The sequence below is a fragment of the Scyliorhinus canicula genome, chromosome 16 (assembly GCF_902713615.1).
Source record: "Scyliorhinus canicula chromosome 16, sScyCan1.1, whole genome shotgun sequence".
NCBI lineage: Eukaryota > Metazoa > Chordata > Chondrichthyes > Carcharhiniformes > Scyliorhinidae > Scyliorhinus > Scyliorhinus canicula.
This window is the reverse complement of record NC_052161.1, coordinates 109052944-109197122: the sequence shown is the minus strand read 5'-3', so window position 1 is coordinate 109197122 and position 144179 is coordinate 109052944. Positions and strand designations below refer to the sequence as shown.

At 48.0% G+C, this 144179-nt stretch overlaps 3 protein-coding genes across 9 annotated transcripts; 2 read left to right on the top strand and 1 right to left on the bottom strand.

Moving 5' to 3' along the window:
• The first annotated feature begins 8369 nt into the window (after positions 1-8369).
• ap5b1 (adaptor related protein complex 5 subunit beta 1) lies at positions 8370-21073 on the top strand. Of its 5 annotated transcripts, none has more exons than XM_038821586.1 (3): positions 8370-8474; positions 14511-14655; positions 17694-21073. In XM_038821586.1, the coding sequence occupies exons 2-3, from the start codon at positions 14515-14517 to the stop codon at positions 20325-20327; spliced, it is 2775 nt and encodes a 924-aa protein (XP_038677514.1). In that variant the 5' UTR covers positions 8370-8474; positions 14511-14514; the 3' UTR covers positions 20328-21073. The 5 variants fall into 5 exon arrangements, with proteins under 5 accessions (XP_038677514.1, XP_038677510.1, XP_038677511.1 ...); XM_038821582.1 differs by having other exon boundaries at positions 8371-8474; positions 14511-14661; XM_038821583.1 differs by having other exon boundaries at positions 8406-8503; positions 14511-14661.
• An 8748-nt stretch (positions 21074-29821) lies between these two features.
• On the bottom strand, positions 29822-80474 carry c16h1orf50 (chromosome 16 C1orf50 homolog). 2 transcript variants are annotated; one of them, XM_038821588.1, is made up of 5 exons: positions 80322-80474; positions 75938-76053; positions 44713-44799; positions 39312-39443; positions 29822-32129 (listed from the first exon to the last, which is right to left on the bottom strand). In XM_038821588.1, the coding sequence occupies exons 1-5, from the start codon at positions 80365-80367 to the stop codon at positions 31836-31838; spliced, it is 675 nt and encodes a 224-aa protein (XP_038677516.1). In that variant the 5' UTR covers positions 80368-80474; the 3' UTR covers positions 29822-31835. The 2 variants fall into 2 exon arrangements, with proteins under 2 accessions (XP_038677516.1, XP_038677517.1); XM_038821589.1 differs by lacking the exon at positions 75938-76053 and having other exon boundaries at positions 80322-80448.
• A 1708-nt stretch (positions 80475-82182) lies between these two features.
• On the top strand, positions 82183-137573 carry p3h1 (prolyl 3-hydroxylase 1). Of its 2 annotated transcripts, none has more exons than XM_038822358.1 (15): positions 82183-82200; positions 96753-96905; positions 98334-98523; positions 101356-101487; positions 105714-105853; positions 108036-108125; positions 110462-110514; positions 113045-113166; positions 116654-116781; positions 120639-120734; positions 122094-122244; positions 125858-125975; positions 129595-129670; positions 134258-134398; positions 136736-137573. In XM_038822358.1, the coding sequence occupies exons 1-15, from the start codon at positions 82198-82200 to the stop codon at positions 137084-137086; spliced, it is 1944 nt and encodes a 647-aa protein (XP_038678286.1). In that variant the 5' UTR covers positions 82183-82197; the 3' UTR covers positions 137087-137573. The 2 variants fall into 2 exon arrangements, with proteins under 2 accessions (XP_038678286.1, XP_038678285.1); XM_038822357.1 differs by lacking the exon at positions 82183-82200 and adding an exon at positions 87036-88022.
• The last annotated feature ends 6606 nt before the right edge of the window (positions 137574-144179 follow it).

Sequence of the window (144179 nt, the reverse complement as noted above, 5' to 3'; positions counted from 1 at the left end):
CACTACGGGCAATTTAGCATGGCCAATCCACCTAACCCGCACATCTTTGGACTGTGGGAGGAAACCGGAGCACCCGGAGGAAACCCACGCACACACGGGGAGGACGTGCAGACTCCGCACAGACAGTGACCCAGCCGGGAATCGAACCTGGGACCCTGGAGCTGTGAAGCATTTATGCTAACCACCATGCTACCGTGCTGTCCATGTGGAGTTTGCACATTCTCCCCGTGTTTGCATGTGTTTCGCCCCCACGACCCAAAGATGTGCAGGATAGGTGGATTGGAGAAACTAAATTGGCCCTTAATTGGAAAAAATTAATTGGGTACCCTAAATTTATTATTTTTTTAAAAACTGCTAGTTGGCCGTTCCACCAGTTCATAGCACTGGCACAGGTCAGCCATTTTGCAGTCAACTCAAAACTTGGGCTTAAAAACGATGGTCAGCAGACGAGTCTTACTTCAGTTTTGAAACAGAAATAACAGAAATTTGACCCTTTTGCAAACTGTTTCCTAATAGTGTTGATTGAAAGAGGATTTTTGGAAAGGACACCAGGGAAACTCCTTACTCAATTTCTGAAAGTGCCAGGAGATTTTTTACATTTTCCTCACCGGCGAAAACTTCAGATCAACATTTCCTCTGAAGGACAGTGTTTCAAACGGGGCAGCAGCCCCTCAGAGAGGCAACCTCAATAACCTGCACAAGTGTGGGAGTGGAACCCACTCCCTTGCAACTCAGAGGCCAGGGTGCTAGCCACTGCTCCAACTGCAGGAGTTGTTTTTTTTTCTTTTAACTGCAGCACCCGCTGTTTTTGAAAAAACACCCAAATTCCAAATTCATAAACCTCCAGGGGCAGCAGCATAGCTCCATTTTCACAGTGCCACCCAAGTCAGCGTTTCTCTGAATGCAGGAGGGAATAGTGAACAAAAGAAAAACAGACTTTGAAAAAAATCCTCCCTTCAATGATCTGAGTGAAAAAGTTAGCATAAGGACCAAGCGGAATTTTTCACTGCTGCGAGCTTATCAACACGTTAACGTTATCATCAGGAAGAATTTATTTCAGACCTGAGGTAAAGCAAAGTGCAGAGAGCAGAGAAGGGAGAGGGTGTTCCATATGCTGATTTAATTAGTGTGCCATCAAGTCAGCTTAAATGGTGTCAGGGTAGGGAGAAATCTAAACATAGTTGATTCTTAAAATTGTTCATACTCACTTATGTTCCTTAATGAAATATAATCCAAAACCTTGCCATCACAATCCCTTTTAAAGATCAAATAATTCTGATTGTTGCCAATTTGTCACAATAATGAAGGAAATATATACATCAGGAAATACTAGACTTTAAATAAGACCTGAGTCTTTTTTTAATGGGCTCACCAGCCGCTGGTCGATTGCTGCAGGGTGACTCTCTAAGAGACAATGGAACACCCTGTTACCCGACAAGGTACTTTTAAAAGATCCCAGACACTAATTGCCATCTCCAGTGGAGACAAAAGAACTCTGAAATGCCCGGATTTGTGTGGATTTGACTTTCCATTTGGAATATACATATAATGGGTGAAAAGCCAGCTGAAAAGCTTTCCCCAGATTGTCTGTGTTCTGTGAGAACAGGTGCTGAAAGTTAGACACAGAATTAAGAACCAGCAAGGACACACACACAGTAACCCGGCAAATAGCCATTTTGAAGGTCTATCTCGATCTCTCTCTCTCTGACTGTGGAAGTCAGCTAAGAAAGCAAAAAGAGCACAGCTGAAAAGTGATATAACCTGCCTGCTTACCACTGGCTGGGGACTAATGGCAATCCAACAATCCTTTGGGAGTATGAGCTTCCCCAATGAGGGGGCCGGAAAATCATTAGCAGATTCCCTGCATAAATAAAGCTGGCCAGTTTGGAACCAGCTAGAGGAGAGTGAGCAGCAAGGGAAGTTGCTGCTGTTGTATATTATATATATATGTATATATGTATGTTATTGTAAATAAATGTTATTTCTTTCTATCCTTCAACTCGTGCTGGATTCTTCGTGGCCCTCACAAAAAAAAGAGAACTGAGAAGCTTCTTAGGAGAGGTAGTGGCTTAGCGGTATTGTCACTGGACCAGTAAACCAGAAACCCAGGGTAATGCTCTGGGGACCTGGGTTCAAATCCAGCCACTGCAGATGGTGAAATTTGAATTAAAAAAAAAAAAATCTGGAATTAAAAGTCTAACGTTGACCATGAAACCATTGTCGTAAAAGCCCATCTGGTTCACTAATGTCCTTTAGGGAAGAAAATCTACTATCCTTACCTGATCTGGTCTACATGTGATTCCAGACTCACAGCAATGTGGTTGACTCTTAACTGCCCCTCAAGAGTAATTAGGGATGGGCAATATGTGCCGGCTCAGCCAGCGTCGCCCATGTGCCATGAACGAATTTTTTTTAAAATGAGAACATTTTCCCTTTATTTTGAGGGATGTATATTTCTGAGACACTGAGGGGGCGATTCTCCACACTCATGACGGTGCGGAGAATAGCGGGGGTCATATATTTTTACGGCCACGCTGGTCTGACGCCCTCCCGCTATTCTCCCCCCACCCACGCCCGCCTCCCGACACGAATCGCTGCCCGTTTTTTTACGGCGAGCAGCGATTCTCAGCTGGCCGATGGGCCGAAGTCCAAGCCCTTTACAACCGTTTTTAGGAACGTCAAACACACCTGGTCTGACCGTTCGTAAAAACGGCCGTAAAGTTGTGATCTTGGGAACCATGGCACCGATTGGCACGGCAGTACCATGGCCGTGCCAAGGGTGCCATGGGCCCGCGATCAGTGCCCACCGATCGCGGGCAGCGGGTACTTACCCTGCGCACTCTTTGTCCTTCCGCCGCCCCGCTGTATCCATTCGCGGGGCGGCTGAGGGGCATCCCGGCCCGCGCATGCGCAGGTTTCGCGCAAATGCGCGATGACGTCATCCGCGCATGCGCGGGTTGGAGTCTTCCAATCCGCGCATGCACGGCTGACGTCATGTGACGCGTCAGCCGTCGCAAACTCTGGCAAGCGGGCTTAACGAAATTCGTTAAGCCCGCGATGCCGGAGTTCACGGCCGTGGCATGCTAGCCCTGACCGGGGACCAGAATCGGTTCCCGGTCGGGGGGGCGGAGGCTGGCGTCAAACCCGCCCGTTTTTGACGCCAGCCTCACGATTACTCCTGGTTTCGGAGAATCACGCCCTGGGTGACTTTTTAGATGGTATAGGGGTACAGATGAGACCATTTTCACTTTATTATGAGGAAACTTTAATTTTTAAACACTGACGGATTGTGAAAGGGTTTCAAGGCTGCTGATGGGGAGGGCAGTCAAATGAGCCCCATCCCAGGAAGGACCTCCAACCTGAGCCCCTCAAGTCCGATGCAAGCCCCCTGACCCTCACCTCACATGAAGGTCCCATCCGCCTTGGCACCTTGGTTGCAATTGTTGGGAGGATCCTAACCCTAACCCTAATTTCCACCTTGCCACCCCTCAAATCACCATATTGAAGTCCATATTCCTGAATACTTGCACCAGGGGGTTTAGTTCAGTTGGCTGGATAACTGCTTCGTGATGCAGAGCAAGGCCTAAAGCGCAAGTTCAATTCCCATACCAGCTGAGGTTATTAATGAAGGCCCCGAGGGCAGTACGTGGTGTAGTGGTTAGCCCTGAGGACCCGGGTTCAAATTCCGGCCCTGGGTCACGGTCCGTGTGGAGTTTGCACATTCTCCCCATGTCTGCATGGGTTTCACCCGCACAACCCGAAGATGTGTTGGTTAGGTGGATTGGACACGTTAAATTGCCCCTTAATTGGAAAAGAAAAATAATTGGCTACTCTAAATGTATAAAAAAAAGAAAAAAAAAGTGAAGGCCCCGCTTGAGGTGTGGTGACCCTTGGATTAAATTACCACCAGTCAGCTCTCCCCCTCAAAGAGGTAAAATAGTCTATGGTCATCTGGGACAATGGCAACTTTACTTTAGTGTGTGAAGTGGAAAGGTTCCTGGTCTGCTCTGCCCCAATTGGGAAAAGATGCATAGTTAGTGCAGAGAGAAGGGAAGGCTACTCAAGATAAAACTGATATGATTCCTTAATGGGAAATTATTACCTTATACATTTCACCGGATATTTGTTGTGGAATTTGAAAGACCACCAGAGACAGAAAGAAAAAAAATGATCTAGGTTTAATAAAAGCAAATTACTGCAGATGCTGGAATCTAGAGAAAATGCTGGAAAATCTCAGCAGGTCTGGCAGCATCTGTAGGGAGAGAAAAGAGCTAACGTTTTGAGTCCGATGACTCTTTGTCAAAGCTAACAGACAGAGAAAGTGGGAAACATTTATACTGTGGAGTGAGAATGAAAAATGAGTCATAGCCACAAAAACCCAGGGAAACCAGGTGCTAATGGCCACATAAACTAAGGGGAAAGAGTGTTAATTACAGTCCCCAGAGAGAACAAAAGATGTGAACGGCCAAACAGCAGAGAAACTAACATCAGAGGATGTACTGTAGATGTAGGGGGAGGGGAAGGGGGAAGCAAAGGGGAGAAAGGTTAAGGAAAGGTAGATAAGATTGAAGGGGATGTTAAATATATATTAAGAAAGAAAGAAATGGTGAAGGACAGTTAAAATGAAATGGGATGAAAACAAATGGGTCAAGGTGGGGTAGAGCTGATCATCTGAAGTTGTTGAATCCGATGTTGAGACCGGAAGGCTGTAGCGTGCCTAACCGGGAGATGAGATGTTGTTCCTCCAGTTTTCGTTGAGCTTCACTGGAACATTGCAGCAGGCCAAGAACAGACATGTGGGCATGGGAGCAGGGTCTTTTGTTAAAATGGCAAGCAACGGGAAGGTCAGGATCCTGAATGCGCACAGACCGAAGATGCTCAGCAAAGCAATTACCCAGTCTGCGTTTGGTCTCTCCGATATAGAGGAGACCACATTGGGAGCGGCGAATGCAGTAGATCAAATTGGAAGAGATACAATTGAAACGCTGCTTAACCTGGAATGAGTGTTTTGGGCCTGGGATGCTAAGCATGGAAGAGGTAAAGGGGCAGGTGTTACACCTTCTGCGATTGCATGGGAAGGTGCTATGGGTGATGGGAGAGGTACTGGGTATGGTGGAGGAGTGGACTAGATTATCTTGGAGGGAATTGTCTCTGTGGAATGCTGACAGAGGGAGTGAAGGGAAGATGTGTTTGGTGGTGGCATCACGCTGGAGTTGGTGAAAATGGTGGAGGATTATGCTTTGCATATGGAGGCTGGTGGGATGAAATTTGAGAACAAGGGGGACTCTATCCTTGTTCTGGGAGGGGAGGGGCCGAGGGTAGTGACGCGGGAGATGGACCGCACACTGTTGAGGGCCCTGTCAACAACTGTAGGTGGGAAATCACGGTCGAGGAAGAAGGAACACATTTTCGAAGCACCATTTTGAAAAGTGGTATCATCGAAACAAATGCGATGGAGGCGAAGGAGTTGAGAGAAAGGGATGGAGTCCTTACAGGGTGTGGGGTGCGAAGAGCTGTAGTCCAGATAGCTGTGGGAGTCAGTGGGCTCGTAGTGGATATTAGTGGATAGTCTATTGCCGGAAATGGAGACAGAAAGATCAAGGAAGGGAAGGGAAGTGTTTGAGATGGACCAGGTGAAAGTGATGGAAGGTTCACTGAGGGTGAAACTGGAAGCGAAGTTGATGAAATTTTTACAGTTCCGGATGAGAGCATGATGCGGCACCAAAATAGTCATCAATGTATTGGTAAAGGAGTTGTGGGAGGGGGCCCGGATAGGCCTGGAACAAGGAATGTTCCACAAACCCCATAAAAAGGCATGCGTAGCTGGGACCCATGCGGGTACCCATTACTACACCTTTGATTTGGAGAAAATGGGATGAGTTCAAGGTGAAGTTGTTGAGAGATAGAACGAGTTCAGCCAGGCAGAGGAGAGTGGTGGTGGATGGGAATTGTCCGGGCCTCTTTTTGAGAAAGAGGCGAAGAGCTCTCAGGCCATCCTGGTGGGGGATGGAGGTGTAAAGAGATTGCACATCCATGGTGAATAGAATGCGGTTAGGGCCCGCGAACTAGAAGCTGTCAATATGACGCAGGGCATCAGAGGAATCCCGGATGTAGGTGGGGAGGGAATGGACCAGAGGAGTGAGGATGGAGTCAAGATAAGAGGAAATAAGTTCGGTGGGCAGGAGCATGCTGGCACTATGGGCCTGCCGGGACAGTCCTTTTTGTGAATTTTGGGAAGTAGGTAAAAGCGGGCTGTCCAGGGTTGGGAGACTATGAGGTTGGAAGCCATAGGGGGAAGGCATCCGGAAGAAATGAGGTCGCTAACGGTGTTGGAGATAATGGCTTTATGTTCAATGGTCTGGTCATGGTCCAGGGGGAGGTAAGAGGAAGTTTCTGAGAGTTAGCGCTCAACCTCTGCAAGGTAGAGGTCAGTGCGCCAGACCCAACATCACTCACTTTGTCGGCAGGTTTGATGACAAAGTTGGGGTTAGACCTCACGGAGTGAAGAGCAGAAAGTTTGGAAGGAGAGAGGTTGGAATGGGTGAGGAGGGCAGAAAAATTAAGACAGCCAATGTCCCGTTGACAGTTCTCAATGAAAAGATTGAAGGCAGGAAATTGTCCCGGGCGGAGGGGAGGGGGGGGGGGGGGGGGGGGGGGGGTCCACTTGGAGGCAGAATGTTGGAGGCACGTGAAAGGATCAGTGGAACGGGGGGAGGATTCTAGGTTTAAACTGCCGTACCTGTGTCAACAAGACATAGTTTATGCCCGCTTCAGACAGTGATTCTGTAATACCAACAATCAATATTATAAAAAGCCATTGTCATTCAGTGCTAGCATTTTACCTATTGGAGCCAATAGGATAAGGCTGGTCTGAAGACAACTCTCAGGAACAATACCAAGCAGTGGGATGATAAAACAACATCTTTCCGAAAGAGCTTCAAAGTGATAGTAATCGGGATGATAAATTTGAGGAGACTTAATTTTGAAGACAGGGTGAAAGATTATTGTTCCTCTGCCCGCCCATAATGGTGCACAAGGCAGACTTTTCATCTCTTCCTATAGAGAGGTTTTCCCGGAGACAGGTTGCTTGCCTGTCGTCAGAGGTTTATAGCTTGAGGGCATCAAGCATGGCCGACCAGGAGGTTCTCCTGCTCTTACTGCCTGCCATTGCCAAGGATTGGATTTAGTTGGTTGATACTCAACCTGTTTGGTCACGTTGCGAATGCACCTTCCTTAGCCATCAAGTCCTAGGGTGGGAGCCTATCAGCAGCAAATGCAGTAAGTAATTAGCCTCTGATTGGATGCCCTGCTAACTAGTCATATTGATATGCACTTCAGCTGAGCTGACTTGAGTGTTCCCGTACCATGTCAGGCGTACAACAGGGCGGCCAGTGGCGGGGCTCTCTCTGCAGTCCCCCGTTGGTTGGGTCCCAATGCCTCGACACAGTGTATTTCATTGTAAATCTATCTGAGCTTTCAACATAAGACTGGAAGAGAAGTTGAGTGGATCTCAAACGCAAGATACATTTTGTAAATAAAGTCAAACGTTTTTTATTTAATGCATTGGCAGATATGTATGAAGTCAGGGCTTGGGAGTAATATCAGCCTAGTCTATGAAGGATTCCAAGTCAAAGGAAGTGATAATGACCCTATAGGTTGATCATTGGAATGGCTCACCAAACCATTGTGGTCCCCTTTAACCATTGTTAAAGGTCAAATGGAAATAGCAAATTTTATTTACAGAAAAATAGTGGCAAAGATTTGAAATCCTTTAGTTAAACTTGAGGTCTTGTGACACAGTGGGTAATAAGCCAGAATCCAGTTTGTGTCTCACCCTAGGACCTGGGAGCTGAGGAATGTAGGTTCACAATGTGGCCAAACAGGTGGAGTATCACCTTGCAAATCATGCCAACATGCCGATGGCAGGCAGTAAGAGGAGAGATTCCTGGTCAACCAGAAACAATGTGTAGCCCATGCCATGTCACTGTCCACATACAGCTCCAGACTAGAATGTAATAGTGCACGCTGCCACAGCGACTTGGAATCCCCAATTAAATTATGAAACACCGTCACAGTTAATCTCACATGGGAAAAAGATACATTTTAACATGACATTCTTATTATTCAGTTTAATTGCAAAGGGGTAACCAGATCCATTGGAGGAAATATTTAATTATAAAGCAACAAGGATGATTCAAAATAAGAATAAGGTCTGACAGCAATCTGTGAAGAGAAGGGAGCGAACATTTCAAGTCTCGATGACTCTCTGCCAAAAGGGATGATTCAACGCGTGACAGATATCTGCCCTTGAGTCAGGCCACTGACGCTTCCGCCCGCATCAAAGATGGCACCGACCGGCCAGTGGGCCTGCACTCAGCCGCAGTGCCCCGCAATGGCGTCACATCCGATCGGGCTCTGTGACGGCAGAGGTGTCATGTGATTTGGGCCTGAGCGGAGCGACGTTTCTCGGGACGGTGAGGAAAGCGTCCGCGGGGTTGTTGAGGTAGAAGCTCTGGAGGGAGAGGGCCTTGGCCTTATCCCGGTTGGGGGTGTTTAACCCAAAAGGAGAATGTGCAGGGCTGTGGGGAGAAGCACCCGGCAGGTTGGTCCTTCAGGGGGGCCAGCATAGCTGTGGGCTGAATGGCCTCCTGCGCTATACCCGTTCTATGATCATAAGATCCACTTCTGCTATCTTGTGAGGTTCTGGTGGCCTGGTCAATATTTCCCCATCACACAAAGATAGCTTAACCGGTTTGCTGTTGTGGGACCTTGCTCTGTCCTGGTTGCAACATTTGCTGACATAACTGAGTGAGCTTTCATGAAAAGTAATTATTGGTTCTAAGAGCGCTTTAGAGTCTCCCAGTGATGAGAAAAACCCGACAGATGCTGGTCTTTACCTTGCCCATGTGTGCATTCTTCGTGTGAGCCTAGATAGCAAGTGCCTGCAAACCTTTTTTTAAACGCATTTTATTCAAACTTGTATCAAAGTAGGTTACAGCAAATAAACACCCCAGGAAACATTCTTTCCAACAATCAACTGAACAGTTTGTACAGATTTTCCTCCTTTTTCACCTCTTTCCCTCCCCCCCCCCCCCCCCCAACAGCTCCTCAAACACGGCTATAAACATCCCCCACCTTTTCTCAAACTCCCCTGCTGAGCCCCTTAACTCATACTTTATATTCTCTAACTGCAGGAAGTCGTACAGGTCACCCAACCGTGCTGCTACCCCCGGTGGCGATGCCGACCGCCAGTCCAGCAAAATTCATCGGCGTGCAATCAGAGGCGAAGGCCATGACATCGACCTTTCTCCTCTTTGTGAGCTCTGGCTTCTTTGTAACCCCAAATATCGCTACCAAACGGTCCGGGTCCTCCACCTCCTCCACTAACCTGGCTAAGACTGCGAACACTCCTGCCCAGAATCTTCCCAATTTTTCACAACCCCAAAATATGTGCGTGTGATTCGCTGGCCCCCGCCCACACCTCTCACTCATCTGCTGCCCCCTGAAAGAACCCACTCATTCTCGCCCGGGTCATATGCACCCTGTGCACTACCTTAAACTGTATCAGGCTCATCCTTGCACAAGAGGAGGTCCCGTTTACCCTTCGCAGTGCCTCACGCCATACTCTCCAATTGATCTCCATTCCCAACTCCGCTTCCCATTTCTGCCAGGTATCCATCAGGGGCCTTCCCCGACTTCAGACCCCTGATACTATCGAGCACCTCCCTCAGCCCAGGGGCTCTTCCAACGCCTGCCTCTTTGCTTCCTCCACCTGGGGAAATACCAGCTCGTCCATGCACCACCCCATGCCCCCCTCCTCTCCTGGGTCTGCCTCATAAAGTTCCTGGTAATACTCTCTAAATGCCTCATTTATCTTCCCTGGCTCTGACAGCACATCCCCAACCCCAGACCAGATCTTCAATGTTTCCCTGGATGCAGCCTGCCTCCGCAGCTGGTGCACCAGCATGAGGTTCGCCTTCTCCGCATACTCGTATTGCACCTCTCTTGCCCTAAACAGTTGCTCTACTGCCTTCCCCATTGTCAGCCTGTCAAGTTGCCCCAGCAACTTTTTCCTTCTCGCCAATCCCTCCACGGTGGGTACCCTTGAATATTCCCTGTTGACCTCCACTATCTCGCTCACTAGATGGTCATGTTCCGCCCTCCTTTCGTTATTCGCACAAACCGTAAATGAGAGAATTTCTCCCTGGACCACTGCCATCAACGCTTCCCAAAAAATGCCCGGCAACACGTCCCTATTCTGATTGAAGTCCACATAATCCCTAATCGCCAACCGCACCTTATCACAAAAACCTCCATCTGCCAACAACCCAGAGTCAAACCTCCACCCCGGCCTCTGCTCTCGTCCCGTACTGAACCGAATATCCAGCCAGTGGGGTGCATGGTCCGAGATAACTATCCCCGCATACTCTGCCCCCTCCACCCCAACCAAAATCTCCCGACTCACGACAAAGTAATCAATCCTCGAATACACCTTATAGACGTGTGAAAAGAAGGAATACTCCTTTTTCCCTGGGTTCTGAAAGCGCCATGGATCCATCATACCCATCCTCTCCATAAACCCCTGCCCCAGCTCCCTTGCCATTCGTACCCTACCCATCGACCTGGGGCTCGATCTATCCACCCTCGGCTCCAGGAGACAGTTAAAATCTCCCCCCATGATCAACTGGTGAGTGGCCAAATCTGGGATTGCTGCCAGCAACTCTCTCATAAAACCCACATCATCCCAATTTGGGGCATACACATTTACCAACACTACCAGTGCCCCTTCCAATACCCCACTCACAATCACATATTTCCCACCCGGATCCCTCACCTCCTTCGCACTCACAAATCCTATTTTTTTTGCTCATTAATATCGCCACACCCCTCGATTTCGAATCAAACCTCGAGTGAAAAACCTGCCCAACACACCCCTTGCTTAACCTAACCTGGTCCTTCACACACAGGTGTGTCTCCTGCAAGAAGACCACCCCTGCTTTCAAGCTCCTGAGGTGCGTGAACACCCGTGACCTTTTAACTGGCCCATTCAGTCCCCGGACATTCCACGTTACCAGCCTTACTGTAGGCTTGCGCCTCCAATCCCCTCTACTGTCCGTCATCTTCCCCACTTAACTCCTGCCCCTTTAATTCCACTCTAGTGCCTGCAAACCTGACGGTACCCTTGCTTAATGATTCTTCCTGAAGTTGTTTTATTCTGTTGTTACAGCCTTTATTCGTAAGGGGGAAATGGCGGTGAAGATTAGTAATCCAGGGACCCAGGCTAATGCTCCCAGGATAAGGATTCCTGATTTATTAATTGAATTTAAATTCGACCAGTTTTACTGGTGGGATTAGACTACATAGGTGCTTGATGGTTGGCACGGACACAATGGTAAGACTCTATGACTCTAGTCTCACCAAGGAAGCTGGTTGAATTTCAATTCAATTCATAAATCTGGAATTGGAAGCTAGTCTCCCTAATGGTGACCATGAAACTATCTTCGATTGTTGAAAAAACCATCTGGTTCACTGATGTCCTTTAGGGAAGGAAATCTACCGTCCTTTCCGGATCTGGTTGACATGTGACTCCAGATCCACAACAATGTGGTTAACTCTTAACTGTCCTCTGAAATGGCCAAGTGAGACACTCAATTCAAGGGCAATTACAGACTGGCAGCAAATGTTGGCCTTGCCAATGACACCCAAATCCCATCAAAGAATAAATTATTAAAAAATCAAATCAATTGAGTTATGTGTTTTCTCAATGGCGCAAAAGGGTTTCCTGGGGCGCAGACTGAGAAGAAAGCACAAGAGGTAATACCGATGTGGTGCTGTCTTTGCTGTTTTACTTTCCGTTTGACTGGGTTACAATAATTGCATTATGTCTTTATTGACTTTACTCATTTGTGTTACCTAATCTCCCTCTTGACAATGTTGACTTCCTAACCCAATGTTCTGCAGCACTTTGTTGAAGTCTCTATTTTGGATATGTTGGCTTTGATGGTGAATACTGGCAGGTTGCATGGTGTCACATCCTAGCTCGCTCTCATCTGTGGCTAATTATAGCTGCCCTTACTACCAAACTGGCTGAGAGCAACAGACTCTGCATGGACCACAGTCAAACCAGCGACCTTCTTGCCTAGTGCTATAGCAGGAGGTGAATGTAGTACCAACATTTATCTAGGGCAGCACGGTGGTGCAGTGGTTTAGCACTAATGCCTCATGGCGCCGAGGACCCAGGTCCGATCCCGGCCACCGGTCACTGTCCATGTGGAATTTGCACATTCCTTCCGTGCCTGTGTGGGTCTCACCCCCACAACCAGAGATATGTAGGGTAGATGGATTGGCCACACTAAATTGCCGCTTAATTGGGAAAAAGTAATTGGGTACTCTAAATTTTAAAAAGCATTTACCAACCGGGCCAGAGCCCATCCTGCCAGTTTCCATGACGAAAGCTTTTCTATAGGATTCGGCATTGAGAAATTTGGTCTACTGTGCTTGTTGGCTATTTGAAAGAGCTATCCAACCTCTCCAACTTCCCTGTTCTTTCCCCTTCACCCAACAAATGTTTCCCTTTCAATTATTTATTAAGGGAAGCACAGTGGCTAGCATGCTGTCTCACAGCACCAGGGACCTGGGTTCAATTCCAGTCTCTGGTGATTATTGGTTTGGAGTTTGCACTTTCTCCCCTGCGTGGGTTTCCTCCGGGTGCTCCGATTTCCTCCCACGGTCGAAAGATTTGCCTGTTGTTTGGATTTGCCATAATAAGTTGCCCCTCAGTGTCCAAAAGGGTTAGGTAGGGTTACTAGGATAGGGTGGAGGCGAGGGTTTAAGTAGGGTGCTTTTTCCAAAGGTCGGTACAGAATTGATGGGCCGAATGGCCGCCTCCGGCACTGTAGGGATCCTATGATATGATTCAAGTTCCCTTTAGAGGCATATTGCCTGGTTTTATTGATATATTAATTGGACAGTTGGGATTGCATTTTTCATAGAAAAGCTGCAATATTGGAGTCAATATCACAAAGCGTGTGTGTGTTTTTGTACAAGCTAAATCTCTGGATCTCTCTTTCATCCTCTGAGGCACTGTTAAAACCTATCTCTGACAAAACCTGTGGTCACCTGCCCTAAAAGTGCCACAGATAGCTCGGTGTCAGATTTTGCTCCTTAATCCTCCTATGAAGCTTCTTGAAGGTTGTTATTGGCTTTTCTATCAGAATCGCTAACACAAGAATTGTGCCCCGGCCAACTTTGATATCCTAGTTTTTATAAACAGGATTCCTGTAATAATTTCCTTGCAAGAATGCCTGTCGCCATATCCAAACTCCTGCCACCAAATACTAGATGGTGCTTGTTTTGATCCTGTGATTCAGTTGCAGGAGTTCCTCAAATATTAAAATGAGCTTGTGTTCATATAAAATGCCTCATCAAATGTCCGAAACACCCTAAAGCACTTCACAACGAATTGTATCAAAATAATGGTGGTGAATGTTAAAACATTTGGGATATGTATTTCTCAGACCGGCCCGGTATGTAATGAACAAAATGCTGGAAATGCAGAGGCAATTCAGTCAACATCTGAAAGTGAGAGGGGAAAGAGTTAACTTTATGGGTGGGATCCCTTCGAGGCAGCTGACCTAACTATAGTCCGTGCAATACAGGACACAAGCCAGCTTGTACTTGAACATGACATTCTCAAACAATCTGTTCTCGTCTTTTAGAATGAACTCTCAGTGCTTCACTTTTGGAACTGGACAGTGAATTTTTTCAGAGGCAGTTCTTATGAGGGGAAATTATTAAATACATCATTGCTCTTAAAGCTCCCAGTGAATTTCTTTATTTAACCAGTGCAGTGCAATGTACTGTCCAACTATCACCATTTTTCTGACCAAGGATAAATTGGCACTTATCGTGAGTTTCAGTTATGGTGTGGTATTCAAGCTGCCACCTTTACTGAGTTACATCTGACCCCAGTCCATTCACAGCCAATTTGACACCCCCAAAATCCAAGCAATCAAGTCCCCAATGGCACTTACCCGCTGCTTTCAATTTGTGGGCCTGTGCTGAGCTTCAGTGCTGTTGTCCCTTTTATAAATTCTCAACAGAAGCATTAAGATCTGTTTATTTCAGCAACTTGAGATATACGCAACACACTGCAAACAGGCACTTCCCCGTTACGTTGCTCTCCCCCCCCACCCCTTCCAACCATCCAAGGCTTCAGGATGTGCAATATGTGAACCATCACAATCAAACTTAGAACAATCCTGATGATGGAGTGCAGTCATCTTTAGGGAGTGAGCATTATTCCATGTACTGAGAATGAGTAATGGCCATCTACTTAATTAAGCCTTGTTAGCACTGGGTAATAGTCTCAATGCCACAGAACTATCGGGAAGGACTTGGGGTAATAATGAATACTGCCACTTCCTGGCAGTCCAATTGACCATCTAAGGGGAGGGGGAGGACAAAAATCATGTGTTCACTCTAACTTATTCTATCTTCCATTATTCCAGGGCGATGGCATTGCCTAATTATGATTGGGCCCAGAAGTTAGCAGCATTCCATGCCGATCCGGCACGTTTCCTTGACAGTACGACAACACAGAACTTTGTAGGCGATCTGTTGAGAGCCCTGACGGACGAGAAGACTGGTGAAAATGTAAAGGTGCTTCACCACCTTGCCTTATACCTTTGTATCTCAATTGGGTCCAAGTTACAGTATATTGAGTACACATTGATTAGTTTAGAAGTGCAGCACCCTGTTCGTGCTTTAATTTTCCTCATATAATGTTGAAAATTTATGTCTTATAAACACTGGTTGCCATCCGATACCCCACTTGTCCTGTCTCAGGGATTGATCGAGTGTCTCAATCCAGTCATGGCATCACTCAGTGTCAGGAATTGCAGGAAGGGGCTAGATGGAGAGTGAACTCTATCTCCTGTTTGTTGCACTAATTGATGTCAATTTATGCTGGATGGGCCAGGCATTGAACCTGGGACATTCCTGCTGCATCAAACCATCATGCTGGGCTGTATGATTAACAATTGAGCTGTTGGGGAGACGCTTCTTCATTTATGTCTTTTTGCTGGAAAACAAAGCGTTTCCAGTTGAGTTGAAACATTGCGATCGACCAGAGATCAGATTTTATCCCATTCCTAGTTGCTTCCAGAGGTCACTCTGCCTGGATGATAAAACACTTCATATCAAACTGGCATGGTTGATTGCCATTAATCTCAGGTCCTTTTTGCTAATGGGATGTGGGCGTCACTGGATGGGCCAGCATTTATTGTCACCCCTGAGGACATTTCAGAGTCGACCAAATTGCTGTGGATCTGGAGTCACATGCAGGGTAAGACAGGGTAAGGATGACAGATTTCCATCCCTAAAGGACATTAGTGAACCAGATGAGCTTTTACGACAATGGTTTCAAGGTCACCGTTAGACTTTTAATTCCAGATTTTTATTGAATTCTAATTTCACCATCAGCCATGGCAGGATTCGAACCCGGGTCCCCAGAGCATGACAATGGATCTCTGGATCACTAGTCCAGTGACAATGCCACATTGCCACTGCCTCCCCCTGCAAGGCTGTTTTGTTGTCCTGTAGTGATCTTCAACCAATTACTTACAAGAACTTTAAACCCAAGCTGTTAATCAGTAGTTTTATTACTTGTCCTGCCTAAGCACCCAATATATTGTCTTGCATGCTCTTCTTGCTTCCTGTGTCCCTAATGTGTTGAAATTGAGTCTTTGTGCACTGTTTCCTGCAGTAGCTCATTCAGCACGAAACCTAATGGCGTCACATCTCACCCTTTCCAGAATCATTCCAGAACCCGACTTCGGCATCATCTAATTAATGACTCTTTGTTTATCTCACTTCTGTTTGATTAAACTCATCCCAGGTTGCGGCTTGCCCCGCTTTTCAATTTTAAAATAAGAAATTTTAGATGGAAATTTGGCAGAGTGTTTGAAAATGATTGGTACAAAGCTCCCATCTGCAACAGCCATAGATTCACACCAGCACTGACTGACGTCACCTTCAAAAGGTGGGGGCAGGACGGAGGGACACTGACAGTCAGGGACCTATACACAGACGAACTGACAGAGAAATTCCAGCTAGCCAGGGGGAACGAGCTAAGCTATCTACAGCTCAAAAACTTCCTACGAAAGGAGACAAGGACGTACCCACAACCGCCACGACAGACACTACTGGAAGAACTACTGGACGCAAGCATACTAGACAAAGGAAACTGTAGTGACATGTATGACCGACTGATAGAAAGGGCCGACACCGTACTGGACGCAACAAGAAAGAAATGGGAGGAAGACCTGGGGATTGAGATAGGTGGGGACTCTGGAGCGAAGCACTGCATAGGGTCAACTCCACCTCCACGTGCACAAGGCTCAGCCTGACGCAGCTAAAAATGGTACATAGAGCCCGTTTAACAAGAACCCGTGTGAGTAGGTTCTTCCCGGAGGTGGAGGATAGATGTGAACGGTGCCAAGGAGGCCCGGCCAACCACGCCCACATGTTCTGGTCTTGCCCCAGACTTGCAGGGCACTGGAAAGCCTTCTTCGAGGCAATGTCCAAAGTGGTGGGGATGAGGGTGGAGCCATGCCCGAAAGTGGCGGTCTTCGGGGTTTCGGACCAGCCAGATCTATTCCTGGGGAGGAGGGCGGACGCTCTTGCCTTTGCCTCCCTGATCGGCCGCCGTAGAATCCTGTTTGGCTGGCGGTCAGCAGCACCACCTAGAGCTGCAGACTGGCTGTCCGACCTCTCGGAATCTCTCCAAATGGAGAAAATCAAATTCGCCATCTGAGGGTCAGACGACGGCTTCTACAGAACGTGGGTGCCATTCACGCGATTGTTCCGGAACCTGTTTGTGGCCAACGGACAAGAGGAAGAATAGCCAGGTCGCCAAGAATCAGGGGAAAGTAGCCAAAGCATGAAAGGGAGAGATACACCGGGGGGGGGGGGGGGACACACACAGCTAAACCTAAGAGGAAAGAAAGACAAACCATGGGGAGGGGGGGGGGGGGGGGGGGGGGGAAGAGAGGGAAGAGATAGGGTGCAAGAGAGGAGAACCAGGGAGGTGGGGGGAGGCAGGGAAATGAGATCTGGAAGGAAGGCATGGGGTACAATAATGAACATGGTATCTCCAGGAGTAGGTAAAGAGGAGAATGAACACGAAAGACGGGAGGAACGGCAAAAGCGGAGGTAAGCGCGAGACGGCAGCGAGATCCGTCCGGGAGAAGCAAGCGACAACAACACCAAACCCATTCGAGTATTGCCCACTGTAATTATTTCTCCGGCACCCGAATGTATAGTTACCTCCCCAGTCCCCCCCCCCCCCTGCAAACAGTCGCCTACTTATGTGTTGTAACTAATTTTGCCAGGTGTACAGAGTTGCTGCTGTTGAGCCGGTTCACAATACCCTACCAGTTATTCTATTTTATTTTTTATTGTATTTTTTTTTACTATTTACTATTTTCTTTTCTTTGGTATGTTTGGGTGTGCCCTTCTCTTCTATATATGTGTATATATATGTTTCTTATCCTGTGTACATAACGGTAAATATACTTTGTTCAAAAATCCAATAAAAAACATTTATAAAAAAAAAAGAAAATGGTACGCTTTGATGGAAAAATATGAGTTTCTGGTTTCTAAAATTCTCTTTGTCCGTTTTTACGTTTCAGAAGCAGATTCTCGGGGTTATTCAGGAGTTTCCAACATGGTTGTTCACCAACTCCCAGGCTGCAGAACGGGCAGCAGAGTCCATCTTCAGCATCTACTCACAACTGCCCTTTGTACCCAAGGCAGTCAATCTGAAATGCCACCTGCTGCTTTCAGTGACCACTATCGTAATAACCACTGATCACCTGATCAGCAATGAGAAAGTATTGAAAAATTTGATGAGACAACTGCTTGATGCAGTGTGTGACACCAACGATCGCAAATACGGTGGGGGTTTTAGGCCTCTACGGGCCGTAGCGTGCGACTGTCTTCGAGAATTTGAAACATGCTACCCCGGACTCCTGTCACGAAAACTGGACCTTCTACATACCCTCCAGCAAAAGGAGGTCACTCCTCTGCACCAGGCCTACACATTGCTGTACAGCCAAGTGCTGAAAAATGCAATACGCGCGCTCTCTCAGTCGCGCAGCGTGTCAGATGGCGCCATCCGTGAGATGTTGACAAGGAACGAGGAGATCAAATGGAAGGTAATGGCCAAAGCGCAAGATTTATCAGCTGTCACCATAACAAGCGGCCTTTCCTCACTCCCATCTACCGTCGAAACAAAGGAGTTGAAATCCTCCGTGACATTGCTGCTGGAGGAATGCTTCCTCCTTACTCCAGTATCCCAAGCTGCATTGCTTCGTGAAGTAATCCAGGTGGTCCTTCTCGTGCGCTCACTTGCTCCGGCCATTTTCAGATCCCAGTTACTGCGTCTGTTTGGGACAATGGATATATCCTTGCTGCACACCATGCTGCACATGAAGGCAACCTTCACTGACAGTCTTTTCACTGTTGAGGACGAGAACTTTCTTTTGAAGCGTCTAGTCTGCATGGCCCATCACCCGCTGCTCAGCAATCCTCTCAAGCTCTTCTACATGGACTGCCTACTTCACTTCCCTGAAAACCGGCCCATTAACTCAAACCTGGAAGAGAATCTTCCAATTTTGTTCACCCCAAAGATGGCGGCATGCCTTTTCCCCACACTATTTAATGACAGTAGCACAATGCTGTCTTGTCTCAACCTGGTGAGTCTCATGAGTGTTGAGAATGCTGAGGAGGATAGAGGACTCGCTGAGATCTTTGACTACCTAATGTCTTTATACAAACTGGTGGATGTGAATGGAAGCCGAGAACGCACTGTGACATTTTTCCGTGCGGTGTATATATTTGTGGGCTACTTCCATACCAATGAAATGTTTATGGTAGAGTTGACCCAGTATATGGTCAAACTGTACCAAAGGCATTGCACCTTAGCTCCGCACATGATCAACCTAATTAATAGCACCCAAAACCTCCTGGAAGATGCAAAATGGCCTGTTTCATTGGCAGAGGCTTTGCAGAAGATGATCGTGGAGTTCCCATCAAAGCAGTTGTCCCCTCATAAACTGATGTGGCACCTCAGAGTGCTCACAAGAGTGGCCAAAGAAGCTACAATATTGCAGAAGGTGACAGTTCAGTTCTTGCTGAATGTCGTTCGAGCTTCTGACGTGTGCAGGTCGGGTGACTGGCGAACGGGTAACGCAGTCCTGGCCGTGTGCCGAAGCATTCTGCATCACCAGAACTTGGAACCCATCTTCAGTGACCTTGCAGATCTCCTGCAGCACATCCACCTCCAGTTCCAAGATGTTGACATTCAGGATCATGCTCATTTCTATTATGCACTACTCACCTGTCTCTCCCATGAGAAGCTAGCCAGAATTGTGGCAGAGGGGACAGGGAACTGCAGTCGAGCAAAAACGCGATCACTCTCTTCCCTCATGTCTGAGAGCACAGGTCACTCGATCTCCGTACTTCCAATCAAGCATCCGGTACTAAAGCTCATTCCCGTTCCTGAAGAACACTGTCCCAACCTCTCTGCTGCTGGAGACACCAGCGAAATGGACTATGAAGAAGATTACCTGGAGAAATACTTGGGTCAGTTCTGTATTGTTGGATTTGCTTCTACAATTGTGATGAAATTCCATTTGACTTTTGCAGAGAGGGTTGATCCTGAGCATCACAGGGTCTACGCCATACACTTGCATTTTGACCTGAGGAACTCTCACTATGAGCCACTGAGTGATCTCTATGTACCATGCCTCTTCTTCAATGGGGAGCCTCACGTTTTCTCTCTGCCTTTCAAGCCGCGCCTACCATTTCCCATCACTCTATACACAAGTGCCATCTTTACCAGGGAGGATGGCAGCACGTGCTGCAGTCAACTCGAGCCTCTCGATGTTGGTTTCTCCCGATTGTTCCTGACTCTTCCTGTCCCAAAAAATTGGCCATCGAAGATCAAGGCCAGTCTCTTTGACCAGCTGTGGACATCCTTGGCCCAGGCTGACTCCAGCCAGTCTGCCCTTAGTCGCTTTTGCTTTCAGACAGCACAAAGACCTCTGAGTGAACTTGTCACCTTGCATTTTCAAAAATATGTTGTGTCACAAAAATCTGACCCAGAGTCTTACAAAATCTTTCTGTTTCTGCCCCCTCAAACCAACATTCTGTTCAGTGTGGAGCAGTTGGACAGTGTGGCGAAGGTTGACATTGTGACTGATAACTGGAAGCTTTTGCCATTCATTAATTCTTACCTGATTGACATAACATCTCAAAAATAGGACCGATGGCTGTTGGAAACCGGGCTGTCCTGTGCAGTGCAGCCAGGCGTTCTGATTAACTACTTCTTTTCAGTACCACTTTGAATACAAACTTTCCTATTCAAAGTATAGAATTGTCTTCCTTCCAGGATGTCTGCCGTAAGTCACTGTGGGTGCAGCATGTTGAGACACTTAAGTCAAATGCAATTCTGTTTTGCTTAATACAAGTGAACATGCTTAAAAGTCTTTAACTAAAGAGCGCAAATATAGGGAAAATTGATGCTAGACCACAATAGTCCCAGTTTAATGCCCTGTCTGGGCTGTGTTAATCAAACTTGGGCCATTATACAAGCATTTCAAAGAGCAGCCTAAGACTAGGTAATATCAAATTGGCCATGTTTCTACTTGGTTATCCCTATACAGCGACATCCAGCTGAAGATTTAGAGTAACAATCAGAGGACAGGGTCCAGGTTGGAAGCGATGCCTTCCACTATTGGATAGCTTGCTGGTGCTTTCGGTCAAGTTTACACATGATGTATGACCCTCTAGGCAAGGTACAGATGGGCAACTAGTGCCTGTGGGAGTGTGGTAAGGAGGACATGATGCCTTCAAGAGAGGAGGGCACAGTTGGAATAGAGAAAATTAGTTGTTGAAGTGAATTGATCAGTTTTTGATCGCCCGCGTTTGCAGTTTTCTTTTAATAATTCACCTGATTTGATTGGTGGTATCTGTGGGAAACAAATAAATTATTTTTATAAATGGTTAATGTTTGAATAGTTGTATTTCCTTTGCCTTGCATCCTGGTTCTCTAGAGTTCTGACGGGAGACAAATGCTGTTCTGAGAGGGTGACTGTAAAGCGTATGTAAACCCAGAGTTCACAAAACCTCGAGGATGACAATGTGTCACAAGGATGACCCCCCACCCCACCTATTGTGAGACAGCCAAACTGAAGAGGTGGCAAACTTGCAGCCTTGGGCATGAAATAACTGCAGGCTTCCCTGCTGTGACAATGCCTTGTTCATTTCTCACTCTGGGCATCTCATCGGGCAGCTATCTGATTGCCCTAAGTTATCAAGGACTGAAAATCAAATCTGCCTCTTCACTTTTCCCAGGGTCCATGGGCATTCAGCTGAGAGAGGGTGAAGGCAATACAGCACTGAGTTTCTGCTGTGATCTTACTGGGGGGGGGGAGAGAATAAATCAATCCTCTCAATATATGGTTGGAGGAAGCCTGAGCTAAGGTAATTTATGTACTCCAGTTGGTCTCTGTTTGAATTAGAACAGTGAGGTAACATCATGAACTACATTCATAGAATCCCTACAACACCTAAGGAGGTCATTCGGCCCATTGAGTCTGCCTTTGGAAAGAGCACCCTATAAGTCCACATCTCCACCCTATCCCTGCAACCCAGTAACCCCACCTAACCTTTTGGACACTAAAGGGCAATTTAGCATGGCCAATCCACCTAACCTGCACATCTTTTGACTGTGGGAGGAAACCCACACAGACACGGAGAAAGTACAAACTCCACACAGACAGTCACCCAAGGCTGGAATTAAACCCAGGTCCCTGGCGGTGTGAGGCAGCAGTGCTAACCATTGTGCCACCGTGCTACCCTCTTACCTCAGTGTCTGTAGCCTGAAGATGCAGCTTGATCTGCGACTCACTGTAAGTATAATATTCTATCCCTCCCTATAGGATAACTGATCAAATTCACTAACCTTTCTCTTTGGGTCTTTTGTCGTGCACTCTATTTTTAAAAATCCATTCTCTGACTGTCGGACAACGTTGGCATTTGTAACCCATTTTTAGTTGCTGCAGTGATGGTGAGCTGCCTTCGTGAGCCACTCACACAGCGCTTTGATACTAGTCTTGCTAGATTAGTTCAAAGGGCAGTTCAGAATTATATTTCCTTGGACCTTTGGGGTGGACTGGAGTTGCATGATTACATGTCAGCCTTTGAGTAAAGGGAATAGGTTTCCTTTCCTCGAGGACATTAGTGACCCAATCTGTACTTTCATGGTCACTTTTTACCATTAGGTTTTTAAAAAAACTTTCTAGATTTGTTAAAACTGATTTCATATTCTCAAATTGCCATAGTGGGATGAACTCATTTTCTCCAGATTATTATACACAACCACTACCAATCAAACCAAAATTCTCTTTCGATTTTCCCCAGTCCCTCTTTCTGCCACCACCATCTCTCACCTCACCACATCTTGGCTGAAGGCTTCCTTATAGGATGGAGTGGGGAGGGTTGTGAAGGAATATGCAGGTCCATGAGCAGAAGTCTGGAGAAGAAGCCTTCTCGCTCATTTAAATGGCGTCTGCAACACAATGCTTTCCCAGGTCGTGATTCCATCCCCCTCCCTAGCAACTTTCTGAGATTGAACTCGACAAATTTTGCATTATGGTGTAATATTTGTCTCCCGAGGCCAGCAGCGGGACGGCCTCTCTCCACTTGCTTAATGTTACATGGGCTGGTTTAGCTCACTTGGCTAAATCGCTGGCTTTTAAAGCAGACCAAGCAGGCCAGCAGCACGGTTCAATTCCCGTACCAGCCCTCCGGACAGGCGCCGGAATGTGTCGACTAGGGCCTTTTCACAGTAACTTCATTGAAGCCTACTCGTGACAATAAGCGATTTTCATTACCCATATCCCAGCTCTGCCTCGGTTCATCTGCTGCTGAAACCTTCATCTCTGCCCTTGTTACCTCTCGACTAGAGTATTCCAATGCACACCTGACTGACCTCCCACATTCTGCCCTCCCTAAACTGGAGGTAATCCAAAGCTCTGCTGCCCAAGTCCTAACCTGTGCCAAGTCCTATTCACCCCTGTGCTCGCTAACCTACACTTGTCCCGATGAAGGAAGGCTTCTTAAAAGTTTTCGTGTTTTTTTTTTCCAAATCTCTCCATGGCCTTGCCCCCAGCCCCCTCAATTTGTAATCTTCTCAGGGCCCCACAACCCTCCGAGATATCTGCGTACCTCTAATTCTAGCCTCTTGAGCCTCCCCGTTTTTAGCCCATCCCTTTGTCATCTCTAGAGTCAATAATTGCACCGCTGCCTTGATTAGTGTAACGTTTCCCACGCTCCATGAAGTTCTGCTTATCTAAAACTCTGACTGGTTACTAACACGCACAATGCCCATTTCTTTTATTATTTGCCAGGACCTGGGGGTCGCTGCATAAGGCAGCATTTTTATTGCCCATTCCTAAATGCCTTTGAGAAGGTGGAGCCACTTTCTTTTTTTTTTCGTTTTTTAAAAATTAGAGTACCCAATTCATTTTTTCCAATTCCAATTTCCAATCCTGATTTCCAATCAGGGGCTGTTTAGCACATCAGGGGCTGTTTAGCACAGGGCTAAATCACTGGCTTTGAAAGGAGACCAAGCACGCCAGCAGCACGGTTCGATTCCCGTAACAGCCTCCCCGAACAGGCGCCGGAATTTGGTGACTAGGGGCTTTTCACAGTAACTTCATTTCAAATGAAAATTCATTTCATTAATTTTTCATTTCATTCAATTATGGGACAATTTAGCGTGGCCAATCCACCTACCCTGCACATCTTTTTGGGTTGTGGGGGCGAAACCCACGCAAACACGGGGAGAATGTGCAAACTCCACACAGATAGTGACCCAGAGCTGGGATCGAACCTGGGACCTCGGAGCCGTGAGGCAGCAGGGCTACTCACTGTGCCACTGTGCTGCCCGTGAGCCACTTTCTTGAACAGCTGCAGTCCATGCGGTGTAGATCCATCCTCAGTGCTGTTCTTGCTGATCTACATAGGCTCATAATCTAATAAAGCCTTGATTTAAAAAATGTTATCTGTATGTTTACATCTCTCCATGGCCTAGTAACTCCCCATCTCTGTACCATCTCCAACCCTGCACCCCTCTGCAAAATCTGTTCCTCTAAATCTGGCTTTTGGACATCCCTCACTCCTTTTACTGCACCTTTAGCTGTTTAGGCCCCAAGTTTTAGAATTCTTCCTTGAACCTCTCCATCTGTAAGACGCTCATTAAATCTACCTCCTTGATCAAGCTTTTGGTCATTTGTCCTAACATCACGTTTGGCTGACAATCCTGATCACTCTTCTGTGAAACACCTTGGGATGATTTACTGCTTTAAATGCACTGTATAAATGCTCATCCAGACTGAAGTTGGTGTCAACCATGACCCTCCGCTCACTTATTGAATCGAGGAGTAGGTCAGACATTCCTAATAAGTTTCAATCAAGACCAAAATCTTGAGGCTCCCTGACAACAAAGCCTGAGGTGCATGATTGTTGGGGGAGGTCAGAATTGGACCTGGAGCGATGCCCTTAATAGTTGAATAACCCATTAATATTTGCTGTACAGATTAACATTTAGGGGAGCTTTTGAAAGGACAGCCTACATTGAACCATTCCTTAACAGGAGAGGAACGTATTGGAAGGACAAAACACACATGGGCTATGACGTGCACCCAGAACCCGGAAAGTGATGGGCTGGAATTACAAGAGTAGGTTTAAAGGGCCCGGTGAAACTGAGAGGCCAGGGAGAAGGTAAATTTCCAGGTAAGTGGGTGGAGTTAAGGGGTTGGGTCAGGTCCCCAACTCTGGTGTTGGGAGAGGGGACGTTGCAGCAGGGGGTCAGGACAGGTTTGCACCCAGGGTGGGGAAATCTTAAAATCGGGCTTTCAGGTTGAGAGTCTTGCATTGGGGGGGGGGGGGGGGGGCGGAATCCCATGGGGGAAAGGTGTGGGAATACCCTGGAGGGTTGCAGGGTTGATTAGTTAGGGGGTGGGGGTATCGCATGGTAGTGGTGGGGGGAGGGTATGGGTACCCATGTTGGGGGGAGGGAGGTGGTGGTTGTGGGTTAGTGAGGGGATTCATAAATACCCTGGGGGGTTGATTAGTCAGAGGGTGGGATTCAGAAGTGTAGGGTGTGTCCCGTACAGGGCTCGGTCTGGGTCTTTAAAATAGTTACATTGAAGTTTGGAAAGTTTTAATTTCTTCTAACACTTTTTCAGAATAACTGTCAGCATAAAACTGGCAGTACCATCCAAATTTAAATTGTGTTGTCGAATGGTGTCCTAGCGCAGCGCAATTGTCCAGGCAAAGTTAGCCTTTCTGGACAATTGGGATGTAAGCCCTTACCTGGAACATTCAAGAGGGATTCCCCAGTGCATCTTTGAGGTGCCCCCAAATCCGACACTGGGGAGCCAGGAAGTTACAGGCCAATATGGGTATTGCTACATCTGTTTCTTCAGATGTTTGAGGCTGGAGGGGAGGGGGGGGGGGGGGGCATGCAGAGCAGGGTGGTGTAATGGTGCTGGGTGATCTTATCGAGATGTTAAAAATATTGAAGTGTTTCAATAGAGTAGATAAAGAGAAACTGTTTCCTCTTGATGGGGTAGAATTGAAACCAACTTGTGACGTTTTGTGTTGCCATCGACATTCTACCCTTGCTGTTGGGCAGCAACTGGGTTGCGGCTCTATCTTGCTCCTCTTGAGCTAGGTAGGTGTGAAAAGGCAAAGGAATGTTGCTAGGAAGTGCAGTAACCCCAACATCCTTGGAGCCTTGAAAAGACTTGCGTAAATAGCTGCTTCGGTTCAGGAACCAATCCTGTAGTTTCCTTTCCCAGATTCCGTTGCAGTTGTCTGATGTTTACTCTACCACAGCTCAGGGTGGAACAGCTGAAATCAAGACCTTGCCGTACTTCTTCATGCTGGTTGCCTAATCAGTTATCAAGGCTTCTGACAGAGATGACAAACCTGGTGCCAAATTAAGGGCAGCTCTGGCATATGAACATACGAGTTAGCAGCTGGAATGGGCCACTAAGCCCCCTTCGGGCCTGCTCCACCCTTAAAAATGATCACGTCTGATCTGACCACGACCTCCCGCCTACCCCCGATAACCTTTCACCCCCCGGTTATCAAGAATCTATCTAGCTTGGCCTTGAAAATATTCAAATGGGGACAGGCTTATGAGAAACCACACCAAAACTGCCCAACCTCACTTCGAGAGACATCTTCGCTGGGCTGATAGTTGAGACCGAGCTAAACACAAGGTCGAGGACTGAAGTCAGTGTCGCAACAGCCCGTGTCTGTGTGAAGGGGCACTTGGAAAAATAATCTTATTTTAAAAGGGTTAAAAGATAAATCCGAAATGTCACACATTTGAATTTGATTTGCCACACAATCACATCAAGCTAAATAAATACCAAATGGACATATGAATTGGGAGCAGAAGTAGGCCAATTCAGTCTGGACAATGGTGTGTCTGCTACCAGAAAAGAATTTTAATATTCAATAGCTTTTTAAAATATACAATATTCTCACCTATCACTAATCCCCAAGGGACAGACACGCAGTGAGATATTGGCTAATAGTGTTGACTGCCCACTATGAACTCACCAAAGTGTCCCATCATGTGACCCAGGCTGATAATTGTTAGGATATTTAGCCATTTTGGAGTTAACCTCAGCTACGCACCTTCCCCCTCTACCTGACTGGCAGTCATTGGATAATTAGCCAGAGCGCATTTGTCCCTTGTCAGCGATGGTGGTTGCTAGGAACCGAATAAGTGCGTTCTGGAAAATAATGTTCACTCTAGCTTACCGCATGATGTCCACACACACTTTCCAGCAAGTGTCTATGGTAGCAGTCAGAATTGTTCTCTTCACCCAGAATTATTAAGATTAATAGCAACACCCCAAACAACATCTTGAGAGGGCAGAACAGACCAACAATTGCCCAAGTATGTCCTTTGCACAAGAAACAGGACAAATCCACATCAGTTTACTCTCGATTATCAATAAAGTGATGGAACAGGCTATCAACAGCGCTATCAAGTGGCACTTTATTAGCAATACCTGTTTTTAATAAATTTAAAGTATCCAATTCATTTTTTTCCAATTAAGGGGCAATTTAGAGTGGCCAATCCACCTAGCCTGCATATTTTTTGGGTTGTGGGGGTGAAACACGGGGAGAATGAGCAAACTCCACACAGACCGTGACCCAGAGCCGGTATCGAACCTGGGACCTCGGCGCTGTGCGGCAGCAGGGCTAACCCACTATGCCACCGTGCTGCCCTCTTAGCAATAACATTGTTCACTGATGATCAATTTGGGTTCTGCCCACATTCGCCCTGTGTCAGCGTGGGTTTCACCCCCACAACCCAAAAGATGTGCAGGTAGGGTGGATTGGCCATGCTAAATTGCCCCTTAATTGGAAAAAAATAAAATTGGGTACTCTAAATTTATTTATTTTTATAAATTTGAGTTCTGCCAGGGCCATTCAGTTCCTGACCTCTACTAGCTTTGTTCAGACATGGACAAAAGAGCTGAATTCCTTGACATTAGAATAGCATTTGAACGAGTGTGGCACCAAGTTACCCGAGCAAAACTGGAGTCAGTGGGAATCATGGGGGTAAAACTCTGCTGGTTGGAGTCATACGTGGCACAAAGGAAGATGATTGTGGTGGTTGGAGGTCAGTTATCTTAGTTCCATGACATCACGGCAGGAATTCCTCAGGATAGTGTCTTAGACCCAAGCTACCTTATCACTGATCTCCATCTTATGATCAGACGTGAAGATGTTTGCGGATGATGGCACAATGTTCAGTACCAGTCAGATCCTGAAGTGGTCTATGCCCATATGGACCAAGACAACATTCAGGCTTATGAATGACAAGTGATAATCACAATCACACAAATGGCAGGCAATGGCTGTCACCAACAAGAGATAATCTAATATTGCCCTTGATGTTCAATGACATTCCCAACGCTGAAGGCACAACAACATCCTAGGGTTGCCATTGAATAGAAACTTAACTGGACCAACCATGTAAGTAATGTGACTACGGGCAGCACAGTGGCGCAGTGGGTTAGCCCTGTTGCCTCACGGCGTCAAGGTCCCTGGTTCGATCCCGGCTCTGGGTCACTGTCCATGTGGAGTTTGCACATTCTTCCTGTGTCTGCGTGGGTTTCGCCCCCACAACCCAAAGACGTACAAGATAGGTGGATTGGCCACGCTAAATTGCCCCTTAATTGGAAAAAATGAATTGGGTACTCTAAATTTATTTTAAAAAAGTAATGTGGCTACAAAGCAGGTCAGAATCTGAGAATTCTGTCACCTCTTGACTCCCAAAGCCAGCCCCCCATTTACAAGGCAGAAGTCAGGAGTATGATGGACTATTTCCTGCCAGCCTGGATGAGTGCAGGTGCAACAACACTCAAGAAACTCAAACATATCCAGAATAAAGCTGCCCGGTCAATTAACATCTCATCCACCAACTTCAAACACTCACTCTCCATCACCGACGCACAGTGGCAACTGTGTATCATCTACAAGATGTACTGCAGCAACAGGTTCCTTCAACAAGATCTTCCAAATCTGCGGCATCTACCAGCTAGGATATGGGAACACCATCACCTACAAATACTCCTCCAATCACACACCATCCTCATTTGGAACTTTGTCGCTGGGTCAAAATCCATGAACACCCTCCCCAACTGCACTGTGGGTGCACCTACCCCAGATGGACTGCTGCGGTTCGAGGAGGTAGCTCATCACCACCTTTTCATGGGGAATTAGTGATGCGCAACTTTATTCCATGAGCAAATATGAAAAAAGGAGAATCAGACCCACTCAGTTCAGGGTGGTCAAGGGGCGGGTTCGCGTTCAGCGATCGGCCAGGGAATCAACATTCGCGCCAAAATCGGGGTGACGGCACTTTTGCGATGCTCCGCCCCCCTCCAAAATGGCGTACTCTAGAAATACACCGCACGCCGTATCGATGGCCTCAGGATGTTGCCTGAGGCCCTCCACCCGATACTCCGCCCCCGACTGGCCCAGTTCCCGACAGTGTGGGTCTTTCATGCTATTATTTGTCGGGAACTCGGCGTGGCGGCTGCGGACTGAGTCCAGCACCGCCACAGTCGGAGGAGAGCCTATCCACGGGCATGAGGGACCTTGGGAGGGGCTGGGGGCAACGTTGGGGGGTGGTCCAGCCAAAGAGGGGGCACTATTTGGCAGGCCGGGTCCACGCACGGCCGGCTCCATGTTGCATGGCACGGCCGCTGCAGGTCGCCGCCGTGCGCATGCGCGGCCACGGACCTGGCAATTCTCCGGCCATGCCGGCAGCCATAACCAGGTGCTCCACACTGCCTGCCTGCTAGCCTCCAGCCAGACGGAGGATTGGTGGCTGTTTTGCACTGAATTTTTGGTCGTAAAACGCCACCATGGGACATAGCCTGAAAATTGGAGAATCCAGCCCAGGGTTTCTTCTGCTCTGTCCAGTAGGAATGTGTTTCTGATTGCCATTTTGGATGTGAATTGGGGCAGATTCTGCACCAATGTTCATTTGGACCTGGTTTGAAACTTCCCAAACTCATTTTACATCGCATCTAACCCCGCCCTTCTTAGGAAAACCAGCCAAATTGCAGCTGCAGGGTTGTTGTCTATGATTTCACTCGCACCACTTTCACGTGGAACAGTTTTTTAACAGAACATCCGCCTCTTTCGGTACTGGTTTTCAACAATCCATATTTATTTTTGTTATCATGAGGATTTCAATCAAATAAACCGGAAGGTTGCATGAAACATGAACACAATGGCCGCTTCATACAACACCCAGCACTAGAAATATAGAGTTTGTCCCTGCAGATCTGGGAGAGAGTGAAAGAATGTTGATTTGAACAACCGGTGATTGCAGATTTTTCTCACATTTTGGGAGCAATTTAGCTACAAAGAGTAGAAGTGTCAATCTCGGCACAGAACCTAACGAGCAAACTCACAGAATCAATGGCATGGAGACAGTCCCTTCGGCCCAAACTGGTCCATGCCAACCAAAAAGCCCATCTGAGCTAACCCCATTTGCCTAGAAATGCCATGCTCTTATCAAAACGAGGGCGGATAGAGTTTTGTTAGGTAAAGCTGTTAAAAGTTGTAGAAACAAGGAGTATAGATGTGGTTAAGACACAGATCACGCACAATCTGATTGTACAGCAGAACAGGCTCAAGAGGCTGAATGGCCACTTCCTGTTCCTAAGTCCCTGTGAAGGGATGAATTGCGGGCATCATGCAGCATTAAAATTCATTTGGATAAAGCCTGTGTTTCCCAAACTGTGGGTTGTGACGTATCGAAATGAGATTTTGGGGTCACGAACCCCAGGGCAGCAATGGCTGACGTACAGCTCGGACTGACTTTTTAAAAAATTTGGAGTACCCAATTCCGTTCTTTTCAAATTAAGGGGCAATTTAGCATGGCCAATTCACCTACCCTGCACATCTTTTTGGGTTGTGCGGTGACACAGGTAGAATGTGCAAACCCCACACGGACAGTGACCCGGGGCCGGGATCGAACCCGGGTCACGATGCCGTGAGGCAGCAGTGCTAACCACCGTGCCGCCCTAAGTCAGACTGACTTCTGACAGCTGCAGGAGTCTTTTGAATTGTTGCATTTTTATTGCTGTTGGTAGGCGTGGCCTAACAGACTGCTCTCTCAGGCTCAATTGCTGTTGCAAAAAAAAAGGTAGGTGCCTGATTTATTTTGAAGAAACCTCACCATTTCATCAACTTTCCCTGTGCTGAACTCCTGCTCCCCCATGCTCCCCGGTCAAGGAATAAATCCACCACCCCCACCGCCATTAAAACTCCCGTATCCCACAGATGTTTACTCTCCAAAGTCCGAGGCATTAAAATGGGGTCAAGCTGGGAACAAGTTTGGGAAGCACTGGCCTGATAGATTGGTACTGATACACATGCTCGTCAGGGTATATACCCTGAGATTGTTTCCACTGGTTGGGCAACCTAGAACACCAGGGGCACAGTCTCAGAAGAAGAAGCTGATCCCACCTAGAATTGAGATGAGGAGAAATGTCTTCGATCAAAGGGTTGCGATTTTTTGGAGTACCCCAGCGAGTTGTCGACGCTCAGATGGCGAATATATTTAAGGCTGAGATACGATAGATTTTCAGTCTCTGAGGGAATCGAGAGATGTGGGTGGGAACATGGGAGTTGAGGCTGAAGATCAGTATTGAATATCGGAGCCTAGGAGGCCCGATGGGGCCCAAATTCCTTATGCTCTTATTGAATAAATCTAGTTACAAATGGTGACATCTTTGAAATAAGCAAATCATGATCCAATCACTATTCAAAGAGCTGGTAAATGAAATATAACTCGAGGATTACTTAGACCAATTTGCTGAATTTTCCCCCTGTCTCTGCGATTCTTGATAATTGCAAATGTGAGGGCTGATTGGTAACAAGTGGGAAAATTAAACCATCCCTCTTTAGCCTAGTGTTTGCAGTTGTTGACGTTAATTTTCATTGTGTCCTTTCACTATTCCCCAGTGTGTCATTTTATGCAGGCGCGGACCAATCTAAAATAAGTAGAAAACTGTCTACCATCTGAGATAAACAAAAGGGAAGTTGCCTGAACACATCAAAGTGTCTGTCTACTGTTAACATGCACAATCATGTGTCGCAAATGGTAGACAGGAACCACAAACTGCAAAGGATCACGTGCAGGAAACAAACTTTTAAATTGACCCTGTGTGGCCATCGGGAAACGTGGTATTTTCTGAAATCGGGGCCTCCTTTTCAATACTGGTGGAACGTTCCAGAGTGTTCTTGCTGGCAGGTAATATCATGGGGTCGAGTCCCCAGAAGTTGGGCGCTGTGCTCTGTGGCAGTGTCTGCTGTTGGGTCAGGAGTTTGTCAATGAAGCTGATTTCTGAATCTCGTTTCTCAATCTCCTGGTACGGTGTCCATGACATGTCATGCTGCAGCTTGTATGCACCGAGGAAGTCATGCGGGCAGCTCTGCCCCCACTCCTAATATGAATAGTGAAAAACAACAGACTCAATTTAAAAAAAAGAAAGATTTGAATACAGCAACCTTTGCAATCTCAGGTCACTCCAAAGCACTGTGTAGCCAGTACTTTTAAAGTGTGTTCTTGTGGTAATGTATGGAAATGTAGCCACCAATTTGCATTAGAAAGGTTGCATAAACAATAATTATAATAACGACCAAATGATCAGTTCTGAAGAAGAGTCATAGGGCGCGATTCTCCGGACTCACGAAAAATCGGAGAATAGCGGGCGTCGCAAATTTTTACGGCGATGCTGGTCCGACGCCCTCCCGCTATTCTCCAAACCCCGCACAAACTCCAAGTCGCCATTCCCGCCAAACGCCTCTATTGCGCCCCCGACACGACCAGAATCGCTAGTTATTGGCCCCCCCACTATTCTCCGGCCCGGATGGGCCGAAGTCCCGACTTAATCGCGCACTGTTTACACGGCGTCAAACACACCTGCTTTTTAAGTTCGTCAACCAGTCGTGCTGGCTGACGACTGCTTCCAGGAGGTGAGCGCACCGCTCAGCGCACCGCTCGAGTCTGGCCACAACGGGGCAGGCATCCCTGAGAATGGGAGGGGGGTCCAGAGCAGGGGGGAGTGGGGGAGACGGAGGGGGGAGTGGGGGAGACGGAGGGGGGGAGTGGGGATGGAGGGGAGAGTGGGGGAGACGGAGGGGGGAGTGGGGAGACGGAGGGGGAGTGGGGAGACGGAGGGGGGAGTGGGGGAGACGGAGGGGGGAGTGGGGGAGACGGGAGGGGAGTGGGGGAGATGGAGGGGGGAGATGGAGGGGGCAGTGGGGGAGACGGAGGGGGGACGTGGGGAGATGGAGGGGGGAGTGGGGAGATGGTGGGGGGAGTGGGGGGAGCGGAGGGGGAAGATGGAGGGGGGCAGTGGGGGAGATGGAGGGGGAGGTGGGGGAGATGGAGGGGGGAGTGGGGGAGACGGAGGGGGGGTGGGGGAGACGGAGGGGGGAGTGGGGGAGACGGAGGGGGGAGATGAAGGGGGCAGTGGGGGAGGCGGAGGGGGGAGTGGGGGAGACGGAGGGGGGAGATGGAGGGGGGCAGTGGGGGAGATGGAGGGGGAGTGGGGGAGATGGAGGGGGGAGACGGAGGGGGGAGTGGGGGAGACGGAGGGGGGAGATGAAGGGGGCAGTGGGGGAGACGGAGGGGGGAGTGGGGGAGAGGGAGGGGGAGTGGGGGAGACGACGGGGGGAGTGGGGAGACGAAGGGGGGAGTGGGGGAGACGGAGGGGGGAGTGGGGGAGACGGAGGGGGGAGTGGGAGACGGAGGGGGGAGTGGGGGAGACGGAGGGGGGAGTGGGGGAGACGGAGGGGGGAGTGGGGGAGACGGAGGGGGGAGTGGGGGAGACGGAGGGGGGAGATGGAGGGGGGCAGTGGGGGAGACGGAGGGGGGGAGTGGGAGTGGGGGGGGGTGTTAGGGAGAGAGTGAGCGAGTGAGCCGTCCAACCCCGTAACAAAATGTCTGCCACCATGCCATGGTGTGCCGTTCACAAGGACACGGCCGCTGGTTCCCCTGTGGCTTACGGCCACAGGCCACTGACGCACCGGTGAGGAGGACATAGTTTACTGGCCGTTGGATGCAGAAAGTGATCAGGGGTTAGGCTGCCCGCGTGTCAGCAGCGCGACCAGGCCACCGGGACACACAGGTATCCCGTGGCTGCAGCTGCCGAGTTGTCGACTAACCTCCGTCTAACATGTCCCGTTTCTCTGCCCCCACCACCCTTCTGTAGGTTAGCACAATGTCTGTGAACAGAACGGCTATGTTCTGCATTTGGAGATGCTGCAGCATCCACACCCACAACCCGCAGTGGATGCAGGGCCAGCTGCAGCAGCAGAGGGAAGGGCCGAGGAGTTGCCAGTTGTCGAGCAGCATGGGGAGTAGGAGGAGGAGGAAGAGGAGAGAGTGAGGGTTGCAGAGGCAAAGGCCGCCAGAGGCGACGACCAAGGCCGAGGGTGTACCGTGTCCGGGTCTTTTTTCCTAACAATGACGGACATCACCTGCAGGAGGAGACTCCGGCTGAGTAGGGGTACGGTGATACATATCTGTCACTGCGTGGCGCACCTCGCCCCACGTGGAACGGGGGGAGGACACGCGATCCCGGTTGCCATCAAGGTGATGGTCGCTCTTAACTTCTATGATACCTGCTCCTTCCAGTCGGCTCCTTCCACAGGTGCATCCGGGATGTGACCGACGCCCTCTATGCCATCGCTAACATCTACATCACCTTTCCCGAGGACCAAGGAAGTCAAGACTCACGAGCTCGTGGATTTGCCAGAGTGGGCGGGATACGATGATGCAGGGGGCAATCGATTGTGTTCACGTCCCCATGCGCCCCGCCTGCAGGGGACAGGGACGTGTTCACTAACAGGAGGGGGACATACTCCATGAATATCCAGGTGGTATGCGATCCCCACCATGAGGATCATGAATGTCTGTGCAAGGTTCCCAGGGAGTGGGCATGACTCCTACATACTGGCGCAGTCGTTCATCCCTGCGATGTTTGAGGGACGTCCCCCCCCGGCTGAGGGGCTGGTTGCTAGGCGACAGGGGTTATCCGCTGAGGTCTTGGCTGATGACGCCTATACGGAGGCCTCAGACCAATGCGGAAACCTGATACAACGAGGCCCATGCAGCAACCAGGGGTGTGGGTGGAGTGCTGCCTTGGCTCCTGAAGATGAGATTCAGGTGCCTGGACCGCTCCGGAGGGGCCCTGCAGTACCAGCCCGACAGGGTCGCTCGCATTGTTGTGGTCTGCTGTGCGCTGCACAACATCGCGATGCAGAGGGGAGATGACCTGCTGCATGAGGCAGAGGGGAGAAACCAGTGCAGTGTGCCAGCACAGAGGAGGAGAGGAGGAGGAGGAGGCTGGCGGAGTGGCGGGCGCAGCACGCAGACATGACCCTGTGCTGGTGATGCCCAGGAGGCGGCACAACAGACCCGGCGAGGACGGTGGGCACGCAACGCCTTGGTGGCAGCACGATTCACGGCGTCGCATGTGACGTCCCCGCTGAACACCAAACCACCACCTGCAGCGCTAGTCGTGCAGAGGGTCAACACATAACTGCCAACCACCACAGCCCCCCCCCCCACCCCCTCTCAGTGTTCAGTGCTCCCACTTCGACATCACCCTTATTACTGGGGTCCAGACGGTATGGTACAACATTGATGGCTGTGTCAGCGGGTGTGATCAGTGCCATGTGGAATGATGACAGCCCGCTCTGGCGAAGAGCTGTGAGCTCAGAATCGTTAGAGAGAGTCTGAACCCACGCAATAGCTGAACTATCCACCTTGGTGGCCGCTGAGTTCGTCATGGACACTCCATCACGTGCCCGCGTGGGCTAGCTGTGGGAGGGGTGTGGGGAGGGGCTGGGACTGCACACCCGCACCGAAGTTTCACCGCTTCGTCAACATAGTGACAGTGACACTCGGTCACCATCACGATTCCTGTGGCTGTGGAACAATCACACGGTATTACAAGTAAGGTGGAACAGTGCGTTTAATGTGAACAAACATTTATAGACGCCCTAGCCCCTACAACTAAACTGTGCCCTTCATACGTTGCCAACTACTCAGTGTTTCTCTTTTGTTGCCTTACAGGCCCTACCACTATGTCTAAGTGATCCCCAGATGATACAGCAGGAGTGTAGAGGACTGCTGCGAATCGCCCCCTTCGACTTGTTTCTCCTTCGGCAAGTGTTTCCTGGGGCGATCCAGCCTTGATGGGCCAGGCTGCTCTGCGGGCGTCTCGGGTGACATTGTGCCACCCTGCTCTGCCTGCTGCCCACCCCGATGCACCAGGGATGGGACGCGGGGGAGGCCGGAGAAGTTCCGGGACGTCCCGTGATGGAGTTAATGGGACGGGCCCCGAAACCTCCTCCTCCCTCGGGGAGCCCGGTGGCCCCCGGGCCTCACTTTGGGACAGAGGTGCGAGCGGGAGGTGCCCCGTCGTGCCACCGACACCCTGGCGCTGCCAGTCCTGGAGGCCTGCGACGGTATCGACCAGGATCCGAAGGTTTGCAGACACGGAGTCCAGGGAGTTAGACATTCCCGCTAGGGACTGTGCGACCTCAACCTGTGAGTGCACGACACCATCCAGCACATGTGTCAGGCGGTTGATGCTCTCGGCGACTGACTGCTGCGACTGGGCCAATGACCTGGTGAGACTGGGCCAAGGCCTGCAGGGCGCCGGCAATGTCGATTTGTCTCTGGCACATTGCTGCCTGTGAGAGGGCAACTCTGTCCAGGGCCGAGGATGACGCGTGCACATTAACCCCAACGCCTTGCATAACCTGACCCATGACCGAAACCGTTTCACCCATTGCCTCCACCGCGGATGCCACCCGTGCGGTGTCGGCCTGGGTTGCTGCCATGAGCGACACCACTCCCTGCTCGTGGACGCGGTTCGACTCCTCTAACAGCGTCTGCAGAGTCTGGAAGACAGCCCTCTTCCCGTCATTGTTACCCTGGGTTTCTTGAGGCATCAGCTGTGCGGGTGGGTTGAGAAACTCCAGGAACTCAGAAAACGTCTGGGAGCCAGCTGCATCCTGGGCCTGGCCTGGCCTCCGCCAGTCTGGGCCCTTGGTTGCTCCGACCTCCACCTGCTGTACCTGGTCAGCTGTGATGTGCGAACCAGACTGTGACCCAGGAGACTCATCACTAAATAGGCCCGCCGGGGTGAGTGTCTGTGGGATGATGGATGGTGTGGGAGATAAGAGTGCCGCAAGCCTGAGGTCGTCTGTATTTAACGCCTCCTCTATGGTTTGGGGCCGCTGAGAGTCCGCAGGGTGTTCGCTGGCCATTTGTGTGGCTTGTGGTATCGCCACCCTCTGGGCGTCCTGCTCCGCAGATTGGGTTGGGGAGGATGGGACTCCCCGCTGATTAAGCACCCTCTGTCGTTCGGCCCCAGGTGAGGTGGGGGCAGATGCCTGTGTCCGTCTGCAGCCAGACGGCCCTGGTCGTTCGGCATCACGTCCTAGGGAAGAGAATGAAACGGGTTATTTAGATTCGCTCGGCCGGCCGCTTGACGTCCCAGTGGGCAGCGTATGAAGGGACAGAGGATGTGGGAGGTGTCCAAGTGGGCAGGGTGTGTGAAGGGACAGAGGATGGAGGAGGGGTGGGTGTTTGTCAAGGAGGTTGTCTCACTTGTTGCAGATCCGCCAACCTCACATAGCGTGACTTCCCGGGTGCCAGACCCCTCAACAAGGTCCAGTGCCCTCAGCTCAAATGTGGTCAGGGGGTGCAGGTTGGGCGAACCCCCTCCGGTCTTGTGCCGCTCACGGGTGTTGTGAGCGGACTTGGCCTGTTGGGGGAGGGGACATAGGAAGATCATTACAATACGGCAGGTATCAGCAGTCCGTTCAGATACTGGCACAGTTTGGGGGAGAAGTTGTCAAAAGATCATTGCATCTCTCCCACGGAGGCCAGAGCGCTGGGTCTGTGACAACTTTGTTAACCACCCTCAAATAACTCTGCCCCAATCCCCCCCCCCCGTGCCAGGGGGGCAGGTGGGTGATTAAGTTAAGGGGGTCGGGATGGTTGTGACCAGGGGGCACCCTCTTGGCACTTACCCTGGCAGCCCTGGTGAGGTCGTGCAGCTTTTTCCTGCATTGCTCTGCAGAGCGAGGGGTCTGCCCCACAGCACAACCGGCAGCAGCCATCACACGCCAGGCCTGGCGTACCGCGCTGGCAGGTTGGCGATGCCCTCTACGCGGGCAGATGATGCCCCTCCCCTGCTCGGCGGCATCGAGCAGCGCCTCCACATCAGCCTCAACAAACCGAGGGGCAGCTCTCCTGGGGTCCGACATCATGGCCGACAGATTCTGTGCTCGCCCGCGCCTTTTTACCGCGTGTGGCAGCGCAACATGGGCGTGTTCGTGTCGTCGCCGCGTTCCGTCGTAATGGCGCACGTAATTGACGCGGCCGCATTCCTAGCCCATTTCCCGGAAGTGAATACGTCGGGAAATGGACCCTTCCCGACCGTCGTCAAACGCGCCCGTTTTTCCCGCCGATTTCGCGATTTTTCGTGAGTCCGGAGAATCGCGCCCATAACGTCTGTTTCTCTCTCCACAGATACTGTCAGACCTGCTGAGTATTTCCAGCATTTGCTATTTCAATATCTGTGATGTTGGTTGATGGATAAATATTGGCAACGACACCAAGGCGTGAACTTTTTGTATCCTTGCTGACAGGCCTGTTGCCTTTTTACGGTCAAATGACCATTGACTGGCAGCATACAGGACTTCTGTTCTCACTTGGAAGGAAGCCTCGCCTTGGGAGAGCTGCCACCCGATTAGATTGGCCGACAGCTCTTCAGGCCCTCCAGGCATAGCGCTGAAGTGGCCAGAAGAGGAACTGCAACACCGTACCTGGGACTAAGTGTCGGGACATAGTGGCCAGGTAAGTGGCGGGGTCTTGGGGAAGGGAGGGTATGGGAACCTGGGGTGTTTGTGAGATGGGTGATTGGGTTATTAGGGGATAGGGGTAGGAAAGTCCAGAGATGTCTAGTCCTTGAGGGGATGGTGCGGCCAGTCAGAAGGGGGATTCTGATGGAGGCTCCCTCCACACCCTTCCTGCAAGATCGAGGATTGAACATTTTTCTGTTTTCCACCTTGACCTATCAAGCGTCCACCAGCCGGAAAATTGAGGCTGGATTGCAAAAGACTCTTAAGTGGCCACTTAAGGGCCTTAATAGGGGCGAGGGGAGCTTCGCATCCAAGGCCTTGCGCAGCCCAGTGTAAATTCACATCCGGGGCAGACGGGATCCCAAAACCCGCCGGGAGGGAGCGTGAAATTCAGACCCAAGGATAATTCCCATTCTTCAAACATTACAATGGAATCTTTTATGTCCACTTGAGGGAGCAGACGGAGCTTCGATTTACATTTTGTTTGAAAGATGGCACTTTGAACACTTTCAATCCTGTACTAAAGTGGCAACTTAAGACTCTGGAGTGTGATTCGAATCCACAGACGTCTGACAAGAGAGCTACAGACAGCTGCAGCTGGGATTCCGCCCAGGTTGCATGGTTCAGTGAACAACCAAATTCCTGATCTTTCCCAAACTGCACAGCACCGCGGCTGCAATTAAACGGGAACTCCTTTCAACTTATTGAGGACTTGGAAATATTGAAATTCTACTGACCTTTGGGGAAAGGATGGAAAAGTATTTCTGCCCAGAGTCCCTTTTGTACATAAAATACACAGTGCCAGGCTTCTTCACAATATTACAGGCAACATGATGGAGATCTGCGTCTCTCTTGGCATCTTCCAGGACCTGAACAGAACATGTGGAGAAGTTACTTACACGGAATCACATCATGAAGGAGCAGCAGCATGCAGAATAATGGCATCAACATTAGGGGCCGGGGGAAACTCTGGGGAAAACTTATTTCATGTTAAAAGTTAATGTCAATGAATCTGACAGGTTCAAATTTGACAAAGGGGATTGTGGTGGCTCAAGAAACACTCTGCAGGCTTTCTGTAGTAACAAAGTTGTTTATTAACAAAAGGCAAACTCTGGTATATTTACAGACACGTCTCCAAGCTCCATACTGACCGGGCTCTGCACTAACCTGCTATTGGCTGGATTTTGAATTCTCCTGCGCGATTGGTTCTGAGCCGGTAACGTGGCCTACCAAGGTCGCCCCTTTGACTGGGCCTTTGAAGGGGCCACGCTATCAGATCCCTATCCCCTTAAATCCCTTATTACATTTTACACAAAACTATGTACAGGCTCTATATACATGGCAAAAATGTTCATGGAGAGAATGTTCATCAAAGAGTCAGTCAGTATGGGGACCGTCGAGTCCTCCCAAACCGCCGTAGTCCTCCCACAGGCTTAACAGCCTCTGAGGTAGTTGTGTTATCGGTGGGCGACGATAGTTCAGGAGGCAGCATCTCATCGGTAAGGGAACTGGCCTCACCGGCTTTCAATGGTACAGCTGGTGGGGTTAACTCAGGAGTTCTCACCTCCCTCTGCTCAGGAACATTCACAGGAGTGTCGACAACACCAGTGGGACCCGCCATTCTGAAATGGGAATCATCCCTGCTCCCGACTCTTCAAATGGCCAATTTGCTTTTTGATAGTCCTTCCATTTACATTCACCACGTATGACACGGGCCCAGACTGGGATACAGTCCGCCTGGCTAACCACAGTGGGTTTCACAGATGAAGTTTCGAACCAAGACCGTGTCCCCCACCTGGAATGATCTGTCACCCCTCTGCATAGCCCGTTGCCTTCTCTGAAGACCTGACCTCCTCCACCTTCCCTGCCAAGTTAGGAAACACTAAATTCAAAAAAGGTTCTGAGGTGGCAGTCCATCAGCAACTCGTCTCAGCCAATTCATTGGACACAGAGTGGAACTGGGCCATCCTGGTGTGGCTTATGTCATTAGCTAGAACAAAATCCTGGAACTTGTCCATTGTAAAAGGGGTGTCATTATCGGATACAATGGACTTCAGCAGTCCGTGAATAGCGAACACCCAGTGTAAGGCGTTCACCGTCGTTGCTGAGGTCAAGTCTCCATTTTCTATATAGATAGCCACTTGGGAGTGGGCATCCACCAAAACCAAAAATATCCTGCCCAAGAAAGGGCCCAAGTAGCCCATGGACGACCTGGCCACATCCAATGTTGGAGACTGGCCAATGGTACATTGCTGTACCATTTCTCCAATGGCTTTATCAATGGCTGACCACCATATGTAGCATTTGTGTTTTCCCTGGATGGGCACTATGTAGTTCCTGTAGGAGAGGTCCCCTGGCTGATAGTGGAACGCCAACACGCAAGCCCCACAGGATCACACCATCGTCACAGGTCAGTTCAACCTGACCGGTTAAATAGGGCATCAGGTGCTCAGATTTCTCATAGTGCCACCAGGTCTGTATCCACTTTACGTTCGATAATATGGGATCGCACTGGGTCTAGCTTCAAATGTGGCCAGCCAACACTGGCAATGTGTCCAAGAAATTCAAGGCCAATATGATCTCCTGGGGTACTGGTGTACGTAGAATGTTTTTCAGGAGGAGGAGTCAGTTCATTGTATCTGCATTGGCAATCTGTTTGCCAAGTCTGTGCTGGAAGGCGTAGTTGTAGGCTGCCAGCAGCAAAGCCAATGCTGCACCTGTCCAGAGGCTATTGGTGGTACTGGTTTGTCTTCTCTCAGAAGGCCCAATAGCGGCTTATGGTCGGTGATTATAATGATTCGCCATCTGTAAGCATATTGGTGGAATTTCTTCACACCATATGTGACTGCTAAACCCTCTTTCCCGATTTGAGCATTGTTTTGCTCCACTTCTGAAAGGATCCTCGAAGCAAAGGTGATGTGGTGCTCGGAACCATCCCTCATCCTGTACTCCCTATCCCGTAAGGAGACCCGGCACGTGAGAACAATCAGTTTCCCAGGCTCGAAGTGAACTAAAAGGTTTGAGGATTGCAAAGCTTGCTTCACCAAGCGGAAATCTTTCTTCTAGTGGCTCCCTCCATTGCCACCTTTGATTTATCTTTAGCAGTTTGTGTTATGGCGCCCATGTTCTCGACGATGCTGGTTTGAGAAGTGCTCCCAAGGAAGCCTTGATAAAATGCTGCTGTGCACCTTGCAGATCAGGGATTCTCAACAGGCCGGTCCTGCAAGAAGGCTTCATCGGGCCTGGCAAAACAGCATCCTTCAAGCAGAAAACCTTTCCACAATCTCATTATGTGATAAAACTTCAGCTGTGATACGTCTCGCATGCACTGGAAGCATGGTTCAGGAAATCACACACTCGCAGCATGGAGAAAGGCATAAAAAGACAGAGGGAAGCAGAAAGAGCTGTGACACTGCAGCCACTGCTGATGGTGGAGAGAAGAGATGCGGCTCCTCTCTTCCCTTAAATCTGATAGTGGCCGTTCACAGTGGGTTCTTACCCTGGCAAGCCACACTCTCATGCCCACTGGGTAAACAGAGCAACAGGCCAGTGGATTTTGACGTCTCTTTTCTGGGGAAATGGGCCAAAGAAATTAAGCAAAGAGCATCGGGAAGTAGTCGGTTGACTTCACCTTTTGCTCTTTCTGGCGGCTGAGCACTGGATTTCTCCTAGTGGTATTTTACGGAGCCACATGTGGCATGGGTGGCAGATTGGACTGCCAATTCTCATTGCCACTGCCCGAGGAGCTGATGATTCTCACGGGGAGGGGTGGGGGGGGGGGGGGGGGGGCAGTAGAGTCCACATGGTATCACTCACATGAGGTACGGACAGCCGTAAAAGCCACTTTTTAAAGCTATGAAGTACGCCATTTGCATTAAGAAGTGACCCTGGAACTTAGCTCCACATAGTGCATTGTGAGCCATCTGATATTCTATTATGGGATCTTGCCCTGTGTGACCTTGCGACTGACTTTTACCATGTAACAGAAAGCAGCGGCAAGTCTCACATTAAGTAAGTCCAACAAAAATTATGGGCGGGATCTTCCAATCCCACCGGTGGCGCACCCCGCTATGGGTTTCCCGGCAGGGTGGGGTGGATTCAAAAGGAAATCCCGTCGACAGCGACGAGACCAGAAGATCTGGCCACCGGCAGACTGCCTTCCGCTGCCAAGAAACATGTGGGGGGGGGGGGGGGGGGGGGGGGGGGGGGGGAGAGGCCAGAGCACCTCGCCCAAATAATAGATATGTATGCTGAACTGCATAATAATTACATTCTGTTTTGGGGGTCCATTTTTATCATACAGGAGAAGCAACAGGGTTGAGAACCCCTCCTGTAGATACACAATGCCATCACAGTGGTGGCGGAAATTGTTGTTTAAGGTGCACAGACATTAGGCCATTTTAACAGACACAAAGAAAGCAGTTTGAGTAAGACTTTGGCAAGCCTGATATTCTATGACTATAACACAGAAATCAGCAGCTCATCCAGCAATTAAAGGCCAACAGCAACATTCAACACAACTAGGTCTCCACGGGTGACTCTGGGGACAGAACAACAGCTTGCATTTACTTAAGCCTTCAATGCAATTAAATGTCCCAAGACACTTTACAGCATTGCAAAGCAGGTAAACATTAACACAGAACATAGAAACATCAAAATAGGAGTAGATCATTTGGCCCTTTGAGCCTGCTCCACCCTTCAATATGATCATGGCTGATCCTCTATCTCAACAGCATATTCCCGTGCTCTCCCCATGCCTGTTGACACCTATACAGATAGAAATCTAACTGCTTCCTTCATAAATGTATTCAGTGATTTGGCCTCCACAGCTTTCTGTGGTAGAGAATTCCACAGGTTCACCATTTTCTGACTGAAGAAACTTCTCATCTCAGTCCGAAATGGCCTGCCCCATATCCTGAGACCGTGACCCCTTGTTCTAGACACTCCCAGCCAGAGGACACAACATTCCTGCATCCAGTCTGTCCAGCCCTGTCAGAACATTATACATACAGACCCAGTTGACCCAATCTCTCCACATATGACAATCCTGTCATCCCAGGAATCAGTCTGGTGAACGTTTGTTGTACTCCCTCTATAGCAAGTATATCCTTTCTTAGGTAAGGAGACCAACACTGCACACAATATTGCAGGTGTGATCTCACCAAGGTCCTGTACAGATGCAGTAAGTAAGCTTCAAAAAAGAAGGCATTAGGACAGGTGATCACAAGAGATAGTTTTTACATGGAATCTGAAGGCAGGGGACAGATGGAGAGGTGAAGAGGCTTCCATACCAGTATCCATAGAATCCCTACATGCAGAATGAGACCATTTGACCCATCGTGTCTGCACCAACCCTCGGAAAGAGCACACTACCTAGGCCCACATTCCCGCCCTATCCTTGTAACCCTACCTAACTTGCACATCTCTGGACACGAAGGGGCAATTTTAGAATGGCCAATCCACCTGACATGCACATATTTGGACTGTGAAAGGAAACTCGAGCACTGGAGGAAATCCACGCAGACATGGGGAGAATGTGCAAACTACACACAGTCAGTCGCTCTAGGCCAGAATACAACCTGGGTTCCTGGTGCTGTGAAGCAGCAGTGCTAACCATTGTGCCACCGTCCTGCCCACTCAGGGAGGAAACTTCAGAGTTTAGGTCCTAGATGACTGACGGCACCGTGGCCAATGGTGGAAAAACACCAGAGACAAATATTACTGATGCCATTGGTGAGTCTGGAGGTCGAATACCATCATTTTGATTGGAAGCTGTTCACACCCTGTCCCGCCATGGCCCAGCCATTGCTGAGCCTCAGCTACAATCAAACACACCAGCACAGGGGTGGGCAACCCAAAACCAGAAAATTAAAGTTACAGCTGTGACCCCTGCAATCCAAATAACCCCAGTTCCCTCCGGCAATGTAAACAAAGTGAATTTGGAGTGGCAGCAGCTGTGTCAAATCAGAATTCTTTCACAATTTTCCCCTCAGTTTCAGCCAGAGCAAGGCTCACCGAGAACCCTGGGAACCAGGCCAATCCTCAGTGTGAGGCTGAGGCCCTGAGGCAGTGGGGAGGACGCCAACAAAGAAGACGACAGAGAGGGAAGATGACACAGAACGTGAGGAGACCTCATACCTTTCTCGCTTTCTCCTGGAGGTACTGGATCTGTTCAGCAATCCCAGTCAGTCTGTTACAGGCATTGGCACGAACAAAATCATCTGCCTGAGGAAATCAAAATACTCAAACTTAGTGCAGCTCAGGCTTTGATAATAAGACTTGACCCACACTGATTTGCCACTCTGATCCCGCCGTACTGATAATAATAATAATCTTTATTGTCACAAGTAGGCTGACATTAACACTGTTATGAAGTTACTGTAAAAATCCCCCAGTCGCTGTGAAGCAACAGTACTACCCACTGTGCTGCCGTGCTGCCCTATTGCCCAGGAACCACCTGTTACTTTGGCCATCACCACACACACAGATTCAGCTGGAGGCCATTCAGCCCCTCAAACCTGTACCACCGTTCGATCACCATCGATCACATTATTGAAATTCTCAACAAACCTCGATCGCCATTTAGGGAGAATTGAGGTCCAGATTTTCTACAGACCTTTGCTTCTTTACATCGCCTCCCCCCTGGTCTAATTTTACGGCGATTCTCCAGCTTGTGAAGGATAAATTTCCTTCCGAGTCATGCACTACTGGGCTTTACGGTAAACACAAATCTGACATTTGACAAAATGCAGGGGCAGCTCCGCCTGATGAGCCAGTGGGCAAATGTCGATGTGGAGCCAACTGACCTGAACCTGGACATGGATTCGGCTGTTACAATCAGCCTCAGTGCTCATGGGCCACGGGATAGGGTGTAATGAAGAAAAATAAAATCAGCTGATCCGGTCTGATCAAACCTAGCTGGAAAGTACATGCCTGTGCGATAAAATTTAGCTGGGCCGGGCTGTGATATCTCGTAGCTTGCCAACACTCTCAAATGCAGGCTCACACATGAAGAGTGGGTAAGGTGCCAAAGGACAGCTGGCAGCTACTGCAGCTGAGGAAGAGTCAAGTCCGTCTCGAAACGTTAACTCTTGTTTTCTCTTCACAGGTGCCGCCAGGCCTGCTGAGTTTTTCCAGAACTTTCCATTTTTATTTCGGCTGAGTGCTTGCTCTGGTGAAAATGGGTCTTTCACTGGGTGGTTGGGGACGGGGGGATTTTGAAAAGTTTTTTTTTAATTTTTGATGACAAGTGAAGTCAAAGCTTGACTTGGAAAGCACCCAAAAATGCAAACCGGGCCTGAAAGTTCAAACTGTTTTGCGCACAGAAAGAAGAGGTAGAGTATGTTGAAATATAGAGATCAATTCAGACACAGCAAAAAAAGAGATGAGATCAGGGGCAAGAGGGGTAGCCTGGAAGGAATGTGACGTTGCCGTCAACGCAGGATCAATTTTATTTTAAGAGAGAGCTAAATTTGCATTCAAAAATCAGATGTGATATTTGTTGGAGGGAATAAGCAGGAAGCTGTGAGTAGAGGCGATAGCTCTGGAGTGGTTCAAGCCACAGCAGCCTGTGGCGGGGTACAGTAGTGTAGTGGTTATGTTACTGGCCTACTGATCCAGAGAGATTGACTTTATGTCCTGTGGCAGCTTGAGACTTTCAATTAGGTTTATAAGGGACAAAAATAAAAATCTGTTATTACAAAGCTGATATCCACCATGTGAAGCTGGCAGCTTGTTGAAAAGCCAAAGTGGAGTTTTTAGGGGACAAAAACTTGGCTGCTTTATTAGCTAACTCATACATGACGCCAACCCCACACGGGTATGTACTTCCAGAAAACCATTCAGTTGTATGAGCCACCAAGAGGGTTAAGGAGGCAGACCATTGCCACTTTTGCAGGATGCCAAGTGACGGGCACGAAATTACGGCCTTTCCAGTGAAGGCCAGCTCCCAAACTTGAATTTTTATTTAAAAATCTGAATATCCCTTGTCCCTGATTTAAAAAAAAGGATAGCTCCTCATAAGTACACACTAATGTCCAAAAAGGCCAGAGACATGGTGGGACAGTGGTCAGCACCGCTGCCTCACAGCACCAGGGACCCGTGTTCGATTCCGGCCTCGAGTGACTGTCAGTGTGGAGTTTGCACGTTCTTCCCCGTGTCTGTGTGGGTTACCTCCAGGTGCTCCGGTTTCCTCCCACAGTCCAAAGATGTGCAGGTTAGGTGGGTTTACAGGGTGGGATTCATAGAATTTACAGTGCAGAAGGAGGCCATTTGGCCCATCGAGTCTGCACCGGCTCTTGGAAAGAGCACCCTACCCAAGGTCAACACCTCCACCCTATCCCCATAACCCAGTAACCCCACCCAACACTAAGGGCAATATTGGACACTAAGGGCAATTTATCATGGCCAATCCACCTACCCTGCACATCTTTGGACTGTGGGAGGAAACCGGAGCACCCGGAGGAAACCCACGCACACACGGGGAGGATGTGCAGACTCCGCACAGACAGTGTCCCAAGCCGGAATCAAACCTGGGACCCTGAAGCAATTGTGCTATCCACAATGCTACTGTGCAACCCACTATGGATGAATGGAGTGGGCCTGCTTGGGGTTCTCTTTAGGAGGGTCGGTGCAGACTTGATGGGCAGAATGGCCTTCTGCACTAATTGAATTCTATGGAATTACCTGCCAGTTTAATTAGAGAAAGTGCTGCTACCCTCCCCGGTGAATAGTAGACAACAGCCACAGGCACTGCTTTGGGCCACAAAGCAGAAAGTAAGTACTGGGAAGAGCCGGAGCACCTTCACCTGATGACAAGCAGAAGGCAGACCACAATCGGATCTGTTCATTCTAGTCAGTTGCTTAGAAGCTAGAAAGAACACTCGAGTTTCAAAACCTGTTCTGTTTAGCAATCAAATCATTTATAACTGGCAAACATTTACAGCACAAGAACCTTCTGTTTCATCATTACAGATATACCAATATTGCCACATTGCTTCCTCAAGTAAAATAAACGTTTACATATGACCATAAGAAATAGGAGCAGGAGTAGATCATTCGACAATTTGCGCCACCTCTATACTATCATGTGGTGGTCTTCCCTGTCAGTCAACTGGTTGTGGCATCAAACTCTACTGTAATGCTGGAATGTATGACTGAGATTGACACTTTTCGGGAGTACTAAGGGAGTGCTGCAGTGTCAGAGCTACTGTCTTTCAGATGAGATGTTAAACCGAAGCCCTGCCTGCCATTTCTGCTGTTGAAACGCATGAAGTTCTCCCAATTTTCTAGTCATGCCACCTTTTAAACCAATACTAAATGAGCCGATCCTACTTTCCAACAGTGACTACGTTTCAAAAGTAATTTCGCTGTAAAATGCCCGAAATCGAGAATAGATAAATGGCAATCTTTCTTTCTCTGGTCTAACTTGTTGGTTATGGGACTTGGCTGCGGACAAACTGTCTGATGTATTTGCCTATTCGAACTTCACAGTACGTGGCATACTTTGGAATGTTCGGCGCGCGCACACACGCACGATAAATGAAGTTCATGTTCCTTCTCCCCATGGCCAGACCTGATCCGTATGATTGCAAAGTGAGAAAAAAAGAGGTTTCACTTCTGTTTAACATGTTGTTTCAGTCCAGCGTCTGACTGACAAGGCAGACAGACAATCTCTCACCCAAGACTCAACAGGAAATGCACCGCGCCTTGGAACAAACCACAGAATAAAGAAGCGGATAGGATGATGGTGCTATTTTTCAAACACAAACAGGTGACAGCCGTGGCTCAGCGAGGAGCACCCAACTATGGAGACTTGAGGACATAATCTAGGCTTGCAGAGTGACAACAGGGGTACTGCACTGGTGGAGACGATGTGCGGTGTGTGATTCCCCCCCCCCCAGGCGCAATTCCCGGTGGCAGAGGCCGCTCCCCATTGGCCAGTGGCAGGATCGTCCTGTCCCACTGAAATCTATGGTGTTTTGCCAATCCTGCGACTGGAGAATCCGCCGCCGAGGTAGGGTGGTGGTGAGGGGGTGGCCTCTTCGGCAGGACCGGAAGGTTCCATCAGTGGGCAGGGCCGGAAAATCCCACACGATGGAGGTGACGTTAAACCAAAGCCCTGCCTGTCCTCTAAGGTGGACATCAGAAGATCCCCCGCATTATTTCAGAGAAGAGCAGGCAAGTTTCCTGGGCGTCCTGGCCAATATTTGCCCCTCAACCCACAGTTTCTTCGGGTCATTTATCTCCTCGTTGCTTGTGGGAGCTACCCGTGTTCAAATTAGCTGCTGCGTTTCCCTGCATCGTGACTGTACTGCAGAAATACTTAATTGGCTCTAAAGCAATTTGGATGTCCAAAGGTAGTGAAAGGTGCTATATAAATGCAGGTCCTTTTCTTTCTGATAGAGGAATCACATCAACTTTATACTCGGCTGATTTAAATGGGCAATAAATCGATATTCAGAGACACAATCTGTAACACAATAATATTTCATCTGCATTAAAAGTCTAGTGCATACTTGCTATGAACCTGAACCTGCAGCCGCCAGGTTATAGGACTCATGCACATCCTGTGCACATATCAGAATTGTGATTACAATCCCATTTTTTATTTACTAATCAGGAATGCAATTAGTCACACTGGGATTTCCCATTAGCCTCTGACTTATATGTCAGATTAACATGAGGAAAGAGAGCAGTGACATAGCTGATTGCAATCTGACAAGGGGAATTACTTTGGTCTGCAAGTTAGGATTTATAGTCAATGGTGAGCAGCTGAATCGAAGGGTTTATTCAGACATAAAAAAATCTCTTTGTATTTCTGTGATCATTTCATTCTGGGTTACTAGGTTTAGCACAGGGCTAAAGAGCTGGCTTTTAAAGCAGACCAAGGCAGGCCAGCAGCACGGTTCAATTCTCGTACCAGCCTCCCTGAACAGGCGCCAGATTTTGGCGACTAGGGGCTTTTCACAGCAACTTTGTTTGAAGCCTATTTGTGACAATAAGCGATTTTCATTTTTAATTTCTAAGAACTCATTTGGTTCATTAATGTCCTTTCGGGAAGGAAATCTGCCATCCTTTCCTGGTCTGGCCTACATATGACTCCAGACCCATAGCTATGTGGTTTACTCTCAAATGCCCCCTGAAACAGCCTAGCAAGCCCCTCAATTGTATTCAACTGCGACGAAAACATAAAAAAGGAATGAAGCCGGATGGACCACCCAGCATCGGACCAGGGACCGGAAACGACAATGGCAAACGCAGCTCTGCCAACCCTGCAAAGTCCACCTTACTAACAGCTGGGGGCTTGTGCCAAAGTTGGGAGAGCTTTCTCACAGACTAGTTCAGCAACAGCCTGACATAGTCATATTCACAGAATCATACCTTACAGAAAATGTCCCAGCCACCACTATCACCATTCCTGGTTATGCACTGTCTCACCGGCAGGACTGACCCCAGCAGAGGTGGGTATACAGTCGTGAGGGAGTTTCCCTGGGAGTCCTCAACATTGATTCTGGACCACATGAAGTCTCATGGCTTCAGGTTAAACATGGGCAAGGAAACCTCCTGCTGATTAACACGTACCAGCCACCATCAGCTAATGAATCAGTACTCCTCCATGTTGGACACCACTTGGAGGGAGCACTGAGGGTGGAGGACTTCAATGTCCATCACCAAGAGTGGCACGGTAGTACCACCACAAGACTGAACTGGCTGGGTGGTGAAGTAACCATCAAGAGGGAATAATATACTTGACCTCATCCTCACCAATCTGCCTGCAGCAGATGCATCTATCCATGGCAGTATCGGTAGAAGTGACCACCACACAGTCCTTTTGGAGACAAAGTCCCGTCTTCACATTGAGGATGCCCTCCATCGTGTTGTGTGGCACTACCACCGTGCTAAATGGGATAGACTTCGAACAGATCTAGCAACTCAAGATTGGGTATCCATGAGGCGCTGTGGGCCATCAGCAGCAGCAGAATTGTATTCAACCACAATCTGCAACTTGATGGCCTGGCATATCCCCATTCTACCATTACCACCAAGCCAGGAGATGAACCCAGGTTCAATGAAGAGTGCAGGAGAGCATGCCAAGAGCAACATAAGGCATACCGAAAAATGAGGCGTTGACCTGGTGAAGCTACAACGCAGGACTACTTGTGTGCCAAACAGCATAAGCAGCAAGTAATAGAGCTAAGCAATTCCACAACAAAGGCATCAGATCTAACCTGTCCCCTGCCACATCCAGCCATGAATGGTGGTTGTCAATTATTAAACTCACTGGAGAAGGAGGCTTCACAAATATCCCCATCCTCAATGATGGAGAAGCACAGCACATATGTGCAAAAGACAAGGCTGAGACATTTGCAACAATCTTCAGCCAGAAGTGCCAAGTGGATGATCCATCTTGGTCTCCTCTGGAGTTCCCCAGCATCTCAGATGTCAGTCTTCAGCCAATGCGATTCACTCATGTGATATCAAGAAACGGCTGAAGGTACTGGATACTGCGAAGGCTATCGGCCCTGACAATATTCCGGCAATAGCACTGAAGACTTGTGCTCCAGAACTTGCCACAGCTCTAGCCAAGCTGTTCCAGTACAACTACAACACTGGCATCTACCCGCCAATGTGGAAAATTGCCCAGGTATGTCCTATGCACAAGAAACAGAACAAATGCAACCCAATCAATTACCGCCCTATCAATCTACTCCCCAACATCCCCATCCTCAATGATGGAGAAGCCCAGCACATATGTGCAAAAGACAAGGCTGAGACATTTGCAATAATCTTCAGCCATAAGTGCTATGTGGATGATCCATCTTGGTCTCCTCTGGAGGTCCCCAGCATCTCAGTGATGGAGTAAATGATGGAAGGAGTCATCAACAGTGATATCAAGTGGCACTTACTCAGCAATAACCTGCTCACGGCCGCTCAGTTTGGGTTCTGCCAGGGTCACTCAGCTCCTGACCTCATTACAGCCTGGGTTCAAACATGGACAAAAGAGCTGAATGCCAGAGGTGAGGGTGAGAGTGACTGCCCTTGACGTGAAGGCAGCACTTGACCGAGTATGGCATCAAGGAGCCCTAGCTAAACTGGAGTCAATGGGAATCAGGAGGAAAACTCTCCACTGGTTGGGGTCATACCTGGCACAAAGGAAAATGGTTGTGGTGGTTGGAGGTCAATCATCTCAACTCCAGGACATCACTGCAGTGTAGTTCCTCAGGGTAGAGTCCCAGGCCCAACCATCTTCAGGTGTTTCATCAATGACCTTGCTTCCATCATAAAGTCAGAAGTGGGGATGTTTGTGGATGACTGCACAATGTTTAGCACCATTCGTTACTCCTCAGATAATGAAGCAGTCCATGTCCAAATGCAGCAAGACCTGGACAATAACCAGGCTTGGGCTGATAAGTGGCAAGTTACATTTGTGCTACACCAAGTGCAATGCAATGTTCATCTCCTACAAGAGAGGATCTAATCACTGCCCCTTGTCATTCATGTGCATCACCATCTCTGAATCCCCCTCAATCAACATGGGGGTTACCATTGATCAGAAACTGAACTGGACTAGCCACATTAATACTGTGACTACCAAGGCAGGTCAAAGGTTAGGAATCCTACGGCGAGTAACTCACCTCCTGACTCCCAAAGCCTATCCACCATCTACAAGGCACAAGTCAGGAGTGTAATGGAATACTCTCCACTTGCCTGAATGAGTACAGCTCCAACAACACTCAAGAAGTTGAACACCATACAGGACAAGGCAGCCCGCTTGGTTGCTCCACCGTCCACAAACATTCAAACCCTACACCACCGATGAAAAGTGGCACACTTGTAGATAGTGTGTACCATCTACAAGATGCACTGCAGTAACTCACCAAAGTTCCGTAGACGACACCTTCCAAACCCACAACCACTACCATCTAGAAGGACAAGGGCAGCGGATATCTGGGAACCCCACCACCTGGAGGTTCCCTTCCAAGTTACTCACCGCCCCGACTTAGAACTATATCGCTGTTCCTTCACTGCCGCTGGGACAAAATCCTGGAACTCCCTAACAGCACAGAGGGTGTACCTACACCTCAAGGACTGCAGCGGTTCAAGAAGGGAGCCACTTTCTGAAGGGCAACTAGGGATGGCAATAAATGTTGGCCTAACCAGCAGCACCCACATTCTGTAAATGAGTAAAATACAAAATCAAAGCATATGGGTAAATTGGGCAGCTGATGCATTTGGGGTGGAGCGGAACAGATAGCTGAGGAATGGATTTGGGGAGAGAGGCCTACTGTGGTAGGCTCAGGATAGAGGACGTATTGGAAGGGGAGAAACGGCAGCCTCTCCATTGCGAGGAGAATGGCAGACGAGCCCGGAAGTCAAACGTCCTGTCCCCGAAAGTGGCACTTCCTATTTTTGCGGGGACAGTCAGGGGTTTACGGAGGCTGATGGCGATTTAAATCGTCAGCTGCCTCCACTGAAGTCGGAATTTGGTCGTCCAGGAGTGTGAAACTCAGAGTACAGATTAGACCTGGTGAGAGCTGGTCTAAATTTTGTTAATTCATTTGGACAGCAAGGGTACCCTTCTGGAAGGTAAGGTCCCTTTTTGGATATGATCCTGGGACAAATTGAGGACAGGTAAGGCACCCTTTTGGGTAGATAAGGCACTCTTTGGGATTGTTAAAAGACATGATTGTGTGTAAAAAGTACATACACTCAATGGAACTGTCAAAACTGTCAAGGACTTTAAATCTGCTGGGCTTTAACTTACAAAAAAAGTACGGAGGTAAAAAAAATCAGTGCTTGATATCTCGCTCTGTCTTGACATAATTCTGACCCCTATCATTATAGGATTTGTGCTACATGCTACATTTAGCACATGTGCTACATGTGCTAAATCAGGGGCTGATTTAGCTCATTGGGCTAAATCGCTGGCTTTTAAAGCAGACCAAGCAGGCCAGCAGCACGGTTCGATTCCCCTATCAGCCTCCCCGGACAGGCGCCGGAATGTGGCGACTAGGGGCTTTTCACAGTAACTTCATTGAAGCCTACTCGTGACAATAAGCGATTTTCATTTCATTTCATTTAATTTCACATGGTTGATTTTAACATTATCACAGTGGGGTGTCTGTGAAATTAGCAGTTTGATTGACAGCTCCAAGTGGTAAGAGGATAGGAATGTTTGTTTTCATAAGGGATTAGTTGAAGGAATTTCAACGTATTGAATATTTCTTTTCTCAATTAGTTTTTAAAAAAGTAGTGGCATTACCAATAGACACACAACTTTATTGTGTCAGCATGGGTCCTGAGGTTTGTCCATGGTAGATACTAGGTGAGTTGGCATGGAGCGGGTAAGGGTAATATGCAGTAGGTGGGTATCATTATATTTACTTTAAATGCTAGGTGGCACTGTTGCACATCCTCCTCCCAGATCCACCAGTCCAAGTGGAATCTGGGATTTCATTTATTAAATTAACTTTTGAATTTCTTAACCTGCTGCTGCCACAGACATCAGGTTTCTCTTCCATCTTGTAATCTGGAGCTGCACAGCTTTCTCCCCATCCAATGCATCCTCTAACCTGGACCTACCAGCATAGGCCTCCCTCCCAAGCTCTGTTCCTTAGCCATCTGTTCCACTCCACCCCAAACTCATCAACTGCCCAATTCTCCTCATCTCTGTTCTAAAAGGGTGACCCCTTATTTTAAAACAGTGCCCCCGGGTTCTCGACTAACCTGCAAGAGGAAACATGCTTTGCATGTCCACATTGCCAAGACCATTCAGGATCTTATAAACTTCAATCATGTCACCCCTCACTCTTCTAAACTCCAATGGAAACAAGCCTTTCTAACCTTTCCTCATAAGACAACTGACTCATTCCAGGTATCAATCGAGTAAACGTCCTCTGAACCGCCTCAAACGCATTTACATCCTTCCTTAAAAAAGATCAAAAGCTGCAAACAACATTCGAGCTGTGGTCTCACCGATGCCCTGCATAACTGTTCCTTACTTTTATGCTAAAATCTTCTCATAATAAAGGTCCGCATTGCATTGGCCCTCTTGATTCTGTGTGGTACCTGCATACTAACTCTTTGTGACTCATGCACTAGACACCTAGATCCTATTGCACCTCAGAATTCTATTGGAGTTCTCCATTTAAGTAATATTCTGGGTTATTTATTCTTACTGTGAAAGTGAACAACTTCACAGCTTCCCACATCTACCCCAACTGCCAAATCTTTGCCCAGTCACTCAACCTATCCATTCGTCCTCACAACATATTTTCCAATCTATCATTGTGTAGTCTTGAAATTTAGTTACCATGCCTTCGCTCCCCTTATCTAAGTCATTGATATAAATTGTAAAACGTTGAGGCCCCAGCACAGACCCCAGCGGGACTTCTCCACCCACACATCACATCCTGCAGATTAGACAAAGGCTCATTATGCATGCTGTCTCTTCTCTACTGGACAGACCATTTCTATCCGCGCTAATGCATTACCCACTACACCGTGAGCTTTTACTTTCCACAATAACCTTCGAATCCAGAATCAAATGATGAAGAGAAAGTTAAAGGGTGGGATGTCCTTCTGCCGGCCCACCCTATTCCCGCGGCGTGTTTTGTGGCAGCTGAGGGAGTCTGCCGTTGGCCAACTTGGAAGACCCCGTCAGTGGGAACAGCCAGAAAATCCCACCCGAAGAGTTTTTTTATGTTTCAATAATACCGGTTGATTCAGCCGCTCACTGCTTACCTGCAAATTCTAACTTGCAAATAAATTAACCCTACCCCACCCCTCAGTTTCCTGCCCTCTTCCCTCATGCCAAACCAACTCGTTAGTCAGAGGCTCATTAGTCAGGGGCGGCACGGTAACACAATGGTTCGCACTGTTGCTTCACAGCGCCAGGGTCCCAGGTTCGATTCCCGGCTTGGGTCACTGTCTGTGCGGAGTCTGCGCGTTCTCCCCATGTCTGCGTGGGTTTCCTCCGGGTGATCCGGTTTCCTCTCACAAAGATGTGCTGTTCAGTAATTTGGACATTCTGAATTCTCCCTCCGTGTACCCGAGCAGGCTCCAGAATGTGGGGACTAGGGATTTTCCCAGTATTTTCATTGCAGTGTTAATGTAAGCCTACTTGTGACAATGAAGATGATTAAACTTAATAGGGAACCCCAGTGAGACTAATCCCATTCCTGATTTTTAAATAAGAAATGAGTTTGGAATCTCAATACTAATAGATGCACAGGATGTGCATGTCAACATTTGGTGCATTTGTCAGTATAAGTTAGATGAAAAGTACAATGAGCAAATGTGTTACTTCCTTAGTTACTGAATGATGGGGGTGTTGCTGAAGCAAATATAGATGTGTGAAGTACATGCATCCGTATTAGAGTGGCTTTTGCTAAAATTAGTCGATGCATAAGGCCCAAAACCAAACTATAAATAAATGCCTATAAACATGTGCCTCGGCCATATTGGGGATTGTAAAATATGTATGCCGGCTAAAGGGGGCGGCCACAATTGTTATTATGAAGATGCTTACCTGTAAATATATATGTTAATTTTTGCGTGTTTTTTTTTCTCTAATAATTTGTAATATGTTGTATATAAAATATGAAAACTCAATAAAAAACATTTAAAAAAATTTTTTTTTTAAATTAGTCGATGCAGCTAAGACAGTTTAGCAATTTCTTTTTTTTTCATTTAGAGTACCCAATTCTTTTTTTCCAATTAAGGGGCAATTTAGTGTGGCCAATTCACCTACCCGGACACATCTTTTTGGGTTGTGGGGGGTGAGACCCACGTAGACATGGGGAGAATGTGCAAACTCCACATGGAAAGTGACCCCGAGCCCGGATCGAACTCGGATCCTCGTAGCAGTGCTAACCATTGTGCCACCGTGCTGCCCGGTTTAGCAGTTTCGAATGGGATAACTTTCATCCCAATCTAAGTGATTTCTTTTTTGTAACATTGATAATGCTCTCACTGGCATTAACAGGAACATCCCCAATTCCTCATACCAAAAACGATGCATCACCAAGATCTGAGACATTCCTTTTCAATGTTTCATCCTGGCGAGTTTCAACAAAACTAGCAGACTGTCGGTATGGAGGTAGCGGAGGGAAATGTCAAAGTGGGAGGGTTTATGAGCTGGTCAAGCCACATTTGTTTTGCTGTCCCTTTTAACCTCATGCTGGTGAAAAGAGGCAAGAGGTAAACACACTTTGAAGGTAGTAAACTCACCTTCCACCCTCCCTCCTCTGAAATCTGGTGACAAACACATTCCAGACATTGTTTGGGTGGATTGTACGAGCTCCTGATATCATACCAGCCTTCCCACCCCACTGTATAGTCATGCTAAATTTTCTGATGCCACAAAGATGGGTCAGAGAGTAAGTTGTGAACAGGACATAACGAGGCTATAAAAGGATAGAGATAGGTTAAGCGGGTGAGCAAAGATCTGCCGAATAGAGCATAATGTGGGAAAATGTGAAATTGTCTATTTTGACAGGACGAATATAAAAAGAGGCATATTATCTAAAAGGTGAGAGATTGCAGAGCACTGAGATGCAGAGGGATTTGGGTGTCCTAGTGCATGAATCACAATAAGTTAATATGCAGGTGCAGCAAAGCTAATAGAATGCTATCATTTGTTACGAGGGGAATTGAATACAAGAGTAGGGAGGTTATGCTTCAGTTATGCAGGGCATTGGTGAGACTACATCTGGAATATTGTGTTCAATACTGGCTGCCTTATTGAAAGAAAGGTGTAAATGCGTCAGAAGCACTTCAGAGGTTTACTAGATAAATACCTGAATTGGGCAGGTTGCTTTATGAGGAAAGGACATGCTAGGCTTTTATCTGCCGGTGTTTAGAAGAGTAAGAGGTGACTTGATTAAAACATACAAGATCCTGAAGGAACTTGGCAGAGTGAATGTGGAGAGGATCTTTCCTCTTGTGGGAGAATCTAGAGATAGGGCATCACTGTTTCAAAATAAGGGGTTGCTCATTTAGGACAGAGAAAGAAACTTTTTCTCTCAGAGAGTTGTGAGAATTCACTTCCTCAAAAAGTGTTTGAGGTCGAGCCCTTGAATATCTTTCAAGCAGAAATAGATAGATTCCTGATATGCAAGGGGGTGAAAGGTTATCGGGGGTAAACAGGAATGTGGAGTTGAGGATAAAATCAGATCTGCCCATGATCTCATTGAATGGCAGAGCAGGCTCGAGGGGCCAAGCGGCCTACTCCCATTCCTAATCCGTATGTTTTTCTGTGCCTGCACCTTGATACATAACCGCCAACTTTTCTATCCACTGAGTCTCACTTGTGATTCTGCTGGTAGAACTGGGGAGGTGGTGGCATAGTGGTATTGTCACTGGACTAGTATATCAGAGACCCAGAGTAATGCTCTGGGGACCCAGGTTCAAATCCCGCCACTGCAGATGGTGAAATTTGAATTCAATAAAATATCTGGAATTAAAAGTCTAATGATGACCATGAAACCATTGTCGATTGTCGTAAAAGCCCATCTTGTTCACTAATGTCCTTTAGGGAAGAAAGTCTGCCATCCTTACCTGGTCTGGCCTACATCTGATGCCCAGACCCACAGCAATGTGGTTGGCTCTTAACTTCAAGGGCAATTAAGGATGGGCAGTAGCTGGCCCAGCCTGCGATCCCTACGTCCCATGAACAAATTAAAATAAACTATCTAGGCAGTTGGCGGCCAACGTTAGAAGGCTGCTGAATGTGATTATGATGCCCCCAGAGAGTAGGGACATAGCGGGGTAGGGACATGGATGCAGAGAAAGCATTTGATCAGGTGGAATGGGCCTATCTGGGGCGGTTTGGGTTTGGACGGAGCTTCATTGACTGGGTTAGGCTGCTGAATCAGGCGCCTGTGGCGAGTGTACGGATGAACAGGTTGACATCGGGCTATTTTAGACTGCACCGGGGGATGAGGCAGGGATACCCCCTCTCCCCACTACTGTATGCGCTGGCCATAGAACCGCTGGCAATTGCGTTGAGAGCCTCAAGGGGCTGGTCCGGGAGGGGTGAAACACAGAGTCTCACTATATGCGGACGACCAATGCCCTGCATATGTTTCACTAGAAGGAATGGAAGAAATTATGAGGATTCTGGGGGAATTTGGCCGGTTTTGGGGTTATAAATTGAACATGGGTAAAAGTGAGATGTTTGCGATCCAGGCAAGGGGGCAGGAGAGGCGATTGAGAGAGCTGCCGTTTAGAGTGGTAGGGGGAAGCTTTCCGAACGTAGGTATCCAGGTGGCACGGAAATGGGAACGGCTATACAAGTTAAATTTGGCCCAACTAATAGACCAAATAAAGGAAGATTTCCGAAGGTGGGACATGCTCCCGGTATCACTGGCTGGGAGGGTACAGACAGTGAAAATGACTGTCTTCCCGAGATTCCTGTTTGTGTTTCAGTGTCTCCCCATCTTTATTCCTCGGACTATCTTTAAATGGGTCAATAAGGTGATCTCTGGCTTTGTATGGGTGGGTAAGACCCCGCGAGTAAAAAAGGGGATGCTGGAGTGCAGCCGGGGGAAGGGCGGGCTGGTGCCGCCGAACTTTAGTAATTATTATTGGGCGGCGAATATAGCCATGTTTCGGAAGTGGGTGGTAGGGGGTGCGGGTGGGGGTGGTATCAGCCTGATACAGTTTAAGGTCGTTCACCGGGCACACATGACAGTGGCCCAGATGGGCAGGTTCTTTGGGGTAGAAGTCAGGTGCACAAGGTGTACGGGAGAACCAGCGAACCATGTTGATATGTACTGGGCATGCCCGAAGCTTAGGGGATTCTGGCAGGGGTTTGCGGATGTCATGTCCAAGGTGTTAAAAGCAAGGTTGCACCGAGTCCAGACGTGGCGATTTTCGGAGTGTCGGAAGATCCAGGAATCCAGGAGGAGAAAGAGGCAGACGTTCAGGCCTTTGCCTCCCTGGTCGCCTGGATACTATTAGCTTGGAGGGACTCAAAGTCCCCGAAGTCGGTGACCTGGCTCACTGACATGGCTAGCTTTCTCTGTCTGGAATAAAATCAAGTTTGCCTTGAGAGGGTCAATGTTGGGGTTCGTTCGGAGGTGGCAGCCGTTCGTCGACTTCTTTGGGGAAAATTAGCCGTCAACAGCGGGGGGGGGGGGGGGGGGGGGGGGGTGGGGGGGGGGGGGGGGGTTTGGGGTTAAGTTTAGTTTAGATTAGGATGTAAGAAAGGTGGGACCTGCGAGGGAGGAAGACGGCCTTTGCACTAAAACTATCTCCTCTCAATCACAAAGTTCTGGGTTTAAGTCCCAGTCTGGGACTAATGCAGAAGAATCAAGACTGTCACTCCAGTGCAATACAAAGGGAGTACTGCGCTGTTTTGATGAGACATTAAACGTAGGCCCCCATCTGCCTGCCTGGGTGGGTATAAAAGATCCCATGGCACTATTCCGAAGAAGACTATTTTGGTGTCGTGGCCAATATTTTTCCCTCAACATCACAAAAAAAGCAATTATCCATTATTAACACCTAGATGTTTGTGGGGGTTTGCTGTGTGCAAATTGGCTGCCACATTTCCCATGATACAGAGCCCACACTTTAAAAGCATTTCAATGGCTGTCAGGCAACAAAATGTTTTGAAAGAGATTCACAGTACGCAGCAGAGAACTCACACAAAGCATGATTGAACTCAATTGCACTATATAAATGTAAATGTTTCTTATTCAAAACCCACGACCACTACCATTTAGAAGAACGAAAGGGGCACTTGGGAACACCGATGCCTGGAGGTTCCCCTCCAAGTCACTCATTATCCTGACTTGGAAATATATTGCCATTCTTTCATTGTCACTGGGTCAAAATCCTGCTGCTCGCCCAGGGACTGCAGTGGTACAAGAAGGAAGCTCACCACAAGGGCAGCTAGGGATGGGCAATAAATGCTGGCCTAGTCAGCGATGTCCACTTCCTGTAAATTAAGTTTAAAAAAGCAACCACCCTGACATCTTCCTGTGACACCCATATAACATTTCCAAATGTTGTTATTCTTCGGATCAGCCTCATTAACACTCTCATTCTTTTGCTCGTTCAAGCAGCCCCTCTATAGTTGTTCTTCTCGTCCCAGAGCAGAATTGCACTATCATCCCCAAACCCCAGCAGATACTTGGCACATGAAAGACTGAGGGGAATGTCTGCTCCACACTAAGACCTCCAGTGCCAGGCAGTGGACACGCTGACTGACAATAGAAAGATACGTTACAACAGTGGACAAGAAAGGGGTTTTTATAGGTATGCTTCATTGTGAATGCTATGGACCCAGTGAGCAGGGACATTACATCGAGTGCACTGGCACCCTGTAACAAACCATGGTTACAATTTCTGGTCTGTTTCAAGTTAGCCAATTTCATCCTGAGTTGAAGTCGGGGGAATTGTTGTCAGTCTCCCTGGACTAAGTCTCTTCGTCTAAGTGATGGATATATAGATTATAAAGTTGAGGCCCCTATGCCGAAGCACTCCAGATGTTACAGTTTGCCAACATTAAAATACCTATTTATCCTGACTATTTGTTTTATGTTAGTTATTCATGCGAATATATCACCCCCAACTTCACGGGCTCTTAGCTTGTTTATTAACTTTTTGTGTAGCCTCTTATGGAACGTTGTAGAAATGCAAGGATCCCAAAGACTGGTGACCAGGATTTGTAACAAACAATACTTTGTTCACCAGCTGAGCAGCTACTCCATACTTGTAGTCTGCCCGCTTTCCGTGGAGAACTCTCACGCTCCCGTCACTTGACCCTGTTAAGTGGCCGCGTCATCATGTGACCACTCGGTCTACAAATGTCTTTTGGAAGTCCAAGGTTTCTACAGCTAAAGGTTACCCTTTGTTTACCCGAATAGTTACATCCCCAAAATGATGGATGCAATGGAGAACCTAGATTCTAGCGAGAATGAGGAAGTGAAAGAAAGTAGTGTCCGAAGATATGTAGGTTAAATGGGGCTACGGCGATTGGGCGGGGGAGTGGGCCTGGTAGGGTGCTCTTTCAGAGGGTTGGTGCAGACTGAATGGGCTGAATGGCCTCCCTCTGCACTGTAGGAATTTTATGATTCTATGGTATATTATGAAAGAGAAGGGCAGAAAGAATCTGAAGGAACTGGTAAGACAATGATGGAGAAACAGTCATTTTACAACCTGGGAATCTAACTGTCAGGGTTTATTCCACAAAGCTAATCAGAATAGATTGTATATTTGCAGAATCTGAACAGGTAATAGAAAGTGAAGACACACCATACACTTCACATACACATATCTTTTACAGACCGGATTACAGCAGATAAAAGGATGACTGACTATAAACAAAGTGATACTGAAAGGCATTAAGGCTATTTATCCCACAGGAGAAACACCTAAAGGTGGCACCAGAGTAACATATATGCTAGTAGAGGCCAATGTGTGGAGGTATGCCACCATTAGTTATAGAGTGAGCAGGAAAAGCCACCGGGAAAGATAAACATTGGCTGGATGTGGAAGGTGAGACAAGTAGGGGCTGGTTTAGCTCACTGGGCTAAATCGCTGGCTTTTAAAGCAGACCAAGCAGGCCAGCAGCACGGTTCGATTCCCGTACCAGCCACTAGACAGGCGCCGGAATGTGGCGACTAGGGGCTTTTCACAGTAACTTCAATGAAGCCTACTCGTGACAATAAGCGATTTTCATTTCAAGTGGTAAGACCCCATGGAGTGGCATAATGAGCTAAAGCTGTAGAAGGCCAGAAAATGGAGTATGAGTTCTAAAAGTAGGACGGGAAGTGGTCACGGCCTTGGGAAAATATCACAGACTTGGGGAAAAGGACTCTGATTATCGGAGGGAGGGATTGCGTAGCAGTAGTCCAGAAGGAGATAGGAGGACGAGTCAAGGTCAGGGGCGGGATTCTCCGTCGGCGGGATCCTCCATTTCGCCGGCAGCGCACTCACGCCCATGGATTTCCCGACGGTGCGGGGGTGCCCCATTGGCCGGCTGACAGAGGATCCCGTTGCCGGCGGGGGGAGCGCCGCACTAGAAAACGGAGAATCCCACTCCATTTTGGCACGAACAAGGATCATAGAACAGGATTGGAAAGCCACTAGAAGTAGAAGCCCTTATGATCGAGAAGTTTTAGTGTCTACAAACAAATTAAAAAGTAAGTTGATAAAGGATGCCAAACAAACAGAGTTGGAAAAAATTTAGATATATACACTGAAATACCAGACTGGGGACAAACGAGTAACTCGGAGCTTCAAAGACTTGCTGACCAAGATGTCAGAATGGACTCCCCCATTGCAGGAAAAGTGAGCTTGCAGATTCACTTAGCTCTTTTAGCAACATATTCCTGGGAATATAAATTAATTGAAATGAAATGAAAATCGCTTATTGTCACGAGTAGTCTTCAATGAAGTTACTGTGAAAAGCCCCTAGTCGCCACATTCCGGCGCCTGTCCGGGGAGGCTGGTACGGGAATCGAACCGTGCTGCTGGCCTGCTTGGTCTGCTTTATAAGCCAGCGATTTAGCCTTGTGAGCTAAACCAGCCCCTGGTTGATATGAAAACAGCATTTTTGAAGAGTGAGACATTTCAAATCTATGGACCAGGGGACGTAGATTCAAGACAAGTGGCGTAGAGGGGACATGAGGAAGAACCTTTTTACGCAGAGGGTAGTGGTAACAGGAATTTGCTGTCCGAGTTGGTGGTGGGAGCAGAGACCCTAAACTTTTAAAAGGTAACTGGACCTGCACCTTAAGTGCTTTAAGCTACAGGGCTATGGATCGTGTGCAGGAAGGTGGAATTAGAAAGGGCACCTGGGGGGGGGGGGGGGGGGGGGTCCTTGGGCTGGCATGGATAAGATTGACCAAATGGCCTCCTCCTTTGCTGTACCTATTCACTGATTCTATGAAAGGGAAGTGTTTTTGAAACCACGTAAAGTGGTTGAAGATAAAGAAGAGAAAATGTGGAAATTAAACAAGTGTGTATAGGTTGAATTATGCATTAGAGGTATAGTATTTCTCAGCTATGTCCATGTTGCTGAAAACAGGTTGTATTCAGCTAAAAGCAGACACCCCAGCAATGTTCTAATGGTATGACAAGGAGAAATGAGTCGGCATCTTCATGATGCACATTGATGATTTTCTGTGGGGACATTCTGCAGAATTTGAACAATGGGTGATACATAAAATAAAGAAGGAATTAAAGGTTGGAAGTCAGGCTTTGGCGACCGTTACATATATAAGGTTTAGCATTAAGCAGAATAAGTCAAGTGATCTTGAATCAACAATCTTAAAGAATGTCAATCACATCCCAATAAATCAGGCCAGGTCCTCAGAAAATAATGCATCTTTGATCCATGGAAGAAGCAGACAGCTTTGCAGTTTGCCCAGACAGTTGAACTGGTTGTGCACTCAAACTAGACCTAGTGCTAGTTGTAAGGTATTGGAACTGAGTACAATGACAAAACATGTCACAGTGGAAGAAGTTCTGAGAGCAAATGAAACACTTAAGAAATTACATTTAAAGAAACACACACTCAGATTTCCAGCTCTTCATGATCCAGAAGATATGAGATTAGTCATTTCTAGTAGTGCTTCGCATGCCAATTGTGGTGGCGCAGCCCCTTTGAGTAGGTGGCCCTGGCGGCCCACGTGACTGGTGCAGGGCCAATGGCACGGGAGTGCGCGAATCTCGGCCAATAGCGAGTCAACATGGGGCCCTGGGAACAGGGGCCCAGGCAGCGTGGACCCCAGAGCCTAAGAGATAAGACCCATCCTATTGTGTTCTGTGCCTGTGTCTATACCAGCCTTTGCCTTTCATTAATAAACCCCTTTGTTACTACTGGAGGCCTCCAGTGTTGTCTCGAGACACCACACCGATCTTCCAGGTGGATATTCTAGGACAGCAGTGTTTATTGCACTCTAAGTAGGAAAGAATAATAAATGTTGCCCATTGGCCTGGGAAGCAAAAAGTTAAAAAGGATAGTTAAAAGCACCTTAGCTGTTGAAACACTGACATTAGTAGAATCAATAGATATGGGGTGTACTTAACAAGTATACTGAAGGAATCCTATACAAGGGGCAATCTGAGAAACATTTGCCCACAGAATGCTATGTGAATAACTGTTCTCTTTACAACAATATTCATTCGACAAAGAGTGACACTGAAAGAAGGGTGAGGAATGGCCTTCCTACTATAAAGGAAATGTTGGAAAGAAGAGAGATTTTAGAATTAAAAGGGGTAGATGCAAGTCACCAGTTGTCAGGCTGTTTCACAGAGAGAGGTGTTTTCTCCAAGAAATTGTTCGATGTACTGGATGCCTTGTTGTATAATAAGCGTATTGAAAACCAATAATTTTTTTGATTGCTTTGTAATTATTTATACATGGTAAAGAGGAAAAAATGTTTTGTTTAAAGAAGAGGGGACATGGGATTTATTGATAGTCGGTAGTCAGTTGTACTCTAATGTGAGACATAGAAGAGGGAAAAACGTGCAAGCTGGAATTTCCCAGCCATTCCCGCTGGCAGGATATTCCAGAATCGCTGACGGCGAAGCCTTGCCGTGGGATTCCCGGTAGTGGGGGGTTACATGAAATGGGTAAGCCCGTTGACAGCGACAGGACCAGAAGTTCCCACAGGCTGCCAATAGTGGGCCACGTCAGCCACCACGAAACGCACGTGAGCACGCGGAAAATCATGCCCATGATTTTGCCTCTTGACAATTAGTTTGAAAGATTGTGTTTACATTTTCAAATTTTTACTTTAAAGAAAGGAGATATGTCAATAACTTATTAATTACATTGTTACAGTTTGATGGCAATGACAAATGTAAACAGGTGATTGGTATTTGTACGCTGAAAAACGAGGATGGCTGGTATACTGGGGTGTTGGAGTGGTGTTGACTGTGAACTAAATCAAGAAACTCTATCCAGCAAAGAAAACAACTGTAACTTAGTTTTTTAAAATAAATTTAGAGTACCCAATTTATTTTTTCCAATTAAGGGGCAATTTATCATGGCCAATCCACATCTTTGGGTTGTGGGGGCGAAAACCACGCAAACACGGGGAGAATGTGCAAACTCCACACGGACAGTCACCCAGAGCCGGGATCGAACCTGGGACCCCGGCACCATGAGGCAGCAGGGCTAACCCACTGCGCCACCGTGCTGCCCCACCAGCGTGGACTTAAGATTAGCAACCAAACCTTTGGAACTTTGACTCACATTGGCAGATGTAGCCATGCTGGCCACGCAAAATGGACACTGAGCCAAACTAAAATGGAAGACAGCAGGGAAAGCCTGTTTAGTAAGAACAGACAGCCTGCTCTCAACTAATTAGCATTTTGCAAGCAGCAAACCAGTTTTCTGGCCAGGTGCAGATCTCCAAGCCAAAGGTGTTAATGGCAAAGCGCTTAACATTCTGATGAGGCAGCCCAGATCCAGGCACACACAATGGCAACATTTCCATCTCAATGTAGCACTTAATTGGTGGAGCAGACAGGATGGCACCAGAGTAAAAGAATATCGAAACCACCCCCCAACATCGAGGAAAGCCCCGCATTGGAGGATTTCGAAGGTAGCCGTTTGGAAACGTTCCAATCGGTACCGAAAGGTAGAGCCCGCCTAGAAGGGGGCAAGGACATTAGAGAGGGGTATAAAAGCAAATCCCCCACAGAGCCCGGTCTGTTAAACCCGTGCTCCGGCTCTGACTGACATCTTGCATCCTGACTCCAGCCGTTGAGCACCAGCCGCCGAAACCGTAAGTTCAACGCTCGCTACGCGATCCAAGCCCACTAGACTCCCAAGTACCAGAACGCTTGCTGAAGGCTGCAGTGCCAGACCAGGACGAAGGCCTCGTTCTCTGACCTTGCCTGTTCCTGTTAGATAAGTATTCTGTTTGCTTAAGTTTAGTTATAGCTTAGTCTCTTAGTGTGTGCATGAGTATTTATTATAACTGTATAATAAATATTGATCGTTTGAACTTTACTAATCGGTGTATCGTCTTTATTACTTTGAACTTGACCTTGGAATACTTGTGACGTTGCCTATACGGCAACTGGCGACTCCAGAGCTAAATAATTACATAGAACAGAGCCTAGTAGTGTTAAGCACACGTCGAACTCGGAGGCGTGTTAATACACTCCAATAAACGCGTTTTACAACCACAGTAAAACGTGCAACATTTAGTGGCAACATCCGCCGGGACCCTGTTTTAAGTGGAAACACCACAGTGTCCAGGACCCTGAAATTTGAATTAGAACTCCAAATTGCAGAGAAAGAAAGAGATCACAAGTATTCAAGGTGTTCAAAATAATAAGCGAAATTCGGAAGTGTGTTTAGTGCATGCGTACTAACAGGGCTGTAAGGTAAAACTGAAAGCTTTTTGTTGCGACAAACTTTCGGTAGTTTTGTGATCGGAAAATAGCGTAAGCCGTACCCTTTTCTCCAAACACCACCCCAGCAACCCCCTGTTCCAAATTATAAAAAGAGAGTCAGAGGAAATGGCCATGCAGGCAATGGAACGTCTGATGGATCCAGCAAAGTTTGTGGTCGCAGCGACCAGCAGCAGTAGCAGGGTAGGCCAGTGTCCCACGTGGGAGCTGGAACTCCGCAAATATTTACAAGGAAAGGGATGGCCCCTTTGGAAAGAGTTTTGTGCAAATGAGGAAACAGGTCCCGGAAGTATAGGTCATACTTGGTGGGAGAACCTCTCTCAAATACACAAAAAGAACCTAGGTAAAGCACGCAAGCCGATGGCGATTGTGTCCTGTTTGGCACAGTTGCGAGGCGCAGAGGAGGTCATCAGGACGCTCCGGACAGATTTAGAAGAGCGGAATAGGATGAGTAAGGTCGATGTCAGGGACGTCGAGAAAGAAAACCTGGAATTAAAAGGGAAGTTGGCAGAGAAGGATAGAGAGGTGGATGATGCCAAGAGGGCTCACCAGTCTTGTCTAGCTCATCTGAGCAGTTCCCAGACCCAGTATGAGAAAGCCTATCAGGACGTGCAACGTGCCGTTCTGATAAGACAGGAATCGGAGAAGCAGGTGGAGGCATTGCAGAGGCAATGTTCTGATCTCAAAGCAGCTTTGAGAGCACTCCATGCTGCAACGACCGAACAAAGACAAAGCACAGTTGACCACGCGAAATGCAGGAAACAGATTGCGGAATTGCAATCTCTGCTTTCGGTGCAGAATGGCTTCCAAAGCACCTTTGGAGCACAGTTAGATGGGGAAAATGCCCCGGATTGGCAGGAATTAAGCGAGACAGCGCAGCGTTATGTTCAGGGAACATGTGCGCCCGCAGCTCAGCAGAAACGACAGGCACCCCAACCCCCCACAGCTCAGACCATAACCGCACCCATGAATCCCGTAACCACGCAGAGAAAAGCCGAATCAGAAGGCGCCCCAGACATAACTTACACCACCCCTTTAACAGTAACCCAGCTAAGGGACGCTTGTGAAAAGATCACTCCGTTCCTCCCCACCGCAGACCCCCACCAGTTTTTCGCTAAAGTAAAACAGCAGGCTACCATGTACGGCCTGGATGAGAGAGAGCAGGTTAAGCTCACCGTGCTGAGCTTAGACCAGAGTGTAGTAGCAGCCCTCCCCGACCCACAGAACGTGGCAGGAGGCAGCCTAGAGGAGATGCACACTGCCATTTTAGATGCCATCGGGTACAATAGAGGTGACCCCGTAGAAGGATTGAATAAGTGCAGGCAGAAGAGATCCGAACACCCCACAGCATTCGCAGGAAGGCTGTGGATTCATTTCAGCGCAGTTTTCGGACAGCTAGATAGAGCGCATTTAACCCGCGAAAACATGGTTAAGTGGACGCGCACAATTATCTCACACGCAACAGAAGCAGGACAGAGCGCTTGCAATAGTTACGACCCCTCAGAAGAGGCCCATAACGAAAAATGGGTCCTGAAAAGATTGTCCCGCGCTTGGGAGCAATCGCTTCAGGCAAAAGGAAAAGTTAGATCCCCAGAAGAGGCTCAGGCTGCTGCAGATATCCAAGCAGTCAGAGAGCACCAGAAGCCCGCATGGGTAAATGAAGGCAAGAGCAGCCCTCAGCAGAAAGGACAGGAATGCTATAACTGTGGACAGTTAGGGCATTGGGCAAAAGAGTGTAATGCACCCCAGCGATCTCAGAGAGGCCAGCAGACAGGCACTCTGAACCGCAGTAAGGCAAAACCCATCCACAATGTAGCAGTACAGTCAGGACCCACCAATGTGGACGAGACGAACTGACGGTGTTCGGGCTCCCCCACTTGGGTCTGTGACACACTATGGGACTCATCAGGGAGGCCCGTAGTCACAGCAAAAGTCAAAGGGAAGCCCATAGAGTTACTGTGGGACACAGGAGGATCCCGCACCACCATTAACTCCACAACCACGGCACACTCAGACACGTGGCCGACCACCTCCACCATTACACTTAGCGGGTTCACCGGACACTCGCAGCAGGGACATATCACAGCACCCGTAGCGATCCAGCTAGGGAACATTAGCACAAGGCACCCCGTAGTTCTCGTAAATCTTCCCCGGACAGCAGAGCACATCCTGGGGATAGATTTTATGAACGCTCATAGCTTGTCGTTCGACCCAGTGAACCAGTGTGTCTGGCGAATGGCGAGATCAGACAGAGCACCAGCCACCCTCACAGTAGGAGACTACGCTAATCGGATTAGCGCAGTGGGAGAGTACTCATTCGACCTGACTACACTCCACAGACAGACAAATTAAAGCCCTACTGAACAAACACAGGACAGCATTTGCCAGTCACCGTCATGACTGTGGCAGAATGACTGGACAAGTTCATGTTACCGGACAGGACCCCCGACCGCAAAAGCAATATAGATTTCCCCTCGAGGCAGAGGTGGAAATAGAAAAGGTTATAGGTAGCTTGTTGGACCAAGGTGTACTGAGAACGGTAGCCTCCACCAACAATGCCCCTATTTGGCCAGTGAGGAAGCCCGATGGATCATGGCGTCTGACCATCGATTATCGGGAACTCAACAAAGTAACCCCCGCAGTAGCCCCAACGGTAGCTACTAGTCCCGAGACCATGCTCAAGCAGGGTCTCAACGCCAAGTACTTCACGGTATTGGATATCAGTAACGGATTCTGGTCCATACCATTGGCAAAAGCGTGCCAATACAAATTCGCATTCACTTTTAAAACTCAGCAGTACACGTGGACATGCCTCCCACAAGGATTCCACAATTCACCCTCCATTTTCCACCGACAGCTGGCAAGTGGATTAGAAAAATTTTCCCGACCCGAATGTCTGGTACAGTATGTAGACGACCTACTACTGCAGACAGACACAAAGGCAGAGCACATTTCGCTTCTGGCTGAACTCCTGGAACTCTTGACTGAAATTGGCTGTAAAGTTAACCCGAAAAAGGCCCAAATATTGGAAAGTAAAGTGATGTATTTGGGATCAGTCATCACGCACGGCAAACGCGAGATCGAATTCAAAAGAATTGATTCGATCGTCAAATTGCCCCTTCCCCAGAATGTTTCAGCCCTCCGGTCGTTTTTAGGACTGGTTGGCTATTGTCGGAACCACATAGACGGATTCGCGACAAAAGCCGCCCCACTTTCAGACCTCCTTAAGAAAGGAGCCCCCTGGGAATGGCTTCCGCAGCATACAGAGGCTGTGGAGGAGTTAAAACGAGCCCTTAGTGCAGCACCCGCGCTGCTAGTCCCCGACCCACTTTCCCCTTTCGCAATCGAGGTAGCGAGCACCGATCTGACCCTCTCGGCCGTGTTGCTTCAGGAACGGCACGAGCAGCTAAGACCAGTGGCTTATGCCTCCCGACTGTTAGACCCGGTAGAACAAGGATTTTCAGCCTGTGAGAGGCACCTCCTTGCTGTCTTCTGGGCAGTACAGTACTTTTCATACATAACCGGACTAAACCCCATCACCATTCTAACCGAACACACACCCACACAGCTACTACTAGACGGTCGACTGAAGGACGGTTCAGTTAGCCAGATTAGGGCAGCTAGGTGGACCCTACTTTTACAAGGACGGGACATTACTGTAAAACGGACACGCACACACACATATTTAGCAGACAACCTCCAATACCCCGGACAGCCCCATGACTGTGAAATTGTAGCTCCCCTGCATAACACAGGACCCTTTTTAGCAAAAACACCCCCCAGGAAGATAGGGAACCCAAAACAAAGCCCCCAGCGCACAGACACGTGTGGACCCTTGAGGATTTATGTAGACGGTTCCTCCACAGTTTTAAATGGTGAGCGTATCACAGGATGCGGCATCTATGTAGAGGACGCGCAGGGGCGCGCTCTCGAAGAGATAGCTCTGAAGTTACCTGGTCACTTAGGCGCGCAGGCAGCAGAGCTAGCAGCCATAGCGTATATAGTGGACCACCCCGATTCTTTCCCCAGCCCAGCAGACATATATTCAGACAGCTTATATGTATGCAATAGCCTAACAGATTTTCTGCCCCTGTGGAGGACAAGAGGTTTTGTATCCGCAGACGGAAAACCCCTTCCATCAGCCCCCTTACTCCAGCATATCCTAGAGAAAGCGAAGGACAGGACCTTCGGCATTATAAAAGTTCGCAGCCACCATAGGTCATCACCCCCTGGGAATGTAAAAGCCGACGCATTGGCTAAGGCAGGTTCCAGGAGAGGACACTTATGGACCCCCCCAGCTAGCGCACCAGCTAGCGCCCCTGTGAGCGCAGTACAAGTCTCACAAACAGAGGTTAAAGATCTCGTGGCAGCACAGAAACAGGACGGAGACCTCAGGGAGGTTTTCAAGGGAAACTTTGTGCCTGCGTACGAGCACTTTAAACACACACTGACCACACATGAGGGTGTGATCATTAAGGACCAACTTTATGTGGTCCCACAGCAGGACAGGAATCAGATGATTGCCTTGTTCCATGACGGACACGGGCATCAGGGAATTGATGCAACAACGAGGCACCTCAGGCAACTCTGTTGGTGGCCTAATCTCAGGACTGATGTCACACATTACATAGAGAATTGCCTTATTTGTGCTCAGAATAACCCGGAGAGGTATTCTAAGAAGGCACAACTTCGGCATACTCGCCCAGTAAACGGCCCTTGGACAAACCTCCAGATCGACTTTATGGGTCCATTGCCCCCTTGTAGGAATGGCTATAAATACGTTCTGGTGGTGATAGATACCTTTACCAAATGGGTAGAGGCATTTCCCTCACGAACAAACACAGCTAAGACAGCTGCAAAGATCCTGACCCACCACATCTTCACGAGATGGGGTTTACCCCGAAGTATCGATTCGGACCAGGGATCTCACTTTACAGGACGGGTCATGAGGAACGTCCTGACAATATTCGGATTCAAACAGAACTTCCATATTGCGTATCATCCACAGTCCAGCGGGATTGTGGAGCGCATGAATCGGACCCTAAAAACTACCCTTAGGAAAATGGTTCAAGAGAATAATTCCACATGGGATTCAGTGCTCCCCTTTGCACTTATGTTCATAAGGAACACTGTCTCCACATCTACAGGATACACCCCACATACACTCATGACCGGACGCCCTATGAAAGGTACAGAATTCCTTTTAGGACTGGACATGACAAGCCCCGAAGTGACGGCCCTCACACATGAAAAGGCAGTTAAAGATCTAGTTGAGACTGTGAGGTCTGCACAGCTCGCAGCCGCAGTCCAGCTAGGGAAACGCCGACAGCAACGTACTGCCTGTTTCAATAAGACCGTACACACCACAGAATTCCAGGTTGGGCAACAGGTAATGTTATCTGTTTATAACCCCAGCAGTTTTTTGGCTCCAAAATATTCCGGTCCCTACTCAATTTCGGACAAAATTAGCCCCTCCGTTTACAGGATAAAGTATCCTAATGGGAAGACCGCGTGGTTCCATATAAACCAGTTAAAGGCATATGGAACACAGGCCAACCATGCTCACCATGTCCTGCTGGATGCAGCAGAACACTTCACCCCGCCCACCAGAGACACTTTTCCACCATCCCCCTCACAGACCAGTTCATCCACGGACTCGCCCACGACTCCGCCCACAGACCACAACAGACCACGCCCCGACACGCCCACAAGCTGCCACAGCAGAGACAGCAGGACTGACACTGACTCTGAAGACAGCGACAGCACACAGCCATATAGCCCACACTGCACCAACTACGACCCCGACTCCAGTGACCCCATGGAAGTCACCTACCTCAAAAATCCAGAACCACCACCCGACCCCGACTACCCCGACAACACACTCGACACTACACAATGGCACAGGGACAATTCCTACAGACTTGTCCGCAATGACGAGAGTGACCCCCGGTCACACAATTCCAAAGTTTCATGCCTGATCCACACAAGGGTGTGGGATCCGGGAGAGCAGGACGACGCAATGTCTGAATCCCGACACGGCAACCCCTTTGTGACCCTGTTCACAGAGGCAGAATCAAAGTGAGGTGTCCAGATGATGTAAAATAGGAATCGTTTGAGGGAAACGATGTCCTTTCTGATGGAACCTGCACGTATGTTTGTCTTCGTTTTATGTTTGTTTGTCTCAGGATTGTACATTGTTCAGCTGGAGGATGGACATCTTCTTTTCAGCTGAAAAGATTGTGACCACCTCACATACACGTTAGTTTGTCCGCAGATACTTTTGAGAACTTCGGTTTGATTGGAGATCTTTTCCAAAGTTGTAAGGCCACACGCCAAATAGTTTATCTGCAGATATCTCTGAGAACTTCAGTGATGTCCTCAGTTGGAGCATCTTGGCTCCCTTGGTTTTTTAGGTGCCCCTCTATTCGGCGAAATAGAGGCTGCAAGTCATGGTGAACACATTCGTACCCGTTTTTTTCCAGGTTACTCAGGCAGTGGACAAACGGCACTGAGGACCCGCCCTGTCTGAGAACCAACCCTTGGTCAGCCAAGCTCGGGTATGGCACAGCACGCCCTACCCGGGGATCCCATCCAACTCGTACCCGTAGCGGCCCATACGCAACTCATTCGGATGTTTGTTTCCAAGTTTGTTTTCATTTTACGTTAGGTAGCCCTTCGGCCGCCATCCCACATGCTATTTACATCCGGGAACATTCGGATGGTAAATCAGCAAAGCCTGCGAGACGGCTCGCAGAAGGAAGGATTGTTAGGTGTATGCTGGTCTTTAAATTCGCTTTTTGAAAAAAAAAATGAGGGGAGTCACAGGGTGTGACTTAGCCAGTCATTTTAAAGGGTCAATTGGGTTTTGAAAGACAGATGCACTAACAAGTAAAGGTCTTAGACTGTGTATTGACAGATACTGTGCTTGATCCCAAAGGTTTCAAAGGACGAGACAGAGGTCGAAGCCAGGATTGTCAATACCGGAGGAAGAAGGAAGAGAAAGAAGAAGAACAGCAAAATGATGGAAGCCCACTTATTACTGTTTAATGTCATATGTATATGTGTGGAAACAAGACACGTTTCCCCCACAACCCCCACCGTAAATGTTTCAATTACAGCAAACCCCCAGTGCTCAGCTCTGATCAGCGAGGTTCAGACCTGGTGTACTAAATTCATGACGTGGTACTCCATGTCCTATATAATCGAATCACTGTTGGTGATCGCGATCCTCATCATACTAGTGCAGACCCTCAGGTTGAGGAAATGGAAGAGGAGAGCCTCTCGTTCCAGCACCTCACCCATCTATAGAGTTCAATCCCCCATCTTCGGATTCCACCAAACCCCTCAACCCCTCACTGATTACAACACTCTGTAAATAAAAATTCAGCCATGTATTATATTGTTCCATACTCGACTGCCGAGTTGGGAAGTGTGATGTTGTGGTGTGAATGGTTAAGGTTTTAGAGTGATTAAATGTTTAAGTTAAGGTTAAGGTTAATAGTGATAGGTAGAGGTTCCCAGTTGTAGTAATGCATGTCCCTTTGACATAGGGCCAAGTAGAGATGTTAGTTAAAAAAATTTTTTTCTTCTTCCCATAGTTTAGGAACAGAGTAGAACAGGAACTGGCAGGAGGTCAGAGAACACAAGGAAGGCAAAGTACATAGGTGATCCTTCACAATAGTATGATTGTGAGGATCACAAGGAGGGAATGTAGCCATGCTGGCCACGCAAAATGGACACTGAGCCAAACTAAAATGGAAGACAGCAGGGAAAGCCTGTTTAGTAAGAACAGACAGCCTGCTCTCAACTAATTAGCATTTTGCAAGCAGCAAACCAGTTTTCTGGCCAGGTGCAGATCTCCAAGCCAAAGGTGTTAATGGCAAAGCGCTTAACATTCTGATGAGGCAGCCCAGATCCAGGCACACACAATGGCAACATTTCCATCTCAATGTAGCACTTAATTGGTGGAGCAGACAGGATGGCACCAGAGTAAAAGAATATCGAAACCACCCCCAACATCGAGGAAAGCCCCGCATTGGAGGATTTCGAAGGTAGCCGTTTGGAAACGTTCCAATCGGTACCGAAAGGTAGAGCCCGCCTAGAAGGGGGCAAGGACATTAGAGAGGGGTATAAAAGCAAATCCCCCACAGAGCCCGGTCTGTTAAACCCGTGCTCCGGCTCTGACTGACATCTTGCATCCTGACTCCAGCCGTTGAGCACCAGCCGCCGAAACCGTAAGTTCAACGCTCGCTACGCGATCCAAGCCCACTCGACTCCCAAGTACCAGAACGCTTGCTGAAGGCTGCAGTGCCAGACCAGGACGAAGGCCTCGTTCTCTGACCTTGCCTGTTCCTGTTAGATAAGTATTCTGTTTGCTTAAGTTTAGTTATAGCTTAGTCTCTTAGTGTGTGCATGAGTATTTATTATAACTGTATAATAAATATTGATCGTTTGAACTTTACTAATCGGTGTATCGTCTTTATTACTTTGAACTTGACCTTGGAATACTTGTGACGTTGCCTATACGGCAACTGGCGACTCCAGAGCTAAATAATTACATAGAACAGAGCCTAGTAGTGTTAAGCACACGTCGAACTCGGAGGCGTGTTAATACACTCCAATAAACGCGTTTTACAACCACAGTAAAACGTGCAACACAGAGAACAGTGTCTATTCCCCTGACTGTACTGGCCCTCATCGCTTCCGCATTCCTTGTTGCTCTCTGCACTCAGAAAGCACGGCAACATGGTCAGCCTTCCCATCCTTCCTGCTGTCCTCGTTCTTATCCATACAAATCGAAGGCTGAGGCTCCTCCATCGTGACATCCTGGTATGAACCATGTACAAAGGACAACCGCTGGGGTGGGGATGGGGCGGGGGGGTGGACTCAGGGTGATTATGACCCATGGAATTACAGTCCAGCTGGGATGCAAAGGGAAGGAGTTGGTATTTAGCGTGGGGGAATAGATCCCTACCTTCTGAATCTGCTCAGCCAGTGCTACAATGTCGAGAGGGTCTCCAGCCCTGTTGGTTTGGTAGGTGCTGACTAGCTGCAGACCTGCAGGGTTGGCACTGCTTTCCACCAGTGCCACTGTAAACAAAACAAGAACCATTAAGGAGGTGCAATAGGCATCCTATCAATTCCCCTAATGGCTCCAAGGATGAATGCATCACTCAGCGTGGAACTGAGCCACCTAGACTAGGACGATGCAAGATTCCTGGTCTCACCAGATGAGTGGTGTGATTATCGTCGGAGCCCCAGGGCAAGAAATCAAAGCCAGCCGAGTTCGCACTTCTGACCTTTGAACTCTGCTGGAAAGCACATGTGCTATGCCCTTGAAGTCATGTCATTTTCATAACATTAAATATGGACTCTTCCCTCCTGTAAAATATTCTACAACTGTCTTTCATTTAAAAATGGGCACTGATGAACCATAAGATGGCCACCAAAGGTCAAGTGACCATTGCAATTTCAACGATTTGAAGCTTCTGGAAAGTTCCTAATTACTTCACCCTGGTCTCCTGCTGGAATGACTAAGAAATAAACATGTCTTCCTGTCCAAAGGCTCACAAATTATGAACGGCAAATGAAGGAGTACAAAAGTTTAAGTTTATCTCTCTGTAATGAACTCCAATTGGCTTTATTGGTTGGCCAATTGGAGTATGAGCTCCCTCAATGATAGCTCATTGAGGGGGCCCATATAATCACCTCTGTAGGCTTTGTGAGCCAGTGTTAAGTTGACTGGACTGCTAGCAGCACTGTTTGTAGCTGCTCCTGTAATATCGTTATTGTAAATCAATATTGGTGTGGTGATGGAACTCCTGCCTCCCGTGGATTACTACATTCTCCTTTCCTGTCTGGAACTGGACTGTGGACAGGATGAGTGACTCTTCTAGAAGCAAAGCCTGCTGGAAATTATTCAGCACTCACTTGGAGAATGCAGACTGAGAGAATGGTGGTGAGAGCCCAGGCAGTCATTCACCAGAATAGCTGAGTGCTTCAGACAAGGGGAGAGGGGAACCTGAAGAAATAAATTAGCTGCTGCAGGACTCTGATTGGGAACATTCCTCAATGTTTGACTATGTGACACACTCTGATCACGCGTCGAATGGAGTACATGAATGGGGCAGCACGGTAGCATGGTGGTTAGCATAAATGCTTCACAGCTCCAGGGTCCCAGGTTCGATTCCCGGCTGGGTCACTGTCTGTGCGGAGTCTGCACGTCCTCCCCGTGTGTGCGTGGGTTTCCTCCGGGTGCTCCGGTTTCCTCCCACAGTCCAAAGATGTGCGGGTTAGGTGGATTGGCCATGCTAAATTGCCCGTAGTGTCCTAAAAAGTAAGGTTAGGGGGGGGGGGGGTTGTTGGGTTACGGGTATAGGGTGGATACGTGGGTTTGAGTAGGGTGATCATTGCTCGGCACAACATTGAGGGCCAAAGGGCCTGTTCTGTGCTGTACTGTTCTATGTTCTATGAGTGTGCCAAAATTGTAGCGTTTCGTGCAGCCAGGCCACCTCCATAGTAATTAAGCAGGTGTTCATGGTTTTGTGAAGGAAGCTGTTGTTGGAGAGGATGTAATAACCAGAAGGACACCAAGCCATCATGAAGAAAATACCGCACTGTGTCAGTCTGAACCCTTGACAATTAGGGCTGTCACTGTGTGAATTTGGGAGTGTTGATGCTGTCACTGTGTGAAAGCTGACATTAACACTGCAATGAGGTTACTGTGAAAAGTCCAAGTCGCCACATTCTGGCGCCTGCTCGGGTACACAGAGGGAGAATTCAGAATGTCCAAATTACCGAACAGCACATCTTTTGGGGCTTGTGGGAGGAACCGGAGCTGCCGGAGGAAACACAGGCAGACGTGGGGAGAAGGTGCAAACTCCGCACAGCCAGTGATCCAAGCCAGGAATCGAACATGGGACCATGGTGCTGCGAAGCAACAGTGCTAACCACTGTGCAACTGTGCTGCCCTATAATCTTTTTATTCTCACAAGTAGGCTTACATTAACACTGCAATGAAGTTGCAGTGAAAAGCCACATTCCGGCGCCTGTTCGGGTACATGGAGGGAGAATTCAGAATGTCCAATTCCCCAAACAGCATGCCTTTTCGGACTTGTGGGAGGAAACCGGAGCACCCGGGGGAAACCCACACAAACACAGGGAGAACTTGCAGACTCCACACAGCCAGTGACCCAAGCTGGGAATCGAATCTGGGACCCTGGCGCTGTGAAGCAACAGTGCTATTGTATCTCACGATGCTGTCACTTTGTGAATTCATTTAGTCCTGTCACTGTTTAAATTCTGGAGTGTTGATACTGTCAGTGTGTGAATTTGGGAATTGTGATGCTGTCACTGTGTGAATTTGGGAGTATTGATGCTGTCACTGTGTGAATTCGGGAGTGTTGATGCTGTCACTGAGTGAATTCGGCAGTGTTGCTGCTGTCACTGTGTGAATGCGGAGGTTTGACGTTCTCACTGTGTGAATTTGGGAGTGTTGACACTGTCACTGTGTGAATTTGGGAGTGTTGATGCTGTCACAGAATTTGGGAGTGTTGATGCTGTCACTGTGTGAATTTGGGAGTATTGATGCTGTCACTGTGTGAATTGGGAGTGTTGATGCTGTCACTGTGAATTCGGGAGTGTTGATGCTGTCACTGTGAATTCGGGAGTGTTGATGCTGTCACTGTGAATTCGGGAGTGTTGATGCTGTCACTGTGAATTCGGGAGTGTTGATGCTGTCACTGTAAATTCGGGAGTGTTGATGCTGTCACTGTGTGAATTTGGGAGTGTTGATGCTGTCACTGAATTTGGGAGTATTGATGCTGTCACTGTGTGAATTTGGGAGTATTGATGCTGTCACTGTGTGAATTTGGGAGTATTCATGCTGTCACTGTGTGAATTCAGGGGTGTTGATGCTGTCATTGTGTCAATTCGGGACTGTTGAAGCTTTCACTGAGTGAATCTGGGTGTGTCGATGCTGTCACTGTGAATTTGGGAGTGTTGACACTGTCACTGTGTGAATTCAGGAGTGTTGACACTATCACTGTGTGAATTCAGGAGTGTTGACACTGTCACTGTGTGAATTCAGGAGAGTTGATACTGTCACTGTGTGAATTTGGGAGTGTTGACACTGTTACTGTGTGAATTCAGCAATGTTGACACTGTCGCTGTGTGAATTAGGGAATGTTGATGCTGTCACTGTCTGAAATCGGGAGTGTTGGTGCTGTCACTGTGTGAATTTGGGTGTGTTGACACTGTCACTGTGTGAATTTGGGAGTGTTGACGGTGTCACTGTGAATTCAGGAGTGTTGACACTGTCACTGTGAATTTGGGAGTGTTGATGGTGTCACTGTGTGAATTCAGGAGTGTTGATGCTGTCACTGAGTGAATTTGGGAGTGTTGATGCTATCACTCTGAATTCAGAGGTGTTCTCAATGTCACTGTGTGAATTCTGGGGTGTTGACTCTGTCACTTGTGTGAATTCTGGGGTGTTGACTCTGTCACTGTGTGAATTCGGGAATGTTGATGCTGTCACTCTGAATTTGGAGGTGTTGACACTATCACTGTGTGAATTCAGCAATGTTGATGCTGTCACTGTGTTAATTCAGGAATGTTGATGCTGTCACTGTGAATTCGGGAATGTTGATGCTGTCACTGTGAATTCGGGAGTGTTGATGCTGTCACTGTGAATTCGGGAGTGTTGTTGCTGTCACTGTGTGAATTCAGGGCATTGGTGCTTTCACTGTATGGGTAGCACAGTGGTTAGCACTGTTGCTTCACAGCTGCAGGGTCCCTGATTCAATTCCCGGCTTGGGTCACTGTCTGTGTGGAGTCTGCACGTTCTCCCTGTGTCTGCGTGGGTTCCCTCTGGGTTCTCTGGTTTCCTCCCACAAGTCCTGAAGGATGTGCTGTTATGTGTGTGAATTTGGGAGCGTTGATGCTGTCACTGTCGTGAATCCGGGAGGGTTGACGCTGTCACTGTGTGAATTCGGGAGTGTTAGTGCAGTCACTGAATGATCTCTGGATCGGAACTACTATCACTGTGTAAACCTGGGACTGTTACCCTTGTGCCCTGTGCGCATTTGGAGTTTCAAACAACTTTCACAAATCATTGACCAGGCATCATCTAACACTGAGATGATCCAGGAGCTCAGTCCTTGCTGGATTCCTAGTGGTTTCTGCATTTTACAAAAGAGCCTGAAATCTCTGATTGAGACTGATGAAAATATCCACCTGTTCTCAGCTGACTACAGGAGCTGGGGCACACACAGCTGGCTTTGAATTGACAGAACTGCTGGCATATACTTACACTCAGCTAGAGTTCATATCAATATTAACACCTTCAGCCTCCAGCTTACCAGCTGATCTGTTTGTTGCGCTGTCCTCGGGGTTAGCATGGCTCATGTTGTCTCTGCTTCTGAAAGCTGCTGCTCTGACTCCCTGTTCCTGCCTCTTCCGCACTCCCTCCCCCTCCCCTACGCTGACTACAAGCTGGCTCGGGTGACAGCCGCTTAACCCCAGGGTCCTTCCTCCCACACTCCGACAGAGCCGTCCTCGCAGCTCCTGGAACAAAAGAGCTCCGCTCAGCCCCCTTTCCAGGGTGGCCATGTGAATTAAAGCTTAGTAACCGAAGGGCGGTTCACAGAAACCGGGCCGGAAAAGTTGTGGGCATCGACCGCAGAGGTGGAATCTCAGAGAAGGCAGTCGGCTGTGATCAGGCAGCTCCGGCCGTTGCTAGCTTGTGTTAACTTTGTGGCTATGTCACAGACACATGGGTTCTAAGGCTGGCAGAGCCAGGAACACAGCAGAACGAGTAGCCCAAAACCCCCTCTTCCCCCGTTCTCAGAAAACAGCAAAATCAATAAGCACACAGACACAAGCAGAGAGCAGAGGAAATTTTTAAAATCCATACCGTTCAGAGTATTTACATAGCACCCAGCACCACCTCAATGCGAGCCCAGTTAGCACTTTGCAACTCATGAAGTGCGATTGAAGTGTCGCCACAGCAATAATGTGGGACGCGCGGTGACCGATCTGCACACAGCAAGATCCCACAGGTGGCAATAAGATCATGGCAAGATGATTTGCCTTGTTGAAGTAGGATATGATGTGGAGATGCCACATCACTCCGAAAGCTCGTGTTTGAAACAAACCTGTTGGACTTTAACCTGGTGTTGTAAGACTTCTTACGAAGTAGGATATGGGGGGGACATATTGCCCTGGACGTCAGGGAGATTGTACCTGCTCGTCTTCATAGGTAGCGCCACGGGGGCTTCCACGACCGCCCACAAGGCCAAATAGGGGGTGGGATTCACCGTTCCCCGGCGCCGATTTCATAAGCGGTGATCGGGCGGAGAAACCCGCTTGACGCCGAAACCGGGGCGCCGCCTGTTTAACACAGGTTTTGTGTGCTCCGCCCCCTCCAAAATGGCATCATCGCATCGCGGGCTGCACGCCGCTGTGACGGCGTTAGCGGGTCACCTGACGGCCCTCCGATGGGCCGAGTTCTCGAACACGCGGTTGATATGTGGTCTCAGCGGATCGGGAACCCGGCGTGGCGGCTGCGGACTGTGTACAGTGCCGCCACAGTTGAGCGGGAGCCATGCTGCTGGCCGGGGGGGGGGGGGGGGGGGGGGGGAGAGAGCTTCTGTGAGGGCTGAGGGGACTGGTGGGGGTGGTCAGGAGGGCACTATCTGGCAGGTCAGGACCGCGCACGGCCGGCGCCATGTTTTACAGTGTGACTGCTGCAGGTCAGCCGCAGACCCGGCCATTCTCCAGACATTTTTATTGTGGGAGCTGGGACTTTTACGCAGCGTGGCTGCTAGCCCCTCACCGGTCGCAGAATCAGTGAGAGGGGCAGCGTCAATTTTTTTGACGTAAAACGCCACAGATCCTCCGCACTTAGGCTCAAAAATGGTGAATCCAGCCCTGGGTATCGGTTTTACCTCTCGCCCAAATGACGGACACTCTGACAGTGCAGCGCTCACTCGGTACCAGAATGGACTGGCCATTGGTAATTGAATTATTTCTGCTGCATTGGTGTCTGGCAATGTGAACCGTTTGAAATCCCTTCTGCCCAGTTTTCCAATTTACTGACTTTTTTAAAACTTTGTTTTATATATTTTAAATTCAGGTTTGGAGCAGTTCTTGTTTTGTCCTGGCAATCTTGCGCTTTAACGGCTATTCCTCCTGACCTGCGAGCCTTGAAAATGAGCCTGAGCCGCCTATTCAACTATGGTGAGCATCATCGCTGAGCACAATCCCGTACACACACATACTAACTCACTTTGCTCATGGATTGCAATCAAGTGGGAGGCGGGGGGAGAGATGTGGCTGATTCTCTTCCATTGCACCTGCTGCTTTTTCTGTAGAAACCAACTATTTTCTAATACACCTGATAGGTAATAGTGTAAATATTAAACCCCAGTTTTTTTTCCCATTTTAAATAAAGGATTTCAGCACTCTCATAACCTCAGGTCGTTTTAAAACATACCTTCAACACAACACAGAAACAGCATAATTCATGATAGATTAAAACGGCATTCTTATTCAGCTAACAAATACATTTGCAAGATAATGTGACACTAAGCAGTCCAAGGACAGGGCAGGCTCCATGACAACAGCATAGCAATGGTACAGTAACCTAAAGGAGCCATTGTCCTAACAGTCAAGTCAGCAAGAATCCAGTTCAAGCCGCTTGCAATAACAGCACCAAATCGCATTCCATAACACATATAAGAATTAATTTATGGAACATTTCAAGTTAATGTTGCACATTAAAGACAGACAGCTAACCGTCAAATCAAACTTATTTGATTCTAACCCAAACCAATTAGGATTACAAAGGGGTGTAGATAGATGGCTAAGGACTGATATGATTTAGTATAACCATAATAGATCGTACGGCTATTTTTCATTCATGAATCATCTATACCTTGATCTAACTTACTCGCTGTCTCTCTATTTTTCATATTTTCACTTTTCCACGCTAACTCTTGAAGTAAAGGCAAGCTGTTTGCCGTAAGCAAGAAAATCATTTCTGTATTATTTGAAAGTTATATTGTCTACAAATTGCTTCTCTTTGAGTCCTTTTGCTGACTGGACTTATTAGAGAATAAGATTTAAGTGATTCTCAATTGTAATCAACTAGAGTCAATAAAACGATTCTTATTTGCACCTGAGAAGTGTTAACTCAAGTTTCTACTGAGATTTAGTGTTCGCAAGTGCCACGGGATCCGCATGGTAGTTCTCTACATTGTTTTTCAGAGTGATAGAGTCATTATGACGCAGAAGGAGGTCATTCGGCCCATTGTGTCCAGAACAGCTCTCTGTGCAGCAGCCCAGTCAGTCCCACTGTAACCTGGTGAGTCTTGTTCCCCTCATTTCCCCTCCAATTTCCTTTTGAAATCATTAATCATTAATTTGAAATCATTAATTGCCTCCACCTTCCCTTCCCTCATAGGCAGCAAGTTCCTGGTCATTATCACACAGGATCACGTAATGGTTACATCACAGAGGAGGCCATTCAGCCCGCTGTGTCCGCACCAGCTCTCCATAGGAATAACCTAGTGCCATTCCCCTGCTTCCTCCAGATAACTCTCCACATTCTTCCTTTTCAGATAACAGCCTAACTACTCCATGCCCAAAACTTAAATTCTGCTCCCTTTAGTTCTGAAGGGTTAATGGGAAAAGCCTCTTTTGGTCTATCTTATCTAAACCTGTCATTATCTTCTACACCTCGATCAAATCTCCCCTCAACCTCCTTTACTCCAAGAAGAACAACCCCAGCTTCTCCCACCTAACCTCGAAGCTAGAATCTCTCATCCAAGGAACTGGTAAGTTGCCTCTGGGTTCTCACATCTTAGCTGTCACGTAGTCACCAGAACTGGGCACAATTCTCTAATTGTGGTCCAACCAGAGCTTGATAAATTTTCAGCATAGCTTCCTTGCTTTTGTACTCAATACCTTTATTCATGAGGCCCAAGATCTCCACAGGCTTATTGTCTCAATATGTCTTGCCACCTTCAAGGATCATAGAATCATAGAATTTACAGTGCAGAAGGAGGCCATTTGGCCTATTGAGTCTGCACCGGCCCTTGGGAAGTGCACCCCACTTCAGCCCACACCTCTACCTTATCCCCACACCTCCACCCTATCTCTGTAACCCCATCTAATCTTTTGTGGACACTCAGGGCAATTTAGCATAGCCAATCCACCTAACCTTTGGACTGTGGGAGGAAACCCACGCAGACACGGGGAGAACATGTAAACTCCACACAGACAGTGACCCAAGCCGGGAATCGACCCTGGGACCCTGGAACTGTGAAGCAATTGTGCTAACCACTGTGCTATCGTGCTGCCCGAAAGAGCTCTCAGGTCTCTGTGTCCATGCACATTGTTTCAAAATATGCCATTAAATCTCTATCTCTCCTGCCAAAATGCATCATCCCATATTCGGCCATTCTCCCTTCACTTCTAATATCCCTATTTCTCTCACCACTATTACTTCACATTGCTGCATTGATTTTATTTCATCCTCTTATTACCTTATGGAATGAAACTTCCCCAAAAAAGGCCATTTGAACTTCTGCCTGCGCTACCCAATTACTCCCAAACCCCGCCCCCTTATTCATAGTCCTGTCAATTTTATCCCATTCGAGAGTTTATGCAAATCCTCTTTCATCGTTCCAGGTGAATCTGCTTCCACCGCCCTTTCTGGCACCACATCCCAGATCCTAACAACTTGCTGGGTAAAAGAAGTTCTCCTCATCTCACTCCATTAACTTCTAATTTTAATTAAAGTTCCGCAAGGCAAAACAAAGACCTTCAAGTCTGATGATGCTATGGGTGTGATGGACCCAATAGGATCTCCTCACAGGCCCCAGCTTCGGGAAGCCCAGTATTGAAGACGTATGTGATACTTTCGGCTACCAACTATCCTTGGATTTACTCCTGGATGTTGTATCGCAAGCCCCCCCCCCCCCCCCCCCCCCCCCCCCCCCATCTTCAATATTTTAAAACCGATGAATGATGGAGGTCAAAGAAAATGAATTTTACCCCAATAGTTTCTTGCAATATTATTTTTGCACTTTGATTTTGCCGTGATCAGCAGGATAATCTTTTTGCCCCAATTAAGGGACAATTTAGCATGGCCAATTCACCTACCCTTCATATTTTTTGGTTGTGGGGGTGAGACCCACGCAGACATGGGGAGAATGTGCAAACTCCACAGTGAAGCCGGGGCCAGGATCGAACCCGGGCACTTGGCGCCGTGATGAAGTAGTGCTAACCATTGCGCCACCGTGCCACCCATCAGGAGGATAATCTTGAATTCCTGGAGGCCCTGGGACAATCCTGAATACCACTGGGGCATAGGTCCTTAAAATGCCAGGAACACATGCAGAAAATAACTAAAAAGGATAATGGAATGCCAGCCTTTATATCTAGAGGGTTGGTGTATAAAGACAGCGGTTGTGCTTCAGCTACACAAAACCTTGGTTAGACCCCACTTGGAGTCACAGTGAGCAATTCTGAGCACCCCACTTTAGGAAGGATATTTTGGCCTTGGAGGGAGTGCAGCGTAGGTTTACAAAAATGATACCTGAACTACAGGGGTTTGGTTACGAGGAGAGATTACTCAAATTGGATTTGCTATGCTAGAAGTTGGAAGGCTAAGGAGTTATCTCACCAAAGTATTCAAGATATTAACAAGGAAAGACAGAGTAGATAAAGATGAACTATTTCCAATGGTTGGAGATTCTAAAATTAGGGGGCATAGTCTAAAAATTAGGGCTAGGCCATTCAAGAGAGATGTCAGGAAGAATTTCTTCACTCATAGGGTGATAGAGGTTTGGAACTCTCTCCCACAAACAGCAGTTGAAACTGGATCAGTTGTTAATTTTAAAACTGAGATAGATAGGTTTTTGTTGAGCAAAGATATTAAGGGATATGGGCCAAAGGCAGATATATGGGACTGGATTCTCCGCAGCCCCGTGCCGAAATCGCAGCCAGCACGGGGGCGGAGAATCCACTTTCACGCCGTAATCGAGCCCGGCGCTGATCCGGTGACTCTCCAGGATCCAAACATCGGCGTGAGCACGAAGTACGCCGCGCCGCCAGGGGCGGGGGTGGGCTTTGCCAGAGGCCCGCCCAGCAACCCTCCGCTCTCGACCGGCTGAGTTCCCGGCGGCGTGGAAGTAACCACCATTTGCCGGTCGGGATGCTGACGGGGCGGCATGGACTCAGTCCACGGACACCCTGGTCGGGGGCGGGGGAATCAGAGGCCAGGGTGGCCTTTTAGGAGGCCAGGGATTAAATCTGCACGGACTGAGGCTCAGACGTGCGGCCGACCCGGGGGGGGGGGGGGGTCTCTTTTCTCTGTTTGGCTCCATGGCCCGAGTCCACCTTGGAGCTCGGCGCGGCCGCTGGAGGCTCCGAGATTCACTCTGGGTCCCTGCGCCGGCATGGGGACATAGTCTCATTTAGGGAGGATCCAGCCCATGGAGTTAATCACAGATCAGCCATGATCTCATTGAATGGCGGGGCAGGCTCGAGGGGCTGAATGGCCTACTCCTGTTCCTATGTTTCACTGTGCACACTTGGTAAAATCAAAATCTTGGTGTTTCAGAATGGTACTGAAAGGGTTACATTTTCCAGTACTCTATGGGCGGCTCCATTTCCCCTCCCCCCATCATCACCAGTGTGCTCTATATACACACACACACTAGAGAACCAACTGTTTTCAGAAGCAGGATCCCCTGATGGCACAGGGGGAAGGTTGAATAGGAATCCTATGTTTAAGTCAAAATGTTCCTCAACCTATTTAAATCCAAACTGATGCAAGAGGATTTTTATTTAAGATTCTGTAAAGCGGATATTAAGGAAAGAATCCCCAAAACCCTCCACCCTTGCTGCAACAAAGAAAATATGACCGGGGTTAGAAATTCTGCCTTCCGCTTTGTACAGTCAATTTTTGCACACACTTTCAACTCCCTTCATTTCCAGGACAGCTGAGGTAGAGACCGCCCTTGTAAATCTGAGGCGGGCAAGGTACAATCCCAGGGTACAATCCGAGGGACTTAAGTTTTGGCTGAAGCAGCTTTGAGTTCTTTCAAACAAATTGCACTTCACAAGCACCTTTTAAGACCGTCAAATATCCCGATGCCTTGTACAATAGAGGGAATCATACAGCAAGAGCTGTGCAGGAGGAAGGGCAGGGGGAGGCGACAAGACTTCAACATGTGGAAAGAAATATGTTGAACTGCACGCCCCCAGTCCCTGAAATCAGAGCTGGAGGTCAAAGATTTCTCTGGTTTTTCTTCAGTTTCTCTGAAGTGAGTCCCTTTCTTTCTCCCTCATTTCAGTAAATTCCACCCTCTCCCTGCTTTAAACTTAACGCTAACTGCAGCACATAAGCATTCCATGTTTAAAGATTTGAGCAGTTTGTGAGTGGCTGCAGGGAGGAGACAGGCCGAGGCTCCTCCCTTCGGGAGGAAGCACTCTCCAGTTCACATTTCATCCTAACCCCTGTTCCTCAGAAGGCTGTGGTGTCTCTGTCGCTCTCTCTCTCTATGTTTCTCTCTTTCTCCCTCTCTCCCTCCCTCTCTCTCTCCACCACCGACATGGCCCTCTGGTCTATTTTCCTCACGCTTATCTTGGCTGGAGGGAACAGGGCCCAGCAACGGGAGCCAGGCCATTCGCCGCTGGAGCCGTACGACCGCCTGTTCAGCGCGGCGGTGGAAGCGTATTACCGCGATGACTGGCAAGGGGTGATCATCAACATGGAGCGGGCACTGAAGAACAAAGCGGCCCTGCGCCGGGTTAAGGTCCACTGCTGGAGTCGCTGCAACAACCAGACAGGGTTTGCCATCTCCAGCAGTGGGCAGGAATTCTTCTACGACACAAACTTCTTCAACACAGTGCTGAGGAAGGCCGATTGCCTGAAGGAGTGTGAGAAAGACAAACTGGGGCCCTACTCCATGCATCAGATCTCCGAGGAACTTCTGCTCGAGTTCCAGAAGAGGACCCCTTACAACTACCTACAAATGGCTTATTTCAAGGTAATGTTAATCAGAACTTCCCACCATGCCTTCCCCCTCTTTCCTATCAGACCCTCAAATCTATTTTCACCCACTCTCGCGTCAACATGTGATCAGGGTCGTTCGGCGATTAACTGCAGCTTAAAATAACAGTTCACGTATTTTATATTTGAAATCCCACCGAAGCTGAATCTTAAAGGATTCTCTCGAGCAAATTCTCCCAAGTGCCTCCTCCTGCACTTTACTTTTGCAGTGCTGAATTCTGTGCTTGTTATATGTAATGAGAAGTGGTAGTGTTAGGGGATGGACAAGTCTCTAGTTTCAAAATTCCTTCAGCTGGGCCAGATATTCATCTGAAAAGTGGGTATTAGACGGAGCTTGACAGAGGACCCTACTTTGCCTTGCAAAAAGGGTGAAATAACGTATGGACCAAAGAATGATATTGATTTTACCCTGATTTAACAATGGTCAGGAACACTGTTGCACAGTCAAGTGCTGAAGGGCAAATTGGGAAGATTCTCTCGCTTCTTTTGTCTAATTTCCACTTGAGGTGCGCCTTTCGTAGACTTGTGAGAACATCCCCCGTTGCACCTGAAGAATTGTGCCAGATTTGATTCACACTTTGGAGCTTCCTCCGAGCCTTAGCTGAAAAATGTGTACACTGCGGCCATCGACACTCATTCTTTTAACATTTGCCAGTTTTTGGTGTTGGAAGGGGGCACAAGGTGTTGTTTGCCCCTGCGTCCCCTTGCCTTCAGGCGACACGTTTAGTCTGTTTTACTCCTGCCTATGGTGGAGAGCTGCAGACGGCCCTGCCCACCATCCCCCTCCCCCAGCCAAGCCCACTCGCCTGAGTGCCACGTCGAAGCCGGCTGTCAGCTGAAGCTCCCCGTTGCTGCTTACAGCTCCCATTCCACGGTCTGCAAGCAGATTTGCAAAATCCCACCGAACTTTGGAAGAGTCCGGCCTCTATGTCTGAAAACTAAGTTTTAAAAATCCCAGCTGCTCCTGCAGAAGCAGTCCTTGATTTGGGTGATTTGAAACTTTTCCTTTAGAAGGCCACTTGTGGCAAATGTTTTTAATTAGGGAAAAATTGACAGCATCTCACCCTGTTTAATAGAATGTTTTTCTCTCAGGTGCTTTTGCAATGCCTCGAAATCTTCATCTGCTTGATCGTTACTTTTCCCTTCAATAGAGGCATCTATTTTGTTTTTTAAAAATGAGTAGAAAAACTTGCATTAATATAGCATTCTCCCATACCATAGAAAGATAGAAAATAGGAGCAGGAGGAGGCCATTTGGCCCTTCGAGCCTGCTCTGCCATTCATTATGATCATGGCTGATCATCCCACCTTCCCCCATATACTTTGATCCCCTTCACCCCAATTACTACATCGAACTGCTTCTTGAAAACATGCAATGTAAGAAACGTTAATGTTTTAAACTGTGAAAATTACAAATGCTTCAATAAAATATTTTCTAAAAAAAAGGGAAACCTGCATGGTTTTAAGGCGGCATGGTGGCACAATAATTAGCACTGCTGCCCCAGGCCACCGAGGACCTGGTTTCGATCCGGGCACCAGGTCACTGTCCGTGTGGAGTTTGCACATTCTCCCCATGACTGTGTGGGTCTCACTCCCACAACCCAACAATGTGCAGGGTAGATGGATTGGCCATGCTAAATTGCCCTTTAATTGTAAAAAAATAATTGGATACTCCAAATTTATTTAAAAAAAAAGAAAACATACAATGTTTTGGCCTCAACTAATGTCTGTGGTAACAAATTCCACAGGCTCACCGCTCTCTGGGTGAACTGGGGTTATATTTGCCGGAATTCAAAAGGTTAAGGGATGATCTGAGCAAAGCTTTGAAGATGTTAAGGTAGACGGACAGGGTAGATGGAAACCTATTTGAGGAGTCAGGGCTAGAGGGCATTATCAGAGATTGTGACATGCAGAAACACTTGCACACATAACAAAGGTGACAGAAGTTTGGAACTCTCTTCCACAAATGGGAAATGGGCTTAAATGGGAATTCTCATTGACCGCGGTGGGAGCAGAGAATCCCGCTGCCAGCGAACGATGTGGCACTTCCCGCCAGCGAGAAACATGTGGTTGGGAGGCCGGAGAATCCCACCCTATATCTGAGATTGACGGAATTTCGTTGTACTGGAGGTGTTGAGAGATATGGGGCAAAGTTGGTGGGCAAAGCTCTCCCATCTGGGACTAAGTCCCATGGAGGGGACGGGAATGTGTTTCCTGCCGTGGAGGCCAGTGGGAAAACGAGCCATATTCTCCGGCCCCGACTTCATTAATTATGCAACCAGGTGTTTTGCGCCATATTTAATGGCAGGACAGTCCTGAAGGCGTGTCGTTCACCCTCCAATCTGGGTGCCATATTGAAAAGCCAACTAACCTCACTGACCCACGATTGAAGAAAGGAGGTGGGCATCTTGAAAATGAAGGTGGATCTCCGGGAGCACTCTGAGACCGGCAGATAGACCTCCTGAGAAAGAAGTTGGATGTCCAGGATCATTGTGAGGCTGGAGGATGCCCCCCACCCTCCCCCAGCTCTCCAGGACACTGGATGATCCACCTGTAGAGGCTCTCTGTTTATTTGTTTATTTCAGTCACAGAGACAGGCTTGTCAGTGGCTAGGTGGAGTTCAAGTTCAGTCTGACCACACTCCTCAATAATTGTGAGCTGTCGTTTGGATTGTAAAACAGCTGAAAGCTGGATGGTCTTGGCGGTCCCACTTATGTCAGATGTTGCACAGAGTCCTTGGCCAATCCGTAAATGGCCCAGTGTTGCTGTGGGAGATCATATCCAGTGGCCAAGCAGTGGTGTCTATGATGAGAGAGTAGTTTCTGGTGAATGTTTTCTCCTGCTGTTATGCCTCGGCATGGTAGGTTTAGCCAGATGGGGTGGTTGAGGGAAAGCGCACTGCCGGTGTGTTGAGGAATTCATTGAATAAGGACAGGCTGTGGTTGGAGTAGTTTTCCCCTAATAACTTGCCTGCTGCAATTACCCTGCCGATGTGGCAGTGTTGTGGGGATGGGGATAGTGTGGGGACAACGTTGTTCAGGGCTGAGAGCCAGGTAGGTGAGTCAGTCAGAGAGCACATGTACTTAAGGTTAGCTCACTTGGCTGGATGGCAGCTTTGTGACGCAGAGCGACGCCAGCTGCATGGGTTCAATCCCCAAACCGGCTGAGGTTATTCATGAAGGCCCCGCCTTCTCAACCTCGTCCCTCGTCTGAGGTGTGGTTGACCCTTGGGTTCAATCACCACTGATCAACTCTCTCTTTTTCTTTATTTTGAAAAATAAATTTAGAGTATCCAATTATTTTTTTTCCAATTAATGGGCACCTTAGCAGGGCCAATCCACCGACTCTGCACATCTTTGGATTGTGGGGGTGAGACCCACACAGACACAGGGAAAATGTGCAAACTCCACATGGACAGTGACGCAGGGCCGGGATCGAAACTGGGACCTGGCGCCGGGAGGCAGCAGTGCTAACCACTTGGTCAACTCTCTCTTAAAGTGAAGAGCAGCCTATAGCCCTCTGGAATTGTGGCAATATTTACATGTAATTCTGGAAATTGTTGAGGTGAGTTGCACATCAATAAGTTTGATGTGGGCAGACTGGTACCTTACTGGTGCACAGTATTCTGCAGTTGGGTACGTGATGGCAAAAGCAGAGGTCCTTAGGGCTTTGGCCTATGATCCTCGTGATGTACCAGGCAGCTAAGTGAGTTTTTAAATTTTTCTACAATCTTGATAAGATGCTATTTACACGTGTGGGTTCCATCAAGAGTGACACCTAGATAAACAGGGTGCGGATTATGTCTCTGGTCATTCAAAGTGATGTTGAGTTTCCACTTTGTACTGGCATTGTGAAGGTGGAATGCACAAGAGATTGTTTTATCTTCAGCTACAACTGCTTTACATAGTCCATCTTCTCTTACAGTTCCAACCCTCGAGGTGTCTTGGCCTTTTACTTTGGCATCTTAACTTTGAAAAATCTCAGCTATACATGCAAAGAGAATTAGTATATAAACATCCTGTCATATTAGATGCCTGAATAATAAGAAAAACTAGCTGGATTACCGTTGATGGTTTTGTCACTGATTGCAAGACTTGGGCGTGTTCTGAGCTCCATGGTTCAATCTGTGGCCCATGCAGGGTGCAGTTGTCATGGTTTCTCTGTCGGCCTCAGTATCATTGGGCATGGGAGGGGGTAACTCAAAACTAAAGTTGCCACTCCTGTTTCCAGCTAGAAAATCTAGCCTACATGGGCAGCGGGTTAAGGATGGTATTCGGTCTTCTGGGCGAATAACCTGCTGACTGGCCTAGGCTATAAGGTGGTGATTAAGAATTGGGGTGAGATGGCAGAAAGGTGAGAGAGAGTTACCTCAGCCTAGGGTGACCAGATACTCTGTTTTTTTTTTCATGAAATGCTCCGCTGTCTGACAATTTTCTAAAAATAGTTCAAATGTCCCGGTTTTTACCCTTTCCCTTTTTGTCCAGTATACAGCACAGTGGTTAGCACTGCTGCCTCACAGCACCAGGGACATGGGTTCAATTATGGCCTTGCGTAACTGGAGTTTGCACGTTCTCCCTGTGTCTGCTGTGGGTTTCCTCCGGGTTCTTCACTTTCCTCCCACAGTCCAAAGATGTGAACGTTAGGTGGATTGGCCATGATCAATGCACGAGTGTACGAGGATAGGGCGGGGGAGTGGGCTAGGTAGAGTGCTCATTTGGAGGGCCGGCGCAGACTAGATGGGCTGAATGGCCTCCTTCAGCACTGATTCTATGATAAACTGGAGAAACTGTGTGAAATTTCATCCTTCTTCCTGTATTCCCCCCACCTCCCACGATCCCCAAGTCTCCAAAGGAGTTGTCACTACCTTTCTGTCACTGATGGCTCCATGGCTGAAGACAATCTCGGGAATAAGGTTGCCAATTCTGGCTGGACAAACTCCGGGAGGTCATGTCGTCACATGACCTCACACTCTCACCTGCCCCCAAATCCCTATCTTTGTTTGGACAAAGATCACCACATTCCCATGGCTTTTCAGCGTGTCCCAGTTTTGACTTTTGAAAATCTGAACACCAGCCCCAAAGAGAAGAGGGATGAAAATAAGAGGGGTAAAAGGACGAAACCTAACTTTATACCTGAGTGGGAAGAGTTTTGAGAATAATGACCATAATTCGATGGGCCGATGCACTGTAGGGATTCTATGATTCCATGATCAATATAAAGCAAATAATCACTGGACTCAGGGCAGGTGTTGAAGCTGTCACAGCGACAGATAGCGGACAGAGGCGGCAATGCAGGTGAGGGCAGGGAAAGTTCATTCAAACTTTTCCCGTCAGGTCCAAATGCTTTGCTGCAACCGCAAGGCTTGTGACATGTCAATGTATACAAGCTTTTGATCGCCAGAGGAGATGCATTTGTGGAGAGGATATTTCCTCTTGTGGAAGAATCGAGAACTAGGGTCACTGTCTAAAAATAAGACCGAGATGGGGAGATATTCTTTCTCTCAGATTGTCATGAATCGCTGGGACTCTCTTCCTCAAAAGGCAGAGGAAGTAGAATCTTTGAATATTTTTAAGGTAGAGGTAGATAGACTCTTGGTTAACAAGGGGGTGAAGGGCAGCACAGTGGCACAATGAGTAGCACTGCTGCTTCACAGTGGCAGGTTCGATCCTGGCTCTAGGTCACTGTCCGTGTGGAGTTTGTACATTCTCCCCGTGTTTGCGTGGGTTTCACCCCCACAACCCTAAGATGTGCAGGCTAGGTGGATTGACCAGGCTAAATTGCCCCTTAATTGGATAAAATGAATTGGGTACTCTAGATTTCGAAAAAATCAAAGGGGTGAAAGGTTATCGGGGAAGACATGTGCAATATCCCGCAAGTGACCTACGGGGTGGGAATGCTTGTCTTTCCCATGCTCCTTCCAGAGTACGATTTTTCCCACTAGGAGCGGGGTATCTCAATTACTCAGTGTGTATGAGGTCGGACAGTAAGGCACCGATCTGTTGGACCTCGGTAGGGGTCTACCAGGAAGTGTATGTATGTTGTTTGTAAATATAATTTTGTTCTTAATTTTACTCGGTGTGGACTCCCTGTGTCCTTATTAAAGCAGGAATGTTGGGTTGTTACAATTGGATCAGCCGTGGTCTTATTGAATGGTGGAGCAGGCTCGATGGGCCGAATGGCCTACTCCCGCCCCTAATTTGAATGTTCCTCAAATGTCGGCTAGATGTCAGAATGAGAATCTCCTGGTTAAAGATGGATGGCGGTACATGAACGATCTCCTTTTGTACGATCACCCCCAGTTTTGTGGGGTCACTCAGCCCCCCCAAGGCAATGAAACCTGGGGAGGAATCTGGCTGCCTCGGTTCACTCAAGCCTACAGTAAGGCGGCATCGCACAGAAGCTGAGCCATACTGGCCCTTGCTTGCAGCAATGACGTAGCAGGGCTTTCTCTGGAACCTCCCCTCCTTGGCCATCATAATGTCTACACATAATTGCTGAAATACCCGGTCAGAAGTGATCTAATGGAAGGATTTGAAAAAGCAGACACAGTGACACTAACTTGCATTTGTAAGCACCTGTATCATCCAGGTGCCTCATTGGAACATTGGAGAAAATATGGCACCATGTCAGATAAGAATCCATAGAATCCCTACGGAAACAGTTTTGCCGGTTGAATCTGAACGTACCCTTTGAACAAACACCCTACCTAGGCCCACTCCCTCGCCCTCTGTCCTTAACTCCACCTAATCTGTACATTCCTGGACATTCAGGGGTAATTTAGTGTGGCCAATCCACCTAAACCTGCACATCTTTGGAACCGGAACACCCGGACGAAACCCACGCAGACACGGGGAGAACGTGCCAACTCCACAGAGAAAGTCACCCAAGGCTGGAATTTAACGCGGGTCTCTGGCAATGTGAGGCAGCAGTGCTAACCACTGTGCCTCCGTGCCGCCCATGGAGATGTTAGGACGGAGAACATTGGGCAGCACGGTGGCCTAGTGGTTAGCACAACCGCCCCACGGCGCTGAGGTCCCAGGTTCGATCCCGGCTCTGGGTCACTGTCTGTGTGGAGTTTGCACATTCTCCCCGTGTCTGCGTGGGTTTCGCTCCCACAACCCAAAAATGTGCAAAGTAGGTGGATTGGCCACGCTAAATTGCCCCTTAATTGGAAAAAATAATTGGGTAATCTAAATTTATTTTTAAAAAAAGACGGAGAACATAAGCTTCGTCATTCAAGAGGGTACATTTTAAAAAAAAATTTTAGAGCACCCAATTATTTTTTCCAATTAAGGGGCAATTTAGCATGGTCAATCCACCTAACCTGCACATCCTTGGGTTGTGGGGGTGAAACCCACGCGGACACGGGGAGAATGTGCAAACTCCACATGGGTAGTGACCCAGGGCTGGGATTTGAACCCAGGTCCTCAGCCCCATAGGCAGCAATGCTAACCACTGTGCCACCGTGCTGCACTCAGAGGGTACATTTTAAATAGTGTCTTAAAGGAGGAAAGATAGCAAGAGCGGGGGTGAGTTTTAGGGTGGGAATTCCAGAGCTTAGGGCCTAGGCAGCAAAGATGGAACAAAGAAAATCACACTTGTGCAAGGGGCCAGAATTGGAGGAACACAGACAATTTGGAGAGCTGTAAGACTGGAGGTGTTTACAGTTATGGGGACATCTGGGACTTAGTAAAATTGTTAAAGTATCTGTGAAAGTTAAATGATGAATTGTTACCTAATCTGCTGATCAAATATTTGCCCCTGCCTAATCTTTCTTCTTAATATTCATGATGCGTAGTATTTAGACTGAGCTGTGGAGTGTGGCAATGTGATGTGTCCTTCCAGTTTGGAGAGGCCAAGGGTTTGGAAGCAATACATTTGGTGCATAGCCCAGTAGTATAAGGGTTCACCGCTTGTAGAAAAGTTACCCCAGCTATAAACACCTTTGCTATAGATATTAACAGAAAGCACTGGGAAGAAGCCTGAATTATAATCCTGGGCATTCGATTCCACTAACCCCCACTCTTTGTGTGAAGAATTGAGATCGAAACTCCTCTGGCCTGAGCTAGGATCGTTGCCACCAGTTACAGAGTTTTCCACAGGTTGGGACAGGCCATGGAGCCTTAGGCCTGACATCCAAACATGAGATTCCAGACAGTTGCATGCCATTCTAGCCTGTTTGAGCTCGGCTAATGATTAGATTCATGTGTGAACTTGTCCAGCTCAAAATTCTGGTCACCATGTTTGGACTGAAGTTTAAATGACCAAATTCTCAATGGTTGGGAATAAGTAATTTGCCTGTAATTATCTCAGCCCTGAAGTCCTTGTCCCCACCCATAAACCCCTCTGCTTCCTTACTAGCCCCCCCCCCCCCCCACCTTTAAAAGGCTTCTTGAACGCCACATTTTCAGTCCAACCTTTGGTCATCTCTTTCGCTCATCCACATGAGAGCCTGTATGGACTCGACGAGCTGAATGGCCTCCTTCTCCCCTGTAATCATTCTTCCATTTTCCTCGGCGACGGGGCTTGGAGCTTTCAATGTTAACAGTCCAGTAGAATATTATTGGATAATATTATTCTAATTTATTATATTATTATTACCCAATTTAGCATGGCCAATCCACCCGGCCTTCCTACATTTTCTACACCCTTATGAAGCCCTTACAATGTTGCGGAAAATATGCCCACTGTGTTTTGTTTTGTTACAGATTAAGAAGCTGGGCAAGGCTGTGGCCGCCGCTCACACCTTCTATGTGGTGAACCCCGAACACCTGGAGATGAGACAGAACCTGGAGTATTACAGACTGATGGCTGGCGTGAAAGATTCAGACTTTAAGGATCTGGAAGCCAAACCTCACATGGTAATAACTCGCTAACTGGCAAAGCTGTATTCTAGGCGAGATATGGGAGTGTGGTGGTCTTATCACTGAATCCAAAGGTCGAGGCTAATAATCCAGCACACAAGAGTTCACAATTGCAGGTTATTGGTTTGAGAAGCTGAATTAAGTTTTTAAAATCTGGTAAAAGTGACCAGGAATCTGTTGGATTCTTCTCATTGATGTCCTTTAGGCAAGATAATTTGTTCTCCTTACCCCGCATGGTCTAGATTTTGCTCCAGCCCCATCTCAATGTGATTGATTCTTGACAGCCCTCTGAAGTGCCCTAGCAAGCCACTCAGTTATATCAAACTGCTATTTGCCAAGGTTCAAGGAAAGGCTCACTATCTCTATCTCAAGAGCAACCAGGATTGGGCAATAAGTACCAGCCTTGCCAATGGCATCCACATCCCAAGAATAAATAAACCAAGTAAAACCCCAGGAGAATTCTAATTCCTTCATCAGCCATGGTATAACTTTGTTGCCTGAAGTTACAGATTTATTTGTCACCAAACATACATAGAAACATATATAGGAAATAGAAGCAGGAGGAGACCATTCAACTTTCAAGCCTGCTCCACCATTCATTCTGCTCATGGCTGATCACCAAGTTCAATACCCTGATCCTGCCTCCCCCCCCATATCTCTTGATCCTTTTAGCCCCAAGATCTATAGCTAATTCCTTCTTGAAGTCCCACAATGTTTTTGCTTTAACTACTTTTTGTGGTAGTGAATTCCACAGATTCACCACTCTCAGGGCGAAGAAATTTCTCCTCACCTCAGTCCTATGGATTGCTTTGTACTGCGTGTTCACGTTGGCTATGACCTGGGTTAAACAAACCTTTATAGTAGAGGGTTGGGCAGCACGGTGGCACAGTGGGTAGCATTGCTGCCTACGGCGCTGAGGACCCAGGTTCGAATCCCGGCCCTGGGTCACTGTCTGTGTGGAGTTTGCACATTCTCCCCGTGTTTGCGTGGGTTTCACCCCCACAACCCAAAATATGTGCAGGATAGGTGGATTGGCCATGCTAAATTGCCCCTTAATTGGAAAAAATTGGGCACTCTAAATTTTTTTTTTTAAATAGTAGAGGGTTGCAGTACAAACAAAGTATGGTAGCTAATCTGTATTGTTAGCCTGTACATCATTTACTGAAGGAAATGGGGTGCAGGGGGATAAGCATGGGATTGGGGAGATGGATATTCTGCAGCCAGAAAAACAGACATGATTTGGGGACATGCGTGTGGGGTTGCAAATGTGGAGAATTCTTAACATCCGAAGTGATGCTCTGAATTCTGCTCTGCAATGTGGAGGTCAGATGAACGTGTGGGAACTCTAAGGTAATTTATATATTATATGTGGCTAACTTTGCATGGATATTCTGTTGATCTCTGTTCTGTTGCCTTGTTTCTCAGGAAGCTTTTCGTACAGGGGTCCGACTTTACACGGATGAGCAGTTTGAGCCAGCAATTGAGTACTTAGAAAATGCATTGCTGGAATACTTCACGGCACACATGGAATGCCGCGCTCTCTGCGAGGGCCCGTACAATTTTGATGGCTACAGTTACATGGATTACAATGCGGACCTGTTCCAGGCTATAACAGGTAACTCTTACACTTGTGCAGAAGTCAAAATGGCCCAGGAATCTTTCACTGACTACTTCCACGGAGGCTGATTTGGTAGCACCTGTACCTCTGAGCCAGGTGGTTTTGGGTTCAAGACCCTCTCCAGAGATAAGAGCATCCTAATCTAGATTATTTCTCCAACGCAATGCTGAGGGAGTGCTGCACTGTTGTAGGTGCTGCCTTTCAGCCAAAATGCTAAACTGAGGTCTTCATTTGCTCTCAGGAGAGTAGAAATGATCCCATGGCATTATTTCAAAGAGAGCAGTGGGGTTCTTTTGGGTGTCCTGACTAATATGTAACACTCAGACAACACCACCTAAAATAAATTATCTGTCCATTAACACATTGCTGGTTGTGGGAGCTTGCTCTGTGTAATAGGCGATCACCAAAACTCTGTATGTGTGCACATCCTTTGGAGTGGTGGCGGTGTGGATGCATAACAATCACACATGGAACCCAAGTTCGATTTTCCCTTTACAATCCACACCACTGACGTGGGTAGCACGGTAGCATGGTGGTTAGCATAAATGCTTCACAGCTCCAGGGTCCCAGGTTCGGTTCCCGGCTGGGTCACTGTCTGTGCGGAGTCTGGACGTCCTCCCCGTGTGTGCGTGGGTTTCCCCCGGGTGCTCCGGTTTCCTCCCACAGTCCAAAGATGTGCGGGTTAGGTGGATTGGCCATGCTAAATTGCCCGTAGTGTCCTTAAAAGTAAGGTTAAGGGTGTGGGGGTTGTTGGGTTACGGGTATAGGGTGGATACGTGGGTTTGAGTAGGGTGATCATTGCTTGGCACAACATCGAGGGCCGAAGGGCCTGTTCTGTGCTGTACTGTTCTATGTTCTATGTTCTATAACATCTCAACATAACCAGACGGAGATGTTCTAACTTAATGCAGGACATGGAATGAAGTTGGGATTTTCTTGGTGTGTGCGGCTTAGATTCGCTCACCAACTGAGCTACTGGAGAGCCCAAGACAATCACCTTTCCAGTCAAATGTTCAAGAGAGATATGTCTGCGGTTAGTACATAAAATCTTGGGCGAGATCTTCCGGCTGTTTATGCCGGCGGGATCCTCCGGTTCCGGCAACATCGCACTCCTGCCATGGGATTTCCCACGGTGTGGAGTGGATTCAATGGGAAATCACGTTGACCACGGCGGGGCCAAAAGAACTCATCGCCGGCCAACCGCAGGCTACCTCCCTCACCGAGAACCTGGCCACCGGGAGACCAGAGAATCTCGCCTCTTATCTCTTGAATTACCATGAATAGGGTGTGGGCTAGTTTTAATTTATTTTATACACGGGATATGGCATCGTTAGCAAGGCCAGCATTTATTGTCCATCCCTAATTGCCCTTGAGATTGTAGGGGTGAGCTGCATTCTTGAACTGCTCCAGTCTATGTGGTGTAGGTGCAGCCACAGTGCTGTTAGGGTGGGAGCTCCGATTTTGAAATGAAATGAAATGAAAATCGCTTATTGTCACAAGTAGGCTTCAAATGAAGTTACTGTGAAAAGCCCCTAGTCGCCACATTCCGGTGCCTGTTCGGGGAGGCTGGTATGGGAATTGAACCGTGCTGCTGGCCTGCCTTGGTCTGCTTTAAAAGCCAGCGATTTAGTCCTGTGCTAAACCAACCCCTGGTTCACTGACTCCAGGACAGTAAAGAAACGGGGATATATTTCCAAGTCTTGTTCATATTCATCAACTTTGAAGCATGAGTGTCAACTCAGACATTCATACATAGATAGATACATGGAAGATAGGAGCAGGAGGAGGCCTTTTGGCCCTTCGAGCCTGCTCCGCCATTAATCACGATCATAGTTGATCATCTAATTCAATAGCCTAATCCTGCTTTCTCCCCATAGTCTTTGATCCCATTCTCCCCAAGTACTATATCTATCCGCCTCTTGAATATATTCAATGTTTTAGCATCAACTACTTCCTGGGGTAATGAATTCCACAGACTCTTTGGGTAAAGAAATGTCTCCTTATCTCTGTCCGAAATGGTTTATCCTGAATCCTCAGACTGTGACCCCTGGTTCTGGACACACCCATCATTGGTAACATCTTCCCTGCATCTACCCTGTCTAGTCCCGTTAGAATTTTATAAGTCTCTATGAGATCCCCCCTCATTCTTCTGAACTCCAGCGAGAACAATCCCAACCTAGTCAATCTCTCCTCATATGCCAGTCCCACCATCCCTGGAATCAGTCTGGTAAACCTTTGCTGCACTCCCTTGAGAGCAAGAACATCCTTCCTCAGAGAAGGTGACCAAAACTGCACACAATGCTCCAGGTGTGGCCTCACCAAGGCCCAGTATAATTGCAGCAATACATCCCTGCTTCTATACTCAAAACCTCTTGCAATGAAGCCCAACATACCATTAGCCTTCTTTACCGCCTGCTGCACTTGCATGCTTACCTTCAGCGACTGGTGCACAAGGACACCCAGGTCCCGCTGCACACTCCCCTCTCCCAATTTACAAACATTCAGGTAGTAATCTGCCTTCCTGTTTTTGCTTCCAAAGTGAATAAAATCACACTTATCTAAATTATACTGCATCTGCCATTGATTTGCCCACTCGCTCAACATGAATCCAAAGTTGTCTCTCGCCTCTCCTGCAGATTAACAGGGGTGTGGCCATTTGGGGCTTTGACCACAGCTTCTTGGACAAAATTGAACCAAATCTCCTTGGAGATTGACAACAGGTGCGTGAATGAGGCTGGAGCAAGTTGCTGTTTCAGATTTGTATGTTCGTAGATTGGTGCATTACAGTGTGACATGTCCATCTAACTCGCTGTTGCCATTTCCTTTGAGATCACTATATTCAGGTGCTGAACTGCAAACAGAATTGTGTGATAGAGCTGGCGAGTCGACCTGACAGAGAAACGCCCATTGATGACTTTCTCCCTGCCCATTTTGACTACCTCCAATTTGCTTATTATAACTGTGAGTGTCTTGTGTTCTTAAAGGGGTGGTCTCACCTCACTATCGGGCTGGGAAGGGAGTTACAGTTTTGGCAAGTTGAATTCCAGAACCTGCGAGAATGGTTCAGTTTGCATGTATGTATTGTTAAGAACCCCGCTGATGTTAAATGCAAGGATATCCCTAAACCCAGAAATGTAGTTTGGAACACTGGTTCTTAGTGGTGTATATTTTCAATTTGGTATACTGTAAGAAAAGATATGCAAACCAGGGAGGAATAGTCCAGTTTTGTAGTGATCAATTAATAAAGAATATTTATTAACTGAAAAGAAAACACACAAGAAGAGCTATAATACATTACAGCAGTACACATAACTACACTGATGGCTATACACAGCAGTATCTAATGAAGTTACCCCTTGTTTCCAACTACCTGCATTTCCTGAACTCTGAGAAACACCCCTTTTCCCAAACAACATCCAATATTATATAACACTGAGCTAAATCCAACAGATAGTTACCACCCACAGGTTATTTGTCCATATTTGGAAAAAACCATCTTTAGTTTCAGTGGAGTAATCTTCTCTGTTTGAGTTTTGGATTTTAAACAGCAGCCTTTTAGCAATAACTTGTTTTCGGGAGAACCTGCTTTCTACAACTGGGTGTGACCGTGATGGTAGCTGCCTCTACTGTCTCTTCCTTTAATTAGCTCTATATGGATATATAATGTTTTTCCCTTTGATGTTCCCCACCCTGTGGACCCGGCTTTTAGCATATAAGTGCCAATTCCATTATCCCTCCACTTTGAAGTCACTTATCTACCTTGTTTCCCCCCTAGTTCCATAGGTAAACACTTCCTTTTCCTACTGGCATGCTAATTTGCATGTCAAAATACTGCTTCAGACAGCTGCACTCATCAGTCCCCTTTTTATTTTATCCCACATTTACTTTTTTATTTAAATTTTCCTCAATAGTTAACAGTATTTTAAATTATACTTCATTTGCTCCACTTCCCTATTGTGTCATTGTTTGGTAGAGTTGGGGGTACCAGTTGTCCTCCAGTACCTTGCCCAAGTGGTTGTACTTCGCATGTGTACTTGGGCAAAGAGTTTTGCCTGGATATTTAGCCCATTATGGACATTATGTCCAAACGAAGCCTAATCCAACATGATCATGGGCACAAAGCAGGGAGTGGGTGCGCTGTCAACATCTCCACTTCAAATTGCTGCCTCAGCGGTTGAGTTAAACACTAAATCCTAGAATCTTTACGGTGTAGAAGGAGGGCATTTGGTCCATCAATCTGCATTGACTCACTGAAAGAGCATTCTACCTAATCCCACACCCCTGCCTTATCCCCGTAACCGTATACATTTTTTTATTTTCAGATAGAAATCCAATTCCCTTTTGAATACCTTGATCTGCCTCCACCACTCTCTCAGGAAGATCATTCCGGACTCCAGTCATCCCCTGAAGAATTTTCTCCCCACATCACTTCTACTCCTTTTGTTCATTGTTTTGAACCTGTGCTCTCTAGTTCTGGATGTACTCTTGATAGGGAACAGTTTCTCATTATTTATCCTGTCCATACCCCTCAGGATCTTTAATACATCTACTCTCAGCCATCTTTTCTCCAAGGAAAACAGACCCAACCTCACCAATCTATCTTCACAACTACAGTTCTTTATTCCTGGAATCATTATTGTAAATCTTCTCTATATTCTCTCCAAAGCCTTCACATCTTTCCTCAAGTATGGCCCCCAGAACTTGACACAGTACTCCAAATGAGGTCTAACTAGTGTCTTATATAAGTTCAACATAACCTCCTTACTCTTGTACTTAATACCCCTGTTAATAAAATCTAGGATACCATATTCTTAAATAACATCTCTCTCAACCTGCCCTACCACCTTCAATGACTTATGCACATGTGCACCAAGGTCCCTTTGTTCATGCAGCTCCTTAAGAGTTTCTCCTTTCATTTCATACTGTCTCTCCAACTTCTTCTTGCCCACCATGGGCACCACGGTGGCACAGTGGTTAGCACTGCTGCCTCACAGAGCCAGGGATCCGGGTTCAGTTCTGGCCTTGGGTGATTGGCAGGTGTGGAGTTTGCACTTGCTCCCTGTGTCTGCGTGGGTTTCCTCCCACAGTCCAAAGATATGCAGGTTAAGTGGATTAGCAATGCTAAATTGCCCCTTAGTGTCCAAAGATGTGTGTAGGTTAGGTTAAGGGATTATTGGGACAAGGGGGGAGTATGCTCAGTGGATTGCTCTTTCAGAGGGTCGGTGCAGACTCGATGGACCGAATGGCCTCCTTCTGCACTGTAGGGATTCTATGAAATTCGTCTATGAAATGAATCATCTTACATTTCTCTGCATTGGATTTCATTTGCCACTTGTCTACCCATTCCACCAATATGTCTATGTCCTTTGAAGTTCATGACTATCCTCATACAGTTGATAATGCTTCCAATCTTTGTATCAGTCGCAAATTTTGAAATGATGCTCTGCACACCACAGTCTAGGTCATTAATATATATCAGGAAGATCAAGGGTCCCAACACTGACCCCTGGGAAACTCCACTGCAAACATTCCTCCAATTGGAAAAACAACTATTTATCACTACTCTCTGTTTCCTGTCACTCAGCCAATTTCTTATTTAAGTGCCTACTTTCCTTTTTGTTCCATGAGCTAGAATTTTGCTCACAAGTCTGTAGCACTGTAGCAAATGATTTTTGAAAATTTATATATATCACATCAACATCATTGCCCTTATCAACCTTCATAAAGAACTCTAGCTTGTTAGTTAAATATGAAATCAGCTGACTGGTCAGTAGTTGCTGGCTTTGTCCTTGCATTCCTTTTTGAACAAGGGTGTAACATTTGCAAATCTCCAGTCCTCCCAGAACACCTCTGTGTCTAAGGAAGACCAGAAAATAATCATCAGTGCCTCTGAAATTTCCACTCTCACCTCCCTTAGTACACTTGGAAGCACCTCATCCAGTTCTGATGTGTTATCCGTTTCAAGTAACCTTTGGTTAATAAAGAGGCCACATACCCAAACACCCCTGTTCAAAATTATGTGTGGATTTAACTTTTTTTTAAATTGATTTTACAGGCTGTGGGTGTCGCTGGCTCAGCCAGCATTTATTGCCGATCCCTAGTTGCCCTGGTGGCGGTAAGATGCCTTCTTTAACTGCTGTAATCCCTGAGCTGTAGGCATGCCCACAATTCTGTTAGGGAGGGAATTCCAGGATTTTGACCCAGTGACAGTGAAGGAACGGCAGTATAGTTCCAAGTCAAGATAGTGAGTGACTTGGAGGGGAACCTTCAGGTGGTGATGTTCCCAGATATCTGCCACTTTTGCCCTTCTAGATGGTAGTGGTCGTGTGTTTGGAAGGTGCTGTCTCAGGAGCCTTGGTGAGTTCCTGCAGTGCATCTTGTAGATGTTACACACGGCTGCCACTGTTGGTCAGTGGTGGAAGTATTGAATGTTTTTTCATAGAATGATAGAATTCCTGCAGTATTGAAGCAGTAAAGGTCTATCAAGTCTGCACTGACCCTCCCAAAGAGCACTCTACCCAGATCCACTCCCCCGCCCATCCCACCCTATCCCCGTAACTCCGTAACCTAACCTGCACATCCCTGGACATTAAGGGGCAATTTAGCATGGCCAATCCACCTAGCCTGCACATCTTTGGACTGTGGTTTTATGGAAGAGGTAGCAATTAAACAGGCTGATTCGTCCTGGATGGTGTTGAGCTTCTTGAGTGTTGTTGGAGCTGCACTCATCCAGTCAAGTGGAGGGTATTCCATCACACCCCTGACTTTACTGAATGTGTTTTATGGACAATGTGATACAATTAAAAATAAAACATTTACAGTTTTGTAAAAACTTTGGCAAAAGATCAGAAGAGTGGAAATAATTGGATAACTCTTTCCAAGAACTAGTACTGGCATGTGGATCAAACAACCTCTTCTTGTGATGAAATTGGTACAGATCTGAAAAATATTTGAGTTTGCCAGCTTAACATTCAACAACAGGTATTGAGTAAAAGTTGCCATGACCATGCTTTAGGAGCACAATTGGAAGGTGACTAAAATTTACCTTCCCTGTTATCAGTTAGACTACTGAGAGAGAAATAAAAATAGAGTTTGTTGAGTTTAAATCCTATTTTGTTTCATTAAAATACACGGTTCTCATTCTGGAGTCTCAGCTCTTAACTACTTTATCTCCATTCTAATTTCAGCTGAAAACTACCCCAAGGCCATCGAATGTGCCAAAACCTATTTGCTTTTCTTTCCGAGCGATGAAGTAATGATCCAGAACCTACAGTATTACCAGGCAGTATTGGGAGAAGAACAGGCCAAATTCCTCAGTCACAGAGAGGTACATCTACTCCAGATGTGGAGGCCTCAATATCATTCCTTGATTTAATTCACCACTAATAGTCTCTTCAATAACAAATAAAGACCAGCACTTATATAAGCGCCTTTCACAACTGCAGGATGTCCAAAGCGTCTTACAGCCAATTAAGTACTTTTGAAATGTAGGCCCGAATTTTCCAGCCCCTCGTGCCAGCGGTTTCTTCCGCCAATGTGAACTGAGATTGCCTCACCAGCCCAGCCCACGAGATAACCTGTCGGGGAGGGGAGGGGACTGGAAACTTCCAACCGTAGTCACTGTTACAATGTAGGGAACACAGCAGCCAAATTGTTCAAAGCAAGATCAATCCAGCCATAACACTGACTAGCTAATCTGTTTTTTATTGTTTTTAAAAACATTTTTTACCCATCCTTTAAGTTACAAAGCCAATGCACAGAGTGGACGGGGGAAACCCTTAATCCATTGCATTGCTTGCTCCAAACCTAATTCAAATTCAAATTGAAGCCAATTCATGGACTCCACAAGAGAGACATACTGGAACCAAACTGATGAGAAAAGGCATTGCACCTCACCTTGGGCTTGACCTGATGCTTGATCTTATCTGAAAGGCCAAGAAGTGATCTGTTTTTTGTTGTTAATGTTGATTGAGGGATAAATGTTGCCCTGGACACCAGGAAAAATTTACTGCTCTTCTTTTAGCATCTCATTGAGTCTTTTGCATTAATCAGAGAAACATCAGAGGGCCTTGGTTTATGGATGTTATTGGTTTAACATCCCATCTGAAAGATAGCATCTCCAGCAGTGCAGCACTCCCTTGTTACCGCACAAAATGTCAGCCTGTAACTTTGTTAACATGTCCTGGAAGGAGTCTATGCATTCACAGCCTTCAGTCTCAGAAACAAGAGTGTTACCAACTGAGCCATAGATTACATAATAAAGAAGTACCAATCAAAGGGCCGTAGGCCTCCAGGCCCTTTCTTGACCGACTACATCAGTGTGTGGCAACATTAATCAATGCCACAATAGGGAAGGGAATCTCCAGCAGAGGTCCTGTCCAATGCTACCATCAATGCCAGCTGCAAGGGCCTGAGATCTAGTTGTTTGTCCACATACATGCACACACACTCCAGGGAGGTTATATTAAATGGGAAACTGAAGTCACCTTAATAAGAACATACGAACTAGGAGCAGGAGTAGGCCATCTGGCCCCTCGAGCCTGCTCCGCCATTCAATGAGATCATGGCTGATCTTTTGTGGACTCAGCTCCACTTTCCGGCCCGAACACCATAACCCTTAATCCCTTTATTCTTCCTTCTGACTGCATTCCTCCACTCCAGGCATCGGAATAGTACAACTGCGGGCAAAGGGATATATAAACCTGCAATATGGGGAGTTGGAAGTGCAGTGGTAATTTTGAGTCCTCTGGAATAAATTTGGGGCCTTTACATAGCATTACATAGAAATTACAACACCTCGGCCAGGTCATTCAGCACAACTCATTAATTTTTTTATTTTTTTTATAAATTTAGATTACCCAATTATTTTTTTCAATTAAGGGGCAATTTAGCATGGCCAATCCACCTACTCTGCACATTTTTGGGTTGTGGGGGCGAAACCCACGCAGAAACGGGGAGAATGTGCAAACTCCACACAGACAGTGACCCAGAGCCGGGATCGAACCTGGGACCTCAGCGCCGTGAGGCGGTTGTGCTAACCACTAGGCCACCGTGCTGCCCTGCACAACTCATTAATGCTGGAATTTATCTCCCAAGGAATCGTTAATCCTAATTTCATGTGTTTGCCCTGTCCCCCATCCCTTTACTCATTTGTCTGCTGATGTAGCTCGGTCAAGAATTCCTGTGTCTGATAAATCACCCCCACACACACATCCCTTCAGCCAGTTTCTGCAGGACAAATACAGCTATGGTGGTGATTGAGGCTCATTACAGACAGGTGCCTGCCTCTGGCACACAGGGCTAGCTGACAGGTCAAAGAGCCCCACAAGTTGGCATTTCCACCTGCTAGCCTAGCCCCTGTGTCAGGATCTTCCAGGGACCACCTCCAACCCCCACAGGGGTCAGAGATGTACACTACCATTATGGGATCTTTCTATGCTGTGTGAGGGATGCTATTAGAAATAGCTGTGACTTACTTGACAGTGCCGAATTCCACTCTTTCTTCACAGCACATCCAGAGATACATCAACAACTCATTGCTGGAGAAGGAGCTGCTGTACTTTGCCAACGAAATCTTTGGAGTCACATTTATAGACCCGGTGAGTGTCGAGTCTGCTGGCCAAGCGTTACCTCAGAGAAAACAATAGGGACATTTAGTTGGATTTGCAGAACAATTGCAAATGGTTCCTGTTCTGTTTTGAATGTTGACAGTGGGATGCCCCTGAAAACCCATTGCCATACGGGGCTCATGTTTAGCCACCAAGGGTGGTTCTGTTGGTCAATCTGTGTTCATCAAGTGGAATGATGTTAGCACTGTGTTACGGAGCCCTTAGCACCCAGAGTCAGCATCAAGTAACACCGGCCTGGTGCGCTGCTTAGCCCCATCCTCAGAAAAGCACCCATTTCACCGGAGGCATTGTGGCACCTCGAACATATTTACAGGTTCTGCAATTGAATCAGCCCTTTCCTCTCAAGGCCTCGAAACTCTACAAGTCCAAAATACGGCTCTCACCGGCTATTGTGGCATCTGAGCTTAAAACTAATTGCACAAAGCCATGTGGGTGCACGGTAGCACAGTGGTTAGCACTATGGTGTCACAGCGCCAAGCACGGTAGCATGGTGGTTAGCATAAATGCTTCACAGCTCCAGGGTCCCAGGTTCGATTCCCGGCTGGGTCACTGTCTGTGCGGAGTCTGCACGTCCTCCCCGTGTGTGCGTGGGTTTCCTCCGGGTGCTCCGGTTTCCTCCCACAGTCCAAAGATGTGCGGGTTAGGTGGATTGGCCAGGCTAAATTGCCCGTAGTGTCCTAAAAAGTAAGGTTAAGGGGGGGGGGGGGTTGTTGGGTTACGGGTATAGGGTGGATGCGTGGGTTTGAGTAGGGTGATCATTGCTCGGCACAACATCGAGGGCCGAAGGGCCTGTTCTGTGCTGTACTGTTCTATGTAATTCTATGACCCCGGTTCGATTCCCGGCTTGGGTCATTTTCTGTGCGGAGTTTGCACGTTCTCCCTGTGTCTGCGTGGGTTTCCTCCGGGTGCTCCGGTTTCCTCCCACAGGTCGCGAAAGACGTGCTTGTTAAGTGAATTGGACATTCTGAATTCTCACTCTGTGCACCCAAACAGGCGCCAGAGTGTGGCGACGAGAGGATTTTCACAGTAACTTCATTGCAGTGTAATTTAAGCCGACTTGTGACAATAAAGATTATTATTATATCATTTTATAGCAATAGTGTCTATCTCCAACAGACTATGTTTGAACCAAAGACAGCAAGTAAGTTCAAGAGGGGAGGACATTGCATTGGTCCTAATTGAACCTTGCTCCTCTGGCATCCTTAACGAAAATGTGAATGTGTCTTTTGAGTGAGAGTGCAGTTAGTATGCTGTTATTCAGACCATCCTTATCTGCAAGTTTCTCTATAACTAACCACTGGGATAGGCTAAGAGGTTGGGAATGTTGACCAGGGAGTGATCATGATGCTAGATCAATTAATAAAAGCAAATTACTGCCGATGCTGGAATCTGAAACGAAAGAGAAAATGCTGGAAAATCTCAGCAGGTCTGGCAACATCTGTAAGGACAGAAAAGAACTAATGTTTCAAGTACGATGACTCTTTGTCAAAGCTAACAGACAGAGAAAGTGGGAAATATTGATACTGTGGAGTGAGAATGAAAGGTGAGTCATAGCCACAGAAACCCAGGGAAACCGGGTGCTAATGGCCACAGAAACCAAGGGGAAAGAGTGTTAATGGCAGTCCGCAGAAAGAACAAAAGATGTTAAAGGTCAAACAGCAGGGAGACTAACATCAGAGGATGAACTGTAGATGTGGGGGAAGGGGGAAGCAAAGAGGAGAAAGGTGAAGGAAAGGTGGATAAGATTGGGGGGGGGGATTAAATATATATTAAGAAAGGAAGAAATGGTAAGGTGGGGTCGAGGTGGGGGTAGAGCTGATCATCTGAAGTTGTTGAATTCAATGTTCAGGCCAGAAGGCGTGCCTAACAAGAAGATGAGATGTTGTTCCTCCAGTTTGTGTTGAGCTTCACTGGAACATTGCAGCAGGCCAAGAACAGACATGTGGGCATGGGAGCAGGGTCTTTTGTTAAAATGGCAAGCAACAGGAAGGTCAGGATCCTGAATGCGCACAGACCGAAGATGCTCAGCAAAGCGATCATACCCAGTCTGCGTTTGGTCTCTCCGATATAGAGGAGACCACATTGGGAGCAGCAAATGCAGTAGACCTAATTGGAAGAGATGCAAGTGAAACGCAGACTGGGTGATCGCTTTGCTGAGAGCACCAAACGCTGGCCTAGCCAGCGATAGTCATGTTCCGTGGAGTGAGCTGATCCAATATCATCCATTCCAAACTAATGCCCAAAGTCACAATGATCCCAAGGTTTTCAATAGTCGATGACTGATGAACTTTCTTCTGCTTTTTCAGGACAAGTGGACTCCTGAGGATGTGATGCCTGTCAAACTGAAAGAGAAGCAAAAGTAAGATTCAAGCCTCACTGTGAGAGCAGTTGAAGTTGATGATTAAGATGAGGCCAAAAACCTCAGTTTGTTTTAATGAAATGACTGGAGCAGCTTGCGTCCAGTCAAGTTGGTCCTCTTTTGCCGCACAATCCTCATCGATCTGTCATCTCTCCCCTATCCCTTTATCCAACAGGCATGTGTGTCTACCTCCTGAGCCATCATATTGTCAGTTTCAATGACTCTCTCTGATAACCAATGCTAGAATTGGGTGAAAGAGAGCTCAGGTCAATGTTCCGGTTTGGTGGAAGAGGGCTGGTTGCAGTTTATTTTCTTTGGAAAAGATGTTTTGATGAGGTGATCTTTTATCTGACATCCGGCTTTATCCGGCCCCAGAGAAGAAAAACAAGTGGATGAAAATAGCAAAATAAAAAAATGTTGGGCGCCACGGTGGCACAGTGGTTAGCACTGCTGCCTCACAGCACCAGACGTCCCGGTTCAATTCTGACCTGGGTGACTGTGCAGAGTTTGCACTTTCTCTCCGTGTCTGCGTGGTTTCCTGCGGGTGTTCCGATTTCGTCCCACAGTCCACAGCTATGCAGGTTAGGTGGATTGGCCATGATAAATTGTCCTTTAGTGTCCAAAGGTTAGGTGGGGTTACAGAGATAGGGCGAGGGCGGGCCTAGGTAAGGCGGGTGCAGACTCGATGGGCCGAATGGCCTTCTACTGCACTGTAGGAATTATATGGTTCTAATATAATAGAAATGACATCCAAATTTGTAATACAAATTGTGGCTAGAGAAATTTTGAGTTTTTAAGATTTATTTGTCTGGTGGCCTAGCAGCTATGGGATCCTGAATGGGGTGAAGTGACAAACCGATTCTTCTTCTCTTGTACATGCAATTTAATTGCGAGGTCTTCACTAACACTAATGGTACGAGGGCGGCACAGTAGCACAGTGGTTAGAACTGTAGATTCGCCAGGGTCCCGAGTTCGATTCTCGGCTTGGGTCACTGTGCTGAATCTGCACGTTCTCCCCGTGTCTGCGTGGGTTTCCCCTCTGGGTGCTCCGGTTTCCTCCCACAAGTTCCGAAAGACTTGTTTGTTAGGTGAATTGGACATCCTGAATTCTCTGTGTACCCGAACAAGCACCGGAAGTGTGGTGACTAGGGGATTTTCACAGTAATTTCATTGCAGTGTTAATGTAAGCCAACTTGTGACAATAATGAAAATTATTATAAAACTAAGTTTGATTTGGAGAGGGACCTGCATCTAGAACCTACTTGGATCTGGTTCGGAGGCAGGTGTTATTCCACTGGTACCGCTGACCTTGTGGTTCGTTCTTTGGGCGGGATTCTCCCATTCGGCGGCAGAGTGTCCACGCCGTCGGAAACGGCGCCGTGTCTCATGACGGCGTGAACGGGCTGCTGGGAGTATCGATTCTGGCCCCTACAGCGAGCCAGCACGGCGCTGGAGCGGTTCATACCGCTCCAGCCTCCCATTCTGGCGCGAACTGTGCACCGCGGGATCCGTGTATGCGCAGAGGCCCCGGCGTCAACGGGGACATGCGCAGTGGCACCGGCGCCAACCCGCGCATGCGTGGTGGCCTCCCTCAACGCAGCGGCCCCAACGCAACATGGCGCGGGGGTTCGGGGGCCGGCACATAAGAAAATAGGCCCGGGGAGCGAGAGGCTGACCCGCCGATTGGTGGGCGCCGATCGCGGGCCAGGCCCCATTGGATGTCCTTCCCGGGGTCGGAGCCCCCCTCCCCTGCCCCCCCCTCCCCCAACCACAGGCCGACCCTGTGCGCAGAGTTCCCGCCAGCTGCAACCAGGCGTGGATGGCGCCGGTGGGACTCTGCCTTTTTAGAGTGGCCGCTCGGCCCAATTGAGCCGGAAAATCGGCGGCCCGGCCGCGTAGAGCAGTCCGCGACTGGTGGCGTGCCGGTGCCGATTCTCCGCTCCGTCGGGGTGGCGTGGGGTTGGGAGAATCCCGCCCATTGTTTTCCAAACTCCCCCCATGTGGTACAGATTAGCTCAGTTGGCTGGACAGCTGGTTTGTGATCCGGAGTGAGGCCAACAGCGCGGGTTCAATTCTTATACCGGCTGAGGTTATTCATGAAGGTCCTGCCTTCTCAACCTTGCCCCTCCCCTGAGGTGTGATGACCCTCAGGTTAAATCGCCAGTCAGCTCTCCCCCTCAAAGCAGCCTATGATCATCGGGAACTATGATGATTTTGTTCAATTTACGGACAGCCCTTCTGTCGGGCAGATTTCAGTCAGGCTGCTGAGAAGAGTTTCCAGGCCTTGGGCTAGAACATGCAGGTTTCTGAACGAGCTGGTGTATGGACGCTAATTTGGAAAAGCACTAGGCTCAGCAACAATGTCCAAAGCTCAATCACGAATGGGCAAACTCACTGCCAGTCTCAAATGTTGAAAACTGAAGCTACTGCAGCGTGAGATACTGCCTCTGGGAGGGGAAGGGGGGAAACTTTGAACCTTTGTTCTCTCACATGTTCTTTTTTTTTTAAAAACCCACAATCTTTGAAACAGGGTAGCGCGAGAGACTGCAGCTCGGATCAGTGAAGAGATCGGAAACCTCATGAAAGAGATTGAACACCTGGTCGATGAGAAGACTAAGGAATCGACTGAGATTATGAAGATGGTGAAGGAGGGTAAGGCTGTGCGAAAGAAGGTTCCTGTTTATGGAGCAAGGATGCAGGCCTGAGGGCATTGCCACCAAGCCAGCGTGACCTTTTCTTCTAATAAAGATTTAATTCTCCCATCAAGAAAACTTATATGAAAAGGTTTCCGATACCTCCACCCCCCACCTCCTTTCACTCTTCCCTCCCTCCACCTTGCCAAGGCCCTCTTCTCCATTCCCCTTTCCTGCTATCACCTCCACCTCCCTCTCCCTACCCTTGTCACTACACCGGCCTCCATTCGCCCTTCCCTGCTCCCACCTTGCCTCCCTTCCCCCCACGTTGCCATAATCCCCTCCTCTGTTCCCATTACCTTTCCCCTCCCACCTCACTTCCCTCCCCCCTCGCCCCTCCCTGCCAGGACCCCCAGCTCCCTTTCCCTTCCCTGCCACCACCTCCCTTCCCCCTTCCCTGCCACCATCCCTTACGCTTACGTTCCCCCTTCCCTGCCACCGCCATCCCATTTAACCCCCTCCGTTTCCTCTCTGGGGGTGCTGATGCTAGTTAATGTTCAGGTCCATGAATTCCAACAGCTCTCAGGCATCCCCCTCAAGTGGCACCTCTTCATGTGTGATGCTGAATGAATATCAGCATTGTAGGACTACCGAGAGCACCACATCAAAGCCAAATCTCATTGTCGACTTGAGCCCAAACAGATACAACTTTTGTCCAGAGTAAGGTGGTTTTATGGTTCCATGCTTCCAACAGAGAGTCATGCTGCCAAAGTGTGTGGATCTGAGAATTGGTGTTACATGTTACAGCAGTCTCTAGGTATTTAAGTTAGTAGTGCTCTTACCTCTGAGTCAGAAAGCTCACCAGGTCAACCCTCTCTGCCGAGTCTATATCCTAATCTGTTGGTATATGTGTGGTACCGAGGGAGTGCTGCACTGCCCCCAAATGAGATGTTCAACAAAGATCCCACCTGCTCTCTAAAATGGAAGCAAAAATATTCCACGACAGTTTTGAAGACGGAAGATCCTCCTGGATTCCTGACCAATATTTATTCCTCAACCAGTATTACTAAACAGTTTAATTGGTAACTTAACTCATTGCTACTTGTGGGAGCTTGCTCTGTATAAATCTGCTCTCTTTTTCCTCAACATTTCAACAGTGACTACGCTTCAAAAGCTAATCGTTGTCTGTGAGGACCAGTTGTAAATGCCAAGCTTATGAAAGGCACTAAATAAACATTTGCCTTTCTCAGAGGCAGTGCTAATGAAGCAGTTAGACACGAGTTCAAACCATAATTCCCCGAATTCCTGATCCTATATTCCCAGACCTACATCAGGAAAACAGCAAAAACCCCTTCATCAATCCTGTTTTTTTTGTTGATTCCTAATGCTTAAAGTTTCTGAATGTTGAATGTTTCTGTCTCTTTATCTCAGACTTGTGCAGTTCTAGGAAGTATGAGGCCATGAAATCCATCCTAAAATGGGAAGCTTTGTGAGGATTTAATGCAGATTGGTGATGGGATTGGATTGGATTGGATTGGATTTGTTTATTGTCATCTGTACCGAGGTACAGTGAAAAGTATTTTTCTGCAAGCAGCTCAACAGATCATTCAGTACATGGGAAGAAAAGGGAATTAAACAGAATTCAAGAAAATACATGAGAATACATAATAGGGCAACACAATATATACAATGTAACTACATAAGCATTGGCATCGGATGAAGCATACAGGGTATAGTGTTAATGAGGTCAGTCAATAAGAGGGTCATTTAGGAGTCTGGTGACAGTGGGGAAGAAGCTGTTTTTGAGTGTGTTCGTGCGTGTTCTCAGACTTCTGAATCTCCTGCCCGATGGAAGAAGTTGGAAAAGTGAGTAAGCCGGGTGGGAGGGATCTTTGATTATGCTGCCTGCTTTCCCCCGGCAGCGGGAGGTGTAGATGGAATCAATGGATGGGAGGCAGGTTCGTGTGATGGACTGGGCGGTATTCACGACTCTCTGAAGTTCCTTGCGGTCCTGGGCCGAGCAGTTGCCATACCAGGCTGTGATGCAGCCCGATAGGATGCTCTCTATAGTGCATCTGTAAAAGTTGGTACGGGTTAATGTGGACATGCCGAATTTCCTTAGTTTCCTGAGGAAGTATAGGCGCTGTTGTGCTTTCTTGGTGATAGCGTCGACGTGAGTGGACCAGGATAGATTTTTGGTGATGTGCACCCCTAGGAATTTGAAACTGCTCACCATCTCTACCTCGGCTCCATTGATGCTGACAGGGGTGTGTACAGTACTTTGCTTCCTGAAGTCGATGACCAGCTCTTTAGTTTTGCTGGCATTGAGGGAGAGATTGTTGTCGTTACACCACTCCGCTAGGTTCTCTGTCTCCCTCCTGTATTCGGACTCGTCGTTATTCGAGATCCGGCCCACTATGGTCGTATCGTCAGCAAACTTGTAGATGGAGTTGGAACCAAGTTTTGCCATGCAGTCGTGTGTGTACAGGGAGTAGAGTAGGGGGCTAAGTACGCAGCCTTGCGGGGCACCGGTATTGAGGACTATTGTGGAGGAGGTGTTGGTGTTCATTCTTACTGACTGTGGTCTGTTGGTCAGAAAGTCAAGGATCCAGTTGCAGAGTAGAGAGCCAAGTCCTAGGTTTTAGAGCTTTGATATGAGCTTGGCTGGGATTATGGTGTTGAAGGCGGAGCTGTAGTCAATAAATAGGAGTCTGATGTAGGAGTCCTTGTTTTCGAGATGCTCTAGGGATGAGTGTAGGGCCAGGGAAATGGCATCTGATGTGGACCGGTTGCGACGGTATGCGAATTGAAGTGGGTCAAGGCGTTCCGGGAGTATGGAGGTGATGCGCTTCATGATCAGCCTCTCGAAGCACTTCATTACAACTGACGTCAGGGCCACCGGGCGGTAGTCATTGAGGCATGTTGCCTGGTTCTTCTTTGGTACCGGTATGATGGTGGTCTTCTTGAAGCAGGTGGGGACCTCGGAGTGGAGTAGGGATAGGTTAAAGATGTCTGTGAATACCTCTGCCAGCTGGTATGCGCAGGCTCTGAGTGCACGACCAGGGATCCCGTCCGGGCCCATCGCCTTCCGTGGGTTCACTTTCAGGAAGGCCGATCTGACTTCGGAAACTGTGATGGTGGGTATGGGTGAATTATGGGTTGCTGGGGCACTCGACAGCGGATTGTTGGTTACTGTGTGTGGATGTTGTTGTGTTACACGATAGGGATAAGCAGACAACTGGGTTAAAGAAAGGGTTTCTATTCTTTTTCTGGTTCTGGACTGGAAATATAGGGTCAAGGACTTATCCTGCAGAACTAATGTCTAAGTGCTTCATGTAAACTGCCTTTGAGTGCCGCAGGACACTATCACGCAACCTTACTGTTAGCAATGGCTCCAGCAGCTTTATTCCCAAGGTGTAACCAACCCACCTCCTCAACACTGATGCAGCTATTCTTCCCAGTAATGTACTATCTAAATATTCCTAAACTCCTTTGTCCTGCTCCAGGAGGTCCCTTGCTATATAATGAAGTCCAGGTTTTAATGAACGCAAAGCTTTTGAATGGAACACAGAGGGTGCTGCTCGATGGAGTGATCACCGACAAGGAATGCGAGGAACTGCGCTACCTCTCTAATGTGAGTATACCTAATTACCAATCTATCCACTTGGATTATCATGTGCTTCACATCTGTGTCAATGGTACTGAATTATTACAGAGCATGGTGACGTTCATGAAGCAGAGGGGATTCTGTGTTAGCCCCCAGAAGATTAATAGGGGAGAATGTATTTGAAGTGGTACAAGGAGTGTGAGTCACTGGCGAATCAGATTGGTCTGCCTGTTTGAATAGATTGATCTGGACAAAAACTCCCAAGTTTTTACTCTTCAGTCAGTCTCATTCTGCACAAGAGGATGTTTCCAAAATGTCATCTTTTTTCGACCCTGGCTTCTGCTCAGCTCAGCCCTCATATGGGAAGATCCCTACCTGTCCTTGCCTTGGAGTGACAGCGCCTTACCTGGCTCATTTAGGAATGACATCTCCCTACCTGGCCTTGCCTTGGAGTGACAGCGCCTTACCTGGCCCGTTTAGGAATGACAGCTCCCTACCTGTCCTGGCCTCGGAGTGAGAGTGCCTTACCTGGCCCGTTTAGGAATGACAGCTCCCTACCTGTCCTTGCCTTGGACTGACAGCGCCTTACCTGACCCGTTTAGGAATGACAGCTCCCTACCTGTCCTGGCCTTGGAGTGACAGCGCCTTACCTGGCCCGTTTAGGAATGACAGCTCCCTACCTGTCCTGGCCTCGGAGTGAGAGTGCCTTACCTGGCCCGTTTAGGAATGACAGCTCCCTACCTGTCCTTGCCTTGGACTGACAGCGCCTTACCTGACCCGTTTAGGAATGACAGCTCCCTACCTGCCCTGGCCTCGGAGTGAGAGTGCCTTACCTGGCCCGTTTAGGAATGACAGCTCCCTACCTGTCCTGGCCTTGGAGTGACAGCGCCTTACCTGACCCGTTTAGGAATGACAGCTCCCTACCTGTCCTGGCCTCGGAGTGAGAGTGCCTTACCTGGCCCGTTTAGGAATGACAGCTCCCTACCTGTCCTTGCCTAGAAGTGACAGCTCCTTACCAGCCCCTGTTTAGGAGTGACAACTCCCCACCTGACCTGGCCTAGGAGTGACAGCTCCTTACCAGTCCCTCTTTAGGAGTGACAGCTCCCTACCTGACCTGACCTAAGAGGGGCAGTTCCCCACCTGATCTGGCCCACAAGTAACAGCATTCTACCCGACCTGGCTGAGGTTTGACAGATACCGACCTGGCCACCTAAATTAAGTGAAATGATTAGCTCCATATTATTTTTTTAAATATAAATTTAGAGTGCCCAATTATTTTTTTCTAATTAAGGGAGAATTTAGGATGGCCAATCCACCTAACCTGCACATCTTTGGGTTGTAGGGGTAAACCCACGCAGACATGGGGAGAATGTTCAAACTCCACACGGACTGTGACCCAGGGCCAGGATTCGAACTCGGGTTCTCACTGCCGTAGGCAGCAATGCTAACCATTGTGCCACGTGCCGCCCGGGATCAGCTCCATATTAAGAGTAATAAAATCGATGCTAATCCGAGTGACATAAAATTAGAGGCTGCCATGGAAACAATCCTTTTAACTGTTGCGGAAGACTCCACAGGGTAAGTTGAGTCAGAGGTTTCAAAATAACGGCAGAAGAGGCGAGTTAGGGAAAGGGAATCCTCTGGTTGGAGAATTGGGGAGGTGGTCAAGATAAAAATTTCAACCAGGGAAACTATTTTTGGCTGAGGTCCAGTCCAATAAATCTTAATGGATCAGAGTTGCCAACCCTCCAGGATTATCCTGGAGTCTCCAGGTGTTAAGGACTGATCTACTCAACACTTTGCGAGAGCAAAACTCAAGAGACAAATCTTTGTGGTGCGAAAAGGAAATAAGTTTCTCTTACATTTTCTTTCAAAACATCTGCTTGCTGGCATTGGCTCTACAAAAATATGATAGATGGGGATTTTAGGACTGCTTCACCCATGGAGGGCATTTGGAGATAGGAGCCTGTACAATATGAACTCCAGGAATCTATCCAGAGTTGGCAACCCTATTCTGGAGGATGGGGACCATGGAGGAACTTTTTTCCCCTGCAAGAAATGTACTTTATTCATAACATTTGCAAAGGTGCATTACATAATAGCAATTTCGTTTTTCAATACACTATGTGGCGCTTTGACAATTGCACTCACAGTTCCAGGCTACAACGACAATTTTCATTTCATGTGAGCTATTCTGCCCCAGGGGTTTTGCATGGTTTCCAGTCCCTCGGGGTACCATAGTCGGAAGGCCTTAGACCAGGAGTGGGCAAACTATGGCCCGCGGGCCGCATGCGGCCCACCAAAGGTCTTTATGCGGCCCACCAAAATTTTTTTTTTTAAATTAAAACATTTTTTTAATTTTTATTTAAGGTTAATGGGGGGGGGGGGGGGGGGGGGGGCTGTTGGGTTACTTACTGGTATAGGGTGGATACGTTGACTTGAGTAGGGTGATCATTGCTCGGCACAACATCGAGGGCCGAAGGGCCTGTTCTGTGCTGTACTGTTCTATGTTCTATATGAGGCGCCCAGAATCATAACCGGGTGAAGTAATTATTTTACTTAATATACTATCCGGCCCTTTAAAATTGTGAATTTCTGAATGTGGCCCTTGCACGGAAAAGTTTGCCCACCCCTGCCTTAGACAGTGGCTTTCCCCACTTTGTGGGAGTCCCCCCCAAGCATTAACGCATCCGTCAAGGCTCAGTCCTGGATCTTGGAATGTGCAAGTCTGCAACACTCAGCCAGAGCAGATCTAACTGTGACCATGCTAAGTGTCAGACACTGAGGTAGCTCAGACCTTGAACTGGATTTCATGGTGCAAGGCCTTGCTGTTGGCAGACTGCTCGTTCCCCATCCCCCCACCCCAGAAAGACAGTCAATCCAGAATGGGCCAACTTATTGAAACGGCTGCTCTGCAGTGATAACGTGGTGGGGGCAACATAAGAAATCCCAAGGTAGACTGCCAACACCAGAAGTTCCAGTAGTGGGCGCTGCTGAGACTGCAAGAGACCTGGGGCGAAGAGCATGGTGACTGGAGACAGGTATGTTCCAGACTTTTAGGGTAGGGAGGGATTGGACAACCTGTGGAATGGGAGAGGGGGATGGAGGGGTTGTGTAGGTTTTGGAGGGCAGATAAGGTGGAACAAAAGGAATGTGACATCTTGGTAGGGAGTGAATACCCCCAGTGTGTACAGAGACTGACGAGGCCCTCCACTTCCTTCCTACCTTTTCAAAGCAACCACTTCCAAAGCAACCTTCTCATACGCCTGCCACTGCCCAACGTTTCATGGCAGTGAAAGGGGATTAAGGCACTTGATTGCCCCTTAATTGGGCAGGTAAGTACCCCAATAGGCCTAAGAGTGGGCAGCATAGTGGACAACATATTCAGTCCCCCTCCCCTGGGGAACAGGTCAGGGGTGGGTGGAAAGGAGGTGGACATGGCACTTGACAGATTTTTCCATGCATGCCCCCCCCCGCGCCTCCTACCGTCTGGCTGTGGGGGCCATAAAATACAGCCACCTGGGGCATCGCACAGGCCTGGCAATGTCTGACTTCAGCTCTGCAGTTATACCAACCAAGGACTCTGCTGGTTAACTACACCGAGATTGATCATCTGTGGCAGGACTGGGTGGGTTAGAGAGAAAGTTCTCAGATCTACCCCGCACACCCACCCCCAAATTCGCCAGGGTTCTTGTCTGTTTCTTTCACCTCTGCCAGGAGATCATTTTCATTCAAACAATAAATAATAATAATTTGAGTGAGTGAAGTAGGCAGTACAAATAGGTTCAAATGGTAATTTAACTTGCTGTAGGGATAACGATCTTGCAGGGCTATCTATTCCTGACCATTTCTAGATCCTTAACTTTCCAATCCTGGATTTCCAGGCTGCTGCTTCAATGGGTGATGGTTACCAAGGGAAACCCTCTCCTCACACACCAAATGAGCGATTCCAGGGAGTGACAGTCCTCAAAGCATTAAAGGTGAGTGATTCAGCACGGTTATGAAGTGAATAAGCGCAACCTCTCTCATATGTCCCGGCACGTGTTTGGCAAAGTCTTATCTTTTCCTCTGCCTCATGTCTAAGCTATGCTTCCCTCAATCCCACCTCGTACCCTTTCTCCTCGCATTCCTCCTTTTGTTGGGAGCCCCCCTTCGTTTTCTTCAAACTTCATCCCGTGTCACTGTTTCAGCCTCGAGTTTTAAGCAATTTTGTCATTCACGGCCCTTGCCTTTTCACTCCATTGTCCAACAGGCTAACATTCTGTCTAGTTTTGTTTTCGAATCTTACTGCCGTTGTTCACTTCCACCATTTCACATTAAGCGTTGAATGGCCTAGACCATTTATAGACGATGGTTATCCAACATTAGCTACCGCCAATTGTTACAATTCAGGTTCTCTCCCATCATTTCCTATTCATCTTGACATCTTTGTGTAAGCAGGTGTCATGACCTCGATGTCCTCAAGACCACAGCCTTATGAATGCTGTAAATGGAAAAATATGTCGATGAACTGGCAGTTACATTTTTACCGTGGTTGCACACCTGTTGATGAAAAAGCAAAAATAAACATCTTACTATCAGACTGCATCGTTCAGGCTAAAGCGAACAGCCAAATTTATTTACGTGGTACATAATTACATTGAAACAAACTAGTACAAAAATAAACCAATATTTGCTTCACCCCAATATTTAAACTGCTTCAAAGCAACTAACAAAAATTTGTAGCTTGGTAGGTACAAAACGTGGGGATTGGTGAAAAAAGAGACATGCTGTTGAAACTTTTCATCTTGCACTGATCAGGACAGACACAAGAATGCCAAATTCAAAGGAAGCAACAATTTATACTGCATGTGAATAGGGTGCTGATTGGTTGGCATATATTCTGAATGAACAATCCAAAATTGCCATATTTCCCTTTTGTTTTAACTTATTGTCTGACAAACATAATATGAGCACTGAAGCCCACAAGTCCCTCTTACTACCACAGTTTGGAAACAGGCATTCTAAATTGAGTTGTAAGCTAAAGTTAAGGTTGATCCCTTAGAGGACGAGACTGCGGAGTTAATAATAGGGAACACGGAATTGTCAGAGATGCTGAATCAATATTTAAGTTCAGGTACAGGTTAAGTTCTTTATCAATTTATTTGTTGTCAGTTCAGTCATTCCCAAATATGTTATTCTTGCCCGTTCTGGTGTTTTCAGTCACTTAATAATGGATTTTTCTGTCATGAATGAGGCTCATGAGGACCGTCTGGCGCTCCTGTTTTGAACTGACTGCTGGCACACCGCTTGCCTTTCCTGTTTCCTTCTTTTATTTACAATCATGTTTTCTCTGACAGTTCAGTCAGCAAGGCAGGATCCCACTTAAAACATCAAAGTTGTTTTACGACATCAGTGAGAAAACCCGACGGATTCTGGAGTCTTACTTCCGATTGGAAAATCCACTCTACTTCTCCTACACACACCTCGTCTGTCGGACCGCAGTTGAAGGTGATGATCTTTCTCTCAGCTTTGCCGAGATAGCAAGCCTTCCTGCTGGCTGTGAACGTGGTTGAGTTTATATCATATAACAATATACAGGCAGGATTTGTCATGATTTATGCTTTACCTGGATGGGGTTCATAAGGAGGGTCCCACGCAGATGGGAGCCTAATCTGCCTCAGGAAAGTACATTGAAAGAAACAGCCAGCAATACACAAAATTAGGTGCAGAAAGGGTATTTACGTTGTGGGAGCGGTATGTACACACAAACCAACTTCCCTGAAGGTGAGGGGATTTAGATATCTTCAGTTTTTGTTTTCTGGATACTATGAGTGCGATTTACCGATCGCGTCCTGCCAGAATCGGGAAGAGATACAGCCAGTAGTTCCTGGGAGAGGCTTTCCTGGGATTCCCAATGATCATTATGCCTCGCGAGATCTAACCAGGTCTCGTGAAACGTCATGATCTGCATCCTGCCGCGCTGATGCCGGATCGAACCGGCACCCCATCTATCGACCTCGCCATGGAAACTCCAGCTGACTGCCGATTAGTACTGGTTCCCACAAGTGAGACCAGGCATACCAGCACTTGGGGCCGGGGGGGGGGGGGGGGGGGGGAGGGGGGGGGGGGGGGTGATCGAAGGGAACTCAGCCCTCTGGCCAGCCCGGCACCTTGGAACTGCCAGCCTGGCACCCTGGCAATGCCAACTGGGAATGCTGCAGTGCCATCCAGGTGCCAGCATGATATTGCCAGTGCCCCACTGAAGGCCTGGCAGCATCAGGATGGCAGTGCCAAACTGGCATTTTTCCCATGCCAGGGATCAGGCCCGGGGGTGCCCTGCCAGTAGGTGCTTGAGGACCCCCCAACAGGTGAGTTAGGGCGTTAGGGTGGTCCGGTGGTCGGGGGGGGGGGTTCAAGAAATTGGGGCACCATTTAATCTTCCTACATTGAGGAGCTGTGGTGTCGGAACCCCTCCGCGCAGGATATATGGCTAAGTGAGGCCCTGGGGACGTTTCCTGCCAGGGGCCGAAGTGCAGGTAAATCATGCCCTATATAGTGGTGAACCACCAGAGGAAGACAGCCTGACCTCTCACACAAATCTCAGTGGTTTTACCCAGCTGGGAACTTGTCTATGAACTAAAAGCCGAGTACTGCGGATGCTGGAATAAAGACAGAAAGTTCCGGAAAAAACACACCAGACTGGCAGCATCCGTTGAGAGAGAAACAGAGGGCAGAATTTTCTGTTTTGTTTCAAAGTGTTGTCTCGGGTGGGGAAAGCAGGGGTAGCTCGCCGGCTGCTTGCCTTAAGACCATAAGCAATAGGAACAGACTCGGCCATTCAGCCCTTCAAGTCTGCTCTGCCATTTAATATGATCATGACTAACCTAACACTCACCAAATCCACTTTCCTGCCTTCACCCTGTAACCTTTAATTTCTTCACTGATTAAAAATCTATCGATCTCAGTCTCGAAAACGTTCAGGGACTCGGCCTCCACAGCTTTCTGGGTTAATGAGTCTAAAGATTCACCACTCTTTGAGAGAGGAAATTCTTCCTCAAATCCATCCTAAATGAGCTCCTCCTTATTCTGCGACTGTGCTCTCCGGTCCTACACTGTCCCTTGAGTGGAAACATCCTCCCAACATTTACCCTGTCTCACCCCCTAAGAATATGTTTCAATCATATCACCTCTCATTAGAACATAGAACATAGAACAGTACAGCACAGAACAGGCCCTTCGGCCCTCGATGTTGTGCCGAGCAATGATCACCCTACTTAAACCCACGTAACCCGTATACCTGTAACCCAACAATCCCCCCATTAACCTTACACTACGGGCAATTTAGCATAGCCAATCCACCTAACCCGCACATCTTTGGACTGTGGGAGGAAACCGGAGCACCCGGAGGAAACCCACGCACACACGGGGAGGACGTGCAGACTCCACGCAGACAGTGACCCAGCCGGGAATCGAACCTGGGACCCTGGAGCTGTGAAGCATTGATGCTAACCACCATGCTACCGTGAGGCCCCATTCTCCTGAACTTCAAGAGTACAGACCCAACCTGTTTAATCTTTCTTCATAGGGCAGTCTCTTCATACCCGGAATCATCCTAGTAAACCTCCTTGGTACTGTCTTCAATGATAATATCTCTTTCCTGGAATAATGGGACCAAAACTGTACACAATAATCTAAATGTGGCCTCACTAGTGTCTTGTACATTTGCAGCAACATCTCATTACTTTTATACTTCAGCCCCCTTGAACTAAAAAGCCAGCATTCCACCTGCAGCCTTTTTCCATTTAAATAATAATCCACCTTCTCATTCTTTCTTCCAAAATGAACAGCCCCATGGTTTCCCACATTTTGAATTCCATTTGCCAATTTTCTGCCCACTCACTTTACCTCTCTATAAACGATTTATATCCTCCTTACTCCCTTCTGCCTTTTGTATCATCTGCAAATTTGGCGACAATACATAGAATTTACAGTGCAGAAGGAGGCCATTCAGCCCATCGAGTCTGCACCGGCTCCTGGAAAGAGCACCCTACCCAAGGTCAACACCTCCACCCTATCCCCATAATCCAGTAACCCCACCCAACACTAAGGGCAATTTTGGACACTAAAGGCAATTTATCATGGCCAATCCACCTAACCTGCACATCTTTGGACTGTGGGAGGAAACCGGAGCACCCGGAGGAAACCCACGCAGACACGGGGAGGATGTGCAGACTCCGCACAGACAGTGACCCAAGCCGGAATTGAACCTGGGATCCTGGAGCTGTGAAGCAATTGTGCTATCCACAATGCTACCGTGCTGCCCCTATCCCTTCCTCCAAATCATTGATATATATCGTGAAGAGCAGCATTGACCCCTGTGGCACTCCACCGACTGCCCGCCAGCTTGAGAAAGATCTCCTTATCGCTATTCGCTGCTTCCTGTTAGTTAGCCGATCCTCCATCCACCAAACAATCCTCCCAACACCTGAGCTCCTTTTATGGCTTTTCCTAGTGTATTTCTAAACATTTTGAGAGAAAAAATGGAAAGGGCCCACGTCATCACACTGGTGGAGTGGGCTCTGATTGGGTACAGCAACTTTGGTTTTTGAAAGATCAGGGCGTGGTTTTTAAAGGGAAGCCTTTTGGTCTTCAGACTCATCCAGAAGGATCTGACATTCACCAGCGCAGCATCCAGCAGCTTCGCAAATGATTCTGGAGGTCTTCCATTTCCCTTCCCAGAATTCCATTTCTGAATTTGGGCCCTTCATTTAGCCCTCACCAAAATGGGATAAAACCAGAAAGCGCTGTAAAATCTCAACAGGCCTGGCAAACTCAATGAAGGGAGAAACAGAGCTAAAGTTTTGAGTCCCTATGCCTCCTTTTCAAAATGAATCAATCTATAGTCAGAGTTTAATTTTGAAGGAACAATGATGTGATGTTTTTATACCATTTGCTGTTTTATATAGCTGTGCACCTGGAGTTCTACTTTCAGATATACTTGCATTATATTTCCAGCTTTGGTTCCAGACTTTTTTACAGTTTCACCCACAAATTGTTCGCAGATCCAGATTTCTGTGGGATATTAACTTTGGTTACCTTGGTTTCTTGTCCCCTCTGCCAGGAACCCAGAACAACCGGTATGATCTGAGTCACTCAGTCCATGTTGACAATTGCATATTAAACTCCGAGGCATTGGAGTGTCGGAAAGAGCATCCGGCCTACACTGAGCGGGACTACAGGTAAAGCCAAAGCAAGGCAGTGGCTGCCCTGCAAGGGTACTTCCTCATTGACGCTTTGCCAAGGGTCACAGTCCCAAACAAGGGGCTGAATTCTCTGATTTTGGGGCTATGTCCCCACACCGGCGTGGGAACGGTGCCGTTTTACGACCGAAAATTTGGCGTAAAACGGCCACTGATCCTCCGTTTGGCTGGGGGCTAGCAGCCAGGCAGCGTAGAGCACCCGGTTCTAGCCGCTGATACGGCCCGGAGAATTGCCGTGTTTGTGGCCGAGCATGTGCACGGCGGTGGCCCTCACAGATCCGGCCTGCAAAATAGTGCCACCCTTCTGGCCGGCTCCCGAACCCCGTACCACCCCCCAACAGTGCCCCCAGCCGCTAACAAAGTTCCCCCTGACCGCGAATCGGCCCTCCCCTGACCATGACGGCACTGGACTGAGTCTGCAGCCGCCACGTTGAGTTCCCGACGGACGATACCACACGCGGCTGACGCCGGTCAGAGAACGGAGCATCGGGGGGTGGGCCTCAGGCAACGTTGTGAGGCTGTCGATACGGCATGTGGCATACTCTGCGGGTATGGTGCTTTGGAGGTGGCGGAGCATTGTGAAAGCGGTGACGCCCCTGATTTGGTCGTAAACGGGTATTCTCTGGCCGATCACCGAATGCGATTTTGGTGTTGGCGACCAGAGAATCCTGTCCCAGGTCTCCCTCAAGGGCCACATTTAGGGACACTGATTCCTGGTTTAAACGACAGCAATGTGCATTTATATAGCAACTTTACCAGAGTAAAGCATCCCCATATGCTTCATAGGAACATTATCAAACAAAATCTGACACTGCGCGAGATAAAGAAACATTGAGAAAGGTGGCCAAATGTTTGGCCAAAGCAGTAGTTTGGCTTAAAGGAGGAAGAGAGACTGGGAGGTTTAGGACTAGAATTATTATTATTTGACATTTTTTGAAATAATAATAATCTTTATTAGTGTCACAAGTAGGCTTACACTAACACTGCAATGAAGACACTGTGAACCCTTAGAGTTACAAAGCCAAAGCGCAGAGTGGACAGGGCAAACCCTTAATCCATCTCATTGTTTGCTCCAGGAAAACAATTCACGTTCAAATTAAACCCAATTCATGGTCTCCACAAGAGAGACGTACAAGATCCAAGCTGACAAGTAATGGCATTGCACCTCATCTTGGGCTTGATCTGACACTTGATCAAAGCCAGAAGGCCGAGAATTGATGGAACTGGAATAATTTTTTTAATGCTATATTAATTATATTATTAAGATTAAGGATAAACAGGCGATGGTATTCATTGATTAAGTATCTTGAGCACATATAAAAAGGGACTTGCCATTTCTGAGCCCATGTTCCACGTTTATATAGATTGTCAGAGGTTGCAGCCCCTTTTTAGGTATTTGAAGGGGCTGCTCCTCAATCTTTGGTTGCACTTCAGCTCCACACCTAATCTTCGGTCACTTACTGTGGTGAGTGTGGGGGGGTAACGGGAGGTGAGGGGTGGGGGGTAGAGGCGAGGTGGGGGGTGGCGCGATGAGGGAGGAGGACCACTCCGTAAGCCTGCTTCAGGGCCTGGCCAAGTTGGCCATCAGGTCTGGGCAGTGGACAGTTCAGAGGGTCATCCGACCCAGATGTCTGCCCCTCTACCCTGGCTACGTTTGAGGCCAGGTGACCTTGGGGAGGGAGCACACCAGCACACTTCAGGCCTTCCACGATCGCTGTGCGCCGCGGAGGCTGGGATGCATCATCACCCCACCGGAGACTGTCCCCCCCGCCCTGTCTTTTATGTTTTGTTTATCGGTCATTTATTTAATTAAGAGAGTATGAAAAGGGACTGCTAAGTGTTGGTAGGTGGCAGGCAGAGATGCTGAGCACGAGAGCTGCTGGCCTTTGATTGGCTGGCGGTTTTAGATAGGTGAGATGTTTTCCCCCCAGGGTCTTGTTTCCAGGGGAATGCCCACCCCCAGCCTTGCCACTGCCTCTTTGGGTTTGTGCCTCGGTGGACATTCTGGCAAAGAGGCCAGCAGGTTAGATCCTTGACACCTCAACCAGATTCCACCCTAAGTTCCATCTTTCCATGTTTCCCACCCTGAGAGTCCACGAGTGGAATATAGCAGGGTCACAGGTCTCCTGAGAGCCACAGATGAACTGAGGGAGAGGTGTGGGTGATGGTGGAAGGGCAGGGGGTCATTGGTCCTACCCTCACCAGGACTGATGTATGAGCGGGCAGGAATTACCCACAGTGAAAGACGAAAACTATTCAAGATGCTAATTTGCAAGCAAGTGGTTTGTTATGGTCGGTTAACAATCTCCGGCCTGGCTAATTCTTTCCACATTGGATTTCCTGTTCCAGGAAAAATAGTTCACTCCCTAACCAGTTGCACCAGGTTGTGGATTCTGCTTTTGGACATCAGCCCTTATCCCATTCCCCATCCCCCTCCTAATCCTGCCAGGATTGGAGCCCAAACTATGAAAAATCTTCGGACTTTTTGCGGCCTTAAATATCCCACATAAATTTAATTCGTTATGGATGAAACCCACATATCGTATGCTGAACTACAGACTTTGAAAATAAGATCCCACTTTTCTCAAAGTGTAACTGCTGCTCTGTCATCACCATTGATGAACCTTGAGCAATTATACCATTTCCACAAAATATTTTTCATGCCAGTTCTCTGATGGATCAGCAATAAATATACTCATCTGGAATCACCGTGTCCCTAGTGACTGTGTGGTAAATAAATATTCACCACCACCACCAACACACAGTGGCAGCAGCAGTGTGCGCCATCTACAAGATTCAACTGGAGCAACTCACCAAGGCTCTTGAGGCAGCATCTTCCAAACCTGTGATTTCTACCGCCTAGAATGACAAGGGCAGCAGAGGCATGGGAACACCCACCAGCTGCAAGTTCCCTCCCAAGCCACAAACCATCCTGACTTGGAAATATACCAGCATTCCTTTACTGTCGCCGGATCAAGATCTGGAAATCCGTCCCGAACAGCACAGTTGGTTCATCGACACCACGCGGACCGCAGTGGTTCAAGAAGGCAGCTCACCACCCACTTCTCAAGGGCAATTAGGAATGGGCAATAAATGCTGGGCCCAGCCAGCGACACCCACATCTTGCAAAAGAATACGTTTTCAAAACCCCACCACGTAGCCCCATTATATATCAGCTGCTCAGTGACTCAGCACATTACAGCTGTGAGTATTTGAGATGTGATGTGTGGAAAGGGCAATCCCTGCTTTCAGCCATGGTGCTGTATTTAGCCACAGTTTCTTTGGGCTGGCACCTCCACTGATGTGGAGATGCCGGCGTTGGATGGCAGTGCCACCGTTAGCAAAGGGACTGACAGTATCTCTTCAAAGGGCCAAATGGCCTGCTTCTATGCTGTAATGACTCTACGGCTGGGATTTTAAATTACCGCCCAAAGTCAATGGATGTTTTGCTGCCTCTCCGAACTCTCCGGCCGCCCACGATGGGATGCGGAAAGCCGCGGAAATCAATATCTCACCTGTGTACTTGGTGTTGTCTGTGAATGCTGACGGGTGTTTAAAACACATTCTTTAATGATCAAAGATTGTATATTTTTTCCAGCGCTATTCTTTATTTAAACCACGATTTTGAAGGGGGAGACTTCATATTTACGGAAATCGATGCAAAAGTTATTACAGTAAGTTATTATCCCTCATTTATTTTTGATAATTTGCAGTTAAAAAAAATAATACTATGAAGGTTCATTTCTCTCCTATCTGCTGAGATTTTTCTTTTACCTTTGTTTCACTCCTAATAGGCTTGGAAGATTTTGTACATCTTGGGAACACGAGCCAGGCAAAGCACATGCTTGTGTCTATTTTCTGTAGCTTGTTTTACCTGGAACATGTCACCAGGCGGAAACCAGAGGCTACGGCTTCCGGGGGCGCAAGTCCACTCCAAACATGGATGACCAACAATCTCTTACTGCCCTGCCATAGGTATTTTGGAAGGATTTACAGGTTGATAATCAAGCCTGTGTGGTCACTTGATAAACACACCTTCCTTGACCATCAAGTAGAGGAGTGGGATCTGAGCCCAAGGCTTCTGACTCCGAGGAAGGGCTGTTACCCACTGAGTCACCAGCTTCCCCTCTCCTCATAGGAGACCATAAAAGGTGACAGACAATGACTCTCTCACCTTTACCATCTGACCTTCTCTCCATTACGTCCTTATTTTGAATTTATCAATGTTCCTACAGTCACTGCTGAAGTCAATGGCTGTTTCTACAAACTGTAGAAAGTTCATTTACCCTCAAAACGTTAACTCTTGTTCGTTTCCATAGGTGCTGCCAGACCCGCTGAGTTTATCCAACATGTTCTGTTTTTACGACAAACTCTCGGTTCAACCTGAAATGTGATTTGTTGCACCGAGCCCCATGTTAACTGTGTCTCTTTGAGGACTTTAGAAACAGTTTACTTCCCCAGACCCCCCCCCCCCTCCCCCACACACACACACACACACACACACACCCTGGCATGATGACACAGTGGTTAGCACTGTTACCTCACAGCACCAGGGACCTAGATCCAAGTCCGGCCTTGGGTGACTGTGGGGATTTTGCACGTTCTCCCCGTGTCTGCGTGGGTTTCCTCCGGGTGCTCTGGTTCCCTCCGACAGTCCAAAGATGTGCAGGTTAGGTCAATTGGCCATGCTAAATTTTGCCTTCATGTCCAAAGATGGTTAGGTGGTTTGCATACATGTCCAAAGATGGTTACGGGGATGGGGCCGGAGGGTGGACCAGGTTGGGTGTTCATTCAAAGGGTCGGCGCAGACTCGATGGCCCGAATGGCCTCCTTCTGCGCTGTCTTCCCTTCACTCCACAATCTTCACAATTTAAAAACCCAACATTGTTGTCACCTGCTCACTTCTTCTTTTGAAAATATGTTTATTAAAGATTTTTATAATAATCAACTCAAACAAGAGCAAAAGAATGCAAAAAAATCACAAGCAATATGAAAGTTAAAGAAAACCCAACACATAATTAACTTGAATACTAAAACCAACCTAAACCCCGAACAGCTGATGGCGATTAAATCCTTAATAAAGGAAATAGATGGTTGCCATCTTAGAACCTCTCCACCGACTCCCTGAACTTGACTTTCTCCAAGTGCAGGGATGACATTAAGTCACCTAACCAAGCAGAGGCATTGGGCAGAGTAGGAGACCTTCAACCAAGCAATACTTGCCTACGGGCTGTCAGCGAGGCAAAGGCAACAACATCCATCTCTACCCCAGACTGAATCACCGGCGAATCCGACACCCCAAATATGGCCATCAGCGGATATGGGTCTAACTTTACATGGACTATCTCCGACATGGTACCAACGAAGGAAGCCCAGAAGCCTATGAGTTTGGGGCAGGACCAGAACATGTACACGAGGCTAGCCGGGTCAAGAGAATAGCGATCACACCTATCCTCAACATTTGGGGAAACCCCACTAATCCTTGCCCTAGTCAAGTGCACCATGTGTGACACTTTAAACTGAATTAGTCTCATCTGAGCACATGAGGTTGTGGTGTTGACTGTGTGAAGGGCCTCGCTCTAAATCAAACGAGCAAAAATAGGGCCCAATTCACTTTCCCATTTCGCCCTCACACTTTGCGGAGTGGAATCCGGAAAGAATAAGGTCATATGGGTGCAAAATAAACCCCTCGCTAGGCCTAGCCAGGGACAGAATCCTCTTCATCAAAGAAGATGGTGGCACCAAAGGAAAGGAAGGAAAAGCCTTTTGTGAGAAGTCACAAACCTGAAAATACCGAAAAAGGCTGGAGTTGAGTAGTTGGAAATTAGTCCCTAAAACTGGCAAACCTCCCCTCCATGAACAAGTCCCCAAAACGCTCCACATCCTTCACTTCCCAAGATTTAAATGTTGGAACCAAACCGGAAGATAAGCAAAGGTGATTGTTACAAATAGAGTCCAGTGAAGACAGGGCAAGGAGCTTAAAATGCTGTCTAAAATTATTCCAAATTCTCAGAGAGGACACCACCACTGGGTTTGAGGAAAACGTAATGGGGGAAAGGGCAATGGTGCAGTGACAGTGGCAGGAAGAGTAGAAGTAGTGCAGGAGCGAGCCTCCATTTGTCCCCAAATTTGTCCCCATTTGACCCCAAATGGAATTGGAGTCACTGATCCACAACAACATTTTTCAAATGTTAGCAGCCCAGTAATGATAAATTGGGGAGGGCCAAGCCCCCCGACTGCCTATCCCTTTGGAGCAGACTGCTACAGATTCTGGCATTCTAACCCACCCAAATTAAAGAAAATATCAATTTGTTAACCTTGATAAAAATGGATTTGGGAGAAAAATGGGAAGACATTGGCCGGGATTCTTCCCTACCCGACAGGGCGGGGGGGTCCCGGTGTGATGGAGTGGCGTGAACCACTCCGGCGTCGGGCCACCCCAAAGGTGCGGAAGTCTCCGTACCTTTAGGGGCCAAGCCCTAACATTGAGGGGCTAGGCCCGCGCCGGAGTGGTTGGTGCTCCGCCAGCTGGCGTGGAAGGCCTTTGGCGCCATGCCAGCCGGGGCCGAAGGGACTTCGCCGGCCGGCGGAAGTCCACGCATGTGCCAGAGCGTCAGAGTTGCTGACGTCATCCCCGTGCATGCGCAGGGGAGTGGGTCACTTCCGCCTCCACCATGGTGAAGACCATGGCGAAGGCGGAAGGAAAAGAGTGCCCCCACGGCACAGGCCCGCCCGCCGATCGGTGGGCCCCCGATTGCGGGCCTGGCCACCATGGGGGCACCCCCCGGGGCCAGATCGGCCCGCGCCCCCCCCAGGACCCCGGAGCCCACCCGCACCACCTGCTCCCGCCGGTAAGGTAGGTGGTTTGATCCACCCCAGCGGGAGAAGCGTGACAGCGGCGGGACTTTGGCCCATCGCAGTGGGGGAAGCGATTCCCGTCCCCGCCGAATCTCCGGTGCCGGAGAATTCGGGGCACGGCGGGGGCGGGATTTATGCTGGCCGCCGGCGATTCTCCGACCCGGCGGGGGGGTCGGAGAATCCCGCCCATTAAAGAAAAAGAAAAACCTCGGGAGCACGTTAATTTTAATACTTTGAATCCTAACCACCAAAGATAGAGAAAGGTTCCTCAAATCTATTTTAACACTATTAATCAGACCTTTGTAGTTCAGTGTATGAAGTGAGGCTCTGTTATTTGTAGTGAAAGTTTTAGAAAGGTGAAAAGGCAACGACCACGCCTCCCAGGAGAGTTAACCAGGAAACACTCTTGCCTAAATTCAGTTTATACCCAGAGAAGGAGCCAAAGGTGTTAAGAAAATTCATTATGCCGTCAATAGAGGAAGCTGGGTCTGTAATATAAGGAAGTAGGTCATCTGCATAGAGACACACCCGATGCTCTAACCCACCTTGGCTAATACCCTCCATTGACTAGAGGACCTCAACGCTATAGAGAGCGGCTCTATAACCAGGGTGAACAGGAGTGGAGACAGTGGGCAGCCCTGCCTCGTGCCCATATCCAGGTAAAATAATCAGTACAAAGTGTTCGCAAGAACGCTGACATTATATAACAGGTGAATTCGGGATACAAATTTATAACCAAATCCAAATCTCCCGAGAATCTCAAATCAATACTCTCACTCCACTCTTGTCAAAAATCTTTTCAGTATCAAGAGATACTATCACCTCAGGTTCGGGTACTGGGGAGGGGGAAGGGATGACATTTAACAGGTGCCGTACATTGTCGGCTTTCATGAAGCCTGTTTAATCTTCCAAAATTATACTCGTTAATACTCAGCCGCTACCACTGAAGGGAGGAGAACCCTATCCAAAACAAAAAAATCAATATGGGAATATGTATGGTGAACATGTGAAAAAAAAAGAGAAGTCTCTGTCGTCTGGGTGCAAAAAGTGCCAAGGATCCACCTCCCCCATCTGTATTATAAAAGAAGACAAAGCCCTCGCCATCCCAGATGGAATGAGAGATTTAGGTTTGGAGCGATACAATTTAGTATTATGATCTCAGACCAGACCCCAACAATGGCTAGGACACTGGACCAAAACTCTAATATATTAGTTTATTTTTTAAGACTGTGGGGAAAGAATAATTTGCTTCAGGAGTGACTGCTTGAAAAATAGGGATTTGTTACTTTAAAACAAAATTTTATTCTGACTACAATAGCCAACTCTGTTCACTTGACACTTCATCTCAGTTTCTCAACTCAAGTACATTAAGAAATTATTTCCAATGATCTCTTTTTCCACAGGCGACGGTACAACCGAAGTGTGGCCGTGTGGTGGGCTTTTCCTCGGGCGCTGAGAATCCACATGGGGTCCAGGCCGTGACCAAAGGGCAGCGATGTGCGGTGGCGCTGTGGTTCACTCTGGACCCCCGGCATAAGGAACGGGTATGGTATTGAGCCGTTCACAGCAGAATATGGCAGAAAAATCTGTCATCTCATCTTGTGGGGTGGGGGGGGGGGGGGAGAGAGAGAGAGAGAGAGAGAGAGAGCACGCAGTTTCAGGGCACAGAGACACAAGGAGAACATGGTGTCGGGGGAGTGCGCGCAGTATTGGGAGAGTGGATACAGTGTCAGGAGTAGGGGCCACAGTGTTTGGGGAGTGGGCACAGTATCAGGGAGGGGGACACAGTGTCACTGGAAGGGGGACATAGTATTGGGGAGTGGGCACAGTGTCAGGGGAGTGGCACAGAGTTGGGGAGTGGGCACAGTGTTGGGGAAAGGGACACAGTGTTGGGGAGTGGGCACAGTGTCAGGGGAGTGGGCACAGAGTTGGGGAGTGGGCACAGTGTTGGGAGTGGCACAGAGTTGGGGAGTGGGCACAGTGTTGGGGAAAGGGACACAGTGCTGGGGAGTGGGCACAGTGTCAGGGGAGTGGCACAGAGTTGGGGATTGGGCACAGTGTTGGGGAAAGGGACACAGTGCTGGGGAGTGGGCACAGTGTCAGGGGAGTGGCACAGAGTTGGGGAGTGGGCACAGTGTTGGGGAAAGGGACAGTGTTGGGGAGTGGGCACAGTGTTGGGGAAAGGGACAGTGTTGGGGAGTGGGCACAGTGTTGGGGAAAGGGACACAGTGCTGGGGAAAGGGACACAGTGTCAGGGGAGTGGGCACAGAGTTGGGGAGTGGGCACAGTGTCAGAGGAAGGGGAAACAGTGTTGGGGTGTGGCACAGAGCTGGGGACTGGGCACAGAGTTGGGGAGTGGCACAGAGTTGGGGAGTGGCACAGAGTTGGGGAGTGGCACAGAGTTGGGGAGTGGGCACAGTGTCAGAGGAAGGGGGACACCGTGTTGGGGAGTGGGCACAGTGTCAGGGGAGTGGCACAGAATTGGGGAGTGGTACAGTGTTGGGGAGTGGGCACAGTGTCAAGAGGAAGGGGGACACAGTGTTGGGGAGTGGGCACAATGTCAGGGGAGTGGCACAGAATTGGGGAGTGGCACAGTGTTGGGGAGTGGGCACAGTGTCAGGGGAGTGGCACAGTGTCAGGGGAGTGGCACAGTGTTGGGGAGTGGGCACAGTGTTGGGGAAGGGGGTCACAGGGCCCGATTCTCTCCCAAAATTTCAAGGTTAATTTGTGGCGGGTTTTTCAGGAAGTTTCCCGTCGGCTCTGCAGGTGAGTTCCCCGCCACTATTCAATGACACTTAGTCACCTTTTTGGGCCCTGGGCAGTTTCTCACCAGTTTACACCACAATTAGAATTTTTTATCACACTGGGGAGCTGAACACAGAAATCGGGCCACCATTTTGAAAGGGTGGCCTGATCTCCAAGTGGGCTTGTGGGTCCCCCAGCCAGGGGCAATGTCACCCTCCCACACATGGACACTACCACATTTATTTTATGGGCAAGAACCCACTCGCCCCGCTGACCCTTGGCGGTGCCACCCTGGCACTCGGACACTCTTGCACTGGCACCCAGGCACTGCTCCTGCTGGCTTGGCAGTGCCATCCGGGAACCTTGGCAGTGCCATCCGGGAACCTTGGCAGTGCCAGTGTGGAAGTGTCAAAGTGCCCCCATTCTAGGGGGAGGGCCAGGTAGCCACTCTGCCCTTACCCTGACCACCTTGGGGTCTCCGGTGGCCCGGGAGACCCCCCCTGGATGCCGTTCCACCTGGTCCACGTTTGTGTGGATAAGCACTGATCGGCGCTCAGCTGCAGCCTCACTGGGGAGGCTGAGGAATTGCGGGAGGCAGCTGGATCTCACACAGGTAGGTAGTAAGTAGGTTTACGACCTTCTTCTACGAGTGTCGTTCGCTCACGCCCATTTGGGGCGGGGTTCCAACTCCGATGTCTCTTGGGACTTCGGAGAATTCCAGGAGGCGCAGAGGCTGTCGGGAGGCTTGCTGTCGGTGTTATCCAGCCGTGTTGCGCTCAAGGGAGAACCCAAAGCGACCGGAGATTCGCACCCACATTGTTGGGGAGTGGGCACAGTGTCGGGGAAGGGGACACAGTGCTGGGGAGTGGGCACAGGGTTGGGGAGTGGGCACAGTGTTGGGGAAGGGGACACAATGCTGGGGAGTGGGCACAGCATTGGTGAGTGGGCACAGAATGTGGGGAACTGGCTCAGTTTAAATCAGCATCCCTGAGGGAGGCGGGTGGCGGATCTGGAAAGGAAGCCTGACTTTGATCTGGGCTCTTGTGATATTTTGAAGTTGAGGCTGGGGCCTAGTCTTGGTTTTGGTTAGTGTACAGGTGTGCTGACAGCCCTCTTGCTCACTTTATGCCCCACAGGAGAGGATTGCAGCCGATGATTTGGTGAAGTTGCTGTTCGGGGCAGAGGAGGAGTTGCAGCATGATGAAGAGGTGATCGGAGGTCCTGACCCTGACCAGCACCAGCCAACAGAGGCCTTGGCCGCCGAGCCCATGGGTGAGCCATCCACCAAGGCAGCAGCCGAATCTGTCGCAGGAGCCCCATCGGAACAAATCAAGGCAGAGGGGCAAAAGACAGGGACTGACGGAGTCCCTGTTTCAGATTCCTCCACAATAAATACATCAGACTCCTCTCCGGAAACAATACCTCCTGTTCTAGATCAAAAGGCCTCAGCAGCTCAGAACATACCCCCTGAAAAGCAGGAATTGTAATAGTACTTACAAGTGTACACAACGAGGCTGCACCATTCAGAATGATAAAAAGCCCATCGTTTTGTTCTTTGATTTGCTCACGGTGACCAATCTTCCAATTCTGGACCTGAAAACTGTGGAGTCCATTACCTCAGCCAGTCCCTGTTTTTCCTTCTGCAGTCTACAGGCTTTGGAAGCCAAAGCTTGACTGCGTGCAGCTCCATCTGACTTCCTTGAATTGTCTCCTCTTCTCCCCTACTCTTTTGCAGCCTTGCCAAGCAACAAAGGAATAAATGTTCTTCATCCGTCCTCAGCTATCATGGGAACAGCCTGGGCCACTGACACCCATTGTCATACATGGGATGCACTCTAGGTTTTGCAGAGTTCACACAGTTCGTGAGGCACTGATATTGTGAAGGAGAAGTGTATTCGCTGTTACACATTTACTGTCAATTGGCACGCAAAGCATGTATTCCCCCATTTTCTATACAGGGAGCAGTGAGCACACTGACCATTGTTTATGTTCAATTATTCATAATCCCTCATCCCAATGTTCCCCCTCCATCTTCAGATGGTGCTGGGGGTAAGGATGCATCATTCCTTGTCAGCTCTCCACCCTCCAATGCATTCTTGCAGAGGCCTTTCTTCAGCAATGAGTTTGGGCAAACTATTCCGCTGGTGAGGGCATCAGGGCTCACCCTAATCCTGCTGTGACCTGCCCTTTGTCCTGATGCTGATGGCAGTGGGCCGGCTCACTTGGTGACAATCGGGAAGGGGGTGGGGGGAGGCATAATTACATAATTGTAGCACAAACTATAGTGATTTATGGACTTTTCTGGTCCCGCACAGAGACACATTCATACACTTAGTCCCACACACAAACACACACTCAGTCCTACACTCAAACACACACTCAGTCCTACACTCAATCACACACTTAGTCCCACACTCACACACAAACACACACTCAGTCCTAAACTCAATCACACACTTAGTCCTAAACTCAATCACACACTTAGTCCCACACTCACACACAAACACACACTCAGTCCTACACTCAATCACACACTCAGTCCTACACTCAATCACACACTTAGTCCCACACTCACACACAAACACACACTTAGTCCTACACTCAATCACACACTTAGTCCCACACTCACACACAAACACACACTCAGTCCTGCACTCAATCACACACTCAGTCCTACACTCAATCACACACTTAGTCCCACACTCACACACAAACACACACTCAGTCCTACACTCAATCACACACTTAGTCCCACACTCACACACAATCACACACTCAGTCCTGCACTCAATCACACACTTAGTCCCACACTCACACACAAACACACATTCAGTCCTACACTCAATCACACACTCAGTCCTACACTCAATCACACACTTAGTCCCACACAAACACACATTCAGTCCTACGCTCACATCCACCGACACTCAGCCCTACACTCATATACAAACACACTCTCTCACTCAGTCCTTCATTCATACACAAACACACAGGCCCACACTCAGTCCTATGCTCACACTCAAACCCACTTAGTCCCACACTTTTTACTTTGTCGTAAAAACCCATCTGGTTCCCGAATGTCCTTCAGAAAGAAATCTGCCATCCTTACCTGGTCGGGCCTACATGTGACTCCAGATCCACACAGAGATGCAGTTGACTCTTTACTGCCCCCTACCAAAATGGCCGAGCAAGCCACTCAATTCAAGAGCAGTTGAGGAAGGGCAACAAATGCTGGTCCAGCCAGCGACCCCCACATTTCAAGAACAAATAAAAACTAAACACACAATCTCAAAGTCATACAAAAACGCACTCACACACAAACAAAACACACACACCCAGTCCCACAAGCACACATTCAGTCCCACATGCAAACAAGCACAATCTCAGTCCTACACTCCCACACAGTCTTACACTCATACACAAATACACAGACTCACAAACAGAAATAGACTCTCACACATGCAAATTCACACATAAAAACACACAAACACACTCTCACGCAAACACAGGCACACAATCAGCCATACACACATACAGACTCACAGTACACCATACTCACTCACTCACTCCCACTCACATGATTTCAGCAAGAATTACTCAAAGCAGATAGGAGACAGAACCCTAGTTGACATTTCTGTCAGAAATATTCAGAGAACTTTTCCTGTAGAGATCAGACAACCCAAGGGGTTGACCATGGGATATTCTGTGCTTGGTGCGCCCTGGAGACCAGCCCCTTCACCCCTGAGCCATAGGGCAAAGCCCTGATGTTCCTGACAGGAAGCCAGATCCGCCACGTCTGAAATCTCCTCTGACTGTGAAGGTCTGATGAAAACTTTATTCGGTGATGTGAGCCTGGCCCAACTGCACACAACTGCCTATATATTAGCATTAAGTTAGCTTGGGACAGATAGTTAGGGGGATGTTCCACACCAAGACTGTCCAAGCCACTTGTCTTTGTGGGCCGCTAATCTCCATGTGGTTTGTGGGCCGCTAATCTCCATGGTGCTTCGAGGGCCACAGGTAAAGTATAAATCTCCACTCCCATTAACTTGTGTAAGGTTTGAAGTTGCTGGTGTAAAGAGGGCTTGGTGTCCACCCAATGAGGCAGCAGCAGTTAACAGTCCTTCCGAAAACATACAAAGGAGGCCAACCTGTGGATAAAAGGTAGAAGCGCAGATATGAGTGAGGTTTTCCAAAAGGTAGTTTGGTTGGGGCTCAGGGCTACGCTCCGATGTGAATTACAAATATATTTAAGAGTGGAATCTGGGTATTAGTCAGCCTTGCCTTGGCTATTGTCAGTAATATATCAAACTACAACAGAATTGTACACCCAGCCAGTGTACCTCACGCTCGCTGATCACTGAACAAAACAGACCGTTTTGTTCTGAGTCATGAGGTATGTTAGTTTGGCTTCTCATTACCCATACACCTGATTGTGTCTCTTTGAACCTCTTCCTGAACTGGTTTGTGTGTTGCTCTGAGGCTGTCAGTGTTCTGCCCACGTACACCAGCAAGCTCCCTGCTCTGATTCCGTGTCTGTGCTGAGTTTCCCCACCTCCGCTCTCATGGGCAGTAGTTTAGGTGACGGTCTCAACACTTCTGAATGTCTCTGCTCTGTGTGGCGGGAGAGCTTTGAAGCCAGCAGCAGCCGCTGAAGAATTTGTACTCCCTGTGGCCCAAGGGGCAGAATAAAGAAAATCAACCGCAGTGACTGGGTCCAATCGCTGTCCAATGGTCAGGGTTTCATTGTGATGCTCCCAATGATGAAGGAGCCAAGGCCTTAAGGGAACATGGTCAGAAAATTGAAAACAGCATGCATCAAATCTTTACAAATGTGTTTCCCTGTTTTGAACACAACCTGCATAGTTCTGAAACAAAATATGATTCCATCAACATTTCCCCTCGATGCAAAAGTCAGGCTAGAGGTTCAACAGCCTGATATCTCCCAGTAAATGAGAAGATCTGTCACACTCCACACTGCCCTGGATGAATGGAGCAAACATGTCAATACTTCCCTGACCATGTCTGTCCTGCTGTTCCTCAATGGCCCTGACACTGTTGATATTTATAATCATTACTGTTTTCAGTAAAGCAAATGCATGGTGAGACTTCAAAGCAAGTCTGACACTGCTTGTCTCATTTTATTTTTATCTTAAATATCTCAATGTTCAGGTACATAACCCGTCAGGGTTTCAGTACTGAACACCTGTGGAGTTTTATCCACAAATAAACGCTCCTTTTTTCCACAGTGTACCCCAATGTGTCTCCGACTTGTTACTTGCCTGGACTGGTTTTCCACCATTGCTCGTTGTGGGGCACAAATTTATTTTTAAGAGAACAGGACCATGCAGTACCATTCTTACTCCCTTGAGTATAGACGTTTAAGGAGTGATCTAATTGAAGTGTATGATGATTAAGTTAAATAAAAAAATAAATGAATAACCTTTAACGTCACAAGATTAAATGATGTGACAGGGCGGATAAGAAACAAACTATTTCCTCTGGAGGGCAAGTCCGGAACAAGTGGACAGAACCATCAAATTTGAGCTCGGCCGTTCAGCCATGAGGTTAGTTGAACATTTCTTGACACAACAGTGATGGAAATTTGGAACTCTTCCCCCCAAACACTGTTGAAGTGGGGGGGGGGGGGGGGGGGGGGGGGGGTCAATTGAAATTTTCAAAATTGAGATTAGTAGATTTTGGGGCAAAAATTGTCAAGGGATATGAAACCATGATTTGTAAGCGGAGTTAAGATACAGATTAAACAAGGTCTAACTAGTTGGTGGAACAGGTTTGAGGAGCTGAATTGTCTACTCCACTTCCTATATTAAATCTGAAGGTGTTGGAAATGCACAGCCTGAGTGTCAGTATGACTATTAATAAGTGTTTCAATGATGGGGGAAAGATGCTGTAGCAGAACCGGGGGTGGTGGTGGTCGTGGTAATGTCAGAGGCCAAGTAATCCTGAAGCCTGGGCTATGGGTCTGGGCCAGGGTATGTGTAATGACCTCCAATTAGCATTATTGGTTGGCCAATTGGAGTATGAGCTCCCTCAATGATAGGTCATTGACGGGGCCCATATAAGCACCTGTGTAGGCTTTGTGAGGGGTCTTAAGTTGACTGGAATGCTAGCAGCACCTTTTGGAGCTGCTCTTGTATCTAGTTATTGGCAATAAATATTGGTGTGGTGACGGGACTCCTGCCTCCTGTGGATTATTACAGTATGGGTTCAAATTCCACCATAGTAGCTGGTTGTAACATTGTTATGAAAAACATTGTTGTTAAAAACCTACCTGCTTTACAAATGTCCTTCAGGGAAGGAAATCTGCCATCCTTAGCCGGTCTGGCCTTCATGTGACTCCAGGCCCACAGCAATGTGGTTGACTCTTAACTGCCCTTAAAAAAGTCATTCGGTTCAAGGGCAATCAAGGGATGGGTAGTGATGCCCACATTCCATTAAAGAGAAAACAGATTTGGGATGGAAGTTAATTGGGAAGAAAAACTGAAGGTCTCCAGTAAAATAACTTCTTGGCCTAATGTCACCCTCGACAGAGATTACTGTCTCATTGTGATTCACAAATTGGAGAGACATTACCAAGGGAAGGAATTAACAGGCGAGTATTCTGGGAGATGACCACAGGGGTGATGACTCTGGAACTGAGGACAGCGAGGAGAAGTGATGTGAAGAGACAGAGTTATTTGGGAAGGAGATTCCACGGCAGCAGGATGACATCTGGTGGTTCTGGAACTTAGGATGGAGTGTCGGGAGGGGTGAAGGTTAGAGTCATCCAGAGTTGGCAAAACAGAGGGGCCAGGGCTAATGTGCGAAAGCAAGGAACACTGTGATGTGACAAGGTACCCATTCAATATAAATTACTTCAAGGAGTTAATTCAGATGTCTGAAGTGAAATGTTGCTATTTTTACATGGACCACACGGTGGTATCAGTGAGTCAGATGCAGCCGACTGGACTGAAGGACAAACTGCTTTGACCAGTTGCAGCAGGAGCCAATGCCAGCAAGAACAAACTTGCATTTATGTAGCGCCTGTCACAACCTTAGGATGTCCCAAAGAACTTTACAGCCCATTAATTTATTTTAAAGTACTTTCACTGTTGTACTGTAAGAAATGTCACACAACAATTTTCCACAAACAGCCATGAGATAAACTGTAGGATCCCTGGTTGTCAGTGATACTGGTTGGAAGGATCAAATATTGGCCTTGACACCAGAGAGAATCCCTCGTTCTTCTTCAGAATAGGTGGCACAGTAGCACGGTGATTAGCATTGTTGCCTCACAGCTCCAGAGTCTCAGGTTCGATTCCCGGCTTGGGTCACTGTCTGTGCAGAGTCTGCACGTTCTCCCCGTGTCTGCGTGAGTTTCCTCCGGGTGCTCCGGTTTCCTCCCACAGTCCAAAGATGTGCAGGTTAGGTAGATTGCCCATGTAAATTATCCCTTAGTGTCCAACGAGGTTGGGTAACTGGGTTACAGGGATAGGGTGGAAGTGTGGGCTTGGATAGAGTGCTCTTTCCATTGGTCGGTGCAGACTCGATGGGCCGAATGGCCTCCTCCTGCATTCTATGATAATAGTGCAATGCGATATTTTGCATGCCCCCGCAGAGGGTTCAACGACTCATCTGAAAGGAGGTATCTTTAACAATGCTGCACTCCCTCAGTACGGCACTGGAGTCTCTGGAGTGGGACTTCAACCCACAACATTGTGATTCAGGCGAGACCCGGTGTGATTCCTACCAGCCCCTCCTCCTCACCATCGGGTAAAATTCAGACCATGGATGGGGTTTTAGGACTTCGTAAGAATAATGCGCCATACTAATATTTCTTTCTTAGAACAGCAAATTATCTTTGATGTTATCTAGTTTCTCACATCTAACATTACATCTATAATACAGTTAGGTACATGATACAGACCGCACAATATCAATGCTGATTATTTGGATGAAGGAACAGGAACATGAATTTTCCACAACAAAATTTGACCAGTTCTCAAATGATTGTGGATTAAGGAATAACTGCTTTTCTGTATATTTTGAGGTTATCAAGCTAAGAGATGAGACATTTTTCTACTTTCGTTACCACAGTCAGCCATCACCCCACAGGTCAGAAACAGCTCGCGCAGACATGGCGCAAAGCTGCCTCTGTTCTGCCTCCACAATGTGGCTCAGGTCAAGCTCAATAGGCTGTGCCCGCACCACCACACCCCCCACACCCTCTCATCGCTCCACTGTGCCAATGTGACATTGTTTCCTTTTGCCTCACCAGCCATCATATAGCCTCACTGAGTGAGAGTGCCAATTAGCAGGAAATTGTGGGCAGTTTGTGCCCACCAGGAATGGAAAAGGATCCTTACAACCAGGAGGCAGAGGGAAACCCTCAACCATTAGGGCAGCACGGTAGCACAGTGGATAGCATTGTGGCTTCACAGCGCCAGGGTCCCAGGTTCGATTCCCCGCTGGGTCACTGTCTGTGCGGAGTCTGCACGTTCTCCCCGTGTCTGCGTGGATTTCCTCCGGGTGCTCCGGTTTCCTTCCACAGTCCAAAGACCTGCAGGTTAGGTGGTTTGG

Bases quoted from the DNA above. Each gene is read 5' to 3' on its own strand.
- ap5b1 (XM_038821582.1), top strand. From the start codon at position 14,515: ATGGCATTGCCTAATTATGATTGGGCCCAGAAGTTAGCAGCATTCCAT. The intron at 14,662-17,693 runs GTGCTTCACCAC...TTTACGTTTCAG, and splicing joins AGACTGGTGAAAATGTAAAG to AAGCAGATTCTCGGGGTTAT.
- c16h1orf50 (XM_038821588.1), bottom strand. From the start codon at position 80,367: ATGAGCCATGCTAACCCCGAGGACAGCGCAACAAACAGATCAGCTG. The intron at 76,054-80,321 runs GTAAGCTGGAGG...TTTTGTTTACAG, and splicing joins CGCAACAAACAGATCAGCTG to TGGCACTGGTGGAAAGCAGT. The intron at 32,130-39,311 runs GTCAGTAGAATT...TATTCATATTAG, and splicing joins TTTCCATCCTTTCCCCAAAG to GAGTGGGGGCAGAGCTGCCC.
- p3h1 (XM_038822357.1), top strand. From the start codon at position 87,534: ATGTTTCTCTCTTTCTCCCTCTCTCCCTCCCTCTCTCTCTCCACCACC. The intron at 116,782-120,638 runs GTGAGTATACCT...CTGGATTTCCAG, and splicing joins AACTGCGCTACCTCTCTAAT to GCTGCTGCTTCAATGGGTGA. The intron at 125,976-129,594 runs GTAAAGCCAAAG...TATTTTTTCCAG, and splicing joins TACACTGAGCGGGACTACAG to CGCTATTCTTTATTTAAACC.